Source organism: Thalassophryne amazonica, chromosome 15 (assembly GCF_902500255.1).
Source record: "Thalassophryne amazonica chromosome 15, fThaAma1.1, whole genome shotgun sequence".
In the NCBI taxonomy this organism is placed as follows: domain Eukaryota; kingdom Metazoa; phylum Chordata; class Actinopteri; order Batrachoidiformes; family Batrachoididae; genus Thalassophryne; species Thalassophryne amazonica.
Window position 1 is genome coordinate 30,369,030 of NC_047117.1, and position 144,179 is coordinate 30,513,208.

Sequence of the window (144,179 nt, forward strand, 5' to 3'; positions counted from 1 at the left end):
CGCAGGGTTCATATGAGACTGCGCTGCCCTATTGTGGGGTCAAGCCCAAATTCTCACACTCAGTGTTTTTACTGGTGTGTGTGTGTGTGTGTGTGTGTGTGTGTGTGTGTGTGTGTGTGTGTGTGTGTGTGTGTGTGTGTGTGTGTGTGTGTGCGGGGGGGGGGTCCACACAAACTGAATAAACGTCTACACACAAGCACACGTTGTAATCTGACGCTGCTCTGCAGTTGGGGGCTGGTTTCACTGGCAGACTGACTTCCTCCAGGAAACAAAGTCACAAGTGTTAATCTCAAAAAGAAACGAGGTGAAAGGTATCCAACGTCTTTCTCTGTCATTATTACAGCTACTGCCGGATGATTTTTTTGTAATTTCTGATTACTTTTTTGTTTTCTATTTTCTTGGAATATTTTCTGGAAGCACTTGGGGTTGATTAATTGAATCAGTGTGATAATCCCATCAAACTGACGAGACCACAGAGCTCCTCCAGAATGGTTCCATCTGTCACTATCAGCTTCTCCTGTCAGATCTCTGCTCGTGCTGTTAATGATTTGCTGTGGATGTTGTACTTAGTACTTGAGCGTGGAGTTTGGAGTCTGCCCTCCCTTTGATAAAACCTAATCTGAGCAGCTTGCTGTCCTTTGTGGCTCTTTAGTGCCACATCGGTTCTGTCACTTTGACTCCGCTGGCTGCAGAAACACACATCATGTCCACTCTTGTCGTCTTCTTGCTTTGCACCGCCTGCTGCTGCGTCTCAGCTTCTGCCAAAGGTGAGTTGTTACACCTTATTTATTTATGTTTGGATGCCAACTGTGAGACATCTGTGTTCAATAAGATCATTTGACAGATCAGATCATCTAAAGTGGTTTATTCACACACATGTACATGATGAGGATTATTCTCGTTTAATATGACAACGATCTTTTTGTCGTATTTACTGAGACTTTGAGGACAATGACAGTCCTCTTTTCACTGTCAGAACAGTAACTTCTCATAATTCTACTTGATGCTTCACCATGTCTCTGAGACTTCTCCATCAGTTCCATCAGGTCCACGTGTCTGCTGCTGCAGGATTCTGTGTTTTATAAATTCAGAAACACATTTCTCATTGATGAAATCAAATAGTGACACGTCAACCGGTCTTCCTTTGTGGACTCAGAGTGAAGATGAGATTATCTGGTGACCTTCAGTCTGATTGTAAATCTTTGCTAAGTGCATTGGTATTTTCCTGTTATGCTTTACACAAATCTCCATTTAGCTACGTTACATACTCTGTTGTGATACTTGGTTGCCAATTTGGCATCATGATTCAGTTTATTTAGTTTCAATTAATTTAGTTTACATAGCGCCACACAACAAAGCTGCCTCAAGACACTTCACACAAGTAAGGTCTAACCTTAGCAATTCCTACAGTAAGCACACAGATGACAGTGGTAAGGAAAAACTCCCTCTGATGATATTGAGGAAGAATCCTCAAGCAGACCAGACCCAAAGGGGTGACCACCTACGTGGGCCATTCTACCAAAAAGGTTCACAATACAGAACACAACACAACAACAATTGATGAGAGTCCATGCAGGCATCCAGTCCATTGTCAGAGGGGGTTGGGGAGTTGGATCATTGAGTCACTCAGTTTATCTGTTCTTGCAGCAGAGTCTGTTCCATGTCCTTTACAGAAAACATCTAATCGTGCATGTGGATCCAGCTGGATCTCGGACAGAGAGAAGAAAACAAAAGAGAATCAGTCGGCCAGAAAACTACACTTACGTAAAATACAATTTGTCAGCATTAAGCAACAGGAAAGTGAAGAAATACTAAGGTGATTGCAGGCTACTAGCCCTAAGCGTCACTAACAGACCCAGAATTTAGATAAAGTTGTGGCCGCAACCCGCTCTCTGTTTACTAATAAAATTAATTTAAAAGACTAAAAAGCATAATAACATACTATGCATGCTTGTCATAGGAAAGGGAAAATAAGTGCGTCTTAAGTCTGGACTTGAAAGCCTCTACACAATCTGACTGTTTTATTGATGCAGGGAGATCATTCCACAGAACATGGGCATGATAAGAGAAAGCTCTGTGACCCGCAGACTTCTTATTCACCCTAGGGACACAAAGTAGTCCTGCACCATGTGAACACAGAGCCCGGGCCGGTACGTAGGGTTTAATTAGGTCATCACCGGCCTCAGAGGATGTTCATTCAGTTGTTTAATTTTGTAGAAAAAAAGCAGATCACAGACATGACACAAAACTAAAGTCATTTCAAATGGCAACTTTCTGGCTTTAAGAAACGCTATAAGAAATCAGGAAAAAAAAAATTGTGGCAGTCAGTAACGGTTACTTTTTTAGACCAAGCAGAGGGAAGAAATATGGAATCACTCAATTCTGAGGAAAAAATGATGGAATCATGAAAAACAAAAGAACACTCCAACACATCACTAGTATTTTGTTGCACCACCTCTGGCTTTTATAACAGCTTGCAGTCTCTGAGGCATGGACTTAATGAGTGACAAACAGTACTCTTCATCAATCTGGCTCCAACTTTCTCTGATTGCTGTTGCCAGATCAGCTTTGCAGGTTGGAGCCTTGTCATGGACCATTTTCTTCAACTTCCACCAAAGATTTTCAATTGGATTAAGATCCGGACTATTTGCAGGCCATGACATTGACCCTATGTGTCTTTTTGCAAGGAATGTTTTCACAATTTTTGTTCTATGGCAAGATGCATTATCATCTTGAAAAATTATTTCATCATCCCCAAACATCCTTTCAATTGATGGGATAAGAAAAGTGTCCAAAATATCAATGTAAACTTGTGCATTTATTGATGATGTAATGACAGCCATCTCCCCAGTACCTTTACCTGACATGCAGCCCCATATCATCAATGACTGTGGAAATTTACATGTTCTCTTCAGGCAGTCATCTTTATAAATCTCATTGGAACGGCACCAAACAAAAGTTCCAGCGTCATCACCTTGCCCAATGCAGATTCGAGATTCATCACTGAATATGACTTTCATCCAGTCATCCACAGTCCACGATTGCTTTTCCTTAGCCCATTGTAACCTTGTTTTTTTTCTGTTTAGGTGTTAATGATGGCTTTCGTTTAGCTTTTCTGTATGTAAATCCCATTTCCTTTAGGCGGTTTCTTACAGTTCGGTCACAGACGTTGACTCCAGTTTCCTTCCATTCGTTCCTCATTTGTTTTGTTGTGCATTTTCGATTTTTGAGACATATTGCTTTAAGTTTTCTGTCTTGACGCTTTGATGTCTTCCTTGGTCTACCAGTATGTTTGTCTCTAACAACCTTCCCATGTTGTTTGTATTTGGTCCAGAGTTTAGACACAGCTGACTGTGAACAACCAACATCTTTTGCAACATTGCGTGATGATTTCCCCTCTTTTAAGAGTTTGATCATCCTCTCCTTTGTTTCAATTGACATCTCTCGTGTTGGAGCCATGATTCATGTCAGTCCACTTGGTGCAACAGCTCTCCAAGGTGTGATCACTCCTTTTTAGATGCAGACTAACGAGCAGATCTGATTTGATCAATCAATCAATCAATCAACTTTTTTCTTGTATAGCGCCAAATCACAACAAACAGTTGCCCCAAGGCGCTCCACATTGCAAGGCAAGGCCATACAATAATTATGAAACACAGTCTACGTCTAAAGCAACATAACCAAGGGATGGTCCAGGGTCACCCGATCCAGCCCTAACTATAAGCCTTAGCGAAAAGGAAAGTTTTAAGCCTAATCTTAAAAGTAGAGAGGGTATCTGTCTCCCTGATCTGAATTGGGAGCTGGTTCCACAGGAGAGGAGCCTGAAAGCTGAAGGCTCTGCCTCCCATTCTACTCTTACAAACCCTAGGAACTACAAGTAAGCCCGCAGACTGAGAGCGAAGCGCTCTAATGGGGTAATATGGTACTATGAGGTCCCTAAGATAAGATGGGACCTGATTATTCAAAACCTTATAAGTAAGAAGAAGAATTTTAAATTCTATTCTAGCATTAACAGGAAGCCAATGAAGGGAGGCCAACACGGGTGAGATATGCTCTCTCCTGCTAGTCCCCGTCAGTACTCTAGCTGCAGCATTCTGAACCAACTGAAGGCTTTTTAGGGAACTTTTAGGACAACCTGATAATAATGAATTACAATAGTCCAGCCTAGAGGAAACAAATGCATGAATTAGTTTTTCAGCATCACTCTGAGACAAGACCTTTCTGATTTTAGAGATATTGCGTAAATACAAAAAGGCAGTCCTACATATTTGTTTAATATGCGCTTTGAATGACATATCCTGATCAAAAATAACTCCAAGATTTCTCACAGTATTACTAGAGATCAGGGAAATGCCATCCAGAGTAACGATCTGGTTAGACACCATGCTTCTAAGATTTGTGGGGCCAAGTACAATAACTTCAGTTTTATCTGAGTTTAAAAGCAGGAAATTAGAGGTCATCCATGTCTTTATGTCTGTAAGACAATCCTGCAGTTTAGCTAATTGGTGCGTATCCTCTGGCTTCATGGATAGATAAAGCTGGGTATCATCTGCGTAACAATGAAATTTAAGCAATACCGTCTAATAATACTGCCCAAGGGAAGCATGTATAAAGTGAATAAAATTGGTCCTAGCACAGAACCTTGTGGAACTCCATAATTAACTTTAGTCTGTGAAGAAGATTCCCCATTTACATGAACAAACTGTAATCTATTAGACAAATATGATTCAAACCACCGCAGCGCAATGCCTTTAATACCTATGACATGCTCTAATCTCTGTAATAAAATTTTATGGTCAACAGTATCAAAAGCAGCACTGAGGTCCAACAGAACAAGCACAGAGATAAGTCCACTGTCCGAAGCCATAAGAAGATCATTTGTAACCTTCACTAATGCTGTTTCTGTACTATGATGAATTCTAAAACCTGACTGAAACTCTTCAAATAGACCATTCCTCTGCAGGTGATCAGTTAGCTGTTTTACAACTACCCTCTCAAGAATCTTTGAGAGAAAAGGAAGGTTGGAGATTGGCCTATAATTAGCTAAGATAGCTGGGTCAAGTGATGGCTTTTTAAGTAATGGTTTAATTACTGCCACCTTAAAGGCCTGTGGTACATAACCAACTAACAAAGATAGATTGATCATATTTAAGATTGAAGCATTAAATAATGGTAGGACTTCCTTGAGCAGCCTGGCAGGAATGGGGTCTAATAAGCATGTTGATGGTTTGGATGAAGTAACTAATGAAAATAACTCAGACAGAACAATCGGAGAGAAAGAGTCTAACCAAATACCGGCATCACTGAAAGCAGCCAAAGATAACGATACATCTTTGGGATGGTTATGAGTAATTTTTTCTCTAATAGTCAAATTTGTTAGCAAAGAAAGTCATGAAGTCATTACTAGTTAAAGTTAATGGAATACTCAGCTCAATAGAGCTCTGACTCTTTGTCAGCCTGGCTACAGTGCTGAAAAGAAACCTGGGGTTGTTCTATTTTCTTCAATTAGTGATGAGTAGAAAGATGTCCTAGCTTCACGAAGGGCTTTCTTATAGAGCAACAAACTCTTTTTTCCAGGCTAAGTGAAGATCTTCTAAATTAGTGAGACGCCATTTCCTCTCCAACTTACGGGTTATCTGCTTTAAGCTACGAGTTTGTGAGTTATACCACGGAGTCAGACACTTCTGATTTAAAGCTCTCTTTTTCAGAGGAGCTACAGCATCCAAAGTTGTCTTCAATGAGGATGTAAAACTATTGACAAGATACTCTAACTCCCTTACAGAGTTTAGGTAGCTACTCTGCTCTGTGTTGGTATATGACATTAGAGAACATAAAGAAGGAATCATATCCTTAAACCTAGTTACAGCGCTTTCTGAAAGACTTCTAGTGTAATGAAACTTATTCCCCACTGCAGGGTAGTCCATCAGAGTAGATGTAAATGTTATTAAAAAATGATCAGACAAAAGGGAGTTTTCAGGGAATACTGTTAAGTCTTCTATTTCCATACCATAAGTCAGAACAAGATCTAAATATGATTAAAGTGGTGGGTGGACTCATTTACTTTTTGAGCAAAGCCGATAGAGTCTAATAATAGATTAAATGCAGTGTTGAGGCTGTCATTCTCAGCATCTGTGTGGATGTTAAAATCGCCCACTATAATTATCTTATCTGAGCTAAGCACTAAGTCAGACAAAAGGTCTGAAAATTCACAGAGAAACTCACAGTAACGACCAGGTGGACGATAGATAATAACAAATAAAACTGGTTTTTGGGACTTCCAATTTGGATGGACAAGACTAAGAGACAAGCTTTCAAATTAATTAAAGCTCTGTCTAGGTTTTTGATTAATTAATAAGCTGGAATGGAAGATTGCTGCTAATCCTCCGCCCCGGCCCGTGCTACGAGCATTCTGACAGTTAGTGTGACTCGGGGGTGTTGACTCATTTAAACTAACATATTCATCCTGCTGTAACCAAGTTTCTGTTAGGCAGAATAAATCAATACGTTGATCAATTATTATATCATTTACCAACAGGGACTTAGAAGAAAGAGACCTAATGTTTAATAGACCACATTTAACTGTTTTAGTCTGTGGTGCAATTGAAGGTGCTATATTATTTTTTCTTTTTGAATTTTTATGCTTAAATAGATTTTTGCTAGTTATTGGTGGTCTGGGAGCAGGCACCGTCTCTACGGGGATGGGGTAATAGGGGGATGGCAGGGGGAGAGAAGCTGCAGAGAGGTGTATAAGACCACAGCTCTGCCTCCTGGTCCCAACGCTAGACAGTCACAGTTTGGAGGATCCCAAAAAATTGGCCAGATTTCTAGAAATGAGAGCTGCTCCCTCTAAAGTGGGATGGATGCCGTCTCTCCTAACAAGACCAGGTTTTCCCCAGAAGCTTTGCCAATTATCAATGAAGCATTTGATGCAGGTGTTAGTTTTGGGGATGAAAATTTACAGGGTGATTCCATAATTTATTCCTCAGAATTGAGTGAGTCCATATTTTTTTTCCCTCTGCTTGGTCTAAAAAAGTAACCGTTACTGACTGCCACAATTTTTTTTCTTGATTTCTTATAGTGTTTCTTAAAGCCAGAAAGTTGCCATTTGAAATGACTTTAGTTTTGTGTCATGTCTGTGATCTGCTTTTATCCTCTGAGGCTGGTGATTCCATAATTTTTGCCAAGGGTTTTATAGGGGTTGTATATATATATATATATATATATATATATATATATATATATATATATATATATATATATATATATATATATATATATATATATATATATATAATAGTGTGCGAATAATGGAATGACAAAATACTGCCACTGCTGTGGATGAGAAGTCAAGTCAACATTATTGCTTCACAACAATGTCATATATGGCAGTGCTTCAGGTCAGAGTGCCCCCATCAAGGCCAAAGGTCAGATAACAAGACAAGTCACATACTGTAATACAGGAGTGTGGTGTGGGGTCCTTTAGGAGTTTACATTTTTACTTTTTTATATCAAGTCAAGTCTGGGAGTAGCTGCCTCCACAACATTGCAGAACCGAGTTGGGTCCTGGATGGCAAACACCCAGGCAGACCACTGGTCCATCCTCATCTCTTGAAAATAGTCATCTATCTGCTGCAGCCAAGTGAAGCTCTTGGCCTTCTCCAACCACTAGTGTCCTCAACACAGAGGCACCTAGGTACTGCATCATAAATGGACTGCATTTACATAATGCTTTTCCATCTACAGTGCATCCAGAACTTATTCACAGCTCTAGTTTCACATTTTGTCATATTACAGCCTTATCATAAAATGCATAAAATTCATTTTTCCCCTCAAAATTCTACTCACAACACCCCATAATGACAACATATTTTTTTTTCCCTCAATCTCATGTACATAAGTACAGCACAGAGGCAGCACAGTGGCTTTGTGGTGAGCACTGTTGCCTCACAGGAAGAAGGTCATGGGATTGATTCCTACCTCTGGCATTTCTGTGTGGAGTTTGCATGTTCTGTCCATGTTTGCGTGGGTTTCCTCAGGGTGTTCTGGCTTCCTCCCACATTTAAAGACATGCAGGTTAGGTGAATTAGAAACTTCTCAAATGCACTGTCAACTGTGGGACCTTATATGTAGACAGGTGTGTGTCTTTCCAAATCATGTCCAATCAACTGAATGTACCCCAGGTGGACTCCAATTAAGCCGTAGAAACATCTCATGGATGATCAGTGAAAACAGGATGCACCTGAGCTGGTGCCATGCGCAAGCCATATTTGAAAGCTGAGGTCACTCTGACAAACAGTCAGAGAGATATGCAAGCCACACACACACACACACACACACACACACACACACACACACACACACACACACACACACACACACACACACACACACACACACACACACACACACACACACACACACACACACACACACACACACACAGATGTTTCTTGCTTTATAGATAGAGTTGTGTGATGTAGGTGTGCTGCTGTGTTAACAGTTCAGACATTATAACTTAAATCAAATCAAATCAAAATCAAATCAATTTTATTTATATAGCACCAAATCACAACAAACAGTTGCCCCAAGGCGCTTTATATTGTAAGGCAAAAGCCATACAATAATTACAGAAAAACACCAACGGTCAAAACGACCCCCTATGAACAAGCACTTGGCGACAGTGGGAAGGAAAAACTCCCTTTTAACAGGAAGAAACCTCCAGCAGAACCAAGCTCAGGGAGGGGCAGTCTTCTGTTGGGACTGGTTGGGGCTGAGGGAGAGAATCAGGAAAAAGACATGCTGTGGAGGGGAGCAGAGATCGATCACTAATGATTAAATGCAGAGTGGTGCATACAGAGCAAAAAGAGGTGACTAAAAAGAAACACTCAGTGCATCATGGGAACCCCCCAGCAGTCTAAGTCTATAGCAGCATAACTAAGGGATGGTTCAGGGTCACCTGATCCAGCCCTAACTATAAGCTTTAGCAAAAAGGAAAGTTTTAAGCCTAATCTTAAAAGGAGAGAGGGTGTCTGTCTCCCTGATCTGAATTGGGAGCTGGTTCCAGAGGAGAGGAGCCTGAAAGCTGAAGGCTCTGCCTCCCATTCTACTCTTACAAACCCTAGGAACTACAAGTAAGCCTGCAGTCTGAGAGCGAAGCGCTCTATTGGGGTGATATGGTACTATGAGGTCCCTAAGATAAGATGGGACCTGATTATTCAAAACCTTATAAGTACAAAGAAGAATTTTAAATTCTATTCTAGAATTAACAGGAAGCCAATGAAGAGAGGCCAATATGGGTGAGATATGCTCTCTCCTTCTAGTCCCTGTCAGTACTGTAGCTGCAGCATTTTGAATTAACTGAAGGCTTTTCAGGGAACTTTTAGGACAACCTGATAATAATGAATTACTGTAGTCCAGCCTAGAAGAAATAAATGCATGAATTAGTTTTTCAGCATCACTCTGAGACAAGACCTTTCTAATTTTAGAGCTATTGCGCAAATGCAAAAAAGCAGGCCTACATATTTGCTTTATATGCGCATTGAAGGACATATCCTGATCAAAAATGACTCCAAGATTTCTCACAGTATTACTAGAGGTCAGGGTAATGCCATCCAGAGTAAGGATCTGGTTAGACACCATGTTTCTAAGATTTGTGGGGCCAAGTACAATAACTTTAGTTTTATTTGAATTTAAAAGCAGGAAATTAGAGGTCATCCAAGTCTTTATGTCTGAAAGACATTCCTGCAGTTTAACTAATTGGTGTGTGTCCTCTGGCTTCATGGATAGATAAAGCTGGGTATCATCTGTGTAACAATGAAAATTTAAGCAATGCCATCTAATAATACTGCCTAAGGGAAGCATGTATAAAGTGAATAAAATTGGTCCTAGCACAGAACCTTGTGCTAGGACTAAAATTAGAAAGGTCTTGTCTCAGTGTGATGCTGAAAAGCTAATTCATGCATTTATTTCTTCTAGGCTGGACTATTGTAATCCTCCAAGACGGCATCCATCCCACTTTGGATGGAGCAGCTCTCATTTCTAGAAATCTGGCCAATTTTCTTAAATCCTCCAAACCGTGACTATCCAGGGTTGGGACCAGGAAGCAGAGTTGTAGTCTTACACACCTCTCTGCAGCTTCTCTCCCCCTGCCATCCCCTCATTACCCCATCCCCGTAGAGATGGTGCCTGCTCCCAGACCACCAATAACCAGCAAAAATCTATTTAAGCATAAAAATTCAAAAAGAAAAAATAATATAGCACCTTCAACTGCACCACAGACTAAAACAGTTAAATGTGGTCTATTAAACATTAGGTCTCTCTCTTCTAAGTCCCTGTTAGTAAATTATATAATAATTGATCAACATATTGATTTATTCTGTCTTACAGAAACCTGGTTACAGCAGGATGAATATATTAGTTTAAATGAGTCAACACCCCCGAGTCACACTAACTGCCAGAATGCTCATAGCACGGGCCGAGGTGGAGGATTAGCAGCAATCTTCCATTCCAGCTTATTAATTAATCCAAAACCCAGACAGAGCTTTAATTCATTTGAAAGCTTGACTCTTAGTCTTGTCCATCCAAATTGGAAGTCCCAAAAACCAGTTTTATTTGTTATTATCTATTGTCCACCTGGTCGTTACTGTGAGTTTCTCTGTGAATTTTCAGACCTTTTGTCTGACTTAGTGCTTAGCTCAGATAAGATAAGTATAGTGGGCGATTTTAACATCCACACAGATGCTGAGAATGACAGCCTCAACACTGCATTTAAGCTATTATTAGACTCAATTGGCTTTGCTCAAAATGTAAATGAGTCCACCCACCACTTTAATCATATCTTAGATCTTGTTCTGACTTATGGTATGGAAATTGAAGACTTAACAGTATTCCCTGAAAACTCCCTTCTGTCTGATCATTTCTTAATAACATTTACATTTACTCTGATGGACTACCCAGCAGTGTGGAATAAGTTTCATAACATTAGAAGTCTTTCAGAAAGCGCTGTAACTAGGTTTAAGGATATGATTCCTTCTTTATGTTCTCTAATGCCATATACCAACACAGTGCAGAGTAGCTACTTAAACTCTGTAAGTGAGATAGAGTATCTTGCCAATAGTTTTACATCCTCATTGAAGACAACTTTGGATGCTGTAGCTCCTCTGAAAAAGAGAGCTTTAAAACAGAAGTGCCTGACTCCGTGGTATAACTCACAAACTCGCAGCTTAAAGCAGATAACCCGTAAGTTGGAGAGGAAATGGCGTCTCACTAATTTAGGCTCTCTTTTTCAGAGGAGCTACAGCATCCAAAGTTGTGCTCAATGAAGATGTAAAGCTATTGACGAGATAATCTATCTCACTCACAGAGTTTAGGTAGCTACTCTGCACTGTGTTGGTATATGGCATTGAAGAACATAACAAAGAAGGAATCATATCCTTAAACCTAGTTGCAGCGCTTTCAGAAAGACTTCTACTGTAATAAAATTTATTCCCCAATGCTGGGTAGTCCATTAAAGTAAATGTAAATGTTATTAAGAAATGATCATAATCCTCCTCCTCGACCTGTGCTTCAAGCATTCTGACATTTAGTGTGACTTGGGGGTGTTGACTCATTTAAACTAACATATTCATCCTGCTGTAACCAGGTTTCTGTAAGGCAGAATAAATCAATATGTTGATCAATTATTATATCATTTACTAACAGGGACTTAGAAGAGAGAGACCTAATATTTAATAAACCACATTTAACTGTTTTAGTCTGTGGTGCAGTTGAAGGTGCTATATTATTTTTTCTTTTTGAATTTTTATGCTTAAATAGATTTTTACTGGTTATTGGTGGTCTGGGAGCAGGCACCGTCTCTACGGGGATGGGTTATTGGGGGGATAACAATACATGCAACAGTTGCCTCAGGTACAACGCTAACAAGATGGTGCAAAATAGGAGGTTCACTGGTCCTCACCAGTATCTATCTGAACCTAAAATTCCAGAGTTGAACATGCAGTCATTTTTATGTAATTACTGATAGAATTTTTGCAGACCCACTGACTGACTACCTCACTAAGTGGAAAGCACTTTATCAGTTGTACAGAAAAAAAAAAAACCAACTCAATAATAAACTATAAAAAAATCACATATGTGTGAAACTTAAAAAAATCCCTCCTGAATAATTTATTTTTAAAGTTAAAGTGTTGTCATATAATTATTTTATTTAACTTTTAATTATATGATTCTATTATCAATCTTTTGTAGCATCACATTCGATTTTCTGACAAATTGTTTGTAAATGTGTTGCTTTGCAGCTGACAATGCTCAAATAGGTTTCTGTTTGATATGTGTTGAGCTTGATCACTGTTGCTGTATGAAAGTTTCCTGTCTTAAAAGTTAAAGAACTCTTTGTCCTGGTTGTGTTTGTTGAGCAGCGTGGCTCTGTGTGTTTCTTCAGGTGGTGCTGTCGGACTCAGGCTGAATAACAACCAGCTGTACAAATTCAGCTACTCCACTGAGGTGCTGGTGGACCGGGCCAGTGGGTCAAAAGAGGGCAGTGCTGGCTACAGGATTCTATCACACGTGGATGTTAACCTTGTGTGGAGAGATCCAAGCAGCAAAGACGACCAACTGATTCAGCTGGTGGTACGTAGGTGTAACCGTACAAGACATGATGGTGTCACACTGGATGTAAAAATGAACGCAGAATCTAAATTTTCTTTAAAGCAATCTGTACACTTTCTTCATACATGTGTCAGCTTCTGCTCAGACTTTGACCTGCTTCTTATTCACAGATATCAAATGTGGGGATTGAACCTGTGGCACGACACTCGGAGAAAAATAACTTCCTCCATGGGTCCACAGCTGAAAGCCTCATGGGGAAAACCAAACTAGCAGCTCTGACAAAACCTTTCTTCATCAATCTGAGGAATGGAAAGGTAGAAATCTTTGCATTTGTTGTGGATGTTTTTTGCTCATCGCTTATTGTTCTGTTTGTCTTCAGCCCAGTGGCGTCAAATGCAAACCAAAGAGCACCTGAACAGGTTCGCTCCTCCAAGAGGATCATTTGGAAAATTAAGCAAAACAAAACAATTATCCTACAGTACATAAAAACACGCTATAAACTATAACCTACTAGTTTACAGGTCTTCTGTAGTCCCCCAGCCATCAGTTTGATGCCCTTAGTTTAGCAGTATTTCTTAACAGCCTAGTTTCCAGTACTTTGAACAATTTCAGTAGAAAACTTTTTTAGGCCCCTGTCTTGAGGATCTATGGCCCACACTGTAAAATACATAATGCAAATCTATTTGGGGTGTGGTCAAGTCCTTTTTGGTGTTTTGTGGGCATGCACAGGGTCTGGGTGTATCTGATTCATTATTCATGGGCGTTTTGAAGACATATCATGAAATCAACTAGTCAGGGTGCCACCTGTCAAAAGCAATGCATGGTGCACTATGCCGTGGTATTGAATGGATATAAGTGACAGGCATGAAGATCTTTTCTTGTGACAAAATGCATCTGTTAGGACAGGCCATGCAAAAATCACATGGGAGAAGAGACATTACGATGTCGTGACAACTGGATGCTATTGTCACGGACCTGGACCCAAAAAGGCTGGACACAAATGCGAGACTCATTCAGTTGCTTAGTGCATAAAAAGTTTTACTGAAGAACCAAGCAAGGGTTGGTACTCGGTACATGGGTAAGAAAGCCAAACTCAGCAACGGTATCCAAAACATGAGACAAGGTCGAGGTCAAAAACACGCAACAGGTTCAGTACACGGCATAGCAAAAAAAAAAAAAAGAAGTCAAAATCAAGAACATAGTACAGAGCTGGAACGAAGATGCAAGGAGCAACAAACTGGCAAAGGCACAGTGAAAAACAGAAGGTTTAAATAACAAAAGTGATTATGGCAAATGTGGCAAGTGAGATACAGGTGTGGGAGAAAAACTAGGAAGAGGGCGTGGCAGACAAAGGGACAAGGCACACCCAGATCCCAACCCTCAGTCAAGAGAGTGCAGTCAGACAAACACCAAGCAGACCAAACCCAGAACACCAAGAATGACCACAACATGAACACTGTGAAAAAATATAACTCCCCACATGACACAACCACCCACATGACAGCTATATTCACATTGATGTTGACATCAATGTGAATATAGCATCCTTACCTGTTGGGGCAGCTATGTGTTTAGAATGTTCACTGACCACTATGCATCATGCACATAAGGTGCACTTCTTATTATAATTAATTAAGAGCTGTATGTTAGCTGTTAACTATCATGTGCACTCTTGTGCACTCTATTTGTTCACTGTGATGCACTTCAATTGAGCTTTCTTTTTCTGTTATAGGGTTGTACTATGTGATTAGTGTTTCTAATGTGATTTGTAACAAAGCACGGGTTATTACACAACTTAATGGTGTATTATCAGCAGGTATATTTTCCTATCAAACCATGCTCCATGTCCAGACCTCTGTTCATGCAGCACCAGCCACAAGGAACAAGAAAGTCAACTTGTCTTAGTTGTGATTACTATCAAATTAAAGCTGACAGCCTGTGCTATAAGCTATATTCATTATTTGCATTCCATACAGGCAGATTAAGTAATAGGAGTTTTGTCAATACCCAAACATATGGACTTAATAACTGTTCCACAAGTGTTTGTAGAAATTCTGACTCTTTGTATTCCTTATGATTCAGTTTGGGATAGTGAGCCACTTGAAACATGATAACATAGCGTCTCCTGTGGTGTTGTTTGGTTATTTATACGAGCGGCTGGCCGCAGCAGGAATCACACGTAGAGGAGCAGAGGGGAATCTATTTTTACCGTCCATATCTGATATTGTGGTTGGGTTCCACAAATGAATTACATACTGTATAGAAATTTTATCTGCAGCATGATTGGAATATACATCACTGAATCAAAGTGACCATACATACACAGAAGAAAGTATGAAAACTGCAGTTTTACAATATGCTTTCAATGCCACTTTTGTGCATTTTGTAGAGTTTTTATTCCTGAACCCTTCCTAATTATTTTAGCATGACTTTTTTAAACCTGCATTTCAAAGAGTGTTTTATTTTGTTTAGTGCAAATCAGTTATGATGTCATCATTCTGAGCAAATGTGATGACTCACATCATGGCTGCTTTTGGTTGCTATGGCATCAGTCAGGTTGTTTGTAAAAAAATATTCATTTGTTGACTCAAAAACTGCTGAATTTATCACAGAACTCACTGAATGGGTTTGGCATTCCATGGAACAGAAAGCACTGAAGTTTGGGAGCACTTCTCAATAAATATTTATTTAACCAGGTTAGTCCCATTGAGATCGAGACCTCTTTCGCAAGGGAGACCTGGACGATTATAAAGTTTCCAATTCACCTAACCTGCATGTCTTTAAATGTGGGAGTAAACCCACACAAACATGGGGAGAACATGCAAACTCCATACAGAAAGGCCACAGGTGGGAATCGATCCCATGACCTTCTTGCTGTGAGGCAACAGTGCTAACCACTAAGCCACTGTGCTGCCCAATTGCCCATTTAGAACTGCCTACTATGGTCAAATTTGGCAAATTTGGGGCCAAATCCCAGCTTCCTGTAGCCATTACTGTCTTCATGCCCATGTATACGATTACCAAGCCTGAAAGAATAATGACACACACTATTTGACAATCTGCAAATAAACTTTTCAGTCAGTCCATGAATCCATTAAAACTCCCAGATACTTGTCCCTGTATGCTGCCCTAAGGCTGCCTACTGCTCCTAGTGGTGGGATTGTGTTAGGATGGGTTTAATGCCAAGGACAAAATCTGATCAATCAATAAATCATGTTAAAAAAGTATCTGGGAATAGCCTATGGAGTCCTGACTTTATAGATACTGCTGTTTGGTGCTGCTGATGGTCTTTCGTGTGGTGGTGGTTCTGGTCTTATAAAAGATGTGGATGCATAAAGCTAGACATATACAGTACCTGATGGTGAGATACAAAAGCGTGTTGTGGCAAGATCGTACAGAAATGCATGTAGTGTTGCAATGTGGTAACTACTAAACATGTAACATGAGAGCCCAACACAGACATTTGAGCATGTGCAAAACTTCTCCAAGGTGATCAGTACCATATTTCCCATACTTCATTATGTGCATGAGCAGTATTCCATAGATGTTATTACAAGCAGAAAGGAGGACAAGCGCTTGCACACACACATTTGCACCCAAGCAAAACTGGAGCAGCTAAAAGCAACAACAAAACATAATGACAACTGTGCAAATTTGTGTGCAGTGGAGCTTCATGTTTCCATGGTTGAAACCTCAAATAACAGCTCCTGAAAGAAAATTGAAAAATGCTGCACCGGGCTTTGGAGTGACTGTAGAGAGCACAAAATGTCAAGTCACAAGTAAACTGATCAGGCAGGCTGGCTCTGTGTTTGGCATGAAGCTGGACTCTGCTGACGGTGTCAGAGAAGAGAACACTGGACAAACTGCTGGACATTATGGACGATGCCAGTCGCCCTCTGCACACTGTCATCAGCAACCAGAGGAGCGTCTTCAGCCAAAGAATGCTCCTTCCCAAGTCCAGGACCAACAGACTGAAAAACTCCTTTTCTTGCTTAGGCCATCAGACTGTACAACTCCTCATTCAGGGGGAGGAGGAGTAAAGCCTTGGTCAGACCGAATAATAAAACCATGAATAATGAGCCACGTATGGATTTGTCAGAAATGTCAGTGATTATTCGAATAATGAGCCACGTATATGATGTTCTTCTGAAGGAATTGCAGAAAACAGATGTTTAAAAAGGCTACAAGGGCTGGAACCTGCTCTGCTACAGGTAGTCTGTCCTTTCCTTGTAGCCGCCAGGTACTCGGATAATGGGTCTCTAACAGCCTCGTTTGTCCTTGTAGTAACTCGTGCACAAATCGCTCCGCACTATTTTTGCTAAATTTTGAACTTCTTGAAATTAGCGCTACGCTCAGAGATGAGCCTCGTTAGCCGAATAATCTGCCTCTAAGAGCCACTATTCTCCTACGTTTCCTGAATAACTCCACTCGTACCAAAAAACACACTACGTGGCTCATTATTCTTCGTTCATTCTTTGGTGTGACCAAGGCTTAACAGGAAGACAGGGGACAGGAAGGAGAGGAACAGCAGTAGCCAGTAGCGATTTGTATAGTATATTTGTATTTACATTTTGCAAATTGTTTTTTACTTCGACTTTTGATACTCTGAGGCTTCTCACCCTGTGTGCTGCTATACAATGCTATTGGAACCTCAATTTCTCCAAGGGAGTCTTCCAAAGGGATTAATAACATTCTGTCTAACCTAATCTCTAATCTAAAACAGAAACAAAAATGTGTTGCACCAGAAATCCTATTGTGTGTATGACATATCATTCCTTCCCATGGTTTGATTAATTTATGCACATGAGATTAATATTGAAATTACATTAGCAGCACATGTGGCCTTTGGAACAGGCGTGGTGCTCGCTCACATGGACTTTTTCTCTCTGAGCATACAAAATCTATTTTGTCCTCAGCAGATGAATATCTGCATTTGTTATTATCTACATATACACTTAATAATGCCTGTCATGCAGTGTTATTTTATGACTATCCTCTGTGGGCACTTGGTAATTGAACACACCACAGATGCTTTTCTGTCAGGCTTCCTGGATGCGTGGCACAGAAAGTGGGTGGATACAACATGCACACTCTCTGACAAGGTGTTTGAGTAAAAAAAAAGACTTAATCTTTAATAGAAGCTGAGGTTATGTACACAGGCAAGCAGTCAGTGAGGCAGAGGAATCAGGCAGGTGCAGGCAAAGGCATGGTCAAAAAACAAGGAGGGCTCACTTGCACATACAGACCAAGGCAAGGTGTGAAAAAACAAAGCAAGGTCTAAACACGGCAAGACAAAACAGGGCTGTGACAAAAAGGCTGGGATGTGGATTCAAAAGATCGCAACAAACTGGCAGGGAGGTGGTGCACTCAAAAGGCTTAAATAGGACAGGTGGTGATTCAGAGAACGAGACACAGGTGTGGGAGAACAATCTGGAAGGGGGGTATGGCAAACATAAGGGACAAGACACACCCATACCAAACCCTGCACACCAGACAAGAGCGTGCAGTAAGACAAATGCAAAGTGAACAGGACCCAACTAAATGATGAACCTAAAACCACAGTGATCCAAATAAAATACCAAAACCAGAGATGAACAAAACCCATTTTCTAATAAATAAGAAATAAAATAAAGAAGACCCAACATGAAAGAACAAAGAATTAACCAGAAAACAAATGTATGTACTGAAAAGAGATCAACAGAAAAAATAAAGGCTAAGACTAAACTAGAATGGAACTCACAATTGGCAAAAGGAAAATAAACAGATAATTCAATATATGAAAAAAAGTGAAACAAACGTTGTGTGGGCCGCTGAAGAGGAGGTACTGCTGGCCCACCACCACAAGATGGCGCCCTGCTTGAAGTGCGGGCTTCAAGCACGAGAGGGCGTCGGAGCGACCAGGAGTGACAGCTGTCACTCATCATCCGTACCAGCTGTCACTCATCCACTACTCATCACCACCACCATAAAGGCCGGACTGCAACTCCACCTCCCCGCCGAGAAATCAGCTACCATTCAGGTAATTTTCTCTGCTGAACAAAACCTTGTGTAATAGTCTGAACTCTTTTGCAGCCGTTTTCCTGTGATGGTGTCCTTATCTGTGGGATTGGCGTTTGGTGTGATCAGTGACGGCTTCGCTTCACACCCCAACCAGATAAGTGATTAGACAGGAGCTGCACGAGTGTGTGATTGGAGGTGGAGGTGCTCCCTCCTTACTGAATACAGACTGTGGGATTACTGAGTGTGCGAACTCACACTCATCAGGACTGTCTCTGTTCTCTGCCAGCAGTACCGGGTCTGACTGCTGAAGACAGCGGCCACCTGGGGCGCAGGGCTTGGCGGCTCCGGTGTTCTTTAGCTCCGTTGGTGGTGGAAGCTGTGTGGGATCCGGCTCTTCTCTCGCCAGGCGTCTTCTATCGTCGAGCCTGCCCACACGTCACCTGGTGTATAATTGACAGTCCACCATATTGTTATTGTCTGTACGTCGTTGTGCGATTCACAACATTAAATTGTTACTTTTGGCTTATCCATTGTCCGTTCATTAATGCCCCCTGTTGTGGGTCCGTGTCACGACACTTTCACAACAGGATTTCTCGGCCAGCGTCATGGATCCCGAGGGGCGTCAACCATCGCTTGAACAGCCAATAGAAGAGCGACGTGCACAGGCGCCAGCAGGAGGCGTGTTGGGTGAGCTGCAGCACATCCTAACCGCCTTTACCGCTCGGTTGGACTTAGTTACCGAGCAGAGCAGTGTTCTCAATCGTAGGATGGAGGGTCTCACCGCCCAGGTGGAAGAGCATGCTCAGGGCGCTGCTGCAGCACCTCCTCCTGCTGACCATGTGCCAGAAACAGACATTCCGCTGGTCGTTCAACGAACCCCCCCACCTTCCCCTGAAGCATACATAAGCCCTCCGGAGCCGTACGGAGGCTGTGTGGAGACGTGCGCAGACTTCTTGATGCAGTGCTCGCTCATCTTTTCACAGCGTCCTGTTATGTACGCGTCAGACGCTAGCCGGGTGGCTTACGTTATAAATTTGCTTCGAGGAGAGGCATGCACCTGGGCTACGGCGCTTTGGGAGCAGAATTCACGGCTCCTAACGGTTTACCCTGAGTTTGTGAGGGAGTTCCGACAGGTGTTCGACCACCCTCATAGAGGCGAGACCGCTTCAAGTGTGCTGCTGTTGATACGGCAGGGGCGTCGGAGTGCAGCGAAGTATGCAGTCGACTTCCGCATCGCGGCAGCGCGAGCCGGCTGGAATGCTGTTGCGCTCCGCGCCGCCTTTGTAAACGGACTGTCTCTGGTCCTTAAGGAGCACCTGGTGGTGAAGGACGAGCCGCGGGATTTAGATGGGCTTATCGACCTGGTTATACGGTTAGACAACCGATTAACAGAACACCGACGGGAGCGAGACGAAGGGCGTGGTCAGGCACAAGCCGTCCCTCTTCCTCCCGGGTCCGAAAGGGAGCCGACTTCCCCACGCTCCGCTGCCAGGGCTCTCCACGTGACGACAGCTCCCCCTGCTGACGTTGCTAGGGAAACGAGCAGGGCCAAAAAGCGATCAGATCAGAGACAAAGGAGGCTGATCCGTGGAGAGTGTTTTCTCTGCAGCTCTACCGAGCACACACAGAGAGAATGCCCCAAACGGTCAAAACAGCAGCACTCGTCCTTAGAGACTGGGCTAAGGGTGGGTCACAACACCCACATGGGGAGACCCCGACGATCTGCACGTATCCCAGTCACGATCCTGAGTGGGGATCTAACCCTTCACGCCCCAGCACTGGTGGACACGGGGTCGGAGGGGAATCTGCTGGATAGCAGATGGGCAAAGGAGGTTGGGCTCCCTCTAGTGGCCTTACCGTCACCATTGTCGGTGCGGGTACTAGATGGCACCCTTCTTCCACTAATCACACACCAGACACAGCCAGTGACATTGATGGTGTCTGGGAATCACAGGGAGGAGATTGTGTTTTATGTAACACCTTCTACCTCCCGAGTGATTTTGGGTTTTACATGGGTGTTAAAACACAATCCCCGGATTGATTGGTCATCTGGGGTTGTGGTTCAGTGGAGCGAAACCTGCCACCGGGAGTGTTTAGGATCCTCGGTTCCACCCGGTGTGACAGCTAAGGAGGAAGTTTTAGTCCCCCCCAATCTGGCGGCGGTGCCAGCCGAGTACCACGACCTTGCTGACGTCTTCAGCAAGGATCTGGCACTCACGCTGCCCCCGCACCGTCCGTACGATTGTGCCATTGATTTGATACCGGGCGCTGAGTACCCGTCCAGCAGGCTGTACAACCTCTCACGTCCGGAACGTGAATCAATGGAGACCTACATCCGGGACTCGTTAGCTGTCGGGTTGATCCGGAACTCCACTTCCCCGATGGGTGCTGGTTTCTTTTTTGTGGGCAAGAAGGACGGTGGACTCCGTCCATGCATTGATTACAGAGGGCTGAACGAGATCACGGTTCGCAACCGATACCTGTTACCTCTGTTGGATTCAGTGTTCACGCCCCTGCATGGAGCCCAAATTTTCACGAAATTGGATCTTAGGAATGCTTATCACCTGGTTCGGATCCGGGAGGGAGACGAGTGGAAGACGACATTTAACACCCCGTTAGGTCACTTTGAGTACCTAGTCATGCCGTTCGGCCTCACCAATGCGCCCGCGACGTTCCAAGCATTGGTTAATGACGTCTTGCGGGACTTCCTGCATCGGTTTGTCTTCGTATATCTAGACGATATACTCATCTTTTCTCCGGATCCTGAGACCCATGTCAAGCATGTACGTCAGGTCATACAGCAGTTGTTGGAGAACCGGCTGTTTGTGAAGGGTGAGAAGTATGAGTTCCACCGCACTTCTTTGTCTTTCCTGGGGTTCATAATCTCCTCCAACTCCGTCGCCCCTGATCCGGCCAAGGTTGCGGCGGTGAGAGATTGGCCCCAACCAACGAACCGTAGGAAACTACAACAGTTCCTCGGTTTTGCAAATTTCTACCGGAGGTTCATCAAGGGCTACAGTCAGGTAGTTAGCCCCCTGACAGCCCTGACCTCCACAAAAGTCCCCTTCACCTGGTCGGATCGGTGCGAAGCCGCGTTTAGGGAGTTGAAACGCCGGTTCTCGACTGCACCGGTTCTGGTGCAGCCTGATCCCAAGCGCCAGTTCGTTGTTGAAGTGGACGCCTCTGACTCAGGGATAGGAGCCGTGCTATCCCAGAGCGGGGAGTCCGACAAGGTTCTCCATCCATGTGCCTACTTTTCCCGCAGGTTGACCCCAGCTGAACGGAACTATGATGTCGGCAATCGGGAACTTCGTGCAGTGAAGGAGGCTCTTGAGGAGTGGAGACACCTGTTGGAGGGAGCATCGGTACCATTTACGGTTTTCACGGACCATCGGAACCTGGAGTACATCCGGACCGCGAAACGTCTGAACCCCAGGCAAGCCCGCTGGTCGCTGTTCTTCGGGCGTTTTGACTTCCGGATCACCTACCGCCCCGGGACAAAAAACCAACGATCTGACGCCCTGTCCCGGGTGCATGAAGAGGAGGTCAAGACCGAGCCATCAGACCCCCCTGACACCATCATCCCCGAGTCCACTGTCGTGGCCACCCTTACCTGGGACGTGGAGAAGACCGTCCGGGAGGCCCTGACACGGAGCCCGGACCCGGGGACAGGTCCGAAGGACAAGTTGTATGTCCCACCAGAGGCCAGGGCTGCGGTCCTTGACTTCTGTCACGGTTCCAAGCTCTCCTGTCATCCAGGGGTGCGAAGGACCGTGGCACTGGTCCGGCAGCGCTTCTGGTGAGCGTCTATGGAAGCCGACATCCGGGAGTATGTCCAGGCCTGCACCACCTGTGCCAGGGGCAAAGCCAACCACCACAAGGCCCAAGGCCTCCTCCAGCCTCTGCCCGTGCCTCGTCGCCCCTGGTCTCATATTGGCCTGGACTTTGTCACGGGCCTCCTGCCGTCCCAGGGCATGACCACCATCCTCACGATAGTGGATCGGTTCTCCAAGGCGGCCCACTTCGTGGCCCTCCCGAAGCTCCCGACGGCCCAGGAGACTGCAGACCTCCTGGTCCACCACGTCGTGCGTCTGCATGGGATTCCATCAGACATTGTCTCGGATCGTGGTCCTCAGTTCTCCTCCCAGGTCTGGAGGAGTTTCTGCAGGGAACTGGGGGCCACCGTCAGTCTCTCATCTGGGTACCACCCCCAGACGAACGGGCAGGCAGAGCGGACGAACCAGGAACTGGAGCAGGCCCTCCGCTGCGTGACCTCCACGCACTCGACGGCCTGGAGTGACCATCTGGCCTGGATCGAGTACGCTCATAATAGCCAAGTCTCATCTGCCACTGGCCTCTCCCCGTTTGAGGTGTGTTTGGGGTACCAGCCCCCATTGTTTCCGCTAGTGGAGGGAGAGGTCGGGGTGCCCTCGGTCCAGGCCCATCTGAGGAAGTGCCGTCGGGTGTGGCGTAGCGCCCGCTCTGCCCTGCTCAAAGCCCGGACGAGGGCTAAGGCCCATGCAGACCGCTGGCATTCCCCGGCCCCTGCATACCAGCCCGGGCAGGAGGTCTGGCTATCCACTAAGGACATCCCCCTGCAGGTGGAATCCCACAAACTAAAGGACAGGTACATCGGACCATTTCCCATACTCAAAGTCCTCAGTCCGGCCGCAGTGAAGCTGAAGCTACCAGCTTCACTGCGGATACACCCCGTGTTTCATGTGTCAAGACTCAAACCCTGCCATACCTCACCACTGTGTGCCCCGGGACCAGCGCCGCCTCCTGCCCGGATCATTGATGGGGAGCCCGCGTGGACGGTACGCCGGCTCCTGGACGTCCGTCGAAAGGGCCGGGGGTTCCAGTATCTGGTGGACTGGGAGGGTTATGGCCCCGAAGAGCGCTCCTGGGTGAAGAGGAGCTTCATCCTGGACCCAGCCCTCCTGGCCGACTTCTACACCCGTCACCCGGACAAGCCTGGTCGGGCGCCAGGAGGCGCCCGTTGAGGGGGGGGGTCCTGTTGTGTGGGCCGCTGAAGAGGAGGTACTGCTGGCCCACCACCACAAGATGGCGCCCTGCTTGAAGTGCGGGCTTCAAGCACGAGAGGGCGTCGGAGCGACCAGGAGTGACAGCTGTCACTCATCATCCGTACCAGCTGTCACTCATCCACTACTCATCACCACCACCATAAAGGCCGGACTGCAACCTCCACCTCCCCGCCCAGAAATCAGCTGCCATTCAGGTAATTTTCTCTGCTGAACAAAACCTTGTGTAATAGTCTGAACTCTTTTGCAGCCGTTTTCCTGTGACGGTGTCCTTATCTGTGGGATTGGCGTTTGGTGTGATCAGCGACGGCTTCGCTTCACACCCCAACCAGATAAGTGATTAGACAGGAGCTGCATGAGTGTGTGATTGGAGGTGGAGGTGCTCCCTCCTTACTGAATACAGACTGTGGGATTACTGAGTGTGTGAACTCACACTCATCAGGACTGTCTCTGTTCTCTGCCAGCAGTACCGGGTCTGACTGCTGAAGACAGCGGCCACCTGGGGCGCAGGGCTTGGCGGCTCCGGTGTTCTTCAGCTCCGTTGGTGGTGGAAGCTGTGTGGGATCCGGCTCTTCTCTCGCCAGGCGTCTTCTATCGTCGAGCCTGCCCACACGTCACCTGGTGTATAATTGATAGTCCACCATATTGTTATTGTCTGTACGTCATTGTGCGATTCACAACATTAAATTGTTACTTTTGGCTTATCCATTGTCCGTTCATTACGCCCCCTGTTGTGGGTCCGTGTCACGACACTTTCACAACAAAACAGGTGATACAACTAATGATTAGACGATCGAAAAACACAAAGGCTGGACAGAAACTAGAATGGAACTAGACACATAACTAAAGTATGATAAACAGAACATAAATGATAAACAGAAAACAAAACCAGTGACTACAGTATTACACACAGAAAAGTGATAATCAGATCCAAACTAAGATTAGACTAAACAAGTGAGTAAAATAAAACAACTACTAAACCAAGATCGGGGCAGACAGAGAATAAAGGAAAGGGGACAAATGATGACAGGGACCATCACGGGGCTGAGACACGACACTTTTCATGTTGTTCACAACTAATCAAACATGAAAAACTTCTTTTGTGCACAGGGTAGAATTTTGAAGGCTAAAATGTGGCCTCCTTACGTATTTATTTCTCTCTTATAATGGAGCGCTTCACAGATGTGATAACACCTGCTTCTCATTCACTGAGTGGATAGATGTGCACACCATGTGTACCATGTACTGTGTGGTTATTGTACAGTATACCCCTGTATTACGTTGTTGGAGTACTTTGTTATGTTGATAAGGCATGACTGCGCCATATTATTGTATAGTGTGTGGCCAACATAATATGGCAATTGAATGTCTTTGGTACTGGGTTTTCTTAAAGAGAATCCTTGGCTACTACTGGAATGACTTTGTGTCATCGACCAGATCCTTAGGGATAATGAGGTCCGGAGTCTAATGCATGCATCATGAGGAAGCCTTTGCTGTGATACTGTAGCAATGTGGGCATTTTTGGTGTGTCTCATTGAAGACCCCTGTCTGAGGCCAAGGCAAGATGTACCACCTGTCTGTAATGATAATGCAGATCTAACTTGTTGATTGTCATTTGGAAGGAAGTAGTTCTGAGGAATGGTTGTTGATGTTCATTTGCAGTAGTGCAGGATCCTAAATCTGACTGATCCTCATCAGGAAATTATGTCTTACCTCACCCAGGTGGGATAGCAGCTGGGCAACCAATTTGTAGACCTTGGTATGATTCCCAGTCACACTATCTGTCTGTGTCCTTGAACAAGACATTTCACTGTAGTGTCCCAGTCCACCCAACTGGCCTTGGCTGAGGAAGTAACCTCTGATGGATTGGCGTCCCATCCGGGGGGCATACACTCTCATCCAAAGATAAACACTGGCACCGATGTGCCTCAGGGCCTATATAGGACTTAGACCTCACATACCTGACCTTGCATTTTGGCTGATGTACTGTGTTTCCTATTAATAGAATTCTGTTTTTACATATCTGTTGTAGGTGAAAGCATTTTATTCCTACTGGGTGGAGCCTGCAATAATCAAGAATGTAAAAAGAGGTGTGGCCAGTTTGCTGCAGCTACAGCTCAATACTGGGAAGGTTATTGAGGTAAACTACATATAGACACACACACCATTATCATGTTACAAGTAATGCAACTGTGAGCATACAGTTTATTTCTGGGAACAGAACGATGTCTCTGGAAGATGCACAGTTGAGTACAAGGTGGTTAAAAGCCAAGTAACAAGAACCAAACAGCTGGACACATGTAAGAACACAGAGACCAGCTTCACGACACATAGTCAGGTTCGTCAGTTTCCTGTTCGCTGTCTTTATCCCACGAATGTACAAACAATAGCTAATAACACTGTCTCTTAATATATTGATCATCAGGTCCTGGGTGTAAGCAGGAACTCCAGTTCTGTTACAGTCTTTACTCTTGAAGATGGTTTCATCCGGTCAGCTGTGGCTGAAGAAGTGTACACCCTCACCGTCAATTCCCGGAGATTTACTTCATCAAAAGTCATATCCAGGTAAGTACTGTCAATCAAATCATGATGAGTGGTTATATTTTCACAATATGAGTGAACATAACTTGATTTCACTTGCTTCCCAGGCAGTCCTTCACTTTAGTAGGGACTGAGGTGGGACCTTTGGAGGCTCCTGGGAAAGATGTTGGTGCCGTTGTCAAGTCTCTTGATTCAAAACTGGCAGCTGTTGGTGTCATAGCCGAGAAAGTCAAATTCCAATGCAAACGTTGTCCATCAGTGAGTGGATTTTGACTAAAAGTTTGCTTTTATACACATCTGGCTGAGATGTTTTTGTGAATATAGTCAATAACATAACACATACTACAGGATGTAGATATGGAAGTTTTGGGGCACCTTCTGGTCAGGTGATGAACATTGGCTGGTTCTGCACCTTGTCAAATTCACCGTACTACAGAACCCCAGCCATATATTCCATCTATTTTTTAAATCTGGCTTTATTTTGCCATTCTGGTGTGTATTTCAGATCATATTGTGATCTCTTTCTTTTCACTTGGATGATGGTACAATCCTTGAAGCCCTTTCTGAAGCATCATTTTGAGTTATAAATTTTCTGCTGCTTATCTGTGTCCAGATTACGGTTGTAGCAGATGAATCTAATCCAATGTATTACTTTTATATAGCACCAAATCAAAACAAAGCTGCCTCAAGGCACTTCACACAAGAAAGGTCTAACCTTCCCAACCCCTAGAGCAAGCACACAGGCAACAGTGGTAAGGAAAAACTCCCTCAGATGATATTGAGGAAGAAACCTCAAGCAGACCAGACTTAGAGGGGAGAGCCACTGCTTAGGCCATTCTAACAGTTACAAGGTTTTTAGAAAATTTCACAGAGCTGAAGAAACAGAAAAAAGAATGTTTTAAGCATGGCATCTCGCGGTCAGTCCAGCATCCCGTTGTCTACAGATGCCACTCCAGCGCATTTCCCTCTGCACCTTGGACAGAGAGAAAAGGAGCAGAATTAGTCTCCCAGAAAAACCCCACCTAAGGTATAATCATCAACATTAAATTGACAGGAGAGCAGAGAAAATAATAAGGTGATCACTGACCACTAGCCCTAAGCCTCACTAACACACCCAGAAATTAGATAAAATTGAGGCCAAAACCTGTTTCATTACTAATAAAATTAATTCAAAAGGACAGGAAGCATAGTTTCATGCTATGGAATGCCATGCTACTGGAATGCCAACTAAAGATCTCGTTCCATTGAGTTCTGTTTGTGATCTTGTGACGCCAAGATTTCAGTCACTCAGCCATGAGAGTTGGGGTAATTTACTTCCGGTCATCTACCAGTAATAACAACAGATGCGTTTTTAAAGGACAATTTCTGCGTGTTTTCTTGCATTTTCTGCCATGACTTCAGCAAGTTATCCTCTTGAAGTATGTTCAAAGTGTACCTTGAATGAAGTTCTTGTTGATTTTAAATCGTATTCAGGACAAAACGTGTTAATATTATTGATAAGAGCATGCAGACTGTCAGCAACTGTGGGGGAAAATCATGGTCAATAATCATTAATTATACATAAAACGTGTATAAAAATACAATAAAAGCACACATAATTTGTTATTTAAAAAACATCATAGTAAAACTCATAAATATAATTGTATAAAGCTCAGAAATAGCACAGTAAAAGTCATCAAACACCATAATAAATCATCAATCAAAAAAACAACAAAAAACAAAAAACAAATCAAATCAAATCAAATCAATTTTATTTATATAGCGCCAAATCACAACAAACAGTCACCCCAAGGCGCTTTATATTGTAAGGCAACAGCCATACAATAATTACAGAAAAACCCCAACGGTTCAAAACGACCCCCTATGAGCAAGCACTTGGCTACAGTGGGAAGGAAAACTCCTTTTAACAGGAAGAAACCTCCAGCAGAACCAGGCTCAGGGAGGGGCAGTCTTCTGCTGGGACTGGTTGGGGCTGAGGGGAGAGAGTCAGGAAAAAGACATGCTGTGGAAGAGAGCAGAGATCAATCACCAATGATTAAAAGCAGAGTGGTGCATACAGAGCAAAAAGAGGTGAATAAAAAGAAACACTGGGTGCATCATGGGAAACCCCCCAGCAGTCTAAATCTATAGCAGCATAACTAAGGGATGGTTCAGGGTCAAACAAACAAACAAACAAACAAACAAAAAAAAATCAAACACTAAAAATAATCATAGTATTCCTTTGAAATAATAACACTTGGAGCATTAACAACCCCAATTCCAATTAATTTGGGACGTTGTGTAAATGTAAATAAAAACAGAATACAATGATTTGCAAATCCTATTCAACCTATATTGAATTGAATACACCACAAAGACAAGATATTTAAAGTTCAAACTGATAAACTTTATTGTTTTTGTGCAAATATAGGTCATTTTGAAATGGATGCCTGCATTTCAAAAAAGTTGGGACAGTACCACTGTACAAATGTGTTGCATCACCTTTCCTTCTAACAACACTCAATAAGTGTTTGGGAACTGAGGACACTCATGATTGGGTATAAAAGGAGCATCTCCAAAAGTCTCAGCTGTTCACAAGCAAATATGGGGTGAGGACCACCACTTTGTGAACAACTGCATGAAAAAATAGTCCAGCAGTTTAAGAACAATGTTTCTCAACGTTCAATTGCAAGGAATTTAGGGATTCCATCATCGTCCATAATATAATCAGAAAATTCAGAGAATCTGGAGAACGTTCTACATGAAAGTGGCAAGGCCGAAAACCAACACTGAATGCACGTGACCTTCGATCCCTCAGGCAGCACTGCATTAAAAACTGACATCATTGTTTAAAGGATCTTACCGCGTGGGCTCGGGAACACTTCAGAAATCCATTGTCAGTTAACACAGTTCGTCGCTACATCTACAAGTGCAAGTTAAAAGTCTACCATGCAAAGCGAAAGCCATACATCAACAACATCCAGAAATGCCACTGCCTTCTCTGGGCCCGAGCTCATTTGAAATGGACAGACGCAAAGTGAAAAAGTGTGCTGTGGTCTGATGAGTCCACATTTCAAATTATTTTTGGAAATCATGGATGTCGTGTCCTCCGGACAAAAGAGGAAAAAGACCATCCAGATTGTTACCAGTGCAAAGTTCAAAAGCCAGCATCTGTGATGGTATGGGGGTGTGTGTCCATGGCATGGGCAACTTACACATCTGTGATGGCACCATCAATGCTGAAAGGTATATCCAGGTTTTGGAGCAACACATGCTGCCATCCAAACAACGTCTTTGTCAGGGACATCTCTGCTTATTTCAGCAAGACAATGCCAAGCCACATTCTGCACGTGTTACAACAGCGTGGCTTCATAGTAACAGAGTGCGGGTACTAGACTGGCCTGCCTGCAGTCCAGACCTGTCGCCCATTGAAAATGTGTGGCACATTATGAAGTGCAAAATATGACAACGGCGACCCCGGACTGTTGAACAACTGAAGTCATACATCAAGCAAGAATGGGAAAGAATTCCACCTACAAAGCTTCAACAATTAGTATCCTCGGTTCCCAAATGCTTATTGAGTGTTGTTAGAAGGAAAGGTGATGTAACACAGTGGTAAACATACCACTGTCCCAGCTTTTTTGAAACGTGTGGCAGGCATCCATTTCAAAATGAGCAGATATTTGCACAAAAACAATAAGTTTATCAGTTTGAACATTAAATATCTTGTGGTGTATTCAACTGAATATAGGTTGAAGAGGATTTGCAAATCATTGTATTCTGTTTTATTTACATTTTACACAACGTCCCAACTTCATTGGAATTGGGGTTGTACCACATGATGAGGGAGGCTGTTCCACAAAGTTACAACTAAATCTAAAATATTTTCTTGAATCAATTCTGCATATTTGCACATCAAAAATGTGAGCGTGACCTCTTAAACATAAATAAACTCTATTTTGAAGAAAGAATTACAGCCTGAAAAAAAAAAAAGAAATATTATATATCTATATATATATATATATATATATATATATATATATATATATATATATATTATATATATATATATATATATATCTATATATATATATATATATATATATATATATATATAATTTTTGTTTCTACTAATAGTCAGTCCTACGAGAACATGCAGGTATCTGTGCAATGTCAGAAGGTTGCAGGCCACACTGCAGCAATTTATGTTTTTCTCCACCTATTTTCTTTCCCCAATAATGGCTGATATCAATCTTAGAGATCCTGATATTGTTCCAGAAGAACCACATTCTTTTGCTGAACAACAAAACTCATTAAGGACAATTCACATTTTATTTTCAGTTCTAAATTATTTAGATATCACTGAGGTATCACACAGTCAACACGATGAAATATGCATAATTTATTTCAGTCCACACAATTCAAAGAAAATATGAGAAGCATCAAGGACCTGACACCTGCCTTCAGTTTCTATCAAGCTGCCCAAACTGTGGAAAAATCACCAGCAAGGTGTCATGATATAATCTGACATCAAAAGTTTTGTAGTTTCAGAACTGTGCACATTGCTAGAGAAGCATCTGAGTTCTTGCATCATCAAGATAGCCAGGATATCTGGGATCAACCGTGAGGCCTCACAGGCAGCATTCTACCAAACGGTGGCTGACAGGATGACACAGGTGACCACTGTCACCGGAGACCACCAGCTGACAACCTCAGCCCCCGAGATCAGAAGTTAGCGTTCCATCTCTCTGCTTCTATGATTTAGGTCAGCTAAGTAGGGAGATGCTAGTCCGTGAATAATTTTATAGTATAATAGCAGAATGCTAAAATACGATCTCAGAGGGTCTGGAAGCCAGTGAAGAGATGCCAAAATGGGTGTAATGTAGTCGAACTTTCTGCTTCCTGTCAAGAGTCTGGCAGCAGCATTTTGAACCAGTTGGAGACCCCTACTGCTGTACTGCAGTAACCCAAAAAATAGAACATTACTGTAGTTCAATCTAGAAGAAACAAATGCATGAATCAGGGTCTCAGCATCAGCCATAGACAGGATGGGACGAATCTTCGCTACATTTCACAGGTGGAAGAAAGCAGTCCTTGTAATGTCTCTAATGTGAAGGTCAAAGGACAACGTAGGATCAAAAATCACCCCAGTGTGATGTATGTCACACAAGCCTAGTATGTATGTCACACGAGCTAGGCTAAGCATCTCACTTGACCAAGAACCATCATGTCTGTCTTAATTAGAAGATAAATTAAGCACTTAATCATCACTAATTTGCAGTACAGATGAAATATTTCAGCACCATCCTCAGCATGTCTTCTGTCCATCTTTGTCTTGTGTTATGTTCAGCTTTTTGAACACTGGAAGACAGAACAGAAGCAGCTGGAGCCATCCCGTCTGTCAAAGGCTACGGCTCCTCGCAGCTTCCTGGCCCTCATCCAGAGTATTCGGAAGGCATCGAAGGATGAGATTTTCAAAGTGCTGAAGAGTGCCAGCAAGACATCTCTGTAAACAAGCTCCTCCTCTTTTCAAGCTTCTCTTCAATAATTTAGTTTTTTTTTTTTTTTTTTTTAAGATTAGCTGTCAGTGTTCAACAAAAGCACACTAATTAATGTATATGCTCCCTGTTCTTGTGTTTCCTGCTTGTTCTCAGACCTCAGCTTGTGGATGCTGTGACCTCGGCTCAGACCTCTGCATCTCTGGATGCCATGCTGAAATTCCTGAACTTCACCGATGCTAAAGGTGTGGTTCTGCAGGAGAGGTTTCTTTATGCGTGCGGTTTTGCCTCACACCCCAATGAACAAATGCTGCAGGCTCTGCTGGTGAGTGCTCTACTGTACCACATAACCAAAGTTCACATTCTCCTTATTAGTAGTGCGAGGTCTAAGATTTACAGATTGTGCAAATGAATAGCCTTTATTATTAGGTATACCTGTTTTTGGTGAGCTGCACTAAATTAAAAATTCAGTTGGAAAAAGTTAATATTTCTCTTACCAAAGTGTACATGTCTCACCACAAAGATTTAATATTTCATCAAATTGTGCACAGAAACCTTGATTCCCTCAGAACGTTGGCATTCACCTACTGACAAAATGTTAGAACCTTTGTTATATGGATGCTTTGAGATATAAGTATGTGGGAGTAGTCTTACCCCACCTGTGACCACAGGTTTGGGGGGATGCTTGAGGGCTGAACCGAGATTCTGGGGCATGTGTCTGGGGGTCTCTTGGCTGTCATCCTCGGGTGACCCCTCCAGTCCAGCCATCTAGGTAACAGTTTACGGTGCTGGCATGGGCCTTCAATGAGGTGTGCTGTTGCTCTGTGTTCTTGGGCGGTTGGCCTGAGGTTGGGTGAGGGCGGTGTTCCACTGGGCTGTCCTGGGGACCCACTCTGAGTGATATTGGTCACCATCCTGCAGATGGAGTTGGTGTGTGACAAGCGCTAGTGAGGGGGGGGGGTCACCCCACTGGTACTGGTGCAGGAACCTTCGTCCAGGGGGCCACAGCAGATAGATAGATATCCCAGATATATAGGGAATGAAAATGTGTTAATTTTCAGTAAATTGAAAACAAAATCTCTTTCCTTTTCAGGACATTTCAAAGGGAAAGTTTGGCAGCATCGATATGAAAGAGTCAGTGGTGATTATTATGGGAGCACTGGTCCATAAGCTGTGTCAGAAAGGAGGATGCAATTCACCGGTAAGAACTAAAAAGATAACATTGAAATTATACAAGCCTGAATAATGCAAAACATGTCGATACTTCGTGTCATCATGTGGGCATTTAAAGGACAAGCTCACGTTATTTATTTTTACATTAGCCAGGTTTAAAGTTAAAGGTTCTTGCACACTCATGCACACCTTCTGTATCTTGTACACGCTACATAATAGGGACATGTATAGCCAGAAGAAAAGAAGGGAGTCCTGCACTAGTCCTTCACTTGCCCTAAACTTTCAGTTTCAGTGCAGCCAATCATGCGGAGCTTAGTGGCCTCTGATGGTGAAACTGGAGCCAGTGTGGAAAAATTCAATCTTGCAGTGCATTAAATGGCCAGTTGAGGCTGCCCAAAGTATTTTATCAAAAAGGCAGAGTCCACTACCCAGAGGTATTCCCTGTGGTTCACAGGACAACAATAAACATAATGGATTAGATTAGATAAAATACTTGTAGAACTTTACTGATCCCTTAGGAAGACTCCCTCAGGGGAATTGAGGTTCCAGCAGCATTGTATAGAAGCACACAAGGTAAGAAACACACAGAGTACCAAAAGTGAAAGTAAAAGCAGTTTGCAAAAATAAATATAAATACACAAATATAAATACCAGACATACTGATCAATACTGCTTTACTGGCTACTAGTGTTCCTCTCCTTCCCGTCCTGTATTCCTGTTGCTCCTCCTCCCCCTGAGTGAGGAGTTGAACAGTCTGATGGCCTGAGGGCCAAAGGAGTTTTTCAGTCTGTTGGTCCTGCACTTGGGAAGGAGCAGTCTGTGGATGAAGAGGCTCCTCTGGTTGCTGATGACGGTGTGCAGAGGGTGACTGGCATCGTCCATAATGTCCAGCAGTTTGTCCAGTGTTCACTTCTCTGCCACCCTCACCAGAGAGTCCAGTTAGTAAATCAGTGAGAGCATTTACAAAAAATTTTTGTTAGTAACTCCAGAAAAACTACTGAATTAGCTTTGAAAATTTGAATTCTAATACATATAGGTGAGGACCAGTAATCCTCATATTTTGAGCCATGTTGGCATCTATTAATATACTAATTGCAGTTATTCCTTTATTTATTAGTTGAAATAAGAACATTGGCGCTGTGGAACATGCCTAGTTTTGTTCAGGCAGGCATATGTAGTATGCCTTTTGCATGTGTTTTATGAAGCTTTGATGCTAATTACAGGGTCCTGTTAAAGGTCATGTTGCTTGATTTAATAAGATTAGGCTTGTAAAAAAAAAAATTAACCTGTCCTTTAAAATCGTCTGTTTAAAAAATAAAAAATTGATGTTGGTTTCAAATCTATGCTTCTTGACTGACGATCTTTTGCTGTACTTCCCAGACAGTGCTTCAAGTGAAGAAGTTGATTTTAGAAGGTCCTGACAGATCCCAAGTTGAATCTGAGGTGCAGATGTACCTCCTGGCTTTAAAGAACTCTCTGCTGCCTGAGGCCATTCCCATTTTTACAAAATACGCAGAGTCAGAAGTGGGATCCTACAGCACTATCTCCCTTACTGCCCTGCAGAAATACAATGTCAGTGCCATTACAGATGAGGTAAGAATTATTGCACATCACGTCAGTGACAGGTGAATATAATAATGTGTAAAAGAAGCTGTAACTAATTTTTTTCTGTAATCGCCACTTCAGGTTAAACGGACAGTTAGCAGAGTTTACCACCAGAACAGACGTATCTATGAGAAAAATGTGAGGACTGCTGCTGCTGATGTCATTCTGAGTAGCAACCCGTCACACATAGAGGTCAAGAATCTGATTTTGTCCATTGGAAACCTACCTCATGAAATGAACAAATATATGGTGTCTAAGATCCAGGACATCCTCCACTTCCAGCTCCCTGCCAGGTGTGTTCCAAAAAGATCAGTGGAACAACAGAAACATTATGTTGATTAAAAGGCAGAGAGGACATATTATTCTGGATGTCATAATAATGTATGTATTTTTTTTAATTGTAGTAAAATTATCAGACATGTTATGAAGGACATGTTTTCCCATAACTACGACCGTTTTGCAAAAACTGGGTCATCATCTGCATTCTCGGGATTCATGGCAAGTAAGTGATCAACCATCAGCAGGCCCAAAAACATGAAAACATTCCAAATGTGAAGCAAAAATTTTAGCCCTAGATATTTATTTGAATTTAAAATACATATGATGGTTGTTGTTGTTTCCCTTGCGGCTGCTGCTGTTCATTCAGGGTCACCACAGTAGATCTGCTTTGGGATTTGGCACACGTTTTACACCAGAAGGCATTCCTGACACAACTCCAGTTTTACCTGGAGAAACACACACAGCCCCTGGTCTCTCAAAGAGGTCTCCCATCCGAGTACTGACCAGCCCACACTCTGCTAAAGCAGGGGTGGGCAGCACGGGCCGAGACACTGCAGGTTTTCCTTGCAGCCAAACACCTCAGCAGGTGGGTTGCTGAAGAGCTTCTCCCTTGAACAAAAACATCTGATTGTCAATAAAATGACCTGCTGAGACACCTGGTCATGAAATCGCATGCTAAGGTGATTGGTAGGAAGGAAAACCTGCAGTGTCTTGGCTCTTCATGGCACATGATTGCCCACCCCTGGGCTAAAGCCACCTTCACACTTGCATGCATGTAACCCCTGTACTGCTGCCCAATTCGTCATGCCAGTGTGACCCGCTTCGTGTCGCTGGGCACTGCATTATATAAGATAATTATTTTGTAGTGGATTAATCATTTTCTCTTAGAACTTGGCTGATGAAACCACATCTAATCGCTCTCGGAATCACTGAGGAATTTTCTACAGCTGCAGCTGTTCTCATGCGCTTCATGACGTAGAGCGCTCATTTGGAATAGTCTCAAGGGTAATTATTTATAATATTTATATTCTGATGGCTTGGTAAAACAGTTGCATTTTCATTCCTTCTTATGAGTATCTGTAAAATTTTGTTTATTAGGGCCCCTTCACACATAGTGCAAATTTAGTCGATTTGCACATGAAGTGTGCTTGAAGCAGGAATTGTATGCAATACGTGTAAAATCGTAGCTGCCTCCAACGCCTCGTACACCTGTTGCTACAAATATTTGTGCACACTAATGGCTGAAAGACAGAGTGTGCCCTGTGAGAGCCCCTCACGCAGGACACGCACGCAGGGTCGGCTGGACACGATGCCAGTAAATGTGGACATGATAAGAGCTCTTTGCTTCTCATTCATGTCATTTCATGACTGTACGTCTGTGACCATGGGTCATCTACAGAGGAACAGATGGATCATATTTCTATTACCCGCTTAATAATACGGATTCAATAAAATACGGTGTTTTTATATGGTGTGTGGTTTTATTTGTTTAAATACGTCAGTGTCCTTCTTGATATCAGGCATTTTTCTTGCACTGTTTACAGGACAGCAATGATAGCTCAGTGGTTAAGTTGTGGCTGACAATCAGAGCTTTTGGAAAGTGCAGGTTCGAATCCTGTGGGTGGCATGTATTTTTTTATTTTATTTTTTCACAGCAGCTGCGTTCCCGCATGCACGAAACCATCGCAGCGGTATTTAAAATTTTTTTCACAGTAGCCTGTGCGATGTCCCCGACACCGTCGCACCGTCGGGCTCGATGTTTGCGTGGTTCCACTCATATGAGCTATTCCCCCGTGAGTCTTCCCTGATTGTACTTAATCATACTATGTGTGAAGGGGCCCCTTATAGATTTAACATCTCGTCATAATCGTTCAGATGAGCTGTGCTGTACAAAAGTAACGCGTGCGAGAGATTTTGAACAATTCAAAATGTTCTTTGCACACTTGCATGCAGCCACCTGCACAGTTTACGAGTTTACTCTCTGGTATAGCAGATTGTGTGCCAGTGCAGGGATCAAATTTGTGCAAGTGTCAAGGTACCTTTACACAGAGCACATTGTGTATCCGCCCCCCCGCATTGAAAGTGAATTTCGATGCAGTTTGCACCCGAAGAGATCGCAGTCTTGTGCACAAAAGGTTTGCTGGTTTTACTGTAGCATTATGACACGGTTGGGGCATTACATGAAAACCTTTTATTGCACTATGAAGTCTTTCAGGGACCCATAATACAAAGCGCATTTGGTGTTGTTCTCCTCTCATTGATGGCTGTGTTAAGTGGAGTCAGCATTAAAATTTACATTGTTTTAACATAAAATTCAAGTGTTGAAAGACCAGTCCATGAAAAATAATTAATTAATTAAAAAAAAAGTCACTTGCAGATTTCTGGATGTCAAAAAACTTTATGAATGAACTCCATTATTTTAACTGTGTTTAATTTATCTCCTTATCAGTCCTTAAGTATACTGAACTTGTCTTTTCTGCAATGACTACTGTACACCTGCTAAAATTATGAACACCTGCGTTACTATGGAAAGCTTTAAGAAAGCTTTTAAGAGACACATTTTCATGCATCTGTTCACAGCTAAGCGCATGCAGGCTGACACAGGAACTGTTCCCAATGTGCAAGTAATTCTTTGTCCCTGAATGACTCTGTTTGTATGTACAGTGTATTCCCCTGCACGTGGGCTCCACCAAAATGTCCCAAACACTTAAACATCAGCATATTATGTCAGATTGATAGACAGACAGATAGCAAACTGTAAACTGTACCAAGATGCACACTTAAAGCTTTAATAGAAAAGAGGATGTATAAACAGTGGAGGAGATGATGGTGTGGGAACCTGTGTGTAGACATGATGTGAAATGGTGAGGACACTCAAGGTGAGAAGATGATTGACAGGGTGTGGATGCATACATTGGTGTAGTGCGGAGCGCTGACATGGCACGGAGAGTTTAGGAGATGTGAGAAGATTAAGGTGGTTGGGAGGACTTGCCATGAGGACAAGACTTGAGGTGGCAAGAAGGCCTAACTGGGTGTCATGTGACGTGGAGAATTGACATGATAGAATGTGGTAACCTGGCCTTGGTGTGATGTTATGTGAAGAGTTGGAGTAATGTGAGGCCTGCTGTGGAAAAGGCTTGACTGCACAGAGGTGAAGGCCTGTGGCTCCACCGATGAGATGTGAAGATTTGACTTGGCACGGACCTCATGCTTGATCTGATGCAGCTCGGAGGCCGCATCTGGATGACACACTGCTCAAACAAACAGCCCGACAAGGTACAATAGAAAACTGGGATTCAAATATTGTGACTAACAATGAACGAACAAGACCAGGTGTGTGATGACAGCAAGAGACACCAGACAGATGCACATACAAGAAAAACCATACCAGTGCTTACACATCAGACCAGTACAAAACCCAAAGCAAAATTTGTGAAAATTTTTGGCTAAATTATAAGACAAATTAAAGACAAAAAACAGCAATAAAACACACCACACATAAAAAAACAAACCAAACAAACAAAGTGTGTACACTTTGTAAAATTAAGATAGAACCTATTCAGATTTCTTTCTCTTGTTTCTATTTATTTCTGAAATTGCCCTAAAATTATGTTAGTTGAATTACCCGACTACGAGGGCAGAAGAAGAATAGTTGATGGGAATGTACTGGTTTGTCACATTTGACTATTAGGAATAGTATTCCTCAACCTAAGTTACGTACATACATGTTGAGATTTTTGTAAAAGCTATAAAGATAAATTACTGACTGTCCACAGAATCTGCTGATGTCACCTCCACGTACAGTTTGGACATCCTGTATTCAGGATCTGGGATCTTGCGGAGAAGCAACATGAATATTTTTGGTGCTAGTAACGGAGCAATGCTACATGGACTCCAGGTAATGGATATTAATAATTACAAATTAATTATTATCTAGTTCTAGTTATATTGTTTTCTGTTTTTTTTTTGGGGGGGGGGAGGGGGGGTGTATACCTGGATGAGTGTGATATAACAGAAATTGTTACTGATGCTGTAATGTAATGTCAAACATCAACGCCAACACTATTCTCATACGCACAAGTAATATATAAAATTGAACTCTTTTTTGTGCATGCATGTGTAGTAGTATACTGTCTAATATAAACATTTATTGTGTACATCCAAGTGTGTGTGTGTGTGTACTTCAGGGTGTGTAGGAATGAAGGGTATGTGCACGCTTGTGCGTGCTCCCTAAATATGTCTAGGATGACAGATTCCTCTGAGGTGTCAAATGTGTGTGTACGTGTCTGGGTATGTGTGTGTGTGTGTGTGTGTGTGTGTGTGTGTGTGTGTGTGTGTGGTGTGTGTGTGTGTGGGTGGGTGGGTTGGGGGCAGCATTCATTCACTCACTGATGAAGGCTGTAAGGATATTAACAAATTTATTTCAGAACCTTTGGAAAAAGGACACAGTTAATGGTGGATGATAAAAAGTGTACAATAGTACTTGAAAAGCACACATCATGCAAAAATAGAAATTTTAAAGCTGTCCAAAGATAAAAATTGTCATAAATATAAAAATTATCCTAAATAAATAAATAAATACTAAAAGCTTTAATTAAAAAAAAGAAGAAAGTCAGAAGTACAAAAGTCCTACAGTAGTGTTCAGAATAATAGTAGTGCTATGTGACTAAAAAGATTAATCCAGGTTTTGAGTATATTTCTTATTGTTACATGGGAAACAAGGTACCAGTAGATTCAGTAGATTCTCACAAATCCAACAAGACCAAGCATTCATGATATGCACACTCTTAAGGCTATGAAATTGGGCTATTAGTAAAAAAAATGTAGAAAAGGGGGTGTTCACAATAATAGTAGCATCTGCTGTTGACGCTACAAACTCAAAGCTATTATGTTCAAACTGCTTTTTTAGCAATCCTGTGAATCACTAAACTAGTATTTAGTTGTATAAACGCAGTTTTTCATGATTTCTTCACATCTACGAGCCATTAATTTTGTTGGTTTGGAATGAAGATTTTGCTCGTTTACTAGTGTGCTTTGGGTTATTGTCTTGTTGAAACACCCATTTCAAGGGCATGTCCTCTTCAGCATAAGGCAACATGACCTCTTCAAGTATTTTGACATATCCAAACTGATCCATGATACCTGGTATGTGATATATAGGCCCAACACCATAGTAGGAGAAACATGCCCATATCATGATGCTTGCACCACCATGCTTCACTGTCTTCACTGTGAACTGTGGCTTGAATTCAGAGTTTGGGGGTCATCTCACAAACTGTCTGCGGCCCTTGGACCCAAAAAGAACAGTTTTACTCTCATCAGTCCACAAAATATTCCTCCATTTCTCTTTAGGCCAGTTGATGTGTTCTTTGGCAAATTGTAACCTCTTCTGCACGTCTTTTATTTAACAGAGGGACTATGCGGGGGATTCTTGTAAATAAATTTGCTTCACACAGACATCTTCTAACTGTCACAGTACTTACAGGTAACTCCAGACTGTCTTTGATCATCCTGGAGCTGATCAATGGGTGAGCCTTTGCCATTCTGGTTATTCTTCTATCCATTTTGATGGTTGTTTTCAGTTTTCTTCCACACGTCTCTGGTTTTTTGTCAATTTTAAAGCATTGGAGATCAATGTAGATGAACAGCCTATAATTTTTTGCACCTGCGTATAGGTTTTCCCCTCTCCAATCAACTTTTTAATCAAACTACACCGTTCTTCTGAACAATGTCTTGAATGTCCCATTTTCCTCAGGCTTTCAAAGAGAAAAAGCATGTTCATCCTTAAATAGGGGACACCTGATTCACACCTGTTTGTTCCACAAAATTGACGAACTCACTGACTGAATGCCACACTACTATTATTGTGAACACCCCCTTTTCTACTCTTTTTTTTTTTTACTAATAGCCCAATTTCATAGCCTTAAGAGTGTGCATATCATGAATGCTTGGTCTTGTTGGATTTGTGAGAATCTACTGAATCTACTGGTACCTTGTTTCCCATGTAACAATAAGAAATATTCTCAAAACCTGGATTAATCTTTCTAGTCACATAGCACTATTATTATTCTGAACACTACTGTAAATAAATTTCAGTAAAAAACAATATCTGACGAGAGTACCATATGACCGGGCCAAAACATCATATATGTCTTAACCTACTAAAAATAAGAATAAACCACACCTCAGATAAAAGTGTGCAATAATACATAAAAAGTAGAGCCCGACCGATATATTGGCTGGCCTATATTATTGGCCGATATAAGCCCTTGTCAAAGTACTCACTATCGGCCGAAATTTTGCCGATAGAAAGCTGATAATTTCTCATAAACAGAACAGTTACTGAAATAATGTTTGTGTCGGCAATGTAAAATATCCTTGCACCATTGTCCAGTAGATGGAGCTCTGACTCCATTCAACTGAGAGCTGCTTACACCCCTGCTTAATTGTGTTCATCACTGGCCCCCGTAGTTCGCTGTCACACTGCACTGATTGGCTGACAAAAGCATACAAGTAAGTTTATAAGGATCTGTATCCTTATCCTGAACCTATATCAAAGTTGCAGCAACAAGCGGTACAAGATCAGATGTATTTCACAACTCTTTTAAGGATATGTATTTGCTAATTTCACAAAGGTTTAATCTTGATTGCAGTTTTTGAACTTGAAAATTCTTCTCCGTTATAAAGTTAATCAATATGAGGACAAAGCTTCAGCTTTTAGCTCATGCCTTTTTTGTTAAGGGTCCAAAAAAGAACATTTTATTCATTTAAAAAAAAAATAATAATAATATTGGCTGATTTATCGGCTATTGGCAAATTGGCCGATTTATCGATTATCGACATTCTTTTTTCATCCAAATATCGTTATTGGCATCGGCCTCAAAAAATCCATATCAGTCGGGCTCTAAATAAAAATACACACACACACACACACACACACACACACACACACACACACACACACACACACACACACACACACACATATTAGGAAATAAAAATTTAAATTATATTAATTGACTTTAAATGAAATGCCATCCAGTGAGGGAATCACATAACTTGGTAAATTATTCCATGCATGTGTTGCCCTGTTTGAAAAACTATATTACACAAATAATGAATGTTTATGAGTTCAATGATACGAATATTTCATGAGGTGAAAGCTGGAACAAACCATTCAATGAGGTGAAGCCGAGTGCAAATTTGGTTCCGTATGTTTGGTACCATTGCACCCTACACACACACGCACGCATGTCCTCGTGCATGTTATATAACGGCTGAGTGGATCCTTGTCATTCAATTGATGCTTTGTATGTCACATGACATGGATTAATTCATCCCATTTGTGTTGCATTGCATTTAGAGTGCAGCTTGGTTCCATTTAGAGTGCAAATTTGGTTCCATGCTTTTGGTACCATTGCACCCCACACACGTATGCACACACGCGCACACGTCCTCGTGCACGCGCAGTCACATATATGCCTGCGCGCACAACACGCACGCACACGCACACAAAACAAATCCACTGTGCTGCCTTGGAGGCTGCGAGCAGGAAGAAAGAAAGAAAAACTGGACTAATTTCTGACATGATTTTTTGAGCCGGTTGTGTGTATGTGCGTGTGCGGGGGACAACGACTCGATGCTTTGATTGAACTAACTGACGCTGCCACACACACACACACACACACACACACACACACACACACACACACACACACACACACACACACACACACACACACACACACACACACACACACACACACAAAATCCACTCTGCTGTAAGCCATCTGGATGCATGAAGACCTATTCACATGAAACGCTGATGCAATTTTTGGCTGGACTGAGAAACTACACAAAGTCTTTTTTTTAAAAATGGAAATCCAAAGTCAGTGCACAGCATCACTGGACTACACGTTACAATTTGGACTTTAGCAGCAGTGGAACACCACAATGTAAGTCCCTTTTTCTGTTGTTTATAAATTTAAAAAAATATCAAATGACAAGGATCTATTTTAGCCGTTATATTAAACAAATAATGAATGTTTTTACATTCTTTCAATGGATCGAATATTTCATTCGGTGAAAGCTGGAACATACCATTCAACTCGGCTTCAGCGTATTGAATATATATATATATATATATAAAGTCTTTCTAAAAAAAGAAACCACACTTGGTATACAGCATATTTCTGCTGATATGTGAATGAAAGTGGCGTATTTGTCATACTGTTGTCTTGTCATATGGTCCTGCAGCGTGCCTCTCACTGTCCTGTCAGAAAGATGTGATGTTCAGATCGGCTGCTGCATGTCCACATGAACTCGCGGTCTGGTTCACCTGGAACAGTCTCAATGTGCGCGCTCTCCAGCCCGACGCAGAAGCGGAAGCGATATATGTTTTTATGTATTTCGATGTGAGGACAGCAAGCATACACACGCGTGTGTCAATCAAAACACGGTGCTTATTCTGCAGCTCGGGTCTAGGACCAGAGTTGTCAACAGCTGCCATGTCCGTTCAGTGCTCAGACCAAGGTGTCACTCTGTGATCAGATGAGCGGTGCCTCGCCTGCAGGGGGGCACGCGAACCACACACATGCATGTGTTGGGGGGGAGCGCGCAACACACGCACACGTGTTGTGGGGGGAGCCGACACTCTGGCACGTCACATGTGCGCTCTCCACAGTCGCGGGGCACTTAGACAAATTTCACATCCAGCTCGACAGTGACTGTCTGCTGACTGTTTTTGTGATGATAGTATGAATGGCCACACATTTTCTAAGTGCCAAATGAGAGGTGTTAGATGTTTGTGTGTGTTAGCTGGAATTTGGCCGATACCTGCCGCAAGAGGATTCGATGGGCTCACACAGCGTATACTCTGTCTTTCAGACATTGGTGTGCGCAAATAGTTGTAGCAACAGGTGTACAAGGCATTCAATGCAGCTACGAATTTATATGTTTTGCATATGATTCCTGCTTCATGCACACTTCAAGGGCACTTTGACCAAAATCGCACTATGATTGAAGGGGCTCTTGGTGTCATTTGCAAAGATGTGACAAGTTGAAGATATACTTGTTGGTAAGTCATTAATAAATAACATTATAATAACATTAATATTTACTTTTATTTCCTTTAAAATGATTTTCAATTGAGCTTTGTAGTCTGATGCACTATATGCACATTCCTATGTGTGCATGAACTGTGAACCTGCCTGTGCACGGTGACCCAGCCCACATGGCAGCAGTTGCCATTATTGTGCAAGTGCAGCATGTCAGTGGTTACCACACATGCAGTCTTAGGAGATGGCTTATGATAAAGAAATGAACATTCAACTCATGGGCAACACCTCTGGCAGACATTCCTGCAGTCAGCATGGCAACTGCATGCTCCCTCAAAACTTGCGACATCTGTGGCATTGTGCTGTGTGATGAAAATGAACATTTGAGAGTGGCCTTTTATTGTGGCCAGCCTAAGGCACAGCTGTGCAATAATCATGCTGTCAAATCATCATATTGATGCTGATTATCTCGGCAAAGGAGAAATGCTCACTAACACAGATTTAGACTGATTTATGAACAATATTTGAGAGAAATAGATGTTTTGTGTGTATAGAAAATGTTTTAGATCTTTGAGTTCAGCTCATGACAAATAAGAGCAAGAACAAAAGTGTTGCATTTATCGTAATCTCCAGACTATAAGCCGTTATGTTTTTCATACGCTTTGAACACTGCACCTTACACAATGATGCAGCTAATTTATGGATTTTTACAGGCTTTCTTGTAATTTACTTATAAGTCGAAATACATCCATTAATGCTGTCCATTGATTGGCTGAAAGCTGAAAGTTAGTGTGCATATTGTGTATGACTCATACTCATACTCCCTTGTAAGATGTTCCTCGTGTTTTCCAGGTGGCAATCGAGGCACAAGGCCTGGAGTCTTTAATTGCTGGTACCCCTGATGAAGGAGAGGAAGACTTGGAGTCCTTTGCTGGGATGTCGGCTCTGCTGTTTGATGTCCAGCTGAGGCCTGTTACCTTCTTCAAGGGTTACAGTGACCTCATGGCCAAGATGTTTTCCATGACTGGAGAACCCATGAATGTAGTGAAGGGTCTCATCTTGTTGATGGATCATTCTGAGGTAAGCAGTCACTACTCCTAAACACCCGCTCCCAGTAGAGCTGAGTGATTGGTCACTTCTCATTTTAGCCCAAATCTGACAGGATCCCATTTGTGTATGAATAACAGCCCTGTTTAAAACAGTGAGTGTGAAGTTCACTTTCACTTTTGTCTGGATGTGTGTCATGTTTCTATGGGACAAGAAGTTTATAATGTACACTGATGCATCACTTCATTATGGACCTATGTTCGACTGGTCATTGAAACAAATATGTAATCAGTCAATCATGTGGCAGAAGCTCAATGCATTTATGCATGTCGGCAACATCAGGAGGATCTGATGAAGGTCAAATCAAGCATCAGAATGGGGAAGATAAGTCACCGTGACAGACAATGACAGATAATTGTTGGCGCTAAATGGGCTGGTTTGAGGTTTTTTTTTTTGTTTGTTTTTGTCTTACTTTTTTGGAGGGTCTACAGAGAACAGTCCAAAAAAGAAGACACATTCAGTGAATGTTGTATCTCTGGGTGAGAAAGCCTTATTGAAGGCAATGGCTGGAAGAACTGCCAGGTTTGTTTGAATTGATAGAAGGGCATCAGTAAACTCAAATAGTCCTTGTTAAAGCCATAGGGTATGTAGAAGCTCATCCCTAAATGCACAATGTGTTTAATCTTTAAGCAGGTGGGCGACAATAGCAGAAGTCCTCATTGGCTGCTACTGTTCAATCAATTAACATTTATTTATATAGTCCTTTATAGCTGGCAGGTGGTGTCGAAAGTGCTTTACAGTAAAATCAAAGAACAAGAATTCACAAAAATAAAAAATACAATAGAATTAAAGAGGCACATAAAAACAAAAATAAACATGTCGCAGCACCACTGGGCAAGTCTTGAGTTTTTATTTAAAAAGTGCCAGGTCAGAAATAGTGTGTAAATCAGGAGGTTGTTTCACAGTCTGGGTTCAGCTACCATCAAAGCATGATCACCCCAGAGTTCATATTTTGACCTCGGAACATCTAAGGAAAGTTGACCAGACAATGTCCTGCTGTAAATGCAGACACTTAAAATTTCAAGCAAGTAGAAAGGTGCAAGGCCATTAATAACATTAAAATCTTAAATCAATTCTAAAACAAACTGGAAGCCAGTAATTAAATATGATTAAATATGATGCACACTTTATATGTAAATATTTTGTATGAAGTTGGGACGTTGTGTGAAATGTAAATAAAAACAGAATACAATGATTTGCAAATCCTCTTCAACCTATATTCAACTGAATACACCACAAAGACAATATATTTCTTGTTCAAACTGATAAACTTTATTGTTTTTGGGCAAATATTTGCTCATTTTGAAATGGATGCCTGCAACACCTTTCGAAAAAGGTGGGTCAGTGATATGTTTACCACTGTGTTACATCACCTTTCCTTCCAACAACACTCAATAAACATTTGGGAAATGAGGACACTAATTGTGAGTATAATTGGGTATAAAAGGAGCATCCCCAAAAGGCTCAACTGTTCACAAGGAAAGATGGGGCGAGGATCACCACTTTGTGAACAACCGTGTGAAAAAACAGTCCAACAGTTTAAGAACAATGTTTCTCAACATTCAATTGCAAGGAATTTAGGGATTCCATCATCTGCGGTCCATAACATAATTAAAATATTCAGACAATCTGGAGAACTTTCTACACGTAAGCGGCAAGGCCAAAAACCAACATTGAATGCCCGTGACCTTCGATGCCTCAGGCGGCACTGCATTAAAAACCGACATCACTGTGTAAAGGATCTTACCACGTGGGCTCAGGAACACTTCAGAAAACCATTGTCAGTTAACACAGTTTGTCACTACATCTACAACATCCAGAAACACCGCCGCCTTCTCTGGGCCCGAGCTCATTTGAAATGAACAGACGCAAAGTGGACAAGTGGGCTGTGGTCTGATGATTCCACATTTCAAATTGTTTTTGGAAATCATGGATGTCGTGTCCTCCGAACAAAAGAAGGAATAGACCAACCAGATTGTTACCAGCGCAAAGTTCAAAAGCCAGCATCTGTGATGGTATGGGGGTGTGTAAGTTGCCCATGACATGGGCAACTTACACATCTGTGATGGCACCATCAATGCTGAAAGGTACATCCAGGTTTTGGAGCAACACATGCTGCCATCCAAGCAACGTCTTTTTCAGGGACGTCCCTGCTTATTTCAACAAGACAATGCCAAGCCACATTCTGCACGTGTTACAACAGCGTGGTTTTGTAGTAAAAGAGTGCGGGTACTAGACTGGCCTGCCTGTAGTCCAGACCTGCTGCCCAATGAAAATGTGTGGTGCATTATGAAGCGTAAAATACAACAACGGAGACCCCGGACTGTTGAACAACTGAAGTTGTACATCAAGCAAGAATGGGAAAGAATTCCACCTACAAAGCTTCAACAATTAGTGTCCTCAGTTCCCAAACGCTTATTGAGTGTTGTTAGAAGGAAAGGTGATGTAACACAGTGGTAAACATACCACTGTCCCAGCTTTTTTGAAACGTGTTGCAGGCATCCATTTCAAAATGAGCAAATATATGCACAAAAAGAATCAGTTTGAACATTAAATATCTTGTCTTTGGGGTGTATTCAATTAAAGATAGGTTGAAGAAGATTTGCAAATCATTGTATTCTGTTTTTATTTACATTTTACACAATGTCCCAACTTCATTGGAATCGGGGTATATACTGTATATATCAGCCATAAATAATGTAATGTTAAAAACAAATTGATATTTGATGGATATAGAGTCTTTTACCTGTAAGACACTTGTGTGAGCGTTCACCTTCCACAGAGTACATTTTATTTTACTCCCCTATTTGTCTTCGATGCTGCAGGTCATCCAGCTGCAGTCAGGTCTGAAGGTGAGTGCAGAGTTTCAAGGAGGGTTAGCCATCGACATATCTGGAGGCATGGAGATCAGTCTGTGGTACAGGGAGTCCAAGACCAGCGTCAACAACAGGTATCGCTCTATCAGATTAGGAACACTATTAATGGTAAATACAGTCAATTCTGCAACTGCATGTTTTTTTCTGCATTTAATTCAAAGCACCAGCAAAGTTTTAACATAATGTGACAAACACAAATCTATCCAATGGCCTCTGTTGTGCTAAAGATGATGAAGTACTGCACTGAAAAGTATGATGTAATGCACTTACAGTGCAAAGGTGTGTTCTCAGAATGCGACCTTTGTGTGTGAAAGGAAAATTGTTTCAGAAGTCACAGCTATGCCACTGTGCTGCAAATAGATTTGTGCCTGTGTTGGATATATGTAAACTGCAGATAGAGTCTCTAAGTGGGGCCTGATTCATTTCATCCACTGGCACTTTGAATATCTTCCAAAACTGCATCTGTGATGGTTCATGCAGATCTCATTTCCGAGTTTGCGTAGCTGTGAAGTCATTTCTGTCTGGTTCTCTGTTTTTAGAACATTACAAACTAACGGTAGCTGCTGAAAATGGCACACGATATCAGATTAGTATCAAATATCTCACACCATGAGGCAATGAAACAGGACTAAAGGATGATATATCTGAGTTTTAACATTAAATGCAAAGTGACTTTCATTCCAGCAAACATGGGAAATTAATGGAAAAATTTTTTTTGAAAGCTAAAAAGAACATGACATGAAATACTTTACATTCTCCTCTCTTATCTTGACCAGATTTAAACTAGATTTCATGACATATTTAGAAATGTTTTAAAAATAAATACAATGCAGCAACAAACTGGGACTCCATAGGTGTATCGCTGCTTCTGCCTTACATGGAAGCACAACACATTCTGAGAGGGATGAGGGAAAGTCACTTGGAAAGTCATGTCTAAAACTACAGGAGAGCATCAAGGGTCTTTGGAGGGTGGTGACCGGTGCGATGCTGAGGGATCTTTCACTGCACAGCAGCATCCAGATCCACAACAGAAGCAGCTAAAGCAGGTGGACCTGGAACATCTTTTCTCTCAGCAAGGATGACATCATCCACTGCTGTGAGGGTACTTGCAAAATTAATTTAATTTAATTTATTTAATTTCTATAGTTACAGTACAGTTACTGCCAGTAGATGGCAGTGTTCATGGCAGTGTGATCAGCCACACATTTGCTAAAAGTGATGGACTTAAAAATAATTTTCAGTTTTCAAATTACCTTTTTTTTTTTTTTTTACAAATGAAAAAAATGACATATTTACAAATACAGATTTATTTGCAAAACCAACCACACGTTTCAGTAACTGTGTGTTATACCGAGCAGCCAACCACTGACGTGACGAAACTAATGTACCCATAATGCAATGTGGCATGTGTGTCTAAATGCTAAAACCATCAAAATTAGCCCATTACTTTAAAACTAAAGCATATAGCTGATATTTTCACTTTGTAAAATAACAGACATGATGTTAATTTCAATAATGTGTCCGCAATTATTTTGTTTAAAAATTATAACCATAAGTCAAAACTGTCTGCCTGTGCAAGACTCCAGTGAAATGACCAGCAGGTTTGTTTGGTGTGAAGAGAAATGATCTTTTTTTTCTCTCTCTCTCTCTCTTACTCACCTTTCTCTCTGATCACCAGGTCTCTTTTTTTGAGAAAAGGCCAATCTGAGACAGAAGCGCTGACTCGTTGTTGTGTCAGTAGCTGCCGTGTACTGAAGTTAAGACTGAAAGTTATCGGTTTTGCTTTTATCTGTAACTTCCGATTTTTTTTTTTAGAGATTTATCGGTTTAGCTTTATAGAAACTAACTTCTCAGTTAGCGGATTAACGGTCATCAAAGCTAACTTTTTGGTTAGCTGTGCCCACCACTGACCAGTGCTAACCACTAAGCCACTGTGCCGCCCACAGTGAGGTCTTGGTAAAGGGTTGCTGCTTACAGTTTCAAAAACTGACCATAAGTGGTACTCTACTGGTCATAAGTGATTTCAATGTGACCACTGGTGACTGGCTATGAGAATGGCATCGGTCATCAGGGATCTAGTATCTGTGGTGAAAGAGCCTTAATGCTTCTTGTTTTTGGAAAGTTGGGGGCTGAGTTGCTGGATCCTGGTTTGACAGTCCAGAGCAACACCACTGGATATAGTAGGTCTATAGAAGTGCCCAGTTTGTGAATTCATTAGTGATTCAAAGCATTTGTTTTGGTTGACTGGGCCACTCTCTGAGACATTCTGAACATTTGTGGGATTCCCAAGAAACGTGGGTTTTACAGCGAGCCATTGTACAGATACTGTGAGTGCCATGCACAGCAGGGGCAAAATCTCAGACTTTTCCCAGTAAATACCAGGGGTGCCTCAGGGATGTTTTCTGGCTCTTTCACTGTTCAGCGGCTGCATGGACTGGTCATTGGGTAAGTTTGTGGAAACCAGCATCCTAGGTGTTTTCGGTGAAATGTTTACTGGACTTGACTTTATGGACGATGCTGTGATTATTGCAGACTCATGGATGACCAGTTTGCAGTACTTATGATTCCATTTGTGGTCAAAGTAAACTTGTAGAGTGACTCAGAGGAAGAGAATTACTTACTTTGTGAGGGAACATCAGCTATGCATTTTTGGCCACGTGTTGTGCTTCTCTGTACATGATCCATCATGCAGATGACTCGGTGATGAGTACCAGCAGCAGCTGGAAAAAGCTAAGGCACCCATGTTCCACCTGGCTGTGGCAGATAGATGGTTTTTGAGAGGTGGGGACAGATCAGTTGTCAACATGAGTGGTTGCAGCCAGGACCCAGGAAGGTTCTGTGGTTGTGGTGGATGTTTGGCAACACTCATCACCAGCGCATGCTTCCAGACCTGACCTGACCGGCGCCAACCTCAAACTGCATTTTATTTTCAGAATAGAATTAGCAACACCCTTAAATCATCACAGTGTAACGTCACTGCGGTAACACAAAACCTGACTTCATGAAATTGTACAACAGGGTGATGCAGAATGGCATCGTGAGAAATGAAATTAAAATTTCAACCAAGCAGTCCAACTTTCTTTTGGCATGTATTTTTTATTCATATAAACATTATTATATTTTGAATGGGAGTTGAGGGGGAATGGCAGAAGCAGGTGAATGGATCAGCATACTTGTACCTCTTCCATCCTGATAATAGACTGGCAATCTATCTATAGTAGCTGCACAAACGACTTCGGCATCTGTGCCAAGGCATGTGTCTAAACTGCCCCACTATACCACACTTCACCATACTGTATAAACAAGAGGATACTACTGTACTGGACAAGTGTTTCAGCACTTGTGGAAAAATTCTGTTCAGTGAGCATGCTTTCAAAAATAATAAAATTGACTGACATACCCCAAAGTAGAGATGCTTGTTCCTCTTGAATTTCTCATAAAGGAATCGACTTTGCACAAGGTGACAGAAAACCTTTAAAAATTTCAGTAATATGAGCTGTGCTTTTCACAGTTATTACATGTTCAGTGGCACCGTCGGTTCAGACTGAGCAGAAATCAATGGAACACTTATAGCCCAGAGAACCTCGGTCAGAAGTGATCATCAAAAACTTGAGCACCTCCAGCATGGAAACAAGATCAAATGACTCAGCTTAGGTATGAAAACACATGAAATAGGCTGCAGGAACATGATGAGTAAAATTTTGAAATACCGTATTTCCTTGATGAAACGCCTGACCTTAAATACAGACATGTCTCATTTAATTACAGGGACGAAACTCTGCCAGAAAAACATAAACGCCTGCTGTAAATCAGTGCTGATCTTGTTTAAAGGCTGGTCAGTTATGTTAGCTGCCAGACATCTCTGCCTGGCTGATTATCCGTGTGAGCAGTTGCAGGTGTACCTTCTTTAACTCAGGCACACGTACTTGATCGAGTCAGTCTTTTTTGTAAGTCCACTCTAAAGTGGTATACCATGGTGTCAGTTGCAGAGGAATAACGGTAAGTGGCGCACTGGTATGGTTTTGATTTAGCACTGCATTGATTTCTTACCATCCCATTGTAAGATATTGAGAACAACGCTACATGACAGATATAAAGTGGTTGTCTTTGGTTCACCACACCCAGACATATGTGGAAAATGTATAAATTACAGTGCAGGAAGCAACCAGCATTTTGTTAATACTCGCCGGCCTTGAATGACAGCCTGCCTCGTTTAGGTGCCGGGTCTGCACGCGGTTTGAAAAAAATAAACACCCGGCCTATTAATCAAGAAAACATGGTATTTAGTTGTAACAGAGAGCAGTTTGCAAGGACGACTGCCTCTAGTAAGCATTGAAGTGTGCTCAAACATCCTTGGTTTGGGACTGCAATTGTACAAAAGGAGTAAGGGACTTGGACAGAATGAACAGTTTCTCTGTGCTATGACATTCGGGCACTCAGATTGTCCTCCATCATGCAATACCATCAGGGAGTCTTCTGATTGGGTTTCAAAGCCATTCAGAAAATATGCCCTCACTGATTTATGTTAAGGTGCTCAGTGGTGTTCAGGAGTGTTGGAGTTTCTTGTCTTGGTGAACAGTCTCAAGTGGGGCATTGGTTGACCATCTCTGTGAGATTTGGGGTTCTGTGCTCTATAACCCCAAGTCAGAAAAACTTGGAATGAAAAAAAAAATGCACTAGGTAAATCTGTGTCAAGTAGGGCGTTCTCAATACTGAGTGACCATGCTAGAAGGAAACCAGTGAGGGAAGCCACCAAGACACCCCTGACGGCTCAGAAATCATTATTAGCTTCGGTAGATGTCAATGGAGAAGCTCGGAATGGTGCAACAGTTGGCTGTTGCATCCCCATTCACAGCTTCATGTTGGAGTGGAGCACAGAAGGATTACAAAACAGGTTAACAGATCAAATCTAGGTTCAGGTTTCCCCATGTGCCTTCTGACAAACTGCAGCTGAAGTTTTAAATGCTTTTTTTCTGAACAAAAGCCTCCTCTATCATCATGAAGCTGTAACTGATGATGCAACAGGCAAAATCTGCAGTATTCAAAGTTTCTCCAGCCACAACCACAGAAGCATGTGACTCTTTCAGAATTGTCTCAGTGTCTTGGTGGCTTCCCTCACTAGTCTCCTTCCGGCATCAGTCAGTTTTTGATTTACCATGTAGTACCATACAGTTTACATTTTTTTAATTAATGATGCAAATGAAGTCCAAGACAATATTCAGCAATTTGAGAATGATTGTGTCCATTCCCTGACAGGTTTTGAGCATTTTAGAGGCCACTAGAGAGACCTAATTTCATGAATTTCCATTTTATATTTTTTGTATGTTGGGGTATGTGTAAACCTGACTGTAATAAAAGATTCTGTCTATGTAGACCTTCTTTCAGTGATATCTGCCTCGTGCTATAGCATATGTAATTACTATAAATGCCATAGTATTGGACAGATTTCAATGAATGTGCCAAAACTTTCTTTCCTTAACCTGCAATGAGCTCTGAAATATACTGAAACTTCATGCAAGTATGTGTACATCATTTAAAGGGATTAAAACCTACCAAAACAACATTTGTGGTATAAAACAGTGACTTTAAAATATGTACACGTAAAATGTATGATTACAAATTACTGCCCCATAATAAATTTCTAAATCACACGATGTGAGTTTGCAGCCCAACTACTTATGCCAATCAGCAGGAAAACCCGACAGAAATATACAACATAGTAACATTAAAAAGCCAGCTCAGTCTCATGTTTTTTTATTTTTATTTCGTGCTCCCATGACGAAAGGAGTCAAATTTTCGTAACTGAGCTTTTTTTAAACTCACTATTCCTAACCCTACTCCCACCCCCAACCCTAACCTTAACCATAACCTAATCTTACTCCTTCCCCCACCCTAACCATACCCACACTATACACACACACACACACACACACACACACACACACACATATATATATATATATATATATATATATATATATATATATATATATATATATATATATATATATATATATATATATATATATATATATATATATATATTAGTGGTTTTATATGACAAAATTAATCAAATCAAATCAAATCAATTTTATTTATATAGCGCCAAATCACAACAAACAGTTGCCCCAAGGCGCTTTATATTGTAAGGCAAAGCCATACAATAATTACGGAAAAACCCCAACGGTCAAAACGACCCCCTGTGAGCAAGCACTTGGCAACAGTGGGAAGGAAAAACTCCCTTTTAACAGGAAGAAACCTCCAGCAGAACCAGGCTCAGGGAGGGGCAGTCTTCTGCTGGGATTGGTTGGGGCTGAGGGCGAGAACCAGGAAAAAGACATGCTGTGGAGGGGAGCAGAGATCAATCACTAATGATTAAATGCAGAGTGGTGCATACAGAGCAAAAAGAGAAAGAAACACACAGTGCATCAAGGGAACCCCCCAGCAGTCTAAGTCTATAGCAGCATAACTAAGGGATGGTTCAGGGTCACTTGATCCAGCCCTAACTATAAGCTTTAGCAAAAAGGAAAGTTTTAAGCCTAATCTTAAAAGTAGAGAGGGTGTCTGTCTCCCTGATCCGAATTGGGAGCTGGTTCCACAGGACAGGAGCCTGAAAGCTGAAGGCTCTGGCTCCCATTCTACTCTTACAAACCCTAGGAACTACAAGTAAGCCTGCAGTCTGAGAGCGAAGCACTCTATTGGAGTGATATGGTACTATGAGGTCCCTAAGATAAGATGGGACCTGATTATTCAAAACCTTATAAGTAAGAAGAAGAATTTTAAATTCTATTCTAGAATTAACAGGAAGCCAATGAATAGAGGCCAATATGGGTGAGATATGCTCTCTCCTTCTAGTCCCTGTCAGTACTCTAGGTGCAGCATTTTGAATTAACTGAAGGCTTTTCAGGGAACGTTTAGGACAACCTGATAATAATGAATTACAATAGTCCAGCCTAGAGGAAATAAATGCATGAATTAGTTTTTCAGCATCACTCTGAGACAAGACCTTTCTAATTTTAGAGATATTGCGCAAATGCAAAAAAGCAGTCCTACATATTTGTTTAATATGCGCATTGAATGACATATCCTGATCAAAAATGACTCCAAGATTTCTCACAGTATTACTAGAGGTCAGAGTAATGCCATCCAGAGTAAGGATCTGGTTAGACACCATGTTTCTAAGATTTGTGGGGCCAAGTACAGTAACTTCAGTTTTATCTGAGTTTAAAAGCAGGAAATTAGAGGTCATCCATGTCTTTATGTCTGTAAGACAATCCTGCAGTTTAGCTAATTGGTGTGTGTCCTCTGGCTTCATGGATAGATAAAGCTGGGTATCATCTGCGTATGATTTAAGCAATGCTGTCTAATAATACTGCCTAAGGGAAGCATGTATAAAGTGAATAAAATTGGTCCTAGCACAGAACCTTGTGGAACTCCATAATGTGAAGAAGATTCCCCATTTACATGAACAAATTGTAATCTATTAGATAAATATGATTCAAACCACTGCAGCGCAGTGCCTTTAATACCTATGGCATGCTCTAATCTCTGTAATAAAATTTTATGGTGAACAGTATCAAAAGCAGCACTGAGGTCTAACAGAACAAGCACAGAGATGAGTCCACTGTCTGAGGCCATAAGAAGATCATTTGTAACCTTCACTAATGCTGTTTCTGTACTATGATGAATTCTAAACCCTGACTGAAACTCTTCAAATAGACCATTCCTCTGCAGATGATCAGTTAGCTGTTTTACAACTACCCTTTCAAGAATTTTTGACAGAAATGGAAGGTTGGAGATTGGCCTATAATTAGCTAAGATAGCTGGGTGAAGTGATGGCTTTTTAAGTAATGGTTTAATTACTGCCACCTTAAAAGCCTGTGGTACATATCCAACTAATAAAGATAGATTGATCATATTTAAGATCGAAGCATTAATTAATGGTAGGGCTTCCTTGAGCAGCCTGGTAGGAATGGGGTCTAATAGACATGTTGATGGTTTGGAGGAAGTAACTAATGAAAATAACTCAGACAGAACAATTGGAGAGAAAGAGTCTAACCAAATACCGGCATCACTGAAAGCAGCCAAAGAGAACGATATGTCTTTGGGATGGTTATGAGTAATTTTTTCTCTAATAGTTAAAATTTTATTAGCAAAGAAAGTCATGAAGTCATTACTAGTTAAAGTTAAAGGAATACTCGGCTCAATAGAGCTGTGACTCTTTGTCAGCCTGGCTACAGTGCTGAAAAGAAACCTGGGGTTGTTCTTATTTTCTTCAATTAGTGATGAGTAGTAAGATGTCCTAGCTTTACGGAGGGCTTTTTTATAGAGCAACAGACTCTTTTTCCAGGCTAAGTGAAGATCTTCTAAATTAGTGAGACGCCAGTTCCTCTCCAACTTATGGGTTATCTGGTTTAAGCTGCGAGTTTGTGAGTTATACCACGGAGTCAGGCACTTCTGATTTAAGGCTCTCTTTTTCAGAGGAGCTACAGCATCCAAAGTTGTCCTCAATGAGGATGTAAAACTATTGACGAGATAATCTATCTCACTCACAGAGTTTGGGTAGCTGCTCTGCACTGTGTTGGTATATGGCATTGGAGAACATAACAAAGAAGGAATCATATCCTTAAACCTAGTTACAGCGCTTTCTGAAAGACTTCTACTGTAATGAAACTTATTCCCCACTGCTGGGTAGTCCATCAGAGTAAATGTAAATGTTATTAAGAAATGATCAGACAGAAGGGAGTTTTCAGGGAATACTGTTAAGTCTTCAATTTCCATACCATAAGTCAGAACAAGATCTAACGTATGATTAAAGTGGTGGGTGGACTCATTTACATTTTGAGCAAAGCCAATCGAGTCTAACAATAGATTAAATGCAGTGTTGAGGCTGTCATTCTCAGCATCTGTGTGGATGTTAAAATCGCCCACTATAATTATCTTATCTGAGCTAAGCACTAAGTCAGACAAAAGGTCCGAAAATTCATAGAGAAACTCATAGTAATGACCAGGTGGACGATAGATAACAACAAATAAAACTGGTTTTTGGGACTTCCAATTTGGATGGACAAGACTAAGAGACAAGCGTTCAAATGAATTAAAGCTCTGTCTGGGTTTTTGATTAATTAACAAGCTGGAGTGGAAGATTGCTGCTAATCCTCCACCTCGGCTTGTGCTACGAGCGTTCTGGCAGTTAGTGTGACTCGGGGGTGTTGACTCATTTAAACTAACATATTCATCCTGCTGTAACCAGGTTTCTGTAAGGCAGAATAAATCAATATGTTGATCAATTATTATATCATTTACTAACAGGGACTTAGAAGAGAGAGATCTAATGTTTAAGTCTGTGGTGCAGTTGAAGGTGCTATATTATTTTTTCTTTTTGAATTTTTATGCTTAAATAGATTTTTGATGGTTATTGGTGGTCTGGGAGCAGGCACCTACTCTACGGGGATGGGGTAATGAGGGGATGGCAGGGGGAGAGAAGCTGCAGAGAGGTGTGTAAGACTACAATTCTGGTTCCTGGTCCCAACCCTGGATAGTCACGGTTTGGAGGATTTAAGAAAACTGGCCAGATTTCTAGAAATGAGAGCTGCTCCATCCAAAGTGGGATGGATGCCGTCTCTCCTAACAAGACCAGGTTTTCCCCAGAAGCTTTGCCAATTATCTATGAAGCCCACCTCATTTTTTGGACACCACTCAGACAGCCAGCAATTCAAGGAGAACATGCGGCTAAACATGTCACTCCCGGTCCGATTGGGGAGGGGCCCAGAGAAAACTACAGAGTCCAACATTGTTTTTGCAAAGTTACACACCGATTCAATATTAGTTTAAGTGATCTCCGATTGGCGTAACCGGGTGTCATTACTGCCGACGTGAATTACAATCTTACCAAATTTACGCTTAGCCTTAGCCAGCAGTTTCAAATTTCCTTCAATGTCGCCTGCTCTGGCTCCTGGAAGACAATTGACTATGGTTGTTGGTGTCGCTAACTTCACATTTCTCAAAACAGAGTCGCCAATAACCAGAGTTTGTTCCTCGGCGAGTGTGTTGCCGAGTGGGGAAAAACGGTTAGAAATGTGAACGGGTTGGCAGTGTACACGGGGCTTCTGTTTAGGACTACGCTTCCTCCTCACAGTCACCCAGTTGGCCTGCTTTTCCGGCTGCTCGGGATCTGCTGGAGGGGAACTAACGGCGGCTAGGCTACCTTGGTCCGCACCGACTACAGGGGCCTGGTTAGTTGTAGGATTTTCCAAGGTGCGGAGCCTAGTCTCCAATTCGCCCAGCCTGGCCTCCAAAGCTACGAATAAGCTACACTTATTACAAGTACCATTACTGCTAAACGAGGCCGAGGAATAACTTAACATTTCACACCCAGAGCAGAAAAGTGCGGGAGAGACAGGAGAAGCCGCCATGCTAAACCGGCTAAGAGCTAGTAGCTGCGCTAAGCTAGCGGATTCCTAAAAACACACAAAGTGAATAATGTGTAAATAATTTAGAGGTGATTCAGCAGAGGGAGTGCTTTAGTTAAGGCATGTGAAGATTACACTGTGAAACAAATCGTTATCTAGTTAACTAGATCAATCTAACTGCGCAGATTAAACAGCTAACAGATACAGCAAAACACCGCTGTGCTCCGGAACAGGAAGTGATACAATACCGCAGTGAGAGCCAACCACCAGCAGAGGCGTCTGGATTAAGTCTTGACTTAAAAATGTCCCAAGTTCCAAAAATTAATGGAACATGGAAACAAATTTTGATGAAAATTCATATACAAACGCTGGTTTTGCAGCACTGAATTCCACTTCAGTACGTGCACAGTATAAATAACTGAACCGCACTTAAAAATTTAAATGATTCTAAACACATTTTAATTGAATGAATAGAATAGAATTTTTAGGCATGCAGCTGAGGCTCAGCACTGGATGTTGAGTGAGTGCTGAGTGCTGTGGAATTTGGGGCTCGCTGTGGCTCTTCCGCGCTCTGGAGCCGGGCAGATTAATCCATTTAATATTAATGTGATGATATGTTTCTTCATCTTGCAGTGTTCTTCCAAGGATTTGTTGATGAAATCCGAACATAGCATGCAGAGGTTTTTACCGGGGAGCTCAACCTTGTGGACGAATTCACCAAGTCTTGCTTTTGTCCCGTCCACGTCCATCTCCCGCTCCAAAAATGTCCACTTAAACCTATTTTTTACACCACTATCAATGTCTTTACTGGAGGCCAAACTTGCAGAAACTCGAAATGTCCACGTCCAGGTACTTTCAGTGACTTTAGATATTACAGAGATTCTGATTGGCTGAAAGTTTGCTATTGTAGAAAAAGTAACCAATGACATTGCGCATTTTAGATTGCAGTTTGGTTAGGGTTAAGGGAAGGGCGAGAGTTACAAATAGTAAAATTTTAAAAAGCATGAGACTAGGCTGAACATACAACATACTGGCACAGGAGATCATGGAAGAGGAGATTGAATACAGGAGGAGAGCTATCTCCAAAACAACAAACAGGTGTGCTGTTATAGGAAATGAAGCAAATAAAAACAGTTGACAAAGGTGATATCAAAATAAAACTGAAATTGAAGGAGAAGACTGGGATCATGACAGCACTAATGAGTGGTCATTAGCGCTGGTTTTTGTGACTACAATTCTCTACTTGGCTAAGTCATTCACTAGTGTCTAGGCAGTTGTTTTGAGGTCTTTAGACACATCTCTCGTAATAGTAGGCCAGCCAAAATGTGAAATTTTAACCCTCATGGCATTTTTTGTTAATAGCTGGTAACCATGCCAAATCAACTCACCAGGGATTCAAGAAAAATGTGAGGGTGGCTACCACCTGTAAATTTGACCTTGAAGGTCATTGTCAAGGTCATAAAGGTCGTTACCTGGTTAAATCAGTATAATCAGCTTTATTGATACCATATCAATGAATACTGCCAAACCAATGTGAAAGAATACTTTATTTGCACTAAAGCTACAGTGGTGATCAATTATATATATCACTGATGGGTGCATGGTAGAAAACATCCACAAGTTGGAGTGCAGTTTAAATTTCTCTTGAAACACGTGCACCTTGCTGTGCTGCACTTCTTAGTGCATCTGCATGTCGCCAGCTCCATGCAAGCATCTGGAACTGCAGTTACTGTAGCCTTGTCCAGACAATTTGCATTCCAGAAGGTGTCATTTCCCAGGCACCAGTGTCACTTGGTGATAATAGCTCCATCTTCTCAATGTCTGCTCAGAGCCAGATATTTACTTGGTAATTAGGGCATGCAGCATGAAGTTGAAGAGCATCTCTGGATGGTGGTAGCATCTCCAAGCCTTTCTTAGCCTTGCCAAATAGATGAGCACGGGCAGAGTCGACATTTGACAGCAAAGGATTGCCATAGAACTTGCAAACAAACTTCTCAATATCTGCAAGTGAGCCATCTTGTCTAATCCCTGAGACAAGGAGTGGTTCTTTGTGGAAGATCTTCCAGCATGATTTTTTGCCGTGACCAGAGAAAGAAGAAGCTGGGTCGCATCCTGTGCATGAAAATGTATCAGGTTGACTGATCAAGTCTGTTTGATATTTCATGGACTGGATACAATTTCCGTTTCTTGGATGTACCTGATACCATCCAAGTCTCAACTGCCTTCTGGGAGATAAGTGAACAAGAAGGACCAAGACATCTGTGTCCCTGCAGATGATCACTATTCTCTGGGATCTCTAATCTGACAGCTTCTAGGGCGTGCAGTATGAGTCTGGTGTCAGCCTCTTGGTTGACTTTACATCTTCTGCAGTGCCAAATCCTCCTCCTGTGACCAGTTCCCAATGGTCTGGAAGCTGTCCGCCTTTGGTTATCATAACTTCAGAGAGAAACCTGGCCAGATCTGCCTTGTTGTCATTCAGGGCGATAAAGTTACCCCAGCTCTGAGGAAGGGGAACATGAAGGCCTTCAATCAGCTTTCGAGTAGCCTTCTTCTTGCCAGCTCTGAGGAAGGGGAACACGAGGGCCTTCAATCAGCTTTCAAGTAGCCTTCTTCTTTCCAACCCGTTTGGATCATGTAGCTCTCTTTATTGATGCAGTTCCAATGTATCTATCAAAGACAACATTGACTCTAATGGTGTTTTCTCCAAAGTGTAGTGTGACAGACTGCATGAAGACAGTGGCATACTCCCCAAATGTCTGGGAGCCTGGTGGCTTACCTATGGCTTGGATAAGTGCATGACCATCAACAAGGACACAGGTTCTCAAGTCAGTTCTTGGAAGTTCTGAAGGGATGATCAGACCATCAGAGAGGATGTTCAGAAGATCCGCCTTTGTGTGGAGTTCATCTCACCTCCTACTGTTGCTAGAGACAAAACTCCTATTGTTCCAAGAAAAATTCTGGAGGGCTGAGTGTCTGACTGAGTGAATGCTGTTAACTCCTCATCATCCTCCAAGTGAAGGAGTTGCCCAGTGTCCTGCAAGATATGTGACCTCTCTGACCAGGTGAGACAGAACCTGTCTCTTGCTTGATCATTCTGGGTAATTCTGATACCGTTCTGCTTTTTACATGTTCTGTTTATCCACTCTGTTGCTTGATCTGCACAAACTTGATTGAAGCATCTGTTGCTTCCCTTGATATTGAAGTTTCCTGCATTGGACTCACTGTACACCTCTGGAGCTGATTTTTCTCGGGCTTTCATGTCAGTCAGATACACTGCCCCATCTGGTGTAATTTGTGTGGTCATAAACTGTTAGCCATGGTAGCATTGCAGCAAATGACTCAAGATGTAGAGCCCAGTTGCCAGTCTGCAGTGTGTTGATGAGACCCTCTACTGTGGTGCACAGTGTTTCTGGCTGGGCCTTGTTTTTTTTTGAAAGTTCTGGACTACCTTTCCCACAGCTACCTTGACATCAACTTCCAGCTTTGTGACCAGTTTCCTCCAGTCAGGATTCAAACACCAACCATTTAGTGTGCCACAGGGCTTCATATTTCAGCAGGTGCCCTCTCACTGCTCTGTAGTAAGCTTTGCCTTCAAGCATTGTTTTTGTGTTGGGGGCATACACACAGATTCAGGCCACAGATCATCAAGTCCTGCACTCTCCATGTGTTGGCCAATGGCTTTGAGAAAGTTGAAGCATATGTGGAGCCTTACCATAAGAAAGATTAAATCTTCGTATTTGGAAATTAGCCCATACAGGCTCCTTCCCTCTGCTCTACAGTGGCTGATCTGCAGTGATTATGACATGCTTCTGCCCCAAGTGCTTTGCGATGCTCACAAACCGATTGATGACTGTGGTCATTGTGTTGCTGTCATCGGCTGGGGCCTACAGAATTGGAAGCATGTCTGCTGTTGTCACTGGAGGGCTGACCTCACTAATGGCTTCATTGAATACAGCCCAGGTAGGAACAGCAAGCTCTTGGCTATCATCTGCCTCTCTCCCTGGCTGGTGAACCACTCATTCAAATCAATTTTGTTTTTGGCACTGAAGATTAGTGAAGGTCTCTTTCCAGATGGCAGGTTTGCTTGGTCAAGCTTTTGGAATTCCTGCAGGGCGTCAACCTTGATAGCTCTGGACATCCTTATCTTTGCGTGTTCTGAGTCTTCTTGCTGTGGGGCTGGACCCCTCTGCCACACCGTCATCTGTGTGAAGTGAAAGCTGTTGCTTCGAGAACATCAATGTTGTTACATGAGCAGTGTATCAATCTCCGGTATGCAATGTTATCTGGGATATAAACATTGCAATTCCTTGCAAACTTGTGCAGAATGTGCTGTGCTATGGTAGTGTCCATCTTCCTGACTTTATTGATGACTATGGTGTGATCTTTGACATGGAAGAGATCCAGGAGAGCTTGTGATCTAATGCAAGTCCCAAACCAATGTTCTTTGGTGTCAGTTTACATTTCTTTTACACTGCATACACAATGTCCTGTGCAATGGTGCATATCATTTGCCTGACATCATCTTCCTCATTATTTTCAAGCTCCTCTAGCTCCTCATTAACCACATCTGTGCCTACAAACAACAGAAGGAGAAATAAATAGAGACTGTCTGGAACCACCTCTGCTACATGTTCATTGTCTATGCCATGCCATGTATCTCCATGGCCTGGGGTATCCTGCAAGTCCTGCTTAACTTTCAATCCCACATGGACCATCTCTTGAAAGATATTGCTGTGTGGCATGGTCAGCCCACCATCATCTTCATCTGCAGTAGATTTGGAGTCAGAAGCGAACATGGCCTGCAGTGACGACTTTGTTAGACTCTTGGAGATGATGAAGCCTGACTTATCACCTGGGTAAATTAGCAATGTGCATCCTGTGAGAGGTCTAACATAGCTGCATTTTGTGCCAATTAGTCTTTGCGCTTCTTCGTAGAATGTTGCTCTCCTCGACTGGTATTTCAGAGCTATTTCCATAGCCATGTTGCTGCATAGCTCCTCATACCTTTGCTAAACATCAGCCATATCATAGATGTGACCTCAAGCTAATCCGATGATGAGAGATTTGCAAAGTGTTTCCACTGGAATATCTCTGGCTGTCATCTCAGATGGTAAGCATACTGATGAAAACTGCTTGGCCTTTCCAAACATGCAAGGTGATAGCATACCTCTGCTGCAATAAGGTCTCAACTCCTGCAAGCCTTGTGCGCATGACTGGATCTGCTCTTAATTATTCAACTATTTCTGACAATTTCTCCAGTGTTGCAATCATGTGGAGTTTCTGATTGTCATCTTTTTGGAAAAACATGCAGTTTCCAATTGATTGCTGACTGGGAACTCCACCGTTTTGCTGGTGATATACCCAAGGTAGATGGTTTGGATGCACACTCAGCTGAACCTTTTTCAGGTGTTTGATGTTGCTTCTTTAACCTTGCTATCTTGTTTACGGCTGTGAAGGATGCATAACAATTCTTATGCCATTTCACCTCCAACAATTCAAAGTCTTCCTGAGATAATGTCTCCATTCTGTCAGGAACATCCAGCCAATGTGTGTCTCCAAATTTTATTCTCTGATCAGGAACATTCTTTGTTCTGATTTTGCCATCTGCAGTTGCTGTATGCATATCCTGCATTGGTCTATGGATTTGGCAGAGCAGCCATGATGTGTAATCCATGTCTCTCATTTTACGTTTGATCACAGCTACTGGTTCCATGTTGGCCTACTCTCAACCTCAAATTCCACCTTTCTTCTTTAGAGCATCTAAGCTTTGCATGCTGTCCTGATCAACTGAGATGATGTCAACATTACAGTTCTATAAATAGAAATTTAGGCTGCTGACACTGACTGAACTTCAGTTGCCTACACCTGTAGACTGGTGACTGCAATGCTCCCTCACTACCCACAGACAGTACACAAAATTGATCATAGCAGCACTGCAATCTACTAAATGAACCTAGTATTTCTGGACACTAGACCCTTTTTGGTCAGTTTACAGTGCAGTGGTATGGTACTTTGTATTCACCTGCTGCTCAATATTCAATATAATAAATCTAATGTGTGATAATGCTCTCTAGTTTCTGAATTTCCAATGCAAACATATCAATAATACAGCTACAAGCGTATGGAACCTGTATGACCTTGATGACCTTGAAAATCACCTTCAAGGTCAGATGTTAGGATGTATCCACCCACATCAGTTTTAGCATGCCCTAAATGCCCGGTCACACGGCACTTAACGATGAGCAATGAAGCCCAAACGAAACAAGAAATCTGGACTTTCATTGACTTTTTTTTGGCATCGTTTAACCTTCACTCAGCTTCATTCCCGCAGCTGGCGCTTTGTCAGGATTTTTAAACTGTTGAAAAATTTGAACGAATGCCACCGAAAACCTCAATTCATCCATATTTCGTTTTGCTGTCGTTCTTCATGGTTTTTTAAACCGTTTGTTTAGTTTTGTAACGTTAGCATTTAGTTTGACTTTGTTGGACCAGCTGAATGTTTTCACAGAGTACAGAAGCCAATTTGTGAGCGCCGTTGTGGAGGAGAGATGCAGCTCCTCCCTCCGCTGTGGTGCTGGTGTGCGGTGTGCGGCTTCTGCCATTGGGTGTGCAAGTGTGGCTGCTGTCATGCCTTGGTGCTGGCCGGCCAGGAGAATTTCTCGCCCTCCTCTGCCAGCGCATCCGTGATCGTGGTGTTGTTCCAGCGCTGCACGCATCTGAGGAGAGAGTTGCTGCACAACAAGTCCGGCCGGAGCTGCAGCATTCTGTCCATGAACTCCGAAGGGCTTGCTGTCCTCCAGCCTGTGCAGAGAGAAGAGCCTGCTGGCTTTTTCAGTCTAACATTTCAAAAGTTTTGAGGAGGTGATCTTGATGGCTGTGTATTTGTTAGCGGTAGGAAGCTTTGCAGGAGCGCGATAAGCCTCGTTTCCATGGAGTTGAGGGCTGACATGATGTAATAATATTTTGTGTCATCTGCGGTGATCTCTCAGAGCGAACTGTGCCTCGGTTTGTGCAAACCAGGCAGCAGTTTACAGAAGCTGACTTTGAGCATCAAGTATGGAAAAAAGTTCCAGCAGCAGTGGACATTCATGTGTGAACAGGTTTGATCCACAGAGGTGTGACATATGTTTTGAGTGTGTCGTGATTTAGCGGGTGTGGTTAGTGTGGTGTTTTTTTTTTTTGTAAAAATGAGGCGTCTTATGAATGTTGAGCAAACGGTTCCGTTTTTTTTTAATTGGACCAAGACGGAGCGCACAGCATGTCATCAGTCTGAACCAGACCGTGAGGATCTGATGATGAAGGAGATGATACCTCTTTTGTTCTGGACAAGCAACCAGAGCAGGTGGATCCACTGATGTGCACACAGATCTCCATAGTGCAGGGGTGGGCAATCATGTGCCATAAAGGGCCGAGACACTGCAGGTTTTCCGTGCAACCAATCGCCTCAGCAGGTGATTTAATTAATGATCAGGTGTCTCAGCAGGTGATTTCATTGACAACCAGGTGTTTATGTTCAGAGCAGAAGCTCATCAGCAACCCACCTGCTGAGGTGATTGGTTACATGGAAAACCTGCAGTGTCTCGGCCCTCGATGCCCACCCCTGCCATAGTGGATCTTATTGCATGCTTCTGTTTGCAGCTTCGCCAGGACTCACGCTACAAAGCTCCGTTCCAGCACCGAATCCTGGAACACAGATCAGGATACAGATACACACTGCTCCAGCAGTGGCTCCAGGCGTATTTCATTTAAAGCGTGGAGATCAACATTAGCTTTGATTTCGTTTTGTTCCTCTTTTGTTCCTTTTGCACTCTTGATTTGTAGGCTAAAGCTCATTTGTCTACCTTTTCTCAACGATTTGTGACTTTTTTACTTTTTCCTTTGTTTAGGAATCATCGTATGCCATGTGAGCGGGCCATAAAGTAGATATCTGGCATAGATACCTGCTATTAACAAAAAATACCATCAAATTTTTTCTAGACCTTTGACGCTACAGTGGCTGGCCCACTACTAGTTTTTTTTTTGCAGTTTGAAATCTTTATCTTCCTACCTTTGCCAGGCTTCTTCTGTACTGGGTGGCTCTCTTTGAATTTCTTGATGATACTTCTCAACCCAGTTCTTTGCCTACCCTTCTCATCCTTTGTAAGCATCAACAATTCTTTTTTTTTAAAGTCTGAACTGATTTATTTTGATGCTTTCTCAATTGACAGTTCAAAGCCTTACTGAAGTGTTTATACTGTGTGTACATTGGAAGATAAACCTAAGTTTTAACTTGGTTTTACAAGCTTTGAGCATTACAAAGTTAAAGCACATCATTGCAAAACAGTGGTTTGTGCTCTAGTTCAACAAAAAGGTCAGTTCTTAAAGATGCTAATATTTTGGACCCTGGTAGTTTTTGACACTACAATGTTTAGAATTGCTGTGTTGAAAACATTACATTTCATTTTGGGTGGCCAATAATTTTGTCCGTATTCGTATATCTATAATCCCATGAAAAGCATGCTGTCCTCTTCAGGAGAAGACAGTTTTCAGATGTTAGTAGATACATTCTAGCTTTGTGCAAAATTCTTGTCATAACCACAGATATTAGTTCGCAGACTACACACACACCCGTTATGTGCATGCCCAGAAGCTCCCATGTCATGGGACTGCATTCAGTATTGTTTCTAATTGGTGCTAACTTGGTGTACAATACTATGACATACAACTTTATACTGCTATTGTGATTAATAAAATAAAAATCATTATTTTTGGCATCTGGAAGGCAATCAGGGCCACAAATCAGCAGAGACTGGCTTAATATCTGAACTGCCTGATATCTTAGCTTCACATTTGGAAAATGCCCAATAAGTAGAGAGTCTTGTGGAAAGTTTAAACTCAGCACTCAAAACTACACTCGACATGATTGCGCCACCTATATTTAAACCACGCCCCTCCAAAACACAGTCACCTTGGTTCAATGATTACTTGTGTGACCTCAAGCATAAGGCTAGAGGTCTAGAACAGAAATGGCATAGTTCAAAATTAGAAGTATTCCACATTGTGTGGTGTGATGCTATCTTAGACTATAAGCATGCACTACTGGCTGTAAGCATGCACTACTGGCTTACTCTGATTTGATCAACAAAAACAAACTCAAAGTTCTTGTTCGACACAGTGGCAACACATTCATGGACAACCACCAGTAAGTTTCTCTCTTTTTACAGCACAAGATTTCTTGGATTACTTTGAGAAGAAAATAGATGACATTAGGTTAAACATATCCCAGCATGCCTTAACCCAGCCATTACCCCCTGCTATTGAGGTGGGTGCCATTACTAAGGTATTACCTAGATTTAAAGAATTTGATACTGTCTCACTAGGCGCACTGACGAAGCTCAGAACCGCTACAAAAAGCACTACCTGCTTATTTGATTCCATACCAACAAAACTGTTTAAGGACCTGTGGCCCACTCTTGGGCCGACTGTGCTGGAATTATTAATCTCTCATTAACCTCTGTATCTGTTCCTAAATGTTTCAAATCTGCAGTGATTAAACCATTAGTTAAGAAATCTATCACCTTAGTATTTGTTCTGTTTCTCTTGTTGCTTAATGCTGACAAATTATACTGTATTTGTTGTCTTTCCAATTCCTGATTCTGTTTTTTTCTCTCTGTTTGAGGCGCAGCTCCATCCAGAGATAGGAGTGGTGTTGACTTCTGCAACCCTCCCATCCTGTGCACCAGCAAAATTTCCTGTATATTCATTTTGTAAATTGTTTTGTCAGTTGTGTTGGTAGCATGGCCCAAGCAGAGGGTCACCCCTTTGAGTCTGGTCTGCTTGAGGTTTCTTCCTCAGTATCTTCAGGGACAGTTTTTCCTTACCACTGTCACCTGTGTGCTTGCTCTGGGGGTTGGTAAGATTAGACCATACTTGTGTGAAGTGCCTTGAGGCAACTTTGCTGTGATTTGGCGCTATATAAATGAAATGAAATGAAATATTCACATACACTTTACATGAGAAGGATCATGGTGCATGTATGCTCAAAAATAATTTGAAAATAAACATTAATCAAAATTGAAACAATGTGGAAAAATTCAAAACTTCACCTTACTGCTTCACCGCTTTACCCCAGGGAACTATGGTAGCTGCTTTCAGCCCAGTCTCACACTTTTTTTTTTCATGCTCATGTCATGAAAATTTTGTGACGCTTTTTAATAAAATTTATTTTACTATTTATTTCTAGCCCTAGCTCTTGCCTAACCATTCCCCACAGACCCCCCCCCCCCCCCCCCCCCCCGCCCCACGTCACCCTGCATTTCGTGCTCCCATCATGAAAATGTGATGCTTTTCGTGATGATATCACAAACCAATAGATGAATTGATTTTTTTTGGTGCCATCAGGAAATGGCGTGAGATTGAGTTGCTGTTCTATAGCCACATGCGTTTATGTGGTGGCACAGATTGGTTACTGCACCACAAATCCTCCATCTGAATAGCAGTGTATCAATTGCTGCCCACCTTGCTCTTAAAAGTTATAACAGTAGACAATCTGATTGACTTAAATCATCCGTCAAAAACATACACCCATGATTAATTGTGACTAAATACAACACCTTTGCACCATGCTGTTTACTTTACACTCAGATTACATGCCCTCTAAATAGCAAAGTGGAGCTGGGCACACCCCAATACACTTTTGCTATGTTGTTTAGGCCTTGCATTATAGATCATCAACAAAAAACAAAAACCATATTTAAGGGCAAAAGGTAAATAAAGGTAAATAAAACAGATTTTATACAATGTGTCCAAAAAACAAAAATGTAGATAATCTACATTTTGAACATAGGCTGTGCCTGATGACACCCTAACGTGTACATTTTTTTTTTACTAGCAAATACGAGGTCTATTAGAAAAGTATCCGACCTTATTATTTTTTTCAAAAACCATATGGATTTGAATCACGTGTGATTACATCAGACATGCTTGAACCCTCGTGGGCATGCGAGAGTTTTTTCACGCCTGTCGGTTACGTCATTCGCCTGTGGGCAGTCTTTGAGTGAGGAGTCGTCCACCCGCTCGTCGATTTTTTTCATTGTTTAGGAATAGCTCAGAGACTGTTGCTTTGTTTGATAAAAATTTTTTCAAAACTGTAAGGCACAACTGAGTGGACACCATTCAATAAATTCAGCTGGTTTTCGGTAAAAATTTTAACGGCTGATGAGAGATTTTGGTCTGGTAGTGTCACTTTAAGGACGGTCCACGGCGCCTGACGGCGATCTGCGCTTCGAGGCGGCAGCGTCTCGCCGTTTCAAGTTGAAAACTTCCACATTTCAGGCTCTGTTGACGCAGTAAGTCATCAGAGAACAGAGAACTTTCAGAAGAAGTCGGCATGAGGAGTTTATTCGGACATTCCATTGTTAACGGTCATTTTGTAATGAAAGAACGTGCGGGCAGAGTCGCATGTCGGGCTGGACCCGACCACGGGGGGTCGCGGCAGGAAAAACACCTCCGTTGGAAATCTTAACGGGCAAGTTGGAACATGCCCAAGCTGTTAAACAATTTCTCAGTTACTCACTTGTTGAAAGCCATTAAAAGCCGCCTGAATTCTACAAATGGTTTTCAACACGGAGGTGTTTTTCCTGTCGCGGTGCACACAGATTTGCCCAGTCGTCACGGAAACGACTCGGCGAATTTGCGCGTACGTCTTTCATTAAAAAAATGTCCTTAAACAGTGGAATGTCCGCATAAATTCCTCATGCCGGCCTCTTCTGAATCTTCTCTGTTCTCTCACGATGTCCTGGGTGAATTAAGCCTTAAATTAGGATGTTTTCAGCTCGAAACAGGCCGACGACAGCGCCTGGAAGCGCTGCAGGACGTCCCGCTCCGTGGGAAGTCCTTACACCGACAGAAACACCCCATAATCTCTCATCAGCCGTTAAACTTTTCACAGAAAACCAGCTTAATTTCTCGAATAGTGTCCACTCGGATATTCCTCACAGGTCCAGAAAAAATTTTGATAAAGCAACGCGCGCCGTGTCGAGCAGCGTGTGAAACAAAGGAATTCAGCCGAGAGGGCGGGACCACATCTCACTCAAGGCCTGCCCACAGGGAAATGACGTCACCGACACGCGTGAAAAAACTCACGCATGCGCACGAGGGTTCAAGCATGATTGGTGTAATCGCATGTCATTCAAATCCATATAGTTAAAAAAAAAAATAAAAGGGTCGGTTTATTATCTAAGAGACCTCGTACATCTACACATCCTTGCTTTAGAATTAACCAACTCAGCTGAGAAAGTTTTCTTTGAGGCTATTTGGTCTATTATTATCACAAGATGAAACACCCACTTGTGCACTAGTGACTTACTGAATACTCAAGATGCCTCATGGATAACATAATGTGAATCTTTTCATTTGGTGTGTGTTCACAGGGCAGCATTAGTGGTCTCGGGTAATGTTACCGTGGACATGGACTTTGTCAGAGCAGGTATGGAGGTCAGCTTTGAAACGGAGGCATCACTGGACTTCATCACGACAGTACAGTTCTCAGAATATCCATTTCTGGTGTGCATGCAGATGGACAAAAGTACATTCCCCATCAGGTACTGAGAAAAACCATTGAATGCAGTATTACAGCCTCCAAATAGATCAAGCAAATGAAACAAAAAGTTGTGTAAACTCTTATTTCATGTTCTGTTTGAATTTTCAGTGAATACCTCATGAAGTATGAGAGCGCGTTATCGGGAAAAAGCACAGAGTCACGTAAGGGCAGGAAGCAACTTGTCCCTGGTTCTGAATTCCCGCTTCACCAGGAGAATTCCAACATGTGCAAGAAGGTTTTCGAGTCCACCTGGTAGACAAAATGAACTATGTAGGAGAGAAAGCAGGTTTTACAGCAACTCGGTATTTTGTTCAGGAATACATATTATCTAACAGTGGAAAATCCAGAGCTGATTTTTTTTTAACACATTCCTTGTTTACATTGTGTTTTGAAATTGGGATTCTTGCATTGTTTTCTTGTAAAAATTTATTTATAACGTCTACTTACTTGTATAGTATACTTGTTATATTAGATGGTTATTACTCAGTATGAATAACTACTGTAATGTTTCCATTGGAGTTACAGTAAAGATGCAATTATCATGCTATAACAATGGATTAACATTCCCCAATAGAAAAGTTCATATCTTCTAACATTTCTTCACTTACCTTTCTCCCGTAAATAACAGGGTTTTAAAACAGTTTTTTAAGTTAGTGACATAACAGTATGTAGCTTTCATACTTTACAAAAATGTCAACTGATACAGTGTGTGATTTACTCTATAGAGTATCGCTAGTGCCACAGTTAAGCTAGGCTATGTTGGGCACATTGTTGCAGCTAACTGGAGCTAGCAAAATATGTTCAACATTATTTCTATTTCCATGTTAGCCTGTTCATTAAAACTAATAAAACTGATGTCCAAGACCAAAATTTATAATGTACATAGTACAATATTTACCTCCTCTGAATGGAAACAGGGAGAATGTGCCACATTTTACTTTAACTGCCTGCAGCTGGAACATTTCTTCCCACCATTTAAAGATAATCAGAGTAAGACTATGCGCCAGTTTATTGTGAAGAGAAAATATTTTATAAATTGTGATCTTGCAAGATTTGTAGTAAAATTGTCTGCATAATAGAAATTGTTATTGAAAGTTGAATTTACTTTTGCATGTGGCAATAATTGCTGTAAACATCATTGGGTTTGTGTTTCCATATTGGGAGACCAGTGTGATAGATTTGTAATTGTCCAGTAATAAATGTGCACTGGAGACACGCTGCCTTTTCAGTGAGCTTGTGACTACAGATTTAGATTCTGGAAAACGCTTTAGAATGATCTGTGACATTTCAAAGATATCTAATGGAAATTCTTTGGTAGTACAGACTGAATAACATGCACACCCTGCCATATTATATAACAGGCCAACAGGCCTGTTCCAAAATGGCAATGCCAACATGAGAAACAACACAGAGATGGTTTATGGATTAGTTACTCATCAACTATTTCAATAATTACTTAACAATACCTTTGTTCAAAACAATAAGTGTTTTGACAAAGGTATTTTAAAGAAAAACTACAGAACTGAGAATTTGGGATGTTTTTAAAAATTAATTTCTAATATTTAAGGATAAAACAATAAATCAGTCAACAAATCAATTATGAAATTACAAGCATTCTTTGCAGAAGCAGGTTCCTTATTCAGTAACCATATTAATAATAATAATAATCAAGTCCTATATAGGGCCTCTTGGGATTCATAGTGTGAAGCAGTTGAGAGCCAATGAATTCCCCTGGAAGAGACACCAGTCCAATTCATGTTACTTCCCCAGCTAAGGCTGGTGATCCTTTACATTTGGGTGAACTGGGCAGATTAAGTGTCTTGTCCAACCTGCTAACCCATCTCCTTATCCACTGAGCTCCAGACCTACCTATTCAATAGGATAACAGTAATTACTCTGTTGAAGTGTTTATCTTCTGTTGAACTCAACATTTCAGGATTTCATGGCACACAGATAAACCTAAAAAAAATTAAATCAGATTATGTACAACCCTAATTCCAATGAAGTTGGGATGTTGTGTAAAATGTAAATAAAAACAGAATACAATGATTTGCAAAGCCTCTTCAACCTATATTCATTTGAATACACCACAAAGACAAGATATTTAATGTTCAAACTGATAAACTTTATTGTTTTGTGCAAATATTTTCTCATTTTGAAATGGATGCCTGCAACACATTTCAAAAAAGCTGGGACAGTGGTATGTTTACCACTGTGTTACATCACCTTTCTTTCTAACAACACTCAATAAGCATTTGGGAACTGAGGACACTAATTGTTGAAGCTTTGTAGGTGGAATTCTTTCCCATTCTTGCTTGATGTACGACTTCAGTTGTTTAACAGTCCGGGGTCTCCGTTGTCATACAACCCCAATTCCAATAAAGTTGGGACATTGGGTAAAATGTAAATTAAAACAGAATACAATGATTTGCAAATCCTCTTCAACCTATATTCAATTGAATACACCACAAAGACAAGATATTTAATGTTCAAACTGATAGACTTTATTGTTTTTGTGCAAATATGTTCTCATTTTGAAATGGATGCCTGCAACATGTTTCAAAAAAGCTCTGTTGCAGCTAATGGGGATTCAATTACATAAATAAGTAGACAAAGGCAATGATACACAGTCAGTGATTCAGTGTATGACTCATCATATAAAAAAAAATTAAGCTTACATAAAATGAAATGAAATGAAATATTAAACTTACCTACGTATAGAAGCTGCAGCTTCTGGTTTACTTTTGATGCTCTTTGTAGTTCTTTCAACCCATTCTGTGTCAATACAGCGTGAGTAGCATGACTTGTGTAATCCACCATCGCCAGGTAATGGAGGTTTACCATTATTGTTATTATTATTATTGCCATTATTTATTATTATTATTATTAGTAGTAGTAGTAGTATTGTTGTTGTTGTTGTCATTATTATAACTGAAATCTGCTTACATGGCCAGGTGCTGAACAATGTAACTCCTTGCAATTTCTCCTTGTGCACCTTCCATTTTGGAATGTATTCTAAAAAACGTGCACAGTTTGTCTGAAAATGGTACTACTTTGCACTTTTGGATGGGAAGATACACATAAAATGCAGTTTTTCTTCATCCAAAGATGATGCATCCTGTTCACTGTAGGCAGCCATGTTGTCACCACAAGTCACTGACTTGCTGTGTTACGGTGATTGTAATTGGCTTGTAATCAATAGAATGATTGGTTAGTTCCATTCGAGGCATAGGGGATATTTTTAATATGTGATCAATGAATTAAAACTCGATATTACTCATTAATGTCTCAGATATTGCATGTGAAAAATAACAATGTTTCTTGTAATATTATCTGCCAAATATACAAAAGTCACACCCATACTTTCTATTGGTCACACAAACTCACAATATATTGGGATGGCTGGATGTCTACTGGCCTGATGGGTCACATGACCTGAAGTATTCTACTATGCATGATTCATTCTTGCTTTAAGACTGTGAATGCACAATCCCCTATTATTATTATTATTATTATTATTATTATTATTATTATTATTATTATTATTATTATTATTTTGCAGTATTTGGAGTCTAAGAGTAAAAAGTATGGTGGCCAAATTTAAATCCACACTTGTCGATCCAGATGATGTCACAGCAGTGACATCAGAGCCTCTTGGAGGCATGCAAACACAACAACGGGGTGTTAATGGAGATTCTTCAGAAACTGGCGAGAGCAGCTGGGGGAAAACCAGTGTCTCGCTGCATCCATGACGACGGTGTAAACACAGCAGCAAACCATCAGGTTAAACTTAAGCCTTGGGCTGGGTGATGTTTCAGTGACAGCGGAAAGCTAACCTTGCATGCTGACAGATGCCAAAAGTGAACTTCTGTTGGCATAAATCTGTTTGATTCCCTTTGACCTTTGTTACTTATGTTTTGTATGTTCCACAGTAAAGTTTGTCTTAATGTTGTCATAAACACCACAGCTTCACAACAGAGATGGCAGTAGATACTGTATCTTACAAATACGGCCAACACAAGTATTATTCGGAAATAGTATATTCTACACGATATGTTCTCTATTAGTCACTTCAAATAAGAATGCATGCTCTGTGATAGATAAATAACTTGTATAATTATACATTAACTAGCGTGTTTCCCGTGGGGATCCATGGGTTAAAGATTGGGTAGTGTTTATAAAATAGGTAGCTGACATTTTTCAAGGGCAGTAATAAAGTATGCAAAGTTTCTATAATGATATTAACTGAAAGTACAGGAAATTAAAATGAGAAAGTGTTGTGATTAATTGTATTTATTATATAGCACATTTAGTTGATGTCATGTTTTACAACTGGCAAGGTTGAGATATTTCTTTTGTTCAGAGCTTGTCTGGTTACCAGGGACTGATTAATGGTGATATCACCATCCATTGTTAGATAGATAGATAGATAGATAGATAGATAGATAGATAGATAGATAGATAGATAGATAGATAGATAGATAGATAGATAGATAGATAGATAAGAACTTTATTGATCCCGAAGGAAATTACATAAATTGTTAAATTGTTCACTCTTATTACGTATTATCCCTAATTTCTCCAAGCACATTAGTCTTATCAACCTTCCGTTTTTGCTGCGTTCATCCTTGACCCAAAATACATAAACATACCAAATGACAAATGTCAGCTCTCCCCAGTTTCTCCATGAACGTTACACACATGCATACATGTACACAGAGGCCACTTCACTTTTAATATATAGCTATACTGTCAAAATATTATTACCCAAAGAAGCCCAGTTTCAATACATCAAATCAAATCAAATCAATTTTATTTATATAGCGCCAAATCACAACAAACAGTTGCCCCAAGGCGCTCTATATTGTAAGGCAAGGCCATACAATAATTACGGAAAAACCCCAACGGGCAAAACGACCCCCTGTGAGCAAGCACTTGGCGACAGTGGGAAGGAAAAACTCCCTTTTAACAGGAAGAAACCTCCAGCAGAACCAGGCTCAGGGAGGGGCAGTCTTCTGCTGGGACTGGTTGGGGCTGAGGGAGAGAACCAGGAAAAAGACATGCTGTGGAGGGGAGCAGAGATCAGTCACTAATGATTAAATGCAGAGTGGTGCATACAGAGCAAAAAGAGAAACACTCAGTGCATCATGGGAACCCCCCAGCAGTCTAAGTCTATAGCAGCATAACTAAGGGATGGTTCAGGGTCACCTGATCCAGCCCTAACTATAAGCTTTAGCAAAAAGGAAAGTTTTAAGCCTAATCTTAAAAGTAGAGAGGGTGTCTGTCTCCCTGATCTGAATTGGGAGCTGGTTCCACAGGAGAGGAGACTGAAAGCTGAAGGCTCTGCCTCCCATTCTACTCTTACAAACCCTAGGAACTACAAGTAAGCCTGCAGTCTGAGAGCGAAGCGCTCTATTGGGGTGATATGGTACTACGAGGTCCCTAAGATAAGATGGGACCTGATTATTCAAAACCTTATAAGTAAGAAGAAGAATTTTAAATTCTATTCTAGAATTAACAGGAAGCCAATGAAGAGAGGCCAATATGGGTGAGATATGCTCTCTCATTCTAGTCCCTGTCAGTACTCTAGCTGCAGCATTTTGAATTAACTGAAGGCTTTTCAGGGAACTTTTAGGACAACCTGATAATAATGAATTACAATAGTCCAGCCTAGAGGAAATAAATGCATGAATTAGTTTTTCAGCATCACTCTGAGACAAGACCTTTCTAATTTTAGAGATATTGCGCAAATGCAAAAAAGCAGTCCTACATATTTGTTTAATATGCGCATTGAATGACATATCCTGATCAAAAATGACTCCAAGATTTCTCACAGTATTACTAGAGGTCAGGGTAATGCCATCCAGAGTAAGGATCTGGTTAGATACCATGTTTCTAAGATTTGTGGGGCCAAGTACAGTTTTATCTGAGTTTAAAAGCAGGAAATTAGAGGTCATCCATGTCTTTATGTCTGTAAGACAATCCTGCAGTTTAGCTAATTGGTGTGTGTCCTCTGGCTTCATAGATAGATAAAGCTGGGTATCATCTGTGTAACAATGAAAATTTAAGCAATGCTGTCTAATAATACTGCCTAAGGGAAACGTATAAAGTGAATAAAATTGGTCCTAGCACAGAACCTTGTGGAACTCCATAATTAACCTTAGTCTGTGAAGAAGATTCCCCATTTACATGAACAAATTGTAATCTATTAGATAAATATGATTCAAACCACCGCAGCGCAGTGCCTTTAATACCTATGGCATGTTCTAATCTCTGTAATAAAATTTTATGGTCAACAGTATCAAAAGCAGCACTGAGGTCTAACAGAACAAGCACAGAGATGAGTCCACTGTCTGAGGCCATAAGAAGATCATTTGTAACCTTCACTAATGCTGTTTCTGTATTATGATGAATTCTAAAACCTGACTGAAACTCTTCAAATAGACCATTCCTCTGCAGATGATCAGTTAGCTGTTTTACAACTACCCTTTCAAGAATTTTTGAGAGAAAAGGAAGGTTGGAGATTGGCCTATAATTAGCTAAGATAGCTGGGTCAAGTGATGGCTTTTTAAGTAATGGTTTAATTACTGCCACCTTAAAAGCCTGTGGTACATAGCTAACTAATAAAGATAGATTGATCATATTTAAGATCGAAGCATTAAATAATGGTAGGGCTTCCTTGAGCAGCCTGGTAGGAATGGGGTCTAATAGACATGTTGATGGTTTGGAGGAAGTAACTAATGAAAATAACTCAGACAGAACAATCAGAGAGAAAGAGTCTAACCAAATACAGGCATCACTGAAAGCAGCCAAAGATAACGATATGTCTTTGGGATGGTTATGAGTAATTTTTTTCACTAATAGTTAAAATTTTATTAGCAAAGAAAGTCATGAAGTCATTACTAGTTAAAGTTAAAGGAATACTTGGCTCAATAGAGCTCTGACTCTTTGTCAGCCTGGCTACAGTGCTGAAAAGAAACCTGGGCTTGTTCTTATTTTCTTCAATTAGTGATGAGTAGTAAGATGTCCTAGCTTTACGGAGGGCTTTTTTAAAGAGCAACAGACTCTTTTTCCAGGCTAAGTGAAGATCTTCTAAATTAGTGAGATGCCATTTCCTCTCCAACTTACAGGTTATCTGCTTTAAGCTGCGAGTTTGTGAGTTATACCACGGAGTCAGGCACTTCTGATTTAAGGCTCTCTTTTTCAGAGGAGCTACAGCATCCAAAGTTGTCTTCAATGAGGATGTAAAACTATTGATGAGATACTCTATGTCACTCACAGAGTTTAGGTAGCTACTCTGCACTGTGTTGGTATATGGCATTAGAGAACATAAAGAAGGAATCATATCCTTAAACCTAGTTACAGCGCTTTCTGAAAGACTTCTACTGTAATGAAACTTATTCCCCACTGCTGGGTAGTCCATCAGAGTAAATGTAAATGTTATTAAGAAATGATCAGACAGAAGGGGGTTTTCAGGGAATACTGTTAAGTCTTCAATTTCTATACCATAAGTCAGAACAAGATCTAAGATATGATTAAAGTGGTGGGTGGACTCATTTACATTTTGAGCAAAGCCAACTGAGTCTAATAATAGATTAAATGCAGTGTTGAGGCTGTCATTCTCAGCATCTGTGTGGATGTTAAAATCGCCCACTATAATTATCTGAGCTAAGCACTAAGTCAGGCAAAAGGTCTGAAAATTCACAGAGAAACTCACAGTAACGACCAGGTGGACGATAGATAATAACAAATAAAACTGGTTTTTGGGACTTCCAATTTGGATGAACAAGACTAAGAGTCAAGCTTTCAAATGAATTAAAGCTCTGTCTGGGTTTTGGATTAATTAATAAGCTGGAATGGAAGATTGCTGCTAATCCTCCGCCTCGGCCCGTGCTATGAGCGTTCTGGCAGTTAGTGTGACTCGGGGGTGTTGACTCATTTAAACTAACATATTCATCCTGCTGTAACCAGGTTTCTGTAAGGCAGAATAAATCAATATGTTGATCAATTATTATATAATTTACTAACAGGGACTTAGAAGAGAGAGACCTAATGTTTAATAGACCACATTTAACTGTTTTAGTCTGTGGTGCAGTTGAAGGTGCTATATTATTTTTTCTTTTTGAATTTTTATGCTTAAATAGATTTTTACTGGTTATTGGTGGTCTGGGAGCAGGCACCGTCTCTACGGGGATGGGGTAATGAGGGGATGGCAGGTGGAGAGAAGCTGCAGAGAGGTGTGTAAGACTACAACTCTGCTCCCTGGTCCCAACCCTGGATAGTCACGGTTTGGAGGATTTAATAAAATTGGCCAGATTTCTAGAAATGAGAGCTGCTCCATCCAAAGTGGGATGGATGCCGTCTCTCCTAACAAGACCAGGTTTTCCCCAGAAGCTTTGCCAATTATCTATGAAGCCCACCTCATTTTTTGGACACCACTCAGACAGCCAGCAATTCAAGGAGAACATGCGGCTAAACATGTCACTCCCGGTCCGATTGGGGAGGGGCCCAGAGAAAACTACAGAGTCCGACATTGTTTTTGCAAAGTTACACACCGACTCAATATTAATTTTAGTGACCTCCGATTGGCGTAACCGGGTGTCATTACTGCCAACGTGAATTACAGTCTTACCAAATTTACACTTAGCCTTAGCCAGTAGTTTCAAATTTCCTTCAATGTCGCCTGCTCTGGCCCCCGGAAGACAATTGACTATGGTTGCTGGTGTCGCTAACTTCACATTTCTCAAAACAGAGTCGCCAATAACCAGAGTTTGATCCTGGCTAGCTGTAGAATTTTCCACGGTGCGGAGCCGAGTCTCCAATTCGCCCAGCCTGGCCTCCAAAGCTACGAATAAGCTACACTTATTACAAGTACCATTACTGCTAAAGGAGGCCGAGGAATAACTAAACATTTCACACCCAGAGCAGAAAAGTGCAGGAGAGACAGGAGAAGCCGCCATGCTAAATCGACTAAGAGCTAGTAGCTGCGCTAAGCTAGCAGATTCCTAAAAACACACAAAGTGAATAATGTGTAAATAATTTAGAGGTGATTCAGCAGAGGGAGTGCTTTAATTAAGGCAAGTGAACATTACACTGTGAAACAAATCGTTATCTAGTTAACTAGATCAATCTAACTGCGCAGATTAAACAGCTAACAGATACAGCAAAACACCGCTGTGCTCCGGAACAGGAAGTGATACAATACTGCAGTGAGAGTCAACCACCAGTATTCAGGAGTACATCTGAATACTCCTGATGTGATGAAGCACTGATCTCGATATTGTGGAATGGGAGGCGCTATCGTAGTGACAAGTTTCCATACGTACTCCCTCAGAAACTCAAATGTGTTATATGTAGCAAACTACTATAACAAGTTATCCACACATTTGTAGTGCCTCACCACTGCTGTCAGCTATGCTGCCATTACGGCCAACTATAATGCTGCTGATTTCTTAAACATGAATTACTTGAGTTCACTGGTGCACATGTGTGTGTATCCACATTTGATGACATTGATATGCTGTATTAGGCTGAAATTTTGAAATACACCAAATTTTCTATTTTTTTTTTTTTTTCTTGACATCATTACTTGATGTGGTCTGATACATATTTTTAGTTCTAGGTGAACAAAATTATTTGCAGAAAATAGTTTCAATATCTCATGCAGTTCCTGAGATATGGACATTAGTATGTTTTAGACAACGCCAGATTTGATCTTGACCTTCAACCTTGACATGGCCTGTGTTGTGAGAGCACAATTCACTGACTTGATTTAATTGAAATTGGTCATTGCATTGTGAAGATATCACCACACAGTACATTTTGTAGACTCTTGTTTTGTTTGTTTTGAATATGGCCAAAACTTCACAACTGATGGTGTGTTGACAAGACAGTACAAATCCACGCTAAAGATCACCCAAATGCAACATTCCATAAATGCTGTCTGTTTTGTGTTGCTGAAAAAAATGTTCTCTCACCCTGAAACTGAATCCATGGAAAAAGCTAAAGTGAATATACCAATTTTAATATGTGATACAGCAAATATGATCAATGTTTTTTTTATTCCAGGAGTTTAAACTACAGCAAATGTTGACGAGTGAGGAGGCCGATAATGTTTACATCCTTTACCAGCCCCAACTGGCAACATAGTTGCTAATGATTAATAATGACAACATAACAAGAGCAATCTGAGATTTCTGACATCTGCCAAGCCAGATCTAGATCACCTTAAAATTTTTTCCATACCCTAATATCTATCTGTGGTGCAAATTTGGTGAGAATCCGTAAAGGAGTTTTGACGTAATCCAGTCAAGCCTATATAAAGTGAAATCTTGATCCAGAATCCGAATCTGGATCATTTTCAAACTTCAGTGGAGTCTTCCATACCCTAATATCTATCTATGGTGCAAATTTGGTAAGAATCCGTGAAGTAGTTTTGAAGTAATCCTTCAAAGTCTATATATAGGGAAATCTTGATCCAGAATCTTCATCCATATCCGGATCATCTCTAAAATCCAGTGGAGTCTTCCATGGTCTAGTATGTATTCTGGGTAAAAATTTGGTGAGAATCCATGAAGTTGTTTTGATTTAATCCTTCAAAGCCTATATAAAGTGAAACTTGATCCAGAATCCGGATCCAGATCACCTCCAAAATTTAACATGGTCTTCCATGGGTTAATATCAGAGGTGTCAAATCCAGCTTCAGAAAGTAAAAGTCCAGCCACATATTTGTTCCATCTTCCCAATAAATCAGATGATTGTAATTAGTTCAGCTCTTCAGGCAGGTGGATGAGCTAATTATTGAGATCACCTGTTTTAGGTGCACAGGTAGAAGCAACACATGGGAGGGTGTTTTTAACTTTCTGAAGCCGGATTTGACACCTCTGGTTAATATCTCTTTGTGTTGAAAATTTCCTCTAAATCCGTGCAGTAGTTTTGACATTATCGTGCTAACAGACAGACAGACAGACAAATAAATAAACAAACACTGATGATTTTATTATGTCCTTGGAGGACGTAATAATGATCAGTGCAATAATTTGAAGCCTCTTCCTATGTTTCTGAGAAGATATGCATCACAAAGTGCTCTAAATTTGCATCATGACAGCTAATGGTCTCCAGCTGAACCTTTGAGAAAACAAGTTGGATGATGACAGACAAAACACTAACAACAGAATAACAAGATTCTCTCCAGACGTCCCTTTCTCTGTGCAAATAAATGTGAGAAATAACTATCTACTTTACATTTTGCTTAGATAGTACCACAGTACACAGTGTTTTTGTTCCACAGTCTCACCCTGAAACATTCATCACCAAATGCAGTCATATTTGTTTTTGTTGTTGTGGGTTTTCCCATAACCTCACTGGGGATTCCCCCAACATTTCCTTATTCCCCATCGACAGGGAACACTTGGAGCTACATTTAAACCATCTGCAAAGCCAGGTCATAAAGAATAGTTTTGTCATTATAACATATTACCATGATAATTGAATTCAGTGTGCAATTTGTGTCAAAATAATAGTAACAACAACTTCAATATTGCTGCTAGTAACTGGTTTAGATAAGAGAACAAACTTGATGAGCTCATGTTGTAGAACATGAAATAATTTGACACAAACTGATTAAAGTGGGTGAAAATGTAGAATCAACAGAGGTGTTTTGGAAAGGTATGATACCTGTAAAAAAGTGTTTCTGTCAACCACATACAGTCGTGTTCAGAATAATAGTAGTCTATGTGACTAAAAAGATTAATCCAGGTTTTGATATATTTCTTATTGTTACATGGGAAACAAGGTACCAGTAGATTCAGTAGATTCTCACAAATCCAACAAGACCAAGCATTCATGATATGCACACTCTTAAGACTATGAAATTGGGCTATTAGTAAAAAAGAAAAGTAGAAAAGAGGGTGTTCACAATTATAGTAGTGTGGCATTCAGTCAGTGAGTTCATCAGTTTTGTTCAACAGGTGTGAATCAGGTGTCCCCTATTTAAGGATGAAGCCAGCACCTGTTGAACATGCTTTTCTCTTTGAAAGCCTGAGGAAAATGGGACAAGACATTGTTCCGAAGAACAGCGTAGTTTGATTAAAAAGTTGATAGGAGAGGGGAAAACTTATATGCAGGTGCAAAAAAATTATAGGCTGTTCATCTACAATGATCTCCAATGCTTTAAAATGGACAAAAAAAAAAAACAAAACAGAGACGCATGTAAGAAAATGGAAAACTACCATCAAAATGATAGAAGAATAACCAGAATGGCAAAGGCTCACCCATTGATCAGCTCCAGGATGATCAAAGACAGTCTGGAGTTACCTGTAAGTACTGTGACAGTTAGAAGACGCCTGTGTGAAGCTAATTTACTGTACACATCATGTGATTATTTCAGATAAACCGTAGATAGTCGTGAAAGGATAGCTCCATATCTGTATTTTTTTAATTCAGGATTAGGGATTATAACACCGTGGAGGCAAACTGTCAAAAATGTCCCAATCTCCTGCTGAAATACGTAAAGAAAAATATACAATCATGATCTGTTGGAGCAGTGAGTTTACGGGACATCATGTTCAGAGGTTTCCCATGCACGTGAATGCATGCACACACACACAAAGAGCCACTTAATGACTTAAATGGACACCAAAATGTTCAGTAACTTGCGTTTGAATTTATTGCAAACATATGTGGACTTGTCAGTCCACATCACGCTCACTCATCACATGTTATTACCTTCAAACTTTTAAGTGCTCACACAGCACTGAATCTCCTTTCAAGCTTTCTCTCTGCCATCATCCAGACCAGACTTTAGAACCATTTAGACATTTGGATCAAACTCGTGCCCCGTTTTTTTTGGACAGTCTTCTTACGGCACACTTATCTCAAACCATCTCACTTTCACTTGACCATTTTTCTTAAAATAAAAGCAAGCACTGATACAGTCACTTTTCCGTGTTGATTTTCAAATTCAGCAGGATTGTTGATGGATATCATGGTATTTTCTGCAGTGTGGTGCATTTTAGATCACAATTCACCAGAGAAAACAATGTTTCGTTTCACAGTTACCGTGCACACAATGTGTTCCTGTTGCCACTGATGCTTACAGCCATTAATTATTGCCAGTGTTGATGACAAAATGAAGTATCGTATTAGTCACAGATGAAGGTCATATAAGAAACTGAATCTACACTCAGGTCCATATGTATTTGGACAAATTTGGTTATTTTGGGGGACAGCATGGTGACTTAGTGGTTTTAACTGTTGCCTCACAGCAAGTAGGTCAAGGGATCGATTCCCACCTGTGGCCTTTCTTTGTGGAGTTTGCATGTTCTCCCCATGTGTGCATGGGTTCACTCCAGGTGCTCCGGTTTCGTCCCACATCCAAAGGCATGCAGGTTCGGTGGATTGGCAACTGTAATTTGTCTGGAGGTGTGCAAGTGTGAATGTGTTTATCTGTCTATATGCGGCCATGCGACAGACTGGCGTCCTGTCCAGGGTGTACTCTGCCTCACACCATATGACTGCTGGGGTAGGCTCCAGGGCCCCCCTACCGTGACACTCAACTGGAGTAAGTGGTTGAAGATCAGTGAGTGAGTGGATATTTTTGCCTCTGTACACTGTCACAATGGAGTTGAAAGGAAATGATCAAGACATGCTTATAGTACAGAGGCTTAGATTTACACTCAACAAAAATATAAACGCAACACTTTTGGTTTTGCTCCCATTTTGTATGAGATGAACTCAAAGATCTAAAACTTTTTCCACATAGACAATATCACCATTTCCCTCAAATATTGTTCACAAACCAGTCTAAATCTGTGATAGTGAGCACTTCTCCTTTGCTGAGATAATCCATCCCACCTCACAGGTGTGCCATATCAAGATGCTGATTAGACACCATGATTAGTGCACAGGTGTGCCTTAGACTGTCCACAATAAAAGGCCACTCTGAAAGGTGCAGTTTTGTTTTATTGGAGGGGGATACCAGTCAGTATCTGGTGTGACCACCATTTGCCTCATGCAGTGCAACACATCTCCTTCGCATAGAGTTGATCAGGTTGTCAATTGTGGCCTGTGGAATGTTGGTCCACTTCTCTTCAATGGCTGTACGAAGTTGCTGGATATTGGCAGGAACTGGTACACGCTGTCATATACGCTGGTCCAGAGCATCCCAAACATGCTCAATGGGTGACATGTCCGATGAGTATAGGCCATGCAAGAACTTGGACATTTTCAGTTTCCAAGAATTGTGTACAGATCCTTGCAACATGGGGCCGTGCATTATCCTGCTGCAACATGAGGTGATGTTCTTGGATGTATGGCACAACAATGGGCCTCAGGATCTCGTCACGGTATCTCTGTGCATTCAAAATGCCATCAATAAAATGCACCTGTGTTCTTCGTCCATAACAGACGCCTGCCCATACCATAACCCCACTGCCACCATGGGCCACTCGATCCACAACACTGACATCAGAAAACCGCTCACCCACACGACGCCACACACGCTGTCTGCCATCTGCCCTGGACAGTGTGAACCGGGATTCATCCGTGAAGAGAACACCTCTCCAATGTGCCAAATGCCAGCAAATGTGAGCATTTGCCCACTCAAGTCGGTTACGAAGACGAACTGGAGTCAGGTCGAGACCCCGATGAGGACGACGAGCATGCAGATGAGCTTCCCTGATATGGTTTCTGACAGTGTGTGCAGAAATTCTTTGGTTATGCAAACTGATTGTTTCAGCAGCTGTCCGAGTGGCTGGTCTCAGACGATCTTGGAGGTGAACATGCTGGATGTGGAGGTCCTGGGCTGGTGTGGTTACACGTGGTCTGTGGTTGTAAGGCTGGTTGGATGTACTGCCAAATTCTCTGAAACACCTTTGGAGACAGCTTATGGTAGAGAAATGAACATTCAATACACGAGCAACAGCTCTGGTTGACATTCCTGCTGTCAGCATGCCAATTGCACGCTTCCTCAAATCTTGTGACATCTGTGGCATTGTGCTGTGTGATAAAACTGCACCTTTCAGAGTGGCCTTTTATTGTGGACAGTCTAAGGCACACCTGTGCACTAATCATGGTGTCTAATCAGCATCTTGATATAGCACACCTGTGAGGTGGGATGGATTATCTCAGCAAAGGAGAAGTGCTCACTATCACAGATTTAGACTGGTTTGTGAACAATATTTGAGGGAAATGGTGATATTGTGTATGTGGAAAAAGTTTTAGATCTTTGAGTTCATCTCATACAAAATGGGAGCAAAACCAAGTTTTGCGTTTATATTTTTGTTGAGTGTAATTCAAGGTATTTTATGAAAATACCACAATTTTAGATCCCATACGTAATTGGACAAACTAAATATAAAGATTGCTGTTCATACAAATCATCCCTTTTACAGCCAGTTTTCTTCACACAAGTCAAGGGATGGATACATGAATGCTTCCAAGGCACTGAATGTATCTTGCATGAATCACAAAGAAATACAGACAGTAGAGTTCTGTAAGGCAAATTTGTCTGCAGAAGGCAGTTCTCAAAAAATGTGACTGTGCAAGAAGACCAGTGAAAGAAGCCACCATTGCATGTTTTATACCACTATATACAGGATTTGAATAAACAATAGTTTGTCCTATTACCTATTAGCTTTAAAGTTGGAAGAATTGTGTGCAAAAAAATTGGCTGTAATTCTTAAATAATTAGTATAACATTTGTAAAACTCCTTCAATTAAAGCTGGTAGAGTAGTAGTCTACACTACAAGTACATCTTAATTGTCTGATTTTAATTCCATTGTGGTGGGGTAGAGAGGCAAAATTACAAGAATTATCTTACTGTCCAAATATTTATGGACCTGATAACAACATTTATGAGTTGAACAACAGGTTTACTGAAGTACACAAATAAAAATGCATTTGTAATTTACAATGATTATTCCCCATACTGACTGGGATAACCAGCAGCAAATAGAATGAATGAATGATCATTGCTTAGTATCAAAATTATATTTAAATAATCAATATGTATATCATAAATCCCTTCATCTGAAGTTATTGAGCAAATGTTATGTTATTTGTTCAGAACAGTTGCACATCTTGCTGTTCAAAAATTCAATTCCTCTACAATTTCCCAGAATTGTAAAAAAAAAAAAAAAAAAAAAAAAAAATTGATTGTGAGAAAGGAAGTCTGTCTGGAATTCAGCCCTGGCTTACAAAATTGTGAAGAACATGACAAGTCATGATAAGATATTGATTCAAAGATTGTAGTTCTCACTTTCGACTTTTTGGACAAACTGTAATTTATTGTATGATTTTTTAAAATGTATGTTTGTATTCAACTATTTCTTAAAGCAAATAAATTATTTCAAATTAAATAAATATTTTTAAAAATGTTTAAGGACAAATTAGTAATCTGAATTTAAAAAAGCAATATTAAGAAATACATTTGTGTATGAATTACATGTGCAAATTTTAAGATTCAGCTTTCGAAATTAAATGAGATCTTTCTCTAAACCAAGTCAAGAACAAATTGTCTAAATCACTGCATGAATGCACATCAATGATAATGAAATTAACTCACAGAGAAACTTGATATGTCTTTTTTTTTTGTAACAGAGGCAAAGTAACATGCATTTTACAGAATTAAGGTACATAGACTGACCGGCAGCTCTAAATGCCTTTAACACGTTTGGTTTTGAAACATTCTAAAAACAGCAACTTACAGTCTGCATAATTCCTACATGGGATGCTGGTATAACTGAGTCAAGTACTTTGAAGCAAAATCATCCCCGATGCGTCAGTGCATATTCAAAAGGAAACAAGATGTACAGATATTTTTCATTTGATGTCTCTCGTCCCGTGATCCCATGGTGTTCGCCATGTAAGAGGAAATACATTTTGTGTTGATACAGCTCAGGTCATGGTGAGAGTGCATAGTTATGTTGATTGCTGATTTTGGTTGAATGATGTTGTTGGCTGTTCACTCTGCACCCAAAAATAATTTTTAGAAACTTGCCTGATTTCTGAAATTAAATGGTAGCAGTTAAAATACTCTGATTTGGTAGCACTTACCAAAGTGTTTACAAAAGTGTACCTACAGTTCATACCAATTTGTCAACTTTTTGTGCTGTTTTCCAGCATTCATCAGTAAAATATACAATTTTCTATAAAATGTTATATATTAGACCTCAATACTACTACCATACCACCACTACTTCTACCACTACCAATAATCATAATAAATATGACGCCAATAAGTGCTAGTATCAAAGTACTGTATCTGTTACTTTTGATTTTTGCATATAACTGGGAAGCACAGTCTCGTTTGAGGGCGGGCGCTAAAGGGCTAAAATATGATGCATATGATGTAATTTCTCTATTTCCGGGGCCAGAAACACAGCACTTTCTCTGAGATTTTGGGCAAATTACACGCAAACAAAGTGAAAATACAAAGAAAAAGTAACAATGAGGTGGAAAGTGGACATGTGTTGTGGTTTGTTTATGACCCGGAGCTCAAACATGTTGAGGCGGTTTTTCAGGCGAGAGAAGGCAGCTACTCTGATTAGCTGTGTAGGCTAACATTTACAGACACATCTTCCATTTGCCTCGTCTTCCCTTCTCCACTGGGGGAAAAAAAAAAAAAACTCTGGACTTTTCACAACTGCTTCTATGATTGCAGCCAAAAACAAAACAGTACACCATTTTCACATGTGAAGTTACGCTGTGTATATATTGCGCAATGCGACTCGGGAGTGGCTGTCCCCATAAGTGGTCACATCCCACGATATCACGCAGGGTTTAAATGAGACTGCACTGCCCTATAATCCAAGCTTTTATCCAAGCTTTTAAAATACCAATTTTATTGTTTGGCGGAGCTGTTGGATGCTATTGCTCAACACAGTTCACTCTTTTTACCAATCATAACCAGAAGAAATAAGAGCAGGGAATTATCAGAGCAAAATCTGCAACGACTAGTCATGAAACATACAAATGTCAAAATCTTATTAAAAAAAAATGGTAGGTTTATGATTGTACTGCTAACATTTAAAAAGTGCTTTAAGTGCAAAAGTAATGGCGGAAACAGTGTAATTCTATAAAATGTGTAGTGTTAAGCCTCCATCAGATGTAAATATGCCAATTGGCTATTGTGGCATTACATCAACTTCAAAATAACACACATACAAACATTTTGCACTGCTACAAAACTTGTGTGTCTGTGCTGATGATTTGATTTATTACCAAAAGCCCTTTGAATGATTACCTAAGAAGAAGAGGTCCATTGGTGTGGGTGCTTATCCCCAAATTATGGACCATGTGTTATGTGTCGACGCGAGTTGAGGAGCGGACCTGCGTCAGACAGAACTCAGTGCTAAAAATAACCAGAAAGCGGTTCCAACAACAGAAACAATTTATTTTTCTCCTGTGCATAATAATGTGTACAAAACTGAAACAACGTCCTTCTGGTGGAGTGACTGTTGGCACGCTCTTAAGCGCCCAAAAGGATAGAAGCCCGGCGTTCCTGGACCCACTACCACCAGACAAACACCCCCCAGGTGGACACAACAAACTGACTCTCTGTGAAGCAAAGAAGAGGTGAGGTAAGTCAGCAGTTACAACAATATCTTTCAAAAGACACATGCTATCAGCAACACATTCAGGTCTGTATTTTTTAACTTTATGCAAATGAGCAGCTTCTCACAACAAGTGGAGGATCACTTATCCTGCACGCCACAGCAGTGAGAAGCAAACTGCACAATTCTCATCACAATTCCAGTATACTGCGTAACAAAACACCAAGTTACTATCAACAATTAGTCGAACACTTAATCACCTTTACTGTGTGCTGACAGCATGTGTCCTCACCCTTCCTTGCTTCACGGGCTCGATATGTTAACCCCAGGCGCGGTCCTCAGCGTCTCACAAACGAACATCACAAGGTCAAGTTCCCGGCAGTTCTGCTTGAATCACACATGCCTTAAATGCAGAACGCCATCCAATTATCTGCTTCAGCTGAAAGTCTTTAAGGTTGCATGTGAGCACCAGTCACAGGTGCTTCACATGATGTTGATGAGGGTGAGGATTCTTCAGCCAGCACCTTCTCCACAAACAAATCAGTTTCCATGCCACCTGAAGAGCAAAGAAAAGAAAAGAACACCAAAACATCCAGCCACACCCCCCAACACACAACACCATGAAGCAGTTGAGCCTCTGTGACACCCCTGAAAGGGACATCAGTCCATTGCAGGTTACTTTCCCAGCTAAGGTTGGTGCCCATTTACAGCTGAGTGGACTAACACATTGCAAATTAAGTGTCTTGTCCAAGACACAGACAGGTAGCATGACTGGGAATCAAACCCTAGTCTACAAACTGGTTGTGTAACTCTTGATCTCACTGAGGTACCTGCTTTGTTAACTGAACGGCCGATATTAAGCACCTGCTGCATCAGTCCAGAGGAACAGCATATAAACCACAAACAGTTATTAAATCTGACAGCAGGATGATCCAGTTCCCTTAACGGATCAATTTATAGTGTGTAAAAGCCATGCTTAAAAAACTCCAGGTGTTAACTGTTTGCTGGGTAGCCAACTAATGTCAGCTTTATGGGTAAAAAACAGGCTGTGTCAAATATGACCATATATATTGACAAGCTAGCAGTAGCTTGTTGAAGAATCTACCACTCAAGGCAAAGTGTTAGCCTGAAATGCTAACACTATTCGTTATTAGTGTTCACATTGCAAATATCTGAACCCTCCTCATGGAGGTCAGTTATTGGTTGCCAGATGTGGTGAAATCAGTCTAAGCTAACCATTTTTGCCTTTATCCAGATCCACCCAAACATAATGCTTTTTATTCAATGTTACACCAAGTGTCATGAAAACAGTTTCATTAGCTTCTGAGTAATTCAAGCAGAAGCACATTTCTGTTGGGATTAATTATAATCCGTGTTTGAGTGTATTAAAGAAAAGAAATTGTTGCACTTTTAAGTGTAAATGCACATTGCACTCAGCACTCATACTGTCTACAACGTCACACCTTGTCTACATTGAAGCAACATGACTCCATGTCCGTCCACAGAATGCTGAAATGCCGTACATAACCCACATCCGCGAAATGTGAAAACATTCAGATCCACACACACACTCAATTCCCCACCACAGTACAAATGTGTAAAACAATCCAACAATAATAGAGGAGGTTATCCCCTAAACATCTCAGCTGGTTTGCACTCATTTATCCCAATGCTACTTTAGAAATAAAGTACACCGTGGAACTGTTGCCCCAGCTTAATCTGAACAACACACTTTGTGTGTGTTTTCTCCTTGTCAATCACATAAATTTTCTCTCAAAATATAAATATACATCACTTCATTCAAGCGCATGCCCACTGCACATCTTAGCGGCATTTTGTACAACTTCAAGTAGAGTATGAGCTACCAACCTAAAAAATTTTAAAAAATAAAAAATAAAATTATGTCTTTGTGAATAAAGAAATCGTGCTGAAGTTGTAGATTATGCAGCAAATATTTACATTTTCAATGATAATTACACTAGCTTTCAGCTTTTATTTTGAAATCTAGTTTAATTCTTCAGAAATGAATAATCACTGGAGTTTTTGAAATATTCAGCTCAGACAAATGGTCCCTGTTGTCAGAAAACTTTATCACCCCTACTTTCTACTAACTGTAAGAACTAACAATATGATGACTGTGTATGCCACATCTATGGAAATACAAAATTAATTGTTAAAATGGTGACTAGGCTGATAATCATACATGGAATTGTAATAAAAAGACCCACCTTGTTTCCTTTTAAATACACATGCTGCGCTACAGAGGTCAGAGTTCTCAACAGCAGCTGAATGGAAAGTCATACAAAGCACAGGACATGGCCGAATGGGTTTAGCCCACAAAGTGCTATAATGCATAAACAATAAAGTCATGTCTGTTGCAGTGATAAACAATGTAACAAACATAGTAGAAATTGCTGTTGGCAGAAATTGTTGGAAATTATATTACAGGGAGACGGCGATGTAGCTGGCTGACGGTAAAAACTGCAGTGAATGATTGAAGGCAGTTCTTCACTGTTGAGGCCTAGAAGAAGAAAGAAAATCACAGATGAAGACAATGTTAACAATAATAACTTAAGCATGTGAAGCTTGTTTTAAATGTCATAAAACTTGAGTAACATTTGTCTGCCTGTCCTTTGGCAAATTTTCACCAAGCTTGGTATGTGGATGAAGGTTGACCCAGAAATTGCTCTTAAATGGATTGTTTTTAGCAAAGGTTAAGACTGTATGGGTCAAGGGTCAAAAATTATTATTTTGTTAAATGTGTTTTCAACCAAACTTGGTAACCGCATGCAAGTGGGTTCCTAAACTGCTCAAGTAGGGTCAGGTTTGCTAAAGTTTGGTGCCAATGTTCAAAATTAAAAATTTTTGCTCTGATTCACACCAAACAAGGCACAAATATGCCAAAGGTGAGTAACTCGGGTCTAGGTCATGTGTGTCAAATTGTTTGACCAATTTCTACCAAATTTGGCGTGGAGGTGAAGGTCAACCCCAGAATTGCAGTTAAAGGGTTCATTTTGACAAAGGTCAAGGAATTTGTTTTTCAACCCAATTTTGACCAAGCTTGGGACACAATGGCTCAATCCCAAAACTTTCCCTTCACCCTACTACTTCACCCAAAGGCGACGGGACAATACTGGGATTGTGCCAGTGTAGTCAGATTCTGCAAAGGTTTTGCAAAGGTCAGTCATTTGGGTGAACATCACAGTCATGAGTGTCAAAGGTTAGCTTTCCACCAGGCAATGAGCTCTTTTCTTTATGAGGAAATTCTATCCTAAAGAAGATGATGACATCCTTATTGATGCTGCTTACCCTACCTACTGTATCTGCACTTTATTAGCATCATCATTCCCATGGTACAATTGCAGAGTATCTTTAAATTGTAGCAAAAACTAAAAATACTATTTTCAGTTATTTCAAGTTGCAGTTTTCATGCTAACAAATTTAACAACAAAAACTGAATATTCAGAGAGTAAAAGTAAGTCCTGTCGGCTGTTCTCTTGTTTTACACTCGGGTTCGCCACAGCAAATCCAAGGTGGATCTGCATGTTGAATAGGCACAACTTTTATGCCGGATGCCCTTTGAATATTCAGAGAGTACTCAGGGTAAAATTGAAGATCCAACACAGAATATGCCATTTCATAGTGGTGTTGGGACTTGAACATGATGGCGTCTTGTGTAAGAGACACGCTGGGCCCTTGTTTGTTGTCTAACTGTACTTTGTTATTAGCATGGCACATAATCTGATCCTAAAGTAATGCAAAGCTATGCACCTGATCTAAAATAGCACAGGAATACTTGGGGATTGAACCACCAACTTTCTAGTTTCAGAGCAACATGTTCTACCATCTGCACTATGATCACAATGCACTGTGCCAAAAAAAAAAACAACATAAAAATACTGAACTCCTACATTGAGAATGAGTGACTTAATTGGTTCTTTGCAAATGGGAAGATCACTTAAGAAATACCTGACTGCTTCTGTGCATTATATGTTTTATATTATATATTATATTTTTTAGATGATATTGTTTTACTTTCAGCTGCCCCCGGTTGTTCAGGGTCACCACAGCAGATCCAAGAAAGATCAGCATTACTATTTGGCACAGGTTTTACACTGGATGCCTTTCTTGACACAACTCCAGTTCTACTTGGAGAAATATGATCACAGCTCCTGGTGTCCCTACGTCTCCCAGCCACGTACTAATCAGGGCCCCCTCTACTTCACGTCTGACGTCTGGCAGGATCAAGGTTTGCCCAGACCGACACGGCTGCAGCCTGTGCATTATCATGCAAAATGCTTCAATTATCATGTTGCGTTTAGTTGATTTAACACAAATAAACCAAATGTATTTGAATAAAACAAAATACATTTTGATAGTTGGCTCATCTGAGTTAAGTAAAATCTTTGTGAAAAACTAATTCATGCATTTATTTCCTCTAGGCTGGACTATTGTAATTCATTATTATCAGGTTGTCCTAAAAGTTCCCTGAAAAGCCTTCAGTTAATTCAAAATGCTGCAGCTAGAGTACTGACGGGGACTAGAAGGAGAGAGCATATCTCACCCATATTGGCCTCTCTTCATTGGCTTCCTGTTAATTCTAGAATACAATTTAAAATTCTTCTTCTTACTTATAAGGTTTTGAATAATCAGGTCCCATCTTATCTTAGGGACCTCATAGTACCATATCACCCCAATAGAGCGCTTCGCTCTTAGTGACTGATCTCTGCTCCCCTCCACAGCATGTCTTTTTCCTGGTTCTCTCCCTCAGCCCCAACCAGTCTCAGCAGAAGACTGCCCCTCCCTGAGCCTGGTTCTGCTGGAGGTTTCTTCCTGTTAAAAGGGAGTTTTTTCCTTCCCACTGTCGCCAAGTGCTTGCTCACAGGGGGTCGTTTTGACCGTTGGGGGGTAGCACCCTCACCGGCAGAAACATCCAGCAGAGTGACCTCCCCCCCACCCCACCCCGCCTATCTGGTGGGTGAATCCATTTATTAAGTTCAGAGTCTGAGGCTCTGAGCTTCTCTATTTCAATTCAATTCTGTTTATTTCCTTTATATAGCACCAAATCACAACAAAGTTGCCTCAAGGCACTTCAAACAAGTAAGGTCTAATCTTACCAACCCAAAGAGCAAGCACACAGGCCACAGTGGTAAGGAAAAACTCCCTCTAAAGATTTGAGGAAGAAACCTCAAGCAGACCCGACTCAAAGGGGTGACCCTCTGCTTGGGCCATGCTACCCACACATTGGCAATACGAATATACAGGAAAGTTTGGTAGTTCATGCTGGTGCACAGGACGGGAGGCCTGCAGAAGTAGACATCCACTCCCATCTCTTGATAGAGCCGCAACTCAAACAGAGAGAAAAAACAGAATCAAGCGACAGACAGACAACAAATACAGTATAATTTGTCAAAGTATTAAGCAACAAAAAATCCAGAAGAAATACTAAGGTGATTGCCGGCCACTAGCCCTAAGCTTCACTAAAAGACCTAGACTTTAGATACAGATAAGGCCGCAGCCCACAGTATTCTCAGGGATTTTGAACGTAGCACTGATGAATGCCACAGCCACGGCTTTCACAGATAGGTATGATGTAAACACGTAACATTCTGTGCACACCTGGAACCCATAAAGATTGCATTGAAAACTCTGTTTTGTGAAAAATATTGATTTTACATGAGAGTCTGGAAGGGATGTGGTGGAGCAATTTTCAACCTGATTGAAATTGTGCCAGAATAAGTGGGACCTGACTGGATAATGACATTCTGAGGCAAATCAAAGGGCTGGAACACTGATAACCACTGTAACATGGGTAGACTCAGACAGAAAAAAAAGAAATCCCTCGTTTTCCCGTTCGGCAGTGCATCACCCAAATCGCCCTTATGAACAAGCCGCCCCTGTTAAACTGTATCACGTAAGGGACTAAACAACATTTAGAATCCAGTTTCAGTATGCCATGACCTACACAAAAATATATGATAGCCATCCCAGGGTGGTAGTTATGGCCAGGTAGGGGTCAATGAAGATTTACACAGGTTCAATTCAATTTCAATTTATTTTCCTTTAGATAGCGCCAAATCACAACAGAGTTGCCTCAAGGCGCTTCACACAGGTAAGGTCTAACCTTACCAACCCCCAGAACAGCAGTGGTAAGGAAAAAAACTCCCTCTGAGGAAGAAACCTCAAGCAGACCAGACTCAAAGGGGTGACCCTCTGCTTGGGCCATGCTACAAACATAAATTACAGAAACAATTCACAGAACAATTCACGGACAAATATACAAGAATTGCTGTTGGCGCACAGGACAGCAGGGTCGCCAACACAAATACAACTCCCATCTCTGGATGGAGCTGCACCTTAAACAGAAAAAACAGAATCAGGCATCAGAAAGACAAAAATACTGAGAATTTGCCAGCATTAATCAACAAGAAAAACAGAAGAAATACTAAGGTGATCACCAGCCGCTAGCCCTAAGCTTCACTAAAAGACCCAGAATTTAGGTCAAGTTGAGGCCGCGGCCAGCTCAAATTACTAATAACATGAATTAAAAGAGTAAAAAGCGTAAAACAAAACTGTACCAGTATGCTAGCCATATGAAAGGGAAAATAAGTGCATCTTAAGTCTGGACTTGAAAGTCTCCACAGAATCTGATTGTTTTATTGATGCAGGGAGACCACAGATGTTAAAATTTAAAAATACTCAAATCATTTTCAAAACTATATCACTTTATTTGTGTGCTCATAACAATTCCAAAAGGGTATAGTTTGGACAAACTATGACTGAATGTTATGGAGTTATGGGGTAAAAACAGCAAAAATGGTGATAAAGGTCAGTTTCAGGTTGAACACAGGTCAAAAGTTAAAGTTGCTCCAATTTCGGTAAAAAGTGATGCAAATTATTGGCTGAATTAAAATGATTAATAAATGGAATAGTTTAGACCATGTGGAATGCCTGGTCTCCAACGTAAAGGTCAAATACGTCCCATAATGAGAACTAAGCATGACAGATGGTGCAAACTATTCCTTTTCAAAACCCTATTAACAACCAATAATTTTCTAGATGTAACAATTAATTGATTAATTGAGAAAATAATAGATCAATTAATCAATTATGAAAATAATTGTTAGGTGAGGCCCTACTCACATATTGATAGTAGAAAAACAATCATAACTGTCATTATAGTAGAACTACTGTGTTTTGTTGTTTTACACAGTTTATTTAAAAAAAAAAATTCTAGTTCCAGGTTTTTCTTAAGCGTACTAAAATATTCGTACTAAAATATTCTCTCAGTATCCATATTTTTATAAGAAAGAAATGTTGAGATTTTATTTCAACTCATCTGTGATGGTATACAGAGGCAAAATTACAAAAATTGTTTCATTCTGGAACTAAGTATGGATGGATGGATGGATGAAAAGTACTGCAGCGGGTTGGGCCAGATGTCATCCTTTATCACCTCTCCCAGCTCATCAGCTCCTGCATCTGAGTGATCAGTGAACCAGGTGAAGAAGCTCTCGGGCTCCTCGTGCTGCCTCTTCATGCCAGCTTTGTTTGGCGTTTGACCTGTGCGCTTTGTCAGGTCCTTTCCGGCTTTCCATTTGATTTCAGTGGATTTGGAGGCTGGATCCCCACTCTCATTCAAATGAAACTCTTTGGACAGTGCTTTGTTGTCAAAGTATGGATTCTCATCAAAATAAAAATCTATTCTGTATCCAGACTTGATATCCTCAAACTCGGTTACCTCTACCCTCGACAAGTAATGAAGTGCTTCCAAATGATACCCAGCTTTATCTATCCATGAAGCCAGAGGACACACACCAATTAGCTAAACTGCAGGATTGTCTTACAGACATAAAGACATGGATGACCTCTAATTTCCTGCTTTTAAACTCAGATAAAACTGAAGTTATTGTACTTGGCCCCACAAATATTAGAAACACGGTGTCTAACCAGATCCTTACTCTGGATGGCATTACCCTGACCTCTAGTAATACTGTGAGAAATCTTGGAGTCATTTTTGATCAGGATATGTCATTCAATGCGCATATTAAACAAATATGTAGTACTGCTTTTTTGCATTTGCGCAATATCTCTAAAATTAGAAAGGTCTTGTCTCAGAGTGATGCTGAAAAACTAATTCATGCATTTATTTCCTCTAGGCTGGACTATTGTAATTCATTATTATCAGGTTGTCCTAAAAGTTCCCTGAAAAGCCTTCAGTTAATTCAAAATGCTGCAGCTAGAGTACTGACAGGGACTAGAAGGAGAGAGCATATCTCACCCATATTGGCCTCTCTTCATTGGCTTCCTGTTAATTCTAGAATAGAATTTAAAATTCTTCTTCTTACTTATAAGGTTTTGAATAATCAGGTCCCATCTTATCTTAGGGACCTCATAGTACCATATCACCCCAATAGAGCGCTTCGCTCTCAGACTGCAGGCTTACTTGTAGTTCCTAGGGTTTGTAAGAGTAGAATGGGAGGCAGAGCCTTCAGCTTTCAGGCTCCTCTCCTGTGGAACCAGCTCCCAATTCAGATCAGGGAGACAGACACCCTCTCTACTTTTAAGATTAGGCTTAAAACTTTCCTTTTTGCTAAAGCTTATAGTTAGGGCTGGATCAGGTGACCCTGAACCATCCCCTAGTTATGCTGCTATGGACTTAGACTGCTGGGGGGTTCCCATGATGCACTGAGTGTTTCTTTCTCTTTTTGCTCTGTATGCACCACTCTGCATTTAATCATTAGTGATTGATCTCTGCTCCCCTCCACAGCATGTCTTTTTCCTGGTTCTCTCCCTCAGCCCCAACCAGTCCCAGCAGAAGACTGCCCCTCCCTGAGCCTGGTTCTGCTGGAGGTTTCTTCCTGTTAAAAGGGAGTTTTTCCTTCCCACTGTCGCCAAGTGCTTGCTCACAGGGGGTCGTTTTGACCGTTGGGGTTTTTCCGTAATTATTGTATGGCCTTGCCTTACAATGTAAAGCGCCTTGGGGCAACTGTTTGTTGTGATTTGGCGCTATATAAATAAAATTGATTGATTGATTGATGAATGGATGGATGGATGGATAGCTTTATTATCATTGTCATTACAACAACAAGATTTCCAAGATTTCGAAGTATGAGCTTAATCTACTGGTTATATAATATAACCCCTTCAACAAAATGGGGAGGAAAAATGGATGCAAGTAGGTTCATCCAGTACTGGGCAGGAGGTAAAAACACAGATGGAGTCATTGTTTGGATGTTCTCAGCAGTGGGGTTTTTGTCACTGGGTCCTTGAACTTTGAAATTGAGAGATGCCTGTGTAGAGCCAGGACCTTTGCAGGGTAACAGAGGTCCATGGTAAGTCACTGAAAGCCTGGATCTTAGTCTTGATCCAAGAACAACTCCTCACCCAGCTTCTCAAGTGTCCACATAATTGCTATCGTCATCCCTCGTCCCTGTCTGATGTCATATCTGTTAATTGTTGTGGGTTTTTGACCACCGTTCTTTGGTTCTATACTTAATAAGGTGTTTATGTTATGTGTCGGACGCAGCCCGGAGAACCGACCAGCGTTTGAAGGACCCAGTATAAAATAAGCAGAGCACGGTACAAAGGATAACAGAATTTAATGAACATAACAGTGCTGTGATAAATATAAAAGTGCGCGGTCTGGCGTGGTGGTTTTGCGGTGCGCTCCCAGCAGCGCTAACGGTCCGGAGCCAGAACCAATTCGGACCCAAGGACCCCGCCGACACCCCCCAGGTGGCCGCGACAAACCGAGTCTGTGAAAGAAGGAATCATTATGTGAGTCCACACTCAACACACAGAGAGAACGCTCAAAGGTGCACAAACAGCAAACACTTCCTGGCTTGGTTACTAATCAGCTTCCCACCCTGCAGGCATGGAACATCCAGTTCACAAAACTCCACTGCAGTGGAAGCTGATTTAAACGACCAACATACAGCTCAATATAATAAAGGTGTGAGGGACACCACATTTACTGACTGTATAAATGTTAGTCACAAAATCTAACGTACCTCAGGAAGTGTGCTGACGAGCGTGAGACCTCACCCCCTCCTCTTTCACAGACCATGCATCAAACCTGGACTTTCTCTGCATCCACTGATGATGAGATGGCTCTTGAGACGACGATCTCACCCGTCTGGTCACAAGGTCGAGTCTCTGGCAAATACACACTGTGTACTCCAGTCTTAAATGCCACCATATTCCAATCCATGTAGATGCACCACAGCTGTGAGTCCTGACGAGCCGCAGGTGATCAGCCTCAGGTGATCAGGGTGAGGTCCTGATAAACTCAGCTACACAGCCACTCAGTCCCACATGCAAGCCACCTGGAAGGAAAAACAAAAGACAGAAACAAAAAGGCAGCCAGGCCCCCCAGCCATACAACAGTTTAGATAATTTAGTCCCCACTCTAACCGTACAAAAGGTCCGAGAACAGATCCCTGTGGTATAGGGAAACCGAGGGCATAGTGAATCACGGGGCACAGTGAATCAGTAACAATATCTGCAAAAATACATATATATTTGCAGCAGTTATGCCATATTTCAACCTGGTCTCATGGCAAGTCGTGCTTCAGCAGCACGAAATATACATTAATCTATTGGTTCATGAGATTGTGACGAAAAGCGCCTCATTTTCATCACGGCAGCACAAATTCCTTCTCATTCATTCCGTGACGGCTGCATGAAATTAAAAGTGAAGCGGGGGTTCAGGGGCGGTTATGGTTAGGGTGGGGGGAAGGAGTAAGATTAGGTTATGGTTAAGGTTAGGGTTGGGGGTGGGATTAGGGTTAGGAATAGAGCACGATCGATATGGATTTTTTGAGGCCGATGCCGATAACGATATTTGGATGAATAAAATGCAGATAATTGATAAATCAGCTGATTTGCCGATAGCCGATAAATCAGCTGATATTATTATTATTATTATTATTATTTTTAAATAATTCTTTTTTGGACCCTTAACAAAAAAAGGTATGCGCTAAAAGCTGAAGCTTTGCCCTCGTATTGATTAACTTTATAACAGAGAAGAATCTTCAAGTTCAAAAAATGCAAAAATGTAATTGGAGCAGTTAGGGGGCTCTTCAAACGGGCCAACTAGTAAGATATTACTCCTGAAAACGATCTTTGCCATATCACGTGAGGTAAATCTGCCCTACGATTGGATTTTGGAAAACCATGTGACAGAGAACCAATTCCGATTGGACACTCATATTGCGCACGTCATCACACATCTTCTATGAGGAGTACCAAGATGGCCGATGGTGGATCGAAAGTCCGCAGAGTTAACTTTTCAGCAAAAAAAAAAAAGAGTAAGTTTCTATCTCATATCATTAAAAAGTTATTTACAAATTAGTAAAGCTTGGTCCCAGCCGTCGTATACAACGGCGTCGGCCCCAGAGGTTTAATGGCGAACGGCAGTAATTCCCAGAACCCTTCTGAACAACCAGTGAATCTGAATGTTTCAACCTCTTAGCAGTAAACAAAAGTTTTTCATGCTAGACATAAGGTCTACACAACGTGGGCTTAATAAAAAGCATGACCGACGCAATTAAGCACATTTGACACATTACTACATAAACTGAGTTAATCAAACTGAGTTGAACTGAAATGGAAGAAATGTGGGGTGAATGTAATTGCAAAGTTATTACAAATAACATCCTTATAAACTTACTCGTATGCTTTTGTCAGCCGATCAGTGCAGTGTGACGGCGAACTACGAGGGCTGGTGATGAACACATTTAAGCAGGGGTGTAAGCAGATCTCAGTTGAATGGAGTCAGAGCTCCATCTACTGGACAAACGGTGCAAGGACATTTTACATTGCCGACACAAACATTATTTCAGTAACTGATCTGTTTATGAGAAATTATCGGCGTTCTATCGGCAAAATTTCAGCCGATAGTGAGTACTTTGAAAAGGGCTTATATATAATATCGGCCGATCAATATATCGGTCGGGCTGTAGTTGGGAATAGTGAGTTAAAAAAGCTTTGTCACAAAAATTTGATTCATTTCGTCACGGGAACACGAAAAAAAATGTGAGACTGGGCTGCATATTTTTATGCATACAGACATCCCCCCTTATAAATTAGTGTTTTGTTTTTGGATACATTAAGAATAAAACGAAGTGGCAAGTGAAGTCAGTTTTTTTCCTATCAAAAGTAAATTTTGTGGATGTCAGTGTATTTGTATTTATTTCTCACAACAGAGGAAAGTTGGCCCAAAAAATTATTAGTTAGAAGACTACCCCATCCAACTGATGAGCAGTGGTGGGCATAGATAACCAAAAAATTTACTTGGATAACAGATAATCAGATAACTACAAAGTTATTTTCGATAAAGATAAAACAATAAACCACCCAAAAATGTATCGGAAGTTACAGATAACCGATAACAGATAAATTCCAATATTGCAACTACTAGTAAAACGAGTTTAAGTTTTAATGCCACAATAACTTCTACTAATATTAAAAGTAACAACGGACCCACACACTGAGACCACACTTTTGTCTTTGAACATTCTGCCCCTGCTGGAAGCTCTTGTTTGCTATAGAGCTCCCAACACAGAGGCACCCTGAGAGCAGCCATAAAGCCAGCTCTCTATCAATTACAACACTCCGGTCAGGCGGAGGTCTTGAAAAATAAAGTCATGCTGACTTATGGTTTTGATTTATAAATAACATGCTAAGATGCTGAACTGATTTTAAATTTTAGAAATGCTTGTTGCTGTTAAGCTTTGTTTATCAGTCTAAAAGTTATCAGACAAAAGTTAATCGGAAGATAATTGGTCCGATAATGGTTTTTAAAGTTATCTAAAAAGATAATACGATAATGAAAACATTATCTTCGATAATTATCTGTTATCGGATTATCGGAACTGTGCCCACCACTGCTGATGAGCATGTGTTATGTCTTCTCCAGACTATCAGCTATTTGATAACATGACTCATGTGTGTCACATGCACCCGGGGCATAATGAATTTGGGCACAGTGAATCAGTAGCTATATCTGCAAAACTCCATATATATTTGCAGCAGTTATGCTATATTTTTATGCATAAAGTCATCCCCCTTATAAATTAGTGTTTTGTATTTTGATACATTAAGGGTAAAACTAAGTGGCAAGTGAAGTCAGTTTTTTCCTATCTAAAGTAAATTTTGTGAATGTCAGTGTCTTTGTATATATTTCTCACAACAGAGGGAAGGTGGCCAAAAAATTATTAGTTAAAAGACTACCCTGTCCACCTGATGAGCATGTGTTATGTCTTCTCCAGATTATCAGATATTTGATAACATGACTCATGTGTGTCACATGCACCCGGGTCACAGTGAATCCGGGCACAGTGAATCAGTGTAGAAAGTGATTTACTAAGCCCCTGTATCAAGTGGATGACAAATATTACTTGTTGAAGCTTATACATTTATTTTCCATGAATTATTTCTATAATTTGTTTATATAAACTGTTTTCACGTTTTAACAGAAATTATGACAGTTGTATTTATAATAGTTTCTAAAGGACTTATATCACTATATAAGACACTCACACATTACACAGCTGGTTTGTTGGATTATAGTTTGTATATGCATCAGCATATATTTATTAATTTTGAAGAAATCTTTACAATCATGTGTTTTTTCATTATATTCTAAGTTGATTCACTATGCCCCGTGAATTAGTATCACAGTGAATCAAAAATTTTAAAATCGATTTTAAACACCTGTAAATACTTGGAGAGACATAAATAGCACAACCTTATAAACAATAACTTGCTGTATTAAATCCACAATAGAATGACCTAAACCTATGCATATGTGTTTATGCTGCCACAAAACAACATTTCTGATCCACTGTGCCCCATCAGTTTCCCCTACTTTGTTTGTCTGCAGAATGTTTAAATATGGCATTATTGTATAAAGTCACAAAGTTATCATTGAGATGTGTATAATTTCAAACATGAGAGACCCAAACTGCAAATACCAAAATAGTTTTCTGGTCTGTCTATGCAGTGATCAGCAGTTACAAAAGCCTCACTGAGGTCACATAACAGCCATACTGAAGTGGAGCCTACATCCATAATAAGCAGAAGGTTGCTTTTATAGTATGATACGCCTTCAATACTCACTGTAAAGGTTTAAAAAAGATCACAAAATGAACAATAAATTACAGACAGTCCTGGAATTACTCAGAAACCAAGGCTCAAAACTACAACCCCAATTCCAATGAAGTTGGGATGTTGTGTAAGTTCCCAAACACTTATTAAGTGTTGTTAGCAGGAAAAGTGATGTAACACAGTGGTAAACATACCACTGTCCCAGCTTTTTTGAAACGTGTTGCAGGCATCCATTTCAAAATGAGCACAAAATTTGCACAAAAACAATAAAGTTTATCAGTTTGAACATCAAATATCTTGTCTTTGTGGTGTATTCAATTGAATATAGGTTAAAGAGGATTTGCAAATCATTGCATTCTGTTTTTATTTACATTTTACACAACATCCCAACTTCATTGGAATTGTATATTAGGGAGTGTACTAAATATGAAAAACCTTAAAACAATCATTTATACAGACGTATTCCAATATAAAGTCAATGGGGTCATAATTGAGCCCACTTGGTCATATTAGTCACAAAAATAGCTTGGTCGCTTGAGGGTTAATCAACAATTTCTTGACCCAAGGAGCTTTCTCACCAAATTTTGCTGAAATTTCCATTTTGAGTTATCATGTACGCAGACAGACAGAAAGGCGACTACATAACCTCTGCCATGTTGTCAGTTGGTCATGATAACTTTGTAGATATTTGAGAAGTGAAATGAAGTTTCTAGTATTTACAGAAAGTGTGCAGCAATTATTTAAACAGAATTGGGCAGGTGCATAAATTTGGGGAGGATCTACTAAATATTGATGTATTCTTTTCTGTTGGGATGCCCAAATTTATGCACCTGCCTAATTTTTTTTTAAGAATTATTGCACACTTTCTGTAAATCCTATAAACTTCTTTTCACTTATCAAAAATCACTGTTTGTCTGCTATATGATATATTTAACTGAAATTTCTGATCCAGACAACCAAGGATTTATAAAGGAAAATCATGAAAATCATCAGGGGTTGGCCAAACGTTTGCATACAACTGTACTTTCATGCTACATTTTAGATATAAAAGTCCATGATCTTTGTTGCGTTTGTGTGAACCTCTGTGGTGATTTATTGGAAAAAAAAAATATATATATATATTTATTCATACTTTTTGCCTCAAGGTTTTAAGCACTAGCTTTGAGGATTTTGTCCTTCCTGATGACCAGTGATTTAGTAGACAGTTATCTGATGTTAATAGAACTAAATAAATAAATAAATAGTTTTTGAAATGTTTATAACTAATGTTTACAACTGTCAGAAGTATAAGTAGAAATCAGGTTGCAAATTGTAAATTTCACAGTGATGGAAGGATATGGACTCAGTATCACAAATGACAGTATCTGAAATCCTGAAACATCACTTTAAGGGTTCTTCCTGTTTTAGTTTTCTAACTGACCTAATGGACTCCAAACCCACACTAAGACTGACCCTGGCTAACATTCTAATGACCTTCATTGTTCCCGGTGTCAAACTGTTTTAAGTCTATCTGTATTCCTGGATAGCATGGTTGTGCCTTTCACAGTAGGCTGAAAGCTGTCCTTCATCAACAAGTCACTTTGGCTTCAGAGAAAGGGACAGTTATCTACAAATCTAAAGCCCTGTCCACTGCAGACAATTGCCAGCCACCTGTTTAAAGAGACTAGATGCTGTACATCATCACTGCAAGTGGGCAAGGGACCAGAAATAATTCATCAGTGCCAGCACATTTTTCATAAGTCCTGGCTCTGTCTTTGTAACCTCAAACTATTTCATCCTCACATTGTTGGAGGCGGCATAATGTATCCAGTGTTGTGGTCCTGTGCCTCCTGCCTGTTTTCATGTGATGCCAGAATCCTAAAGCCTGGTGATAACAGAAAGCCAGTTTAGAGTTGATTAGATAGCAAAGTTGGCAACAGAGCCACTTGCTTGTCTTTATGTTCTTTCCTGGACATTGCATCAAATAAAGACGTGAATGAGCTATTGCTAACACTGGCAGATAAGCTAGTGTTAGCAGTAGGTTGCAGCCATCCAGCCTGATCCTACAGTGATCTCCGTTAGCTATGATTTTGGAAATACTGGTAAAGGTTTTTCTTTTGTGTTTCTTTTTTGCAGACATTTGATGGGAGCCATGTATCACTTCCTACTGGCAACAGCCACAGCAAAATAGTCTCAGTTAATAAGCAAAACCAGCTTTATCAGCAAACACTTGCTGTTGAAGTTAAACTAGCATTTTTAAACAATATTAAAGCAAGATGCCATGTTCACATTGTTCCGTGGCCGACTGTCATAGCTGTACACGTCGCTTTAATAGTGGAAACAGCAAATTTGGGCAGTACCTGAGTGTAAACATGGATAAAAAAGGATAAAAAAAGCTTTTCAACCTACCATCCCTGGTTCTCAAGACCAGGCACCTAAGTGGTTCTACTCTACTCTTTTATACTCTTCTATTATTTAAATATACCTTAGTATACTAGCATAGTTCCACCTTAGAATTGGAATATAATATATAAGATATATGAGGTCTATTAGAAAAGTATCCGACCTTATTATTTTTTTCAAAAACCATATGGATTTGAATCACGTGTGATTGCGTCAGACAAGCTTGAACCCTCATGCGCATGCGTGAGTTTTTCCACACCTGTCGGTTGCGTCATTCGCCTGTGAGCAGGCTTTGAGTGAGGAGTGGTCCAGCTCCTCGTCGGATTTTCATTGTCAGGAAATGGTGGAATGATTTGGGCTTTTTTCCCATCAGAATTTTTTTCAGAAACTGTTAGAGACTGGCAGCTGGAAACCATTAGAAAAATTTATCTGGCTTTCGGTGAAAATGTTACAGGCTTGGTAGAGAATAAGGAGTGTTACTGTCACTTTAAAGACGGCCCCCAGCGGCTGTGGGGCGCGCCGCGCTCCGAAGCCGTCATCGACAGGCTGAACGACCATTTCATTTTTAAAAGGATGGCTGTCTGGATCCGTGACCATCGTGTGCCATTTCTCTGGTTATCACAAGAGCTGGACATCAACCATTTTCCGGCAGATTTCACTTATAACAAGAGATTTTGTCATGAAAAGCCGAGCGGCGCGCGTCACGATGGATTCGCTACTGGAGCGAGACAAAACCACCTCTGTTTTGGTCTCACAGGACGGCTTTGAGATGGCGTTCAGACAGCTGTCGGTGGTTTTTCCATCGAGTGATTATCTGAGAAATTGTGGATGTGCCTGGACATGCCAGAACATGTCCCGTGAGGCTTCATCACGGCGTTGCTGTGCGCCATGTGGCACCGCCGCGATGCGCGAAGCCTCCGCTCCTCTTTCCATGACAAAAACTCCTGTAACAGTGGAATATGCCGTTCATTTCCAAACTGGAAGCTGTGTTTTATCTGGGACGTCGTCTGACTAGCACAGGAATTGTGAAAAGACGTGGACATCAGCACTTTTTCGGCACATTGAGACAGACGTGCGGAGGAATTCCGCGTGTCGCGGCGGTGCCGCATGGAGCAAAGCAACACCGTGATGAAGCAGACTATGACAGACTATGAGAAACAAAATTCTCTGGTCTGATGACATGAAGCTGAACTCTGGCATGAATGCCAGGCATCTTATTTGGAGGAAACCAAGTACCATCCCGACAGTGAAGCATAGTGGTGGCAGCATCATGCTGTGGGGATGTTTTACAGTGGCATGAACTGGGAGACTAGTCAGGATTGAGGGAAAGATCAATGCAGCAATGTACAGAGATATCCTGGATGAAAACCTGCTCCAGAGCGCTCTTGACCTCAGACTGGGGTGACGGTTCAGGACAATGACCCTAAGCACACAGCCAAGATATCAAAGGAGTGGCTTCAAGACAACTATTTGAATGTCCTTGAGTGGACCATCCAGAGCCCAGACCTGAGATTGAAAATCTCTGGATAGATTTGAAAATAGCTGTGGACTGACTCTCCTCATCCAACCTGATGGAGCGTGAGAGGTGCTGCAAAGAGGAATGGGCAAACTACCCAAAGATAGATGCAGCAAGCTTTTGGCCTCATATTCGAGAAGACTTGAAGCTGTAATTGCTGCCAAAGGTGCATAAACAATATGGGTGCCGGAAAAAAAATCAATTCACGTCCGAATCGCGATTCTTATTTATTAAGATTCTGAATCGATCCAAAATGTTCAAGAATCGATTTTTAAAAAGCATTTTTTACATTTTCTTGCTTACTCGCTGTGTGTACTGTTTGTCAGGCAATGGCCTCCGTACTGCAGCGTCCCCGCTAGGAGAGGGTTGGCGTGCTTCAAACATTCATGTGCTGCAGCTTAGCATGGCAGGCAAAGAGCTCATTCAGCCTGCACTGTCTTTGCTGAAGGCAAATGTTTGGGCGCATTTTGGATTTTATTATTTGCTGCGTAAGAAGGAGCTTGACATGACTTCTGTAGTGTGCAAAATCTGCAAAATGAAAGTCACGTACTTCGGAAACACTTCAAATCCTCAAGACCACATGCTACGGCATCACCCGGAGCTAAAAGAAGTGGAGCAGCAGTCTCTGCTGACTACTGGCCAGCACACACTCCATCACTTCACTAGACTGCCAGCCAACTCTGAACGAGCAAAGCGGATAAGTAAATTTACATCTTTAGAATCACTTGATTAACCTTGTAAAGCTGCATTTTCTAAAGCATAAACATTTTTTTAAGTAATATAACTATTTCACAGAGCTCTTTCAAACAAAAAATCAATTCTGAATCGAATCGTCACCCCAAGAATCGGAATCGAATTGAATCGTGAGTTGTTGTAAGATTCACATCGCTAATAAACAACGTATTACGCAAAGGGTGTGAATACTTATGTACACGTGATTTCTTAGTTTTTTTTTTTATTTTTAATAAATTTGCAAAAATAAAAAACCCCAACCTTTTTTGTGTTGTCATTATGGGGTGTTGTGAGTAGAATTTTGATGGAAAAATTAATTTCATCCCATTTGGAATGAGGCTGTAACATAACAAAAAAGTGGAAAAAGTGAAACACTGCGAATACTGTCCGGATGCACTGCATGTTGATGTCCACCCTTATCATGTGCTTTGAGTAGTATTGAACTTTGGCCTGATCTAGCAGGTGCCACGTGTACCGAGATGATGAATAAGCTTATTCTAGTTTGATACAACACAGTGTGAATGTAAATGAGTACAATTTCTCTTAGACTCGCATGCCATATGGAAGTAAAAGATAATTAAAAAATGGTCACAAAAAGCAAGTCACAATTACTTTGATGTCCTTGAAAACAATGCACAAGTGTGATATTTAGCTGAACTAGAGGCAAGAGAAGTGGAGTTGTGACCGTATATGGAGCTATATTAGCAAGCATATGGATGTCATGCTGAAACATGGACAAAAGTGTAACATTGTGATATGACATGTTTTTTCTCATGAATTCTAAATTGATTCGTTTTCTATTTGTGTGTTGGATCTTGATGCATTTTATTATTCCACTGAGAGGGCTAGCTTATTCTATGCTAATATGACACAAATGAGTGACTTACTAAAGCACATTTTAAATTAATCTGTTGTCTTGTGATTAATTATACAAACAATGAATGCTTATGAGTTCAATGGTACGAATATTTCATGAGATGAAAAATGGAATGTTCAAAGCCAAGTTGAATGGTACATTCCAGCTTTCATCAAATTAAATATTCATTAAAAATATGAATTATTTGTTTTATATAATGGCTAAAATAGATCCTTGTCATTTGATATTTTATTAATTTATAAACAACAGAAAAGGGACTTACATTTTGGTGTGCATCACTGGTGCTGTGACATCAGCATAAACTTTAAGTAGGAGCCCAAAATTGTTCTCAGTCAACTTGGAAAAACAGTTCAAAAATAATCCTGATGATGTTGTCCGTGATGCCGTTCACTGACTTTGTGTACTTCCAAAAGAAAAAAAAAAGTCTGTGTACTTCCTCAGTCCAGCGAAAAATCACATCCGAAATTTGTCCAGATTTTCATCCTCTTCATCCTAAATAGCTCTTCATGCCTCCAGATGGCATACAATGTGGTGGATTTGTTTTTTGTCGTCCGTCAGCAAAACAAACTTGTTTAGATAAATGATGACCCCACTAGTGTGTGTTTATGTGGGCGAGGTTTGCAGCGTGCAATGGTACAAAACGTATGGAACCAAATTTTCACGGTAAATGGAACCAAATTACACGGTAAATGGAACGCAACAGAAATGGGACGAATAATCCATGTCATGTGACATACAAGCACCAATCAAATGACAAGAATCCAACCAGTTGTTATATAAAAATATAACCTAGCACATAAACTATCACACAAACTATATGAACAAATCTCTGATGAAATGCTGACTGCAGGCTCCAATGTCCCACGTCACATTTGTGCAAGTTTATGATATGAAGCTAAATATGTTTGCATGCATGTGAGTGATTTCATCTTGGAAAAATGGAGTAATATCTTCTTGTTCTTTGAGACCTTGTGGAAAGTGTTATAAACAGTGCCTCAAATTTTGTATAATGAATCCAAATTTGTAACACCTGTAGCAGTAGCCCTTTTTTTGGACTAGTTTTGGAGGTACTGTGACTTATACGCTGGTGTGGCTTGTCAACCATTCCTTATTTTTATTATTATGATTATTAATTATAATTATAATAATTTCAATGACTATTTATATAGGACTTCTCAGAATTCAGAGAACTAAACATAATAAAGTCTAATAATAAAAGAATAAAGGGCAGCATGGTGGATTAGTGGTTAGCACTGTTGCCTCACAGCGAGAAGGTCATGGGTTCAATTCCCGTGGCCTTTCTGTGTGGAGTTTGCATGTTCTCCCTGTGTTTGTGTGGGTTTCCTCCGGGTGCTCCGGTTTCCTCCCACATCCAAAGACATGCAGGTTAGGTGGATTGGAATCTTTAAAACTGTCCATAGGTGTGGTGTGTGGGTGTGTCTGTGTTTGTTTGTCTGTTTGTGGCCCTGCAACAGACTGGCGTCCTGTCCTGGGTGTACCCCGCCTCGCGCTCTATGACTGCTGGGATGGGCTCCAGCCCCCCGCGACCCTTAATTGGACTAAGCGGGTAGAAGATGAATGAATGAATGAATGAATGAATAAAAGAATAAATGCCAATAATAAAAAGTACACTCCAACAATGCACTTATACACCAAAAAAATCACATGCCTGTTTATAATAATAGAAATTACAACAGCTATTTCTATAAGGCTTTCCCAGAAATCAAAGCACAAAAAAACCCCACCAATAATAAACTAATAAATATCAACAATAAAAAGTATACAACAAAGCACACACAAAAAAAATCTAAATTAAAGAGCTGATAATACAGGAAAAAGGTGTGACATACTACAGTGCAACTTACACTCAGGTGTATCTTATATATGTTTTTTTCCATTCAAGAGGTTTTTTTTTTGACAGGTTGGACTTATCTGTTGCAACACATACTCCAGAAAATACAGTAAATCTGTATGTTTGCATGGAAACCATAGTGTTAAAATGACACATTTCATTGCGATTGTTCATTATATCTTACAAAATCTGATGCTGCAGCCCAGTTCAGGGGCCTTTCACATCAAATGTGTTGGTTGATCATTTTGATATACCTTCGTTGCGTTAACGCTTTGGACACATTGAACGCTTTGGACACGTTAGATGTGGCAATGACGCACAGAGGAAGTGGAAATTTCTACGTCACTATCTGGCTGTTTGAAGGGCCGGTGAACAACACAGACAACCGCCATCATAGATTTGCAACAGGAAAAGCAAAACACTCAGTCTGCTAGTCATAACCACAACATTAAGAGATAAAAGCAGAAGAGAAAGTGACAGACATACACCCAGCTAGGAGAAGCTTTTTTCAGTGACTGTTCAGAGTGAGGCCGAGCTGTTCAGGCCAGAGACCCGGCCAGAGTGAGACACAACACCCAATGTGATCGAGCAGACACTCAATCTGAAATTCTTAACTTTTAGATATTATACACACGCCCAGTTTGAGCAGTGGAGCTTCTGCAAATTTGCAGAAATCCTGCAAAAAAGCTTTGCATTTTGTATCACCAGTATAGAGGAAGACTTTCTTAAAAACAAGACCTGAAAGTTTAGCTACAAATTGCCAGAAGGTACAACTGAGATGCAAGCCTATTGATCTGTTTTGGTTGAAGAATATCCTTCTCCACTCTCCTCCATTATGAAGCTAAGAGTGGTGACGCAAAATGCAGAATTTGCACTGTGCACAATTCTCCAGTCACAACCACACAAGCCTATAACTTCTTTGGGTTGTTTGTGTGTCTTGCTGCTTTCCTCACTCTTCTCCTTCTTGCACAGCCACTCAGTTTTTGAGAACTGTCTACTCCAGTGGTGTCAAACTATTCCAGAAAGGGTCAAGAGGGTGCAGGTTTTCTTTGCAGGCCACTGACTCCAGCAGGTAATTTCACTGATTAACATCAACTTGAGCGGTGGGATGAGTTCATTAGTGAAATCACCTGCTGGAGTCAGTCGCTGCAAAAGAAAACCTGCACCCTCTTGGCCCTTTCTGGAATAGTTTGGACACCACTGGTCTACTCCATGCAGATTTACCATAGAGTGCCATACTAGTTTGTATTTCTTCTTAACTGATGTAAATAAAGTCAAAGACATATTCAGTGGCAGCTTTACCATCAGAGAGCCTCGTCCACAACTACCACAAAAGACTCCAAGCTGTTGTTGTTGTTAAAGGGGACAATACACGGTTTTAAGAACAGGGGTATGTAAACTTTTCATTAGGGTCATTTGGGTAGTTTCTGTTTGTTATTATGAGTTTAAAAGACAAAGCACAGCTTTTTGACAATAATGGTCAGTTTTGGTCTATCTAGGGTCTGAAAATGGTAGCGAACCTAAATTTTGACATATCGTTTCTATTTCGGATTGCTCAAAGATCAAATTTTCCCACTCTACAGCAAATGGTAGCCCTAAATGAACATTTTCACATCTGAATCTTATAGCGAGTGACTTATTAATGTCTAAATTTGGTACAAAACTGTTTTTGCAAAATGTGGAAAAATACATTAAAATTTGCCTATAGGGCTGTAAGGAAGCTTAGACTCAACACCATATTTGCCACACATCTTATTGAAATATGCAAGAATACATGGTAAAATATGAATGTAATGCTCAAATACCCACATTGCCATCTGGGGTACAGAAAATTAGCTCGTTGAAAATTAGCAGATTTCTAATGACTACAGATTTCATACCTGGGAAGCTAACACCAAGCTAGTTATTAACATCTAAAATTGGTACAAGCACCATTCTAGCAAAAGGTGAAAAATGCACTGAAATTTCCTAGGGCTGTAACTTCAAACCTTTTCAAGATACAGACCTAATATTTGACATTTCATCCTGGTCTTGTTAGGAGAGACGGCATCCATCCCACTTTGGATGGAGCAGCTCTCATTTCTAGAAATCTGGCCAATTTTCTTAAATCCTCCAAACCGTGACTATCCAGGGTTGGGACCAGGAAGCAGAGTTGTAGTCTTACACACCTCTTTGTAGCTTCTGTCCCCCTGCCATCCCCTCATTACCCCATCCCCGTAGAGATGGTGCCTGCTCCCAGACTACCAATAACCAGCAAAATCTATTTAAGCATAAAAATTCAAAAAGAAAAAATAATATAGCACCTTCAACTGCACCACAGACTAAAACAGTTAAATGTGGTCTATTAAACATTAGGTCTCTCTCTTCTAAGTCCCTGTTAGTAAATATAATAATTGATCAACATATTGATTTATTCTGCCTAACAGAAACCTGGTTACAGCAGGATGAATATGTTAGTTTAAATGAGTCAACACCCCCGAGTCACACTAACTGTCAGAATGCTCGTAGCACGGGCCGAGGGGAGGATTAGCAGCAATCTTCCATTCCAGCTTATTAATTAATCAAAAACCCAGACAGAGCTTTAATTCATTTGAAAGCTTGTCTCTTAGTCTTGTCCATCCAAATTGGAAGTCCCAAAAACCAGTTTTATTTGTTATTATCTATCGTCCACCTGGTCATTACTGTGAGTTTCTCTGTGAATTTTCAGACCTTTTGTCTGACTTAGTGCTTAGCTCCAATGGCTCAATCCCAAAACTTTCCCTTCACCCTACTACTTCACCCAAAGGCGACGGGACAATACTGGGATTGTGCCAGTGTAGTCAGATTTCTGCAAAGGTTTTGCAAAGGTCAGTCATTTGGGTGAACATCCAGTCATGAGTGTCAAAGGTTAGCTTTCCACCAGGCAATGAGCTCTTTTCTTTATGAGGAAATTCTATCCTAAAGAAGATGATGACATCCTTATTGATGCTGCTTACCCTACCTACTGTATCTGCACTTTATTAGCATCATCATTCCCATGGTACAATTGCAGAGTATCTTTAAATTGTAGCAAAAACTAAAAATACTATTTTCAGTTATTTCAAGTTGCAGTTTTCATGCTAACAAATTTAACAACAAAAACTGAATATTCAGAGAGTAAAAGTAAGTCCTGTCGGCTGTTCTCTTGTTTTACACTCGGGTTCGCCACAGCAAATCCAAGGTGGATCTGCATGTTGAATAGGCACAACTTTTATGCCGGATGCCCTTTGAATATTCAGAGAGTACTCAGGGTAAAATTGAAGATCCAACACAGAATATGCCATTTCATAGTGGTGTTGGGACTTGAACATGATGGCGTCTTGTGTAAGAGACACGCTGGGCCCTTGTTTGTTGTCTAACTGTACTTTGTTATTAGCATGGCACATAATCTGATCCTAAAGTAATGCAAAGCTATGCACCTGATCTAAAATAGCACAGGAATACTTGGGGATTGAACCACCAACTTTCTAGTTCAGAGCAACATGTTCTACCATCTGCACTATGATCACAATGCACTGTGCCAAAAAAAAAAACAACATAAAAATACTGAACTCCTACATTGAGAATGAGTGACTTAATTGGTTCTTTGCAAATGGGAAGATCACTTAAGAAATACCTGACTGCTTCTGTGCATTATATGTTTTATATTATATATTATATTTTTAGATGATATTGTTTTACTTTCAGCTGCCCCGGTTGTTCAGGGTCACCACAGCAGATCCAAGAAAGATCAGCATTACTATTTGGCACAGGTTTTACACTGGATGCCTTTCTTGACACAACTCCAGTTCTACTTGGAGAAATATGATCACAGCTCCTGGTGTCCCTACGTCTCCCAGCCACGTACTAATCAGGGCCCCCTCTACTTCACGTCTGACGTCTGGCAGGATCAAGGTTTGCCCAGACCGACACGGCTGCAGCCTGTGCATTATCATGCAAAATGCTTCAATTATCATGTTGCGTTTAGTTGATTTAACACAAATAAACCAAATGTATTTGAATAAAACAAAATACATTTTGATAGTTGGCTCATCTGAGTTAAGTAAAATCTTTGTGAAAAACTAATTCATGCATTTATTTCCTCTAGGCTGGACTATTGTAATTCATTATTATCAGGTTGTCCTAAAGTTCCCTGAAAAGCCTTCAGTTAATTCAAAATGCTGCAGCTAGAGTACTGACGGGGACTAGAAGGAGAGAGCATATCTCACCCATATTGGCCTCTCTTCATTGGCTTCCTGTTAATTCTAGAATACAATTTAAAATTCTTCTTCTTACTTATAAGGTTTTGAATAATCAGGTCCCATCTTATCTTAGGGACCTCATAGTACCATATCACCCCAATAGAGCGCTTCGCTCTTAGTGACTGATCTCTGCTCCCCTCCACAGCATGTCTTTTTCCTGGTTCTCTCCTCAGCCCCAACCAGTCTCAGCAGAAGACTGCCCCTCCCTGAGCCTGGTTCTGCTGGAGGTTTCTTCCTGTTAAAAGGGAGTTTTTTCCTTCCCACTGTCGCCAAGTGCTTGCTCACAGGGGGTCGTTTTGACCGTTGGGGGGTAGCACCCTCACCGGCAGAAACATCCAGCAGAGTGACCTCCCCCCCACCCCACCCCGCCTATCTGGTGGGTGAATCCATTTATTAAGTTCAGAGTCTGAGGCTCTGAGCTTCTCTATTTCAATTCAATTCTGTTTATTTCCTTATATAGCACCAAATCACAACAAAGTTGCCTCAAGGCACTTCAAACAAGTAAGGTCTAATCTTACCAACCCAAAGAGCAAGCACACAGGCCACAGTGGTAAGGAAAAACTCCCTCTAAAGATTTGAGGAAGAAACCTCAAGCAGACCCGACTCAAAGGGGTGACCCTCTGCTTGGGCCATGCTACCCACACATTGGCAATACGAATATACAGGAAAGTTTGGTAGTTCATGCTGGTGCACAGGACGGGAGGCCTGCAGAAGTAGACATCCACTCCCATCTCTTGATAGAGCCGCAACTCAAACAGAGAGAAAAAACAGAATCAAGCGACAGACAGACAACAAATACAGTATAATTTGTCAAAGTATTAAGCAACAAAAAATCCAGAAGAAATACTAAGGTGATTGCCGGCCACTAGCCCTAAGCTTCACTAAAAGACCTAGACTTTAGATACAGATAAGGCCGCAGCCCACAGTATTCTCAGGGATTTTGAACGTAGCACTGATGAATGCCACAGCCACGGCTTTCACAGATAGGTATGATGTAAACACGTAACATTCTGTGCACACCTGGAACCCATAAAGATTGCATTGAAAACTCTGTTTTGTGAAAAATATTGATTTTACATGAGAGTCTGGAAGGGATGTGGTGGAGCAATTTTCAACCTGATTGAAATTGTGCCAGAATAAGTGGGACCTGACTGGATAATGACATTCTGAGGCAAATCAAAGGGCTGGAACACTGATAACCACTGTAACATGGGTAGACTCAGACAGAAAAAAAAGAAATCCCTCGTTTTCCCGTTCGGCAGTGCATCACCCAAATCGCCCTTATGAACAAGCCGCCCCTGTTAAACTGTATCACGTAAGGGACTAAACAACATTTAGAATCCAGTTTCAGTATGCCATGACCTACACAAAAATATATGATAGCCATCCCAGGGTGGTAGTTATGGCCAGGTAGGGGTCAATGAAGATTTACACAGGTTCAATTCAATTTCAATTTATTTTCCTTTAGATAGCGCCAAATCACAACAGAGTTGCCTCAAGGCGCTTCACACAGGTAAGGTCTAACCTTACCAACCCCCAGAACAGCAGTGGTAAGGAAAAAAACTCCCTCTGAGGAAGAAACCTCAAGCAGACCAGACTCAAAGGGGTGACCCTCTGCTTGGGCCATGCTACAAACATAAATTACAGAAACAATTCACAGAACAATTCACGGACAAATATACAAGAATTGCTGTTGGCGCACAGGACAGCAGGGTCGCCAACACAAATACAACTCCCATCTCTGGATGGAGCTGCACCTTAAACAGAAAAAACAGAATCAGGCATCAGAAAGACAAAAATACTGAGAATTTGCCAGCATTAATCAACAAGAAAAACAGAAGAAATACTAAGGTGATCACCAGCCGCTAGCCCTAAGCTTCACTAAAAGACCCAGAATTTAGGTCAAGTTGAGGCCGCGGCCAGCTCAAATTACTAATAACATGAATTAAAAGAGTAAAAAGCGTAAAACAAAACTGTACCAGTATGCTAGCCATATGAAAGGGAAAATAAGTGCATCTTAAGTCTGGACTTGAAAGTCTCCACAGAATCTGATTGTTTTATTGATGCAGGGAGACCACAGATGTTAAAATTTAAAAATACTCAATCATTTTCAAAACTATATCACTTTATTTGTGTGCTCATAACAATTCCAAAAGGTATAGTTTGGACAAACTATGACTGAATGTTATGGAGTTATGGGGTATAAAACAGCAAAAATGGTGATAAAGGTCCAGTTTCAGGTTGAACACAGGTCAAAAGTTAAAGTTGCTCCAATTTCGGTATAAAAGTGATGCAAATTTATGGCCTGAATTAAAATGATTAATAAAGTGAATAGTTTAGACCATGTGGAATGCCTGGTCTCCAACGTAAAGGTCAAATACGTCCCATAATGAGAACTAAGCATGACAGATGGTGCAAACTATTCCTTTTCAAAACCCTATTAACACCCAATAATTTTCTAGATGTAACAATTAATTGATTAATTGAGAAAATAATAGATCAATTAATCAATATGAAAATAATTGTTTAGGTGAGGCCCTACTCACATATTGATAGTAGAAAAACAATCATACCTGTCATTATAGTAGAACTACTGTGTTTTTGTTGTTTTTACACAGTTTATTTAAAAAAAAAAATTCTAGTTTCCAGGTTTTTCTTAAGCGTACTAAAATATTCGTACTAAAATATTCTCTCAGTATCCATATTTTTATAAGAAATGTTGAGATTTTATTTCAACTCATCTGTGATGGTATACAGAGGCAAAATTACAAAAATTGTTCATTCTGGAACTAAGTATGGATGGATGGATGGATGAAAAGTACTGCAGCGGGTTGGGCCAGATGTCATCCTTTATCACCTCTCCCAGCTCATCAGCTCCTGCATCTGAGTGATCAGTGAACAGGTGAAGAAGCTCTCGGGCTCCTCGTGCTGCTCTTCATGCCAGCTTTGTTTGGCGTTTGACCTGTGCGCTTTGTCAGGGTCCTTTCCGGCTTTCCATTTGATTTCAGTGGATTGGAGGCTGGATCCCCACTCTCATTCAATGAAACTCTTTGGACAGTGCTTTGTTGTCAAAGTATGGATTCTCATCAAAATAAAAATCTATTCTGTATCCAGACTTGATATCCTCAAACTCGGTTACCTCTACCCTCGACAAGTAATGAAGTGCTTCCAAATGATACCCAGCTTATCTATCCATGAAGCCAGAGGGACACACACCCAATTAGCTAAAACTGCAGGATTGTCTTACAGACACTAAAGACATGGATGACTCTAATTTCCTGCTTTTAAACTCAGATAAAACTGAAGTTATTGTACTTGGCCCCACAAATATTAGAAAACACGGTGTCTAACCAGATCCTACTCTGGATGGCATTACCCTGACCTCTAGTAATACTGTGAGAAATCTTGGAGTCATTTTGATCAGGATATGTCATTCAATGCGCAATATTAAACAAATATGTAGTACTGCTTTTTTTGCATTTGCGCAATATCTCTAAAATTAGAAAGGTCTTGTCTCAGAGTGATGCTGGAAAACACTAATCATGCATTTATTTCCTCTAGGCTGGACTATTGTAATTCATTATTATTCAGGTTGTCCTAAAAGTTCCCTGAAAAAGCCTTCAGTAATTCAAAATGCTGCAGCTAGGAAGTACTGACAGGGACTAGAAGGAGAGAGCATATCTCACCCATATTGGCCTCTCTTCATTGGCTTCCTGTTAATTCTAGAATAGAATTAAAATTCTTCTTCTTACTTATAGGTTTGAATAATCAGGTCCCATCTTATCTTAGGGACCTCATAGTACCATATCACCCCAATAGAGCGCTTCGCTCTCAGACTGCAGACTACTTGTAGTTCCTAGGGTTTGTAAGAGTAGAATGGGAGGCAGAGCCTTCAGCTTTCAGGCTCCTCTCCTGTGGAACCAGCTCCCAATTCAGATCAGGGAGACAGACACCCTCTCTACTTTTAAGATTAGGCTTAAAACTTTCCTTTTTGCTAAAGCTTATAGTTAGGGCTGGATCAGGTGACCCTGAACCATCCCCTAGGTTATGCTGCTATGGACTTAGACTGCTGGGGGGTTCCCATGATGCACTGAGTGTTTCTTTCTCTTTTTGCTCTGTATGCACCACTCTGCATTAATCATTAGTGATTGATCTCTGCTCCCTCCACAGCATGTCTTTTTCCTGGTTCTCCTCCCTCAGCCCCAACCAGTCCCAGCAGAAGACTGCCCCTCCCTGAGCCTGGTTCTGCTGAGGTTTCTTCCTGTTTAAAAGGGAGTTTTTCCTTCCCACTGTCGCCAAGTGCTTGCTCACAGGGGGTCGTTTTGACCGTTGGGTTTTTCCGTATTATTGTATGGCCTTGCCTTACAATGTAAAGCGCCTTGGGGCAACTGTTTGTTGTGATTTGGCGCTATATAATAAAATTGATTGATTGATTGATGAATGGATGGATGGATGGATAGCTTTATTATCATTGTCATTACAACAACAAGATTTCCAAGATTTCGAAGTATGAGCTTAATCTACTGGTTATAATAATATAAACCCCTTCAACAAAATGGGGAGGAAAAATGGATGCAAGTAGGTTCATCCAGTACTGGGCAGGAGGTAAAAACACAGATGGAGTCATTGTTTGGATGTTCTCAGCAGTGGGGTTTTTTGTCACTGGGTCCTTGAACTTTGAAATTGAGAGATGCCTGTGTAGAGCCAGGACCTTTGCAGGGTAACAGAGGTCCATGGTAAGTCACTGAAAGCCTGGATCTTAGTCTTGATCCAAGAACAACTCCTCACCCAGCTTCTCAAGTGTCCACATAATTGCTATCGTCCATCCCTCGTCCCTGTCTGATGTCATATCTGTTAATTGTTGTGGGTTTTTGACCACCGTTCTTTGGTTCTATACTTAATAAGGTGTTTATGTTATGTGTCGGACCGCAGCCCGGAGAACCGACCAGCGTTTGAAGGACCCAGTATAAAATAAGCAGAGCACGGTACAAAGGATAACAGAATTTAATGACATAACAGTGCTGTGATAAATAGAAAAGTGCGCGGTCTGGCGTGGTGGTTTTGCGGTGCGCTCCCAGCAGCGCTAACGGTCCGGAGCCAGAACCAATTCGGACCCAAGGACCCCGCCGACACCCCCCAGGTGGCCGCGACAAACCGAGTCTGTGAAAGAAGGAATCATTATGTGAGTCCACACTCAACACACAGAGAGAACGCTCAAAGGTGCACAAACAGCAAACACTTCCTGGCTTGGTTACTAATCAGCTTCCCACCCTGCAGGCATGGAACATCCAGTTCACAAAACTCCACTGCAGTGGAAGCTGATTTAAACGACCAACATACAGCTCAATATAATAAAGGTGTGAGGGACACCACATTTACTGACTGTATAAATGTTAGTCACAAAATCTAACGTACCTCAGGAAGTGTGCTGACGAGCGTGAGACCTCACCCCCTCCTCTTTCACAGACCATGCATCAAACCTGGACTTTCTCTGCATCCACTGATGATGAGATGGCTCTTGAGACGACGATCTCACCGTCTGGTCACAAGGTCGAGTCTCTGGCAAATACACACTGTGTACTCCAGTCTTAAATGCCACCATGTTCCAATCCATGTAGATGCACCACAGCTGTGAGTCCTGACGAGCCCGCAGGTGATCAGCCTCAGGTGATCAGGGTGAGGTCCTGATAAACTCAGCTAACCAGCCACTCAGTCCCACATGCAAGCCACCTGGAAGGAAAAACCAAAAGACAGAAACAAAAGGCAGCCAGGCCCCCCAGCCATACAACAGTTTAGATAATTTAGTCCCACTCTAACCGTACAAAAGGTCCGAGAACAGATCCCTGTGGTATAGGGAAACCGAGGGCATAGTGAATCACGGGGCACAGTGAATCAGTAACAATATCTGCAAAAATACATATATATTTGCAGCAGTTATGCCATATTTCAACCTGGTCTCATGGCAAGTCGTGCTTCAGCAGCACGAAATATACATTAATCTATTGGTTCATGAGATTGTGACGAAAAGCGCCTCATTTTCATCACGGCAGCACAAATTCCTTCTCATTCATTCCGTGACGGCTGCATGAAATTAAAAGTGAAGCGGGGGGTTCGGGGGGGGTTATGGTTGGGGGGGGGGGAAGGAGTAAGATTAGGTTATGGTTAAGGTTAGGGTTGGGGGTGGGATTAGGGTTAGGAATAGAGCACGATCGATATGGATTTTTTGAGGCCGATGCCGATAACGATATTTGGATGAATAAAATGCAGATAATTGATAAATCAGCTGATTTGCCGATAGCCGATAAATCAGCTGATTATTATTATTATTATTATTATTTTTAAATAATTCTTTTTTGGGACCCTTAACAAAAAAAGGTATGCGCTAAAGCTGAAGCTTTGCCCTCGTATTGATTAACTTTATAACAGAGAAGAATCTTCAAGTTCAAAAAATGCAAAAATGTAATTGGAGCAGTTAGGGGGCTCTTCAAAACGGCCAACTAGTAAGATATTACTCCTGAAAACGATCTTTGCCATATCACGTGAGGTAAATCTGCCCTACGATTGGATTTTGGAAAACCATGTGACAGAGACCAATTCCGATTGGACACTCATATTGCGCACCGTCATCACACATCTTCTATGAGGAGTACCAAGATGGCCGATGGTGGATCGAAAGTCCGCAGAGTTAACTTTTCAGCAAAAAAAAAAAAGAGTAAGTTTCTATCTCTATCATTAAAAAGTTATTTACAAATTAGTAAAGCTTGGTCCCAGCCGTCGTATACAACGGCGTCGGCCCCCAGAGGTTTAATGGCGAACGGCAGTAATTCCCAGAACCCTTCTGAACAACCAGTGAATCTGAATGTTTCAACCTCTTAGCAGTAAACAAAGTTTTTCATGCTAGACATAAGGTCTACACAACGTGGGCTTAATAAAAAGCATGACCGACGCAATTAGCACATTTGACACATTACTACATAAACTGAGTTAATCAAACTGAGTTGAACTGAAATGGAAGAAATGTGGGGTGAATGTAATTGCAAAGTTATTACAATAACATCCTTATAAACTTACTCGTATGCTTTTGTCAGCCGATCAGTGCAGTGTGACGGCGAACTACGAGGGCTGGTGATGAACACATTTAAGCAGGGGTGTAAGCAGATCTCAGTTGAATGGAGTCAGAGCTCCATCTACTGGACAACGGTGCAAGGACATTTTTACATTGCCGACACAAACATTATTTCAGTAACTGATCTGTTTATGAGACATTATCGGCGTTCTATCGGCAAAATTTCAGCCGATAGTGAGTACTTTGAAAAGGGCTTATATAATATCGGCCGATCAATATATCGGTCGGGCTGTAGTTGGGAATAGTGAGTTAAAAAAGCTTTGTCACAAAAATTTGATTCATTTCGTCACGGGAACACGAAAAAAAATGTGAGGACTGGGCTGCATATTTTTATGCATACAGACATCCCCCTTATAAATATGTGTTTTGTTTTTGGATACATTAAGAATAAAACGAAGTGGCAAGGAAGTCAGTTTTTTTCCTATCAAAAGTAAATTTTGTGGATGTCAGTGTATTTGTATTTATTTCTCACAACAGAGGAAAGTTGGCCCAAAAATATTATTAGTTAGAAGACTACCCATCCAACGGATGAGCAGTGGTGGGCATAGATAACCAAAAATTTACTTGGATAACAGATAATCAGATAACTACAAAGTTATTTTCGATAAAGATAAAACAATAAACCACCCAAAATGTATCGGAAAGTTACAGATAACCGATAACAGATAAATTCCAATATGCAACTACTAGTAAAACGAGTTTAAGTTTTAAATGCCACAATAACTTCTACTAATATTAACAGTAACAACGGACCCACACACTGAGACCACACTTTTGTCTTTGAACATTCTGCCCTGCTGGAAGCTCTTGTTTGCTATAGAGCTCCCAACACAGAGGCACCCTGAGAGCAGCCATAAAGCCAGCTCTCTATCAATTACAACACTCCGGTCAGGCGGAGGTCTTGAAAAATAAAGTCATGCTGACTTATGGTTTTGATTTATAAATAACATGCTAAGATGCTGAACTGATTTAAATTTTAGAAATGCTTGTTGCTGTTAAGCTTTGTTTATCAGTCTAAAAGTTATCAGACAAAAGTTAATCGGAAGATAATTGGTCCGATAATGGTTTTTAAAGTTATCTAAAAAGATAATACGATAATGAAAACATTATCTTCGATAATTATCTGTTATCGGATTATCGGAACTGTGCCCACCACTGCTGATGAGCATGTGTTATGTCTTCTCCAGACTATCAGCTATTTGATAACATGACTCATGTGTGTCACATGCACCCGGGGCATAATGAATTTGGGCACAGTGAATCAGTAGCTATATCTGCAAAACTCCATATATTTGCAGCAGTTATGCTATATTTTTATGCATAAAGTCATCCCCCTTATAAATTAGTGTTTTGTATTTTGATACATTAAGGGTAAAACTAAGTGGCAAGTGAAGTCAGTTTTTTCCTATCTAAAGTAAATTTTGTGAATGTCAGTGTCTTTGTATATATTTCTCACAACAGAGGGAAGGTGGCCAAAAAATTATTAGTTAAAAGACTACCCTGTCCACCTGATGAGCATGTGTTATGTCTTCTCCAGATTATCAGATATTTGATAACATGACTCATGTGTGTCACATGCACCCGGGTCACAGTGAATCCGGGCACAGTGAATCAGTGTAGAAAGTGATTTACTAAGCCCCTGTATCAAGTGGATGACAAATATTACTTGTTGAAGCTTATACATTTATTTTCCATGAATTATTTCTATAATTTGTTTATATAAACTGTTTTCACGTTTTAACAGAAATTATGACAGTTGTATTTATAATAGTTTCTAAAGGACTTATATCACTATATAAGACACTCACACATTACACAGCTGGTTTGTTGGATTATAGTTTGTATATGCATCAGCATATATTTATTAATTTTGAAGAAATCTTTACAATCATGTGTTTTTTCATTATATTCTAAGTTGATTCACTATGCCCCGTGAATTAGTATCACAGTGAATCAAAAATTTTAAATCGATTTTAAACACCTGTAAATACTTGGAGAGACATAAATAGCACAACCTTATAAACAATAACTTGCTGTATTAAATCCACAATAGAATGACCTAACCTATGCATATGTGTTTATGCTGCCACAAAACAACATTTCTGATCCACTGTGCCCCATCAGTTTCCCCTACTTTGTTTGTCTGCAGAATGTTTAAATATGGCATTATTGTATAAAGTCACAAAGTTATCATTGAGATGTGTATAATTTCAAACATGAGAGACCCAAACTGCAATACCAAAATAGTTTTCTGGTCTGTCTATGCAGTGATCAGCAGGTACAAAAGCCTCACTGAGGTCACATAACAGCCATACTGAAGTGGAGCCTACATCCATAATAAGCAGAAGGTTGCTTTTATAGTATGATACGCCTTCAATACTCACTGTAAAGGTTTAAAAAAGATCACAAAATGAACAATAAATTACAGACAGTCCTGGAATTACTCAGAAACCAAGGCTCAAACTACAACCCCAATTCCAATGAAGTTGGGATGTTGTGTAAGTTCCCAAACACTTATTAAGTGTTGTTAGCAGGAAAAGTGATGTAACACAGTGGTAAACATACCACTGTCCCAGCTTTTTTGAAACGTGTTGCAGGCATCCATTTCAAAATGAGCACAAAATTTGCACAAAAACAATAAAGTTTATCAGTTTGAACATCAAATATCTTGTCTTTGTGGTGTATTCAATTGAATATAGGTTAAAGAGGATTTGCAAATCATTGCATTCTGTTTTTATTTACATTTTACACAACATCCCAACTTCATTGGAATTGTATATTAGGGAGTGTACTAAATATGAAAAACCTTAAAACAATCATTTATACAGACGTATTCCAATATAAAGTCAATGGGGTCATAATTGAGCCCACTTGGTCATATTAGTCACAAAATAGCTTGGTCGCTTGAGGGTTAATCAACAATTTCTTGACCCAAGGAGCTTTCTCACCAAATTTTGCTGAAATTTCCATTTTGAGTTATCATGTACGCAGACAGACAGAAAGGCGACTACATAACCTCTGCCATGTTGTCAGTTGGTCATGATAACTTTGTAGATATTTGAGAAGTGAAATGAAGTTTCTAGTATTTACAGAAAGTGTGCAGCAATTATTTAAACAGAATTGGGCAGGTGCATAAATTTGGGGAGGATCTACTAAATATTGATGTATTCTTTTCTGTTGGGATGCCCAAATTTATGCACCTGCCTAATTTTTTTTTAAGAATTATTGCACACTTTCTGTAAATCCTATAAACTTCTTTTCACTTATCAAAAATCACTGTTTGTCTGCTATATGATATATTTAACTGAAATTTCTGATCCAGACAACCAAGGATTTATAAAGGAAAATCATGAAAATCATCAGGGGTGGCCAAACGTTTGCATACAACTGTACTTTCATGCTACATTTTAGATATAAAAGTCCATGATCTTTGTTGCGTTTGTGTGAACCTCTGTGGTGATTTATTGGAAAAAAAAATATATATATATATTTATTCATACTTTTTGCCTCAAGGTTTTAAGCACTAGCTTTGAGGATTTTGTCCTTCCTGATGACCAGTGATTTAGTAGACAGTTATCTGATGTTAATAGAACTAAATAAATAAATAAATAGTTTTTGAAATGTTTATAACTAATGTTTACAACTGTCAGAAGTATAAGTAGAAATCAGGTTGCAAATTGTAAATTTCACAGTGATGGAAGGATATGGACTCAGTATCACAAATGACAGTATCTGAAATCCTGAAACATCACTTTAAGGGTTCTTCCTGTTTTAGTTTTCTAACTGACCTAATGGACTCCAAACCCACACTAAGACTGACCCTGGCTAACATTCTAATGACCTTCATTGTTCCCGGTGTCAAACTGTTTTAAGTCTATCTGTATTCCTGGATAGCATGGTTGTGCCTTTCACAGTAGGCTGAAAGCTGTCCTTCATCAACAAGTCACTTTGGCTTCAGAGAAAGGGACAGTTATCTACAAATCTAAAGCCCTGTCCACTGCAGACAATTGCCAGCCACCTGTTTAAAGAGACTAGATGCTGTACATCATCACTGCAAGTGGGCAAGGGACCAGAAATAATTCATCAGTGCCAGCACATTTTTCACAAGTCCTGGCTCTGTCTTTGTAACCTCAAACTATTTCATCCTCACATTGTTGGAGGCGGCATAATGTATCCAGTGTTGTGGTCCTGTGCCTCCTGCCTGTTTTCATGTGATGCCAGAATCCTAAAGCCTGGTGATAACAGAAAGCCAGTTTAGAGTTGATTAGATAGCAAAGTTGGCAACAGAGCCACTTGCTTGTCTTTATGTTCTTTCCTGGACATTGCATCAAATAAAGACGTGAATGAGCTATTGCTAACACTGGCAGATAAGCTAGTGTTAGCAGTAGGTTGCAGCCATCCAGCCTGATCCTACAGTGATCTCCGTTAGCTATGATTTTGGAAATACTGGTAAAGGTTTTTCTTTTTTGTTTCTTTTTTGCAGACATTTGATGGGAGCCATGTATCACTTCCTACTGGCAACAGCCACAGCAAAATAGTCTCAGTTAATAAGCAAAACCAGCTTTATCAGCAAACACTTGCTGTTGAAGTTAAACTAGCATTTTTAAACAATATTAAAGCAAGATGCCATGTTCACATTGTTCCGTGGCCGACTGTCATAGCTGTACACGTCGCTTTAATAGTGGAAACAGCAAATTTGGGCAGTACCTGAGTGTAAACATGGATAAAAAAGGATAAAAAAGCTTTTCAACCTACCATCCCTGGTTCTCAAGACCAGGCACCTAAGTGGTTCTACTCTACTCTTTTATACTCTTCTATTATTTAAATATACCTTAGTATACTAGCATAGTTCCACCTTAGAATTGGAATATAATATATAAGATATATGAGGTCTATTAGAAAAGTATCCGACCTTATTATTTTTTTCAAAAACCATATGGATTTGAATCACGTGTGATTGCGTCAGACAAGCTTGAACCCTCATGCGCATGCGTGAGTTTTTCCACACCTGTCGGTTGCGTCATTCGCCTGTGAGCAGGCTTTGAGTGAGGAGTGGTCCAGCTCCTCGTCGGATTTTCATTGTCAGGAAATGGTGGAATGATTTGGGCTTTTTTCCCATCAGAATTTTTTTCAGAAACTGTTAGAGACTGGCAGCTGGAAACCATTAGAAAAATTTATCTGGCTTTCGGTGAAAATGTTACAGGCTTGGTAGAGAATAAGGAGTGTTACTGTCACTTTAAAGACGGCCCCCAGCGGCTGTGGGGCGCGCCGCGCTCCGAAGCCGTCATCGACAGGCTGAACGACCATTTCATTTTTAAAAGGATGGCTGTCTGGATCCGTGACCATCGTGTGCCATTTCTCTGGTTATCACAAGAGCTGGACATCAACCATTTTCCGGCAGATTTCACTTATAACAAGAGATTTTGTCATGAAAAGCCGAGCGGCGCGCGTCACGATGGATTCGCTACTGGAGCGAGACAAAACCACCTCTGTTTTGGTCTCACAGGACGGCTTTGAGATGGCGTTCAGACAGCTGTCGGTGGTTTTTCCATCGAGTGATTATCTGAGAAATTGTGGATGTGCCTGGACATGCCAGAACATGTCCCGTGAGGCTTCATCACGGCGTTGCTGTGCGCCATGTGGCACCGCCGCGATGCGCGAAGCCTCCGCTCCTCTTTCCATGACAAAAACTCCTGTAACAGTGGAATATGCCGTTCATTTCCAAACTGGAAGCTGTGTTTTATCTGGGACGTCGTCTGACTAGCACAGGAATTGTGAAAAGACGTGGACATCAGCACTTTTTCGGCACATTGAGACAGACGTGCGGAGGAATTCCGCGTGTCGCGGCGGTGCCGCATGGAGCAAAGCAACACCGTGATGAAGCAGACTATGACAGACTATGAGAAACAAAATTCTCTGGTCTGATGACATGAAGCTGAACTCTGGCATGAATGCCAGGCATCTTATTTGGAGGAAACCAAGTACCATCCCGACAGTGAAGCATAGTGGTGGCAGCATCATGCTGTGGGGATGTTTTACAGTGGCATGAACTGGGAGACTAGTCAGGATTGAGGGAAAGATCAATGCAGCAATGTACAGAGATATCCTGGATGAAAACCTGCTCCAGAGCGCTCTTGACCTCAGACTGGGGTGACGGTTCAGGACAATGACCCTAAGCACACAGCCAAGATATCAAAGGAGTGGCTTCAAGACAACTATTTGAATGTCCTTGAGTGGACCATCCAGAGCCCAGACCTGAGATTGAAAATCTCTGGATAGATTTGAAAATAGCTGTGGACTGACTCTCCTCATCCAACCTGATGGAGCGTGAGAGGTGCTGCAAAGAGGAATGGGCAAACTACCCAAAGATAGATGCAGCAAGCTTTTGGCCTCATATTCGAGAAGACTTGAAGCTGTAATTGCTGCCAAAGGTGCATAAACAATATGGGTGCCGGAAAAAAATCAATTCACGTCCGAATCGCGATTCTTATTTATTAAGATTCTGAATCGATCCAAAATGTTCAAGAATCGATTTTTAAAAAGCATTTTTTTACATTTTCTTGCTTACTCGCTGTGTGTACTGTTTGTCAGGCAATGGCCTCCGTACTGCAGCGTCCCCGCTAGGAGAGGGTTTGGCGTGCTTCAAACATTCATGTGCTGCAGCTTAGCATGGCAGGCAAAGAGCTCATTCAGCCTGCACTGTCTTTGCTGAAGGCAAATGTTTGGGCGCATTTTGGATTTTATTATTTGCTGCGTAAGAAGGAGCTTGACATGACTTCTGTAGTGTGCAAAATCTGCAAAATGAAAGTCACGTACTTCGGAAACACTTCAAATCCTCAAGACCACATGCTACGGCATCACCCGGAGCTAAAAGAAGTGGAGCAGCAGTCTCTGCTGACTACTGGCCAGCACACACTCCATCACTTCACTAGACTGCCAGCCAACTCTGAACGAGCAAAGCGGATAAGTAAATTTACATCTTTAGAATCACTTGATTAACCTTGTAAAGCTGCATTTTCTAAAGCATAAACATTTTTTTAAGTAATATAACTATTTCACAGAGCTCTTTCAAACAAAAATCAATTCTGAATCGAATCGTCACCCCAAGAATCGGAATCGAATTGAATCGTGAGTTGTTGTAAGATTCACATCGCTAATAAACAACGTATTACGCAAAGGGTGTGAATACTTATGTACACGTGATTTCTTAGTTTTTTTTTTATTTTTAATAAATTTGCAAAAATAAAAAACCCCAACCTTTTTTGTGTTGTCATTATGGGGTGTTGTGAGTAGAATTTTGATGGAAAAATTAATTTCATCCCATTTGGAATGAGGCTGTAACATAACAAAAAAGTGGAAAAAGTGAAACACTGCGAATACTGTCCGGATGCACTGCATGTTGATGTCCACCCTTATCATGTGCTTTGAGTAGTATTGAACTTTGGCCTGATCTAGCAGGTGCCACGTGTACCGAGATGATGAATAAGCTTATTCTAGTTTGATACAACACAGTGTGAATGTAAATGAGTACAATTTCTCTTAGACTCGCATGCCATATGGAAGTAAAAGATAATTAAAAAATGGTCACAAAAAGCAAGTCACAATTACTTTGATGTCCTTGAAAACAATGCACAAGTGTGATATTTAGCTGAACTAGAGGCAAGAGAAGTGGAGTTGTGACCGTATATGGAGCTATATTAGCAAGCATATGGATGTCATGCTGAAACATGGACAAAAGTGTAACATTGTGATATGACATGTTTTTTCTCATGAATTCTAAATTGATTCGTTTTCTATTTGTGTGTTGGATCTTGATGCATTTTTATTATTCCACTGAGAGGGCTAGCTTATTCTATGCTAATATGACACAAATGAGTGACTTACTAAAGCACATTTTAAATTAATCTGTTGTCTTGTGATTAATTATACAAACAATGAATGCTTATGAGTTCAATGGTACGAATATTTCATGAGATGAAAAATGGAATGTTCAAAGCCAAGTTGAATGGTACATTCCAGCTTTCATCAAATTAAATATTCATTAAAAATATGAATTATTTGTTTTATATAATGGCTAAAATAGATCCTTGTCATTTGATATTTTATTAATTTATAAACAACAGAAAAGGGACTTACATTTTGGTGTGCATCACTGGTGCTGTGACATCAGCATAAACTTTAAGTAGGAGCCCAAAATTGTTCTCAGTCAACTTGGAAAAACAGTTCAAAAATAATCCTGATGATGTTGTCCGTGATGCCGTTCACTGACTTTGTGTACTTCCAAAAGAAAAAAAAAAGTCTGTGTACTTCCTCAGTCCAGCGAAAAATCACATCCGAAATTTGTCCAGATTTTCATCCTCTTCATCCTAAATAGCTCTTCATGCCTCCAGATGGCATACAATGTGGTGGATTTGTTTTTTGTCGTCCGTCAGCAAAACAAACTTGTTTAGATAAATGATGACCCCACTAGTGTGTGTTTATGTGGGCGAGGTTTGCAGCGTGCAATGGTACAAAACGTATGGAACCAAATTTTCACGGTAAATGGAACCAAATTACACGGTAAATGGAACGCAACAGAAATGGGACGAATAATCCATGTCATGTGACATACAAAGCACCAATCAAATGACAAGAATCCAACCAGTTGTTATATAAAAAATATAACCTAGCACATAAACTATCACACAAACTATATGAACAAATCTCTGATGAAATGCTGACTGCAGGCTCCAATGTCCCACGTCACATTTGTGCAAGTTTATGATATGAAGCTAAATATGTTTGCATGCATGTGAGTGATTTCATCTTGGAAAAATGGAGTAATATCTTCTTGTTCTTTGAGACCTTGTGGAAAGTGTTATAAACAGTGCCTCAAATTTTGTATAATGAATCCAAATTTGTAACACCTGTAGCAGTAGCCCTTTTTTTGGACTAGTTTTGGAGGTACTGTGACTTATACGCTGGTGTGGCTTGTCAACCATTCCTTATTTTTATTATTATGATTATTAATTATAATTATAATAATTTCAATGACTATTTATATAGGACTTTCTCAGAATTCAGAGAACTAAACATAATAAAGTCTAATAATAAAAGAATAAAGGGCAGCATGGTGGATTAGTGGTTAGCACTGTTGCCTCACAGCGAGAAGGTCATGGGTTCAATTCCCGTGGCCTTTCTGTGTGGAGTTTGCATGTTCTCCCTGTGTTTGTGTGGGTTTCCTCCGGGTGCTCCGGTTTCCTCCCACATCCAAAGACATGCAGGTTAGGTGGATTGGAATCTTTAAAACTGTCCATAGGTGTGTGTGTGGGTGTGTCTGTGTTTGTTTGTCTGTTTGTGGCCCTGCAACAGACTGGCGTCCTGTCCTGGGTGTACCCCGCCTCGCGCTCTATGACTGCTGGGATGGGCTCCAGCCCCCCGCGACCCTTAATTGGACTAAGCGGTAGAAGATGAATGAATGAATGAATGAATGAATAAAAGAATAAATGCCAATAATAAAAAGTACACTCCAACAATGCACTTATACACCAAAAAAATCACATGCCTGTTTATAATAATAGAAATTACAACAGCTATTTCTATAAGGCTTTCCCAGAAATCAAAGCACAAAAACCCCCACCAATAATAAACTAATAAATATCAACAATAAAAAGTATACAACAAAGCACACACAAAAAAAATCTAAATTAAAGAGCTGATAATACAGGAAAAAGGTGTGACATACTACAGTGCAACTTACACTCAGGTGTATCTTATATATGTTTTTTTCCATTCAAGAGGTTTTTTTTTTGACAGGTTGGACTTATCTGTTGCAACACATACTCCAGAAAATACAGTAAATCTGTATGTTTGCATGGAAACCATAGTGTTAAAATGACACATTTCATTGCGATTGTTCATTATATCTTACAAAATCTGATGCTGCAGCCCAGTTCAGGGGCCTTTCACATCAAATGTGTTGGTTGATCATTTTGATATACCTTCGTTGCGTTAAACGCTTTGGACACATTGAACGCTTTGGACACGTTAGATGTGGCAATGACGCACAGAGGAAGTGGAAATTTCTACGTCACTATCTGGCTGTTTGAAGGGCCGGTGAACAACACAGACAACCGCCATCATAGATTTGCAACAGGAAAAGCAAAACACTCAGTCTGCTAGTCATAACCACAACATTAAGAGATAAAAGCAGAAGAGAAAGTGACAGACATCACCCAGCTAGGAGAAGCTTTTTTCAGTGACTGTTCAGAGTGAGGCCGAGCTGTTCAGGCCAGAGACCCGGCCAGAGTGAGACACAACACCCAATGTGATCGAGCAGACACTCAATCTGAAATTCTTAACTTTTAGATATTATACACACGCCCAGTTTGAGCAGTGGAGCTTCTGCAAATTTGCAGAAATCCTGCAAAAAGCTTTGCATTTTGTATCACCAGTATAGAGGAAGACTTTCTTAAAAACAAGACCTGAAAGTTTAGCTACAAATTGCCAGAAGGTACAACTGAGATGCAAGCCTATTGATCTGTTTTGGTTGAAGAATATCCTTCTCCACTCTCCTCCATTATGAAGCTAAGAGTGGTGACGCAAAATGCAGAATTTGCACTGTGCACAATTTCTCCAGTCACAACCACACAAGCCTATAACTTCTTTTGGGTTGTTTGTGTGTCTTGCTGGCTTTCCTCACTCTTCTCCTTCTTGCACAGCCACTCAGTTTTTGAGAACTGTCTACTCCAGTGGTGTCCAAACTATTCCAGAAAGGGTCAAGAGGGTGCAGGTTTTCTTTGCAGCCACTGACTCCAGCAGGTAATTTCACTGATTAACATCACTTTGAGCAGGTGGGATGAGTTCATTAGTGAAATCACCTGCTGGAGTCAGTCGCTGCAAAGAAAACCTGCACCCTCTTGGCCCTTTCTGGAATAGTTTGGACACCACTGGTCTACTCCATGCAGATTTACCATAGAGTGCCATACTGTTTGTATTTCTTCTTAACTGATGTAAATAAAGTCAAAGACATATTCAGTGGCAGCTTTACCATCAGAGAGCCTCGTCCACAACTACCACAAAAGACTCCAAGCTGTTGTTGTTGTTAAAGGGGACAATACACGGTTTTAAGAACAGGGGTATGTAAACTTTTCATTAGGGTCATTTGGGTAGTTTCTGTTTGTTATTATGAGTTTAAAAGACAAAGCACAGCTTTTTGACAATAAATGGTCAGTTTTGGTCTATCTAGGGTCTGAAAATGGTAGCGAACCTAAATTTTGACATATCGTTTCTATTTCGGATTGCTCAAAGATCAAATTTTCCCACTCTACAGCAAATGGTAGCCCTAAATGAACATTTTCACATCTGAATCTTATAGCGAGTGACTTATTAATGTCTAAATTTGGTACAAAACACTGTTTTTGCAAAATGTGGAAAAATACATTAAAATTTGCCTATAGGGCTGTAAGGAAGCTTAGACTCAACACCATATTTGCCACACATCTTATTGAAATATGCAAGAATACATGGTAAAAATATGAATGTAATGCTCAAATACCCACATTGCCATCTGGGGTACAGAAAATTAGCTCGTTGAAAATTAGCAGATTTCTAATGACTACAGATTTCATACCTGGGAAGCTAACACCAAGCTAGTTATTAACATCTAAAATTGGTACAAGCACCATTCTAGCAAAAGGTGAAAAATGCACTGAAATTTCCTAGGGCTGTAACTTCAAACCTTTTCAAGATACAGACCTAATATTTGACATTTCATCCTGGTCTTGTTAGGAGAGACGGCATCCATCCCACTTTGGATGGAGCAGCTCTCATTTCTAGAAATCTGGCCAATTTTCTTAAATCCTCCAAACCGTGACTATCCAGGGTTGGGACCAGGAAGCAGAGTTGTAGTCTTACACACCTCTTTGTAGCTTCTGTCCCCCTGCCATCCCCTCATTACCCCATCCCCGTAGAGATGGTGCCTGCTCCCAGACTACCAATAACCAGCAAAAATCTATTTAAGCATAAAAATTCAAAAAGAAAAAATAATATAGCACCTTCAACTGCACCACAGACTAAAACAGTTAAATGTGGTCTATTAAACATTAGGTCTCTCTCTTCTAAGTCCCTGTTAGTAAATGATATAATAATTGATCAACATATTGATTTATTCTGCCTAACAGAAACCTGGTTACAGCAGGATGAATATGTTAGTTTAAATGAGTCAACACCCCCGAGTCACACTAACTGTCAGAATGCTCGTAGCACGGGCCGAGGAGGAGGATTAGCAGCAATCTTCCATTCCAGCTTATTAATTAATCAAAAACCCAGACAGAGCTTTAATTCATTTGAAAGCTTGTCTCTTAGTCTTGTCCATCCAAATTGGAAGTCCCAAAAACCAGTTTTATTTGTTATTATCTATCGTCCACCTGGTCATTACTGTGAGTTTCTCTGTGAATTTTCAGACCTTTTGTCTGACTTAGTGCTTAGCTCAGATAAGATAATTATAGTGGGCGATTTTAACATCCACACAGATGCTGAGAATGACAGCCTCAACACTGCATTTAATCTATTATTAGACTCTATTGGCTTTGCTCAAAAAGTAAATGAGTCCACCCACCACTTTAATCATATCTTAGATCTTGTTCTGACTTATGGTATGGAAATAGAAGACTTAACAGTATTCCCTGAAAACTCCCTTCTGTCTGATCATTTCTTAATAACATTTACATTTACTCTGATGGACTACCCAGCAGTAGGGAATAAGTTTCATTACACTAGAAGTCTTTCAGAAAGCGCTGTAACTAGGTTTAAGGATATGATTCCTTCTTTGTGTTCTCTAATGCCATATACCAACACAGTGCAGAGTAGCTACCTAAACTCTGTAAGGGAGATAGAGTATCTCATCAATAGTTTTACATCCTCATTGAAGACAACTTTGGATGCTGTAGCTCCTCTGAAAAAGAGAGCTTTAAATCAGAAGTGTCTGACTCCGTGGTATAACTCGCAAACTCGTAGCTTAAAGCAGATAACCCGTAAGTTGGAGAGGAAATGGCGTCTCACTAATTTAGAAGATCTTCACTTAGCCTGGAAAAAGAGTCTGTTGCTCTATAAAAAAGCCCTCCGTAAAGCTAGGACATCTTTCTACTCATCACTAATTGAAGAAAATAAGAACAACCCCAGGTTTCTTTTCAGCACTGTAGCCAGGCTGACAAAGAGTCAGAGCTCTATTGAGCTGAGTATTCCATTAACTTTAACTAGTAATGACTTCATGACTTTCTTTGCTAACAAAATTTTAACTATTATAGAAAAAATTACTCATAACCATCCCAAAGACGTATCGTTATCTTTGGCTGCTTTCAGTGATGCCGGTATTTGGTTAGACTCTTTCTCTCCGATTGTTCTGTCTGAGTTATTTTCATTAGTTACTTCATCCAAACCATCAACATGTTTATTAGACCCCATTCCTACCAGGCTGCTCAAGGAAGCCCTACCATTATTTAATGCTTCGATCTTAAATATGATCAATCTATCTTTGTTAGTTGGCTATGTACCACAGGCTTTTAAGGTGGCAGTAATTAAACCATTACTTAAAAAGCCATCACTTGACCCAGCTATCTTAGCTAATTATAGGCCAATCTCCAACCTTCCTTTTCTCTCAAAAATTCTTGAAAGGGTAGTTGTAAAACAGCTAACTGATCATCTGCAGAGGAATGGTCTATTTGAAGAGTTTCAGTCAGGTTTTAGAATTCATCATAGTACAGAAACAGCATTAGTGAAGGTTACAAATGATCTTCTTATGGCCTCGGACAGTGGACTCATCTCTGTGCTTGTTCTGTTAGACCTCAGTGCTGCTTTTGATACTGTTGACCATAAAATTTTATTACAGAGATTAGAGCATGCCATAGGTATTAAAGGCACTGCGCTGCGGTGGTTTGAATCATATTTGTGTAATAGATTACAATTTGTTCATGTAAATGGGGAATCTTCTTCACAGACTAAAGTTAATTATGGAGTTCCACAAGGTTCTGTGCTAGGACCAATTTTATTCACTTTATACGTGCTTCCCTTAGGCAGTATTATTAGACGGTATTGCTTAAATTTTCATTGTTACGCAGATGATACCCAGCTTTATCTATCCATGAAGCCAGAGGACACACACCAATTAGCTAAACTGCAGGATTGTCTTACAGACATAAAGACATGGATGACCTCTAATTTCCTGCTTTTAAACTCAGATAAAACTGAAGTTATTGTACTTGGCCCCACAAATCTTAGAAACATGGTGTCTAACCAGATCCTTACTCTGGATGGCATTACCCTGACCTCTAGTAATACTGTGAGAAATCTTGGAGTCATTTTTGATCAGGATATGTCATTCAAAGCGCATATTAAACAAATATGTAGGACTGCTTTTTTGCATTTACGCAATATCTCTAAAATTAGAAAGGTCTTGTCTCAGAGTGATGCTGAAAAACTAATTCATGCATTTATTTCCTCTAGGCTGGACTATTGTAATTCATTATTATCAGGTTGTCCTAAAAGTTCCCTAAAAAGCCTTCAGTTAATTCAAAATGCTGCAGCTAGAGTACTGACGGGGACTAGGAGGAGAGAGCATATCTCACCCATATTGGCCTCTCTTCATTGGCTTCCTGTTAATTCTAGAATAGAATTTAAAATTCTTCTTCTTACTTATAAGGTTTTGAATAATCAGGTCCCATCTTATCTTAGGGACCTCGTAGTACCATATCACCCCAATAGAGCGCTTCGCTCTCAGACTGCAGGCTTACTTGTAGTTCCTAGGGTTTGTAAGAGTAGAATGGGAGGCAGAGCCTTCAGCTTTCAGGCTCCTCTCCTGTGGAACCAGCTCCCAATTCAGATCAGGGAGACAGACACCCTCTCTACTTTTAAGATTAGGCTTAAAACTTTCCTTTTTGCTAAAGCTTATAGTTAGGGCTGGATCAGGTGACCCTGAACCATCCCTTAGTTATGCTGCTATAGACGTAGACTGCTGGGGGGTTTGTTGTATGGCTGGGGGGCCTGGCTGCCTTTTTGTTTCTGTCTTTTGTTTTTCCTTCCAGGTGGCTTGCATTTGGGACTGAGTGGCTTTGTTGCTGAGGTTATCAGGACCTCACCCTGATCACCTGCGGCTCGTCAGGACTCACAGCTGAGGTGCATCTATATGGATTGGAACATGGTGGCATTTAAGACTGGAGTATACAGTGTTTATTTGCCAGAGACTCGACCTTGTGACCAGACGGGTGAGATTGTCGTCTCGGGAGCCATCTCATCATCAGTGGATGCAGAGAATGTCCAGGGTTTGATGCACGGTCTGTGAAAGAGGAGGGGGTGAGGTCTCACGCTCGTCAGCACACTTCCTGAGGTACGTTAGATTTTGTGACTAACATTTATACAGTCAGTAAATGTGGTGTCCCTCACACCTTTATTATATTGAGCTGTATGTTAGTCATGTATCGGTTTCCACTGCAGTGGAGTTTTGTGAACTGGATGTTCCATGCCTGCAGGTTGGGAAGCTGATTAGTAATCAAGCCAGGAAGTGTTTGCTGTTTGTACACCTTTAAGTGTTCTCTCTGTGTGTAGAGTGTGGACTCACATAAATGGTTCCTTCTTTCACAGACTCGGTTTGTTGCGGCCACCTGGGGGGTGTCGGCGGGGTCCTTGGGTCCGAACAGCTTCTGGCTCCGGACCGTTAGCGCTGCTGGGAGCGCACCACGCCAGACCGCACTTTCTGTTATTTTTGTATCACTGTTATGTATTAAATTCAGTTAGCCTTTGTACCGTGCTCTGCTTATTTCAAACGCTGGTCGGTTCTCCGAGCTGCGTCCGACACATAACAGGGTTCCCATGATGCACTGTTTCTTTCTCTTTTTGCTCTGTATGCACCACTCTGCATTTAATCATTAGTGATCGATCTCTGCTCCCCTCCACAGCATGTCTTTTTCCTGGTTCTCTCCCTCAGCCCCAACCAGTCCCAGCAGAAGACTGCCTCTCCCTGAGCCTGGTTCTGCTGGAGGTTTCTTCCTGTTAAAAGGGAGTTTTTCCTTCCCACTGTAGCCAAGTGCTTGCTCACAGGGGGTCGTTTTGACCGTTGGGGTTTTACATAATTATTGTATGGCCTTGCCTTACAATATAAAGCGCCTTGGGGCAACTGTTTGTTGTGATTTGGCGCTATATAAAAAAATTGATTGATTGATTGATCCTAACTTTGGAATGTGAGTGACATATCAAATTGACAGAACAGGGCTGAGGAGTAACCTGGGATATATTTTTAAAAATGGACATGGAATAACCCACATGTCCTTTATGTTGTTAATCTACAAGTTCAGACATTTTATTAAATATTCTGATGATGCAAAAATGTTAAGCTTGCATTTACTAGGTAATAATACCTATGGACGTGAAGATCTTAAGGGCTATGGCAATATGGCATTTGTCCTTCACATAAATGATTGGCTTTTGTGCCACATTGGGTCAAAATTGGGTTGAAAATCAAATTCCTTGACCTTTGCCGAAATTCATCCTTTAAATGCTATTTCAGGGTTAACCTTCACTGACATTGCAAACTTGGCAGAAATCGGCAGAAGGACCTGGGCAGAGTCACACAACAAACAGAGAGGTGTGACCTTGGCCCCAGTGATTGACCTTTGGCAAATTTGACATTGATTGGGCAATTCTAGAAATCACCTACAAATGTGTGCAAAGTTTGGTGCAAATCAGAGTGAAAATTCTTAATTTTGACCTTTGACACATGTGAACTCAACCTTTCCTGAAACAAATCCTTGAAAGGTAATTCTGGGGTTGTCCATCAACCACATATCAAGTTTGGTGGCAATTCGCCAAAGGGCCTGGGAGACATAGAAGAACAAACAAACAGACAGACAGACAAATTGAAGTGTGATTTTCTGATCATATTATAAATTCAGGGTGCCGATCATTCTGACCAGGACTATATTCTCCACTTGAAGTTTACTAGAACCCTTCTTTGTGGACAGACCCTCAGCCAGATCACAGATGGGTACATGGTACTTGATTTGTTTTACGTAGGAGTGCTCGAGGGTCAGAAGTGCTCTCCACCTCCTTCTCCCCTTTTAGGAAAAAAGCAGAAGGGGAGGGGGCTATAAAAAAAGTTGACCCCATCCCAGTCACACAGACTCCCATCCACGCTGGAGCTGCAACACCATCTGATCTGTCAGAGCAGCTGTCCTCTCCCTGCATCAGCACAACAAATACTTTACTTTGCCTGACCTTTCTGTGCTGCTCACTAACACAGCCGTGCCGCTGTCCTCCCCCCTCCCACCCTGATACCCTTGATTCCCCCACACACCCCGCCTCCCACTACCACCGCTTACACACTCGACCCCAGCAGAGGCCCCTGCCTGACACACACCCCGCTGACATGTAACCCTCATGCTCACGCAGTTGTGTTACTGCTCAGACACTTTATCTGACACTGTGTGAGAGTGTTGCAGGTGGGGCGGAGCCAAGAAATGTAAAACATGTATTTGAAAAATAATAAGATAGCCGCGGAATGTTGAACGCTGGTCTTGATGAAGAAACTGTCCCACAGTAGCTCCCGTTGAATTTTGGGGCAGAACCAAATAAAGGGAACATTTAAAATCAGGACATTTTAAAGTCAGAAGGATACACAATATAGTGCATACCTCCACCAAGACTGAACAATCCTTATAATGGATCTATGTTGCACTTATTAGAACAAAAGTAAATATAAAATACTTTGATTATAACAAATATTCTTTGTCAAATGGAAAAAACAAACAAACAAAAAAGTTTAAAAATTCCTCAGAACAAAACCAAAGAAAAATGTAGATCAATCTTTTTATCCAGAGCCACTTAAAAAATGTTGTTTTCTCCCATGGCCCATATCACGCCTCTCCACCAAGTTTCATTTAGCACCCATTTGGGGTTTTGCTTTGAATCTCTCATAGAGCTTGTTTTCAACAGCTTTTTGACTTCCTTGAGATTTATCATGTTTTTCAATATAAAAACCGGTTGACAATTTGAAAAAAACATTAATCAAATGGACTCAACTGTATATTTATTAAATCTGAAGTCTTCATAATTTATTAAGATTATGCTTCCATTTCCATCTGTTGGTTGGGTTTAAAAAATTTCATGAAGGGATTTTTGCAAATTTGTGGAGAAGGTGGTCCAACCTGGAAACCATGAACTTATTTATTTATTTTTGTTATTGATAGATTACAAAGTAGTTCTTGATATTACACCAGGGCCTGGTTTCATAAAGCAGTCTTATCTTGTTTTGTCAAATAAACTAACTTAGTTGACTAATTTGTTGACATTAGTTGTTGTACACTTAGTTGGCTAAAGTTTTGCATTACCCGACTAACGTTTTTAGCCTGGTACAGTGGAGGCTAATCTTATTTTAGTCGACAATACTTCAGTGTCTTACCTCAAAAATGACAGCTATCATGTGCCACCACTTGATGGAACACTCAAAATAGCACACCTACGTTGCTCATATTCCTACAAAAGGAGAGCTTCTTCCACTTTTGGCCATGGCTGTAGCAGATGACTGTTTGTGACAGTTCTCACATTAGCCGCTGAGCGTCACTGTTGCACTGAGCAGTGTTGTGTGCACAAAAAGGCTTGATGGAAGTGTAGAAGAAGAAATGCTAGGCTAAAAGCTAAGCACGTCGTTCTGCAGTTCGTATGTGTCCGTAAATATTAATAAAGCCAGTTAAAGAAACAACGGCTGGATACTTCATGACAACAACCAACCCAGAAGTAAACAAGACTCTCACACATTGAGGCATTTCTTGGCAATGGCGCTCGCAAGGTCGCTATGCCCGTGAAACTGGTCAACTAAAGTAAAACGGCTAATCTACAAGTTTAACTGTCGATGTGAAACAGAGATTAGACAGATAATGCTTGGCAACTACCGTAGTTGACTAAGTAAGTTTAACAGAGTGAAAGATCAGATTGCTTTATGAAACCAGGTCCAGGTTTTTGTTTTGTTTTTTTGTAATGAACCGTATATTTATTTGGCACCAGTTTTTACACCCGATGCCCTTCATAACTCAACCCGAGTTATTCTACATATACTTGATAAAAACATTTGGGCCTGAAATGAAAGCTACCATTAACCCTATAGCAAATACAGATCAGCCAATCACATGGCAGAAACTCAAAATACTTAGCCAAATAGACATGGTCAAGGGGTTCTGTTGAAGTTCAGACCAGTTATCATAATGGGGAAGAAAAGAGATTTAAGTGACTTTGTTGGTGCGAGACGGGCTGGTGTAAGTAGTTTAGGAAAAGCTGATCAACTGATATTTTCAAGAACAACCATCTCTACAGTAAGGTCTTCATAGAATGGACTAAAAGCAAAGAAACAAACCAAATGGACAAATATGCCTTGTTGATGGGAAAAGTAAGACTGGATCAATCTAATACAAAGGCACAGATAACAAGGTATGCAGAAGAGCATCTTTGGATGCACAACACATTGAAACTTGAATCAGATGGGGTACAACAGCAGAAAATCACAGAGTGTATCTCATTTCAGTTCATTTCAATTCAGTTTATTTATACAACCCCAAATCACAACAAACGTCACCCCAATACACCACACATGAGCAAGTTTTAAATCTTATCCACCTCGCAAATGACTCTGAGGTGTTTATTGATTATAGGAAGAAACCTCAAGCAGTCTAGATTCAGTGGGGTGACCATCTGTTATGGTCATACTAACAAAGTAGAACAAAACAACACAGAATTATCAGAACAACAGTCTTGGTCATACAGAATTTAACAACAGCAACAAAAAAAAAAATCATTCATTGTAAACTTCGGGCATATTTAAAGAATTTGACGGTTTGTTTTGTATTTGTTTCTTTGAGAAAAAAATGTCTCTATGCCTAAGAGCTGGACCAAAGTACATTTTGGTGCAACTCATGATAATCACAGTCACTGATGTGTCACACTCTATCACACAAAAACGCACAAGCACATCTCGGCGTTGGAGTTGAATGATGCATGCACGTCTGTGTGTGCTGTATGTGGATTCTGCTGTGTGTGCGTTCCACCTGTTTTGAGTGTCCAGACAACACCACTGGACATGGTGTTTTAATACTGTTGGGGTGGCTAAGGATCATGTCCTCGTGGGAAGATGCTGGAGACTCCTGCAGAACAGTAGGGTCTATAGAAGCGTCCACTTTGTGAACTCTGCCAACAGACAATGTTGTATTTTCCCGAAGGATTCAGCTGAAGGTCCAGCAGACTGCCATCTGCTCTGTATCTCAGACTTTATGCAGCTAAACTTCAATATCAGACTGTCTCACAGGTCTTTACATGCAGTCTGGTGGAAGACTTGAAAACATGGACACATCTAGCGACCCGAATGGAATCTGGGAGTCCTTTCATAAGAAGACCTTGAAAACTCCCAGGTATTGTATCGGAGTCCCCAGTGTTCACAAAAGGAGGTGTTTCATCTCTGAGGCATCTCTGATGACACTGAGGGTAGAGAAGGAGGTGTTTGTTAGAGCAGTCTGTGAGCAGGTGACACATCATCTGTGGTCTTATGACCATCAACCTGCTTAGGGTGGTACCTCACTGGGCTGTGGCAGCTTGCGACCAGCATTTTTGAGGCATTGCGTGAGAATCTGTGTGATATTCACTGGGTGGCACCATTCCCTCGCATGAGTCACAGGGTGTCGCTCAGGTATTGTTTGAAGGTGACAAAGCTCCTCACCAAGTACTCACAGAGCTGTCCTGGGTGTTGGGAAGCCCTCTGATTGTAGTCTCCATGACTCATAATGTGGGAGAATCGTGAGAGAACTTAGTGAGGGGTTGACAACAGATGAAACTACATTTTTAGTGACTGGAGACAAAACTGAGGATTTGACATTACTCATGGGAATCACGCACATCCTGTCCTACAAGCCTACCAAAATAATGGAGATGATTGGAGAGAGACAGCAGCCGAGGGAGTCCAGCAGTCCCCGATCTGCTCATTTACTTGTAAACCATCAGCCAGAGCAATTTGGCATTGTTCACCCTATTAAGATATCTGATAAGCCCTTGCACGCCAAAGAGGCGCTGCAGTCAAAACAACACTGACAAACCACATGACGACAATTGCAAATGAACATTATACTACCAAAATATAAATTTTTATGCTTTTCATCACGTTAATAAGAGACTGCATTCATGAGACCATGAAACCTTGCTAAAACAAATATTCCAAATAGTCTGCTACGTTCAACCTGTGTGGAACTCCATAAACGCAAACCGAATTTCAGACATCTTATATATATTACTCTGGAACAAACAGGAGAAATGATGTAAATGACAATAAGCAGGGAGTTAAAGAGCAAACTTCATTTTCCCCCAGAACGATATGAACAAGAAGCAATCGCAGCTCAAAACAATTCCCATTGAAAATAACGGTGGAACAACCTGAGGGCCCCTTCACACATAGTGCGAAGTTTGGTTGATGTCTGGTCGATTATGGCAAAAGAGCATGAAACAGTTCGAAATTAGTGCACCACAAAACATCGCGCCGAGGGGCAGGCCTGCACGAACCCGGTGCGAGAGTTCATGCATGCGCTGTGCCAGGTGCAGCACATGGCACCGCTTATGTGGAAGATATAACAAAATAAAACCAGCTGGTACATGTCAAACCACATCGCGCCATTTATGTGGAATAAATAAAAAAATAAAAACCAGCCAGTACCTGTGGGACCACATTGTGCTGCTTATGTAGAACAATAAAAAAAAAAAAAAAACACCACCCATGGGATGCAAACTCATGCCTTTTAAAAGCTCTGATTACCAGTCAGCAACTTTACCACTGAGCTACAGAGCTGTTCTTTGAAAGCTGCGGGAATCTGCCTCATATCAGGAAGGACATGGAAGTATTACAAAAAATTTAAATCACACACCATATAAAAACACTGCATTTATCAAGCAAGCAATACAAATATGGTCCATTCTGTTCATCTGTAAATGACCCATGGTCACAGACATACAGTCATA

At 40.9% G+C, this 144,179-nt stretch overlaps 2 protein-coding genes across 3 annotated transcripts in view; one reads left to right on the forward strand and one right to left on the reverse strand.

Moving 5' to 3' along the window:
* The first annotated feature begins 281 nt into the window (after positions 1–281).
* Positions 282–71,969, forward strand: mttp (microsomal triglyceride transfer protein). The gene is made up of 18 exons (XM_034188601.1): positions 282–767; positions 12,440–12,627; positions 12,777–12,920; positions 25,681–25,788; positions 25,870–25,986; positions 26,074–26,213; positions 26,297–26,447; positions 31,519–31,676; positions 31,823–31,991; positions 32,760–32,867; positions 34,220–34,432; positions 34,526–34,737; positions 34,849–34,946; positions 38,500–38,621; positions 44,632–44,859; positions 47,712–47,836; positions 70,585–70,755; positions 70,863–71,969. Exons 1-18 carry the CDS (start codon positions 704–706, stop codon positions 71,008–71,010), a joined length of 2,664 nt encoding a protein of 887 aa, XP_034044492.1. The 5' UTR covers positions 282–703; the 3' UTR covers positions 71,011–71,969.
* A 19,235-nt stretch (positions 71,970–91,204) lies between these two features.
* Positions 91,205–144,179, reverse strand: part of LOC117526435 (uncharacterized protein C4orf54-like) — a 64,097-nt gene continuing 11,122 nt past the window's right edge. Inside the window, exon 2 of one of the 2 annotated variants that reach the window (XM_034188508.1) lies at positions 91,205–91,830. The gene's annotated coding sequence lies outside the window, so the exon portion shown is untranslated. Of the gene's footprint in view, positions 91,831–141,616; positions 142,656–144,179 lie in introns of those variants that run through there. The other variant, XM_034188507.1, reaches the window with a different exon arrangement.

Coding starts and splice junctions, on each gene's coding strand:
- mttp (XM_034188601.1), top strand. CDS start 704: ATGTCCACTCTTGTCGTCTTCTTGCTTTGCACCGCCTGCTGCTGCGTC. Junction 34,738..34,848: donor CACTTCCAGCTCCCTGCCAG/GTGTGTTCCAAA, acceptor TTTTAATTGTAG/TAAAATTATCAGACATGTTA. Junction 70,756..70,862: donor AAAAGTACATTCCCCATCAG/GTACTGAGAAAA, acceptor TTGAATTTTCAG/TGAATACCTCATGAAGTATG.